General features: G+C 41.3%; 5 protein-coding genes across 9 annotated transcripts; 3 read left to right on the top strand and 2 right to left on the bottom strand.

Annotated features, from left to right (window-relative positions):
- Nucleotides 1-797: 797 nt before the first annotated feature.
- On the bottom strand, nt 798-6,960 carry LOC135512466 (lysophosphatidylserine lipase ABHD12-like). Its single transcript, XM_064934516.1, has 13 exons — nt 6,748-6,960; nt 4,487-4,614; nt 4,290-4,395; nt 3,977-4,096; nt 3,864-3,894; nt 3,740-3,785; nt 3,284-3,413; nt 2,509-2,546; nt 2,266-2,345; nt 2,085-2,167; nt 1,769-1,847; nt 1,457-1,581; nt 798-1,339 (listed from the first exon to the last, which is right to left on the bottom strand). Exons 1-13 carry the CDS (start codon nt 6,870-6,872, stop codon nt 1,312-1,314), a joined length of 1,119 nt encoding a protein of 372 aa, XP_064790588.1. The 5' UTR covers nt 6,873-6,960; the 3' UTR covers nt 798-1,311.
- An 8,286-nt stretch (nt 6,961-15,246) lies between these two features.
- LOC135512465 (serum amyloid P-component-like) lies at nt 15,247-19,721 on the top strand. 3 transcript variants are annotated; one of them, XM_064934515.1, is made up of 5 exons: nt 15,247-15,424; nt 16,929-17,183; nt 17,279-17,336; nt 17,954-18,056; nt 18,299-19,721. In XM_064934515.1, the coding sequence occupies exons 3-5, from the start codon at nt 17,279-17,281 to the stop codon at nt 18,816-18,818; spliced, it is 681 nt and encodes a 226-aa protein (XP_064790587.1). In that variant the 5' UTR covers nt 15,247-15,424; nt 16,929-17,183; the 3' UTR covers nt 18,819-19,721. The 3 variants fall into 3 exon arrangements, with proteins under 3 accessions (XP_064790587.1, XP_064790585.1, XP_064790586.1); XM_064934513.1 differs by lacking the exon at nt 16,929-17,183; XM_064934514.1 differs by lacking the exon at nt 16,929-17,183 and having other exon boundaries at nt 15,247-15,429.
- Nucleotides 19,557-34,671, bottom strand: LOC135512464 (molybdenum cofactor sulfurase-like). 2 transcript variants are annotated; one of them, XM_064934512.1, is made up of 16 exons: nt 34,397-34,669; nt 31,531-31,620; nt 27,207-27,273; nt 26,812-27,077; nt 26,433-26,562; nt 26,206-26,282; nt 25,719-25,918; nt 25,407-25,523; nt 24,913-25,308; nt 24,505-24,667; nt 22,765-22,852; nt 22,389-22,513; nt 20,829-20,925; nt 20,429-20,570; nt 20,238-20,342; nt 19,557-19,881 (listed from the first exon to the last, which is right to left on the bottom strand). In XM_064934512.1, exons 1-16 carry the CDS (start codon nt 34,539-34,541, stop codon nt 19,789-19,791), a joined length of 2,301 nt encoding a protein of 766 aa, XP_064790584.1. In that variant the 5' UTR covers nt 34,542-34,669; the 3' UTR covers nt 19,557-19,788. The 2 variants fall into 2 exon arrangements, with proteins under 2 accessions (XP_064790584.1, XP_064790583.1); XM_064934511.1 differs by having other exon boundaries at nt 26,433-27,077; nt 34,397-34,671.
- Nucleotides 34,672-35,395: 724 nt separating this feature from the next.
- LOC135511676 (poly(rC)-binding protein 3-like) lies at nt 35,396-50,914 on the top strand. Of its 2 annotated transcripts, none has more exons than XM_064933158.1 (13): nt 35,396-35,621; nt 41,250-41,315; nt 42,372-42,485; nt 42,626-42,682; nt 43,056-43,172; nt 43,307-43,438; nt 44,472-44,600; nt 44,999-45,094; nt 46,951-46,992; nt 47,454-47,529; nt 48,191-48,243; nt 48,603-48,772; nt 50,454-50,914. In XM_064933158.1, exons 3-13 carry the CDS (start codon nt 42,411-42,413, stop codon nt 50,488-50,490), a joined length of 984 nt encoding a protein of 327 aa, XP_064789230.1. In that variant the 5' UTR covers nt 35,396-35,621; nt 41,250-41,315; nt 42,372-42,410; the 3' UTR covers nt 50,491-50,914. The 2 variants fall into 2 exon arrangements, with proteins under 2 accessions (XP_064789230.1, XP_064789229.1); XM_064933157.1 differs by having other exon boundaries at nt 49,578-50,914.
- A 5,005-nt stretch (nt 50,915-55,919) lies between these two features.
- vwc2 (von Willebrand factor C domain containing 2) lies at nt 55,920-105,129 on the top strand. The gene is made up of 4 exons (XM_064933156.1): nt 55,920-56,123; nt 77,764-78,521; nt 81,097-81,226; nt 104,245-105,129. The coding sequence occupies exons 2-4, from the start codon at nt 77,844-77,846 to the stop codon at nt 104,385-104,387; spliced, it is 951 nt and encodes a 316-aa protein (XP_064789228.1). The 5' UTR covers nt 55,920-56,123; nt 77,764-77,843; the 3' UTR covers nt 104,388-105,129.
- The last annotated feature ends 6,798 nt before the right edge of the window (nt 105,130-111,927 follow it).

Genomic DNA, 111,927 nt, shown 5'->3' with positions numbered 1-111,927 from the left:
GCTGGAAACGGCAGAGTTTTTATGGAATATCTACATAGGCCCATTAGCAGCATCCATCACTCCTGTGTTCCAATGACATGTTGTGTTAGCTAATCCAAGTTTATAATTTGAAAAGGCTAATTGATCATTAGAAGACCTTTTTGCAATTATGTTAGCACAGCTGAAAACTGTCGTCCTGATTAAAGAAGCAATCAAACTGGCCTTCTTTAGACTAGTTGAGTATCTGGAGCATCAGCATTTGTGGGTTTGATTACAGGCTCAAAGTGGCCAGAAACAAAGGCCTTTCTTCTGAAACTCGTCAGTCTATACTTGTTCTGAGAAATTAAGGCTATTCCATGTGTGAAATTGCCAAGAAACTGAAGATCTTGTACAACGCTGTGTACTACTCCCTTCACAGAACAGCGCAAACTGGCCCTAACCAGAATAGAAAGAGGAGTGTGTGGCCCCGGTGCACAACTGAGCAAGAGGACAAGTACATTAGAATGTCTAGTTTGAGAAACATACGCCTCACGAGTCCTCAACTGGCAGCTTCATTAAATAGTACCCGCAAAACACCAGTCTCAATGTCAACAGTGAAGAGGTGACTTGGGGATGCTTTCAAAAACAAGGACATTTCTAAATGACCCCAAACTTTTGAACGGTAGTGTATCTACTAGGATTTCTAGGTACATCTCATTACATCATCATAAAATACAGTATGTATCACTTCCACTGTAGTGATTTGTCTCTTTTAGTCTTTATCTCAGACGTACTAGTAACCAGTCATGTAAACATCCAACAAGAACATGTACGATTCATGGACGTTGATCACGTTTTATTTGTAATGTAATACTTGCCAAGAAGAAAAGCTTTTACATCAGTAACTTTTCTGTAATCACTACTAAGAATTCACCTAAGATTGAACACTTTAACACTTTAAACATTGATTAATAATAATTTTTCACATTTAGAATTCATAGAAAGGAAACCAATGCATTGCCTCCATCTCAAAAGTTCTGTAATTTGCACATAGACTAAGACTATAGCTAGATAATAATGCATTGGACATCTCAGTAAGTGCTAAACCCAGAGCTGAACCTCATAGATTCTCTCTTTTTTTTCTCAGTCTTTTCAGCTAAGTAAGTGCTTTACATTACTGGCAATGTAACTTCTATCTGATATTAGATCAATGATTGGACCATGTGATTGAAGTCCAACCTACTTATTTGCCATAAGGTAAAGAGACATGCAAACTGTGCATCTAGGTTTTGCAGTTCTCTAGATATGTTGAAACAGTTGATGTCCAAAGGTTCTTCTGCATAGGTCACTGGATTAGGGGGGCAATGAATGTACAAATTCCCTGTAACGATATGGATGACAAAAGGTGTACATTTTATAGTTAGAATAAACATTGATATAGAATCGGAATTGCCTTTTTTTTCAAATTGCAATTGAAGAATTGACAGGATTTCCTCACCCAATAATGTTGGGCATGTGAGGGTCTTTGTACAATCCATTGTGAAGGTACCCAAGGGATCTGGCGAACGGTACCATTTTAACTCGATTCTCTGAGTTTTGGGCACTCTGTGCAATTTCATACAGCTTGATAGGAACACAACAAAGGACGAGAGGTGGAAACTTCCTTTTAACTGTATATCATGTTTCCAGGACCCCTTCTTGCTATTGTCATTCAAACCATACATATAATATCACAAATGTTGCCTGTGATAAAATAGACAGATGAAAACAGATAAATTATTGTTAGTTACAGTAAAAGTATAAGCCACACCTGCTGAGCCATGTGGATAGGCACTACGTGGTCATCCTCTGCATGAAGTATTAGAAGAGGACTCCTCATCCTCTTCAAGCTGTAGAGACATGGTGAAACATCACTTTCATGAACAATCAACCTCAAACTCTCAGAACAATTCCTGAAACACATTTTGGTTGCAGTGGGTGTAGCAGTTATTTTGATTCGATTTGTTACCGCATATTGCAAACCTGTATTATGATATCAAAATAAAGGATGACAAGTACAGTGAAAAGTTGCATGAACCAAAACAAATTTACAACAAAATGTTTTAGTCTAAATCAAAAATACTTACTTTTCGTCATTAGGGAAGATTATATTGTGTTCTGCCATTGTGTCTAGGAAAAAGTACTCAAAACCTGGGAACTTCCAATAAAACTGAAGACAAAATGCAGTTTAGTACATTAATGAATACAAAATCATGGCGTTTAAAGATGTACTGTATCGCTATGGACAGGAGGGTATGTGAATCTTACCCAGCCAAACGGATCATGAGCCCCCTTCTGTCGAATGTTGGTGTATGCTCCCTCAATGATCACACCATCAACAACAATCCCTGATAAAAGCAAAAATATTCTAAGCATGTAAATATATCAAGTCAGCTTCCATAATGAGTCACACAAGAAACTTTCATGAAATGAATGTCATTATGCCGATCATGTGTATTGTACTTTAACCAGAGGGTATAAAATACGAAATTTGAATGGATTCAGGCCTACCGTGTTCCATTAGTTTGACTGCAGTATTAGTGGCCACTCTGTACAAAGATGAGGGGGGAAACTACATTTTACTGCTCATGTCTTATACTCTATCAGAGTAACTGTCAAAATGTTCTGTCATTATTTCTAATCATTGATTTGAGTATTTCAATCATAACCATTAGTGAGGGTAGATTAAGTAGAAGTAGTGATAGTGACAGATCCTCTAACTTAAACTCACAACATAAATATCACAAATACTGTATTGTGTATGAGGGGAACAAGCAACAAATGAAACAAGTAAGTGTTGAATCAAACTTTAAACATAGTCCAGTCTCTTGAATGAACCATGCTTACTTTTAAACATAATCATAATTTAAATAATGAGATACCTACCAGTGGAATGACATACACATCTCTCTGGAATGTAAGACAAAGGCATTACAGGGAAAGTTTAAGTTAATCCAGGTAAATTTAATAAAGGTAATATAGTGTCTGCTTATGCAGACGCAGTATTAGTTTTGATTTCCTTTGCTTTTATGAAATTTGCCTTACACTTCAATTACATTACATCTGAGATGTGCATTTTATTTGACTGTTAGGCTCTTCATGATTTTAATCGTGGTCATATTATTAACTGTTATTTGTTTTGAATTGAAATCGGAGCATTGTTCATTTAAGAGACCGCTGTGTATAGTTTGAGTAAAAGCAGAATTGTGTGCAACTATGCATTGACATAAGTTATCATTTCCACTCGCTTTTCTCTACAGACTGAACCATCCACCTGGTCACTCACCCAGTGCCAAGGGAGTGTCCCCATAATACCACCAGACTGCTCCCACTGCGGGCTTTTACCCACTGGTACAGGTAGAGGGTGTCAGTGGTTATACCAACTTCAGTGGGCTCTCCGGTGGAGTCCCCAAAACCTGTCAGAGTTTCTTATATCAATGGCTGTACAGTATGCAAACATACTAGACTACGTATAGTCCTATCACATCATGTCTGTGCCTGAGGTAAACTTGATGCAGTTGTATACTGATTTGTAAATTACCACAAGGGGGCAGTCAGAAGCAAAACAACCCCAGAGGGTAAGGTGAACTTTACTACAGTATTTGGAATTGGGGGCTGGTTATCAGTCTCTTTACAGCAAGGTGAAATAACACACCACAAAATGAGGCTAATGTCAGGTGGTCAAGAATATGTGTAGTGACATGTTTCAACCGTCTAGTAGAATAATTAAATTTTAACCAACCTCTGTAGTCCAAAGCCAAAACATGGTAATCCATTGCACTCAGTAGCTGTAGACAAAGGCCAATTACCAGTTTATCATTTACACCATGATGAATCAACGTTTGTTGTGGTTGTCAGTCACTTACATGTATTACTCCCACACGGTGACTTGCTGCCCTGTTTGAAATAATGTGGACTTTTAGATTCAAAGTGAGAACATTTGAAATATTATTGTGTAGCAATCCATTGTTCTTGCTACCTTGTGCCTCCATTGCCATGGAGATAAATGATGATCGGATTTCCAGCTCCCAAAGAATCTTGGTACCATTCCAAGTCCTTTCCCTGTGCCTCTTTCCACTGACTTTCAGGGACTGTGTGCCTTGAAGATATTGTACAGTGACAACACTTGTAAGGGACTGTATACTGACTTTGATGTATAAAGTTCAATGCAGTCTTTTATAAATCTACACTGTCCAGTGGCAGTGAATGTACTTCAGATGTAAGGTAGGTAGGCTACATTAAACGTAACTCACAATGTAGCCTGGAGAAAGGGTTTATGTGAGCCTACTCACCATACGCCCAATGAGATCCCTTGTTCGGATGTAAGGTACATGTTCATTGTGTGGTTAAGAGACAGGTCGGCTGGCTGGCTATGGTCGACGAAGAATGGGACCCTGACTAAAAACAAGGTGAGAATATATACTAATTACTCTGAGTTATTATTCCTAATTTGTCCAGTATTTTGGATAATGCTCATGATTACACTCACCTCTGTGAGAATAAACCAGGTGTTTTATGATGTCAGGAAACAGTGGCATCATGAAAGGCACCGAAACATAAATGACACATACAGCCAGGAGACCTCTTTTGAACCACCACAACAAACGGGGGCTAGGTCTGAGACAGAGAGAAAGACAGAGGGAGAGAGATCTATTTCACTTGCTTTGGCAATGTTAACATATGTTTCTCATGCCAATAAAGCCCTTAAATAAACATTTTTAAATTGAATTGAGAGAGAAATTGGATCATTACTTCCCAAAACTCGAGAAAAAAGCATAAACATTACAATGACAACTGGTTCATGATGTCAGCTGACCTTACTGGATATTACCATTGAAGTGCATGTTACGCCAATAATACAGTTGAAGTCGGAAGTTTACATACACCTTAGCCAAATACATGTACACTCAGTTTTTCACAAATTCTGACATTTAATCCTAGTAAGAGTGCTCTGTCTTAGGTCAGTTCGGATCACCACTTTATTTTAAGAATGTGAAATGTCAGAATAATAGTAGAGAGTGATTTATTTCAGCTTTAATTTCTTTCATCACATTCCCAGAGGGTCAGAAGTTTACATACGCTCAAATAGTATTTGATAGCATTGCCTTTAAATTGTTTACATTTGGTCAAATGTTTCGGGTAGCCTTCCACAAGCTTCCCACAATAAGTTGGGTGAATTTGGGCCCATTCCTCCTGACTGAGCTGGTGTAACTGAGTCAGGATTGTAGGCTTCCTTGCTTGCACACACTTTTTCAGTTCTGCTCACACATTTTCTATAGGATTGAGGTCAGGGCTTTGTGATGGCCACTCCAATACCTTGACTTTGTTGTCCCACAACTTTGGAAGTATGCTTGGGGTCATTGTCCATTTGGAAGACCCATTTGCAACCAAGCTTTAACTTCCTGACTGATGTCTTGAGATGTTGCTTCAATATATCCACATCATTTTCCATCCTCATGATGCTATGTATTTTGTGAAGTGCACCAGTCCCTCCTGCAGCAAAGCACCCCCACAACATGATGCTGCCACCCGCGTGCTTCACGGTTGGGATGGTGTTCTTCTGCTTGCAAGCCGCCTCCTTTTCCTCCAAACATAACGATGGTCATTATGGCCAAACAGTTCCATTTTTGTTTTATCAGACCAGAGGACAGTTCTCCAAAAGTATGATCTTTGTCCCCATGTGCAGTTGCAAACTGTAGTCTGGCTTTTTTATGGCGGTTTTGGAGCAGTGGCGTCTTCCTTGCTGAGCAGCCTTTCAGGTTTTTTTTAACCTTTTATTTAACTAGGCAAGTCAGTTAAGAACAAATTCTTATTTTCAATGACGGCCTAGGAACAGTGGGTTAACTGTCTGTTCAGGGGCAGAAAGACAGATTTGTACCTTGTCAGCTCGGGGATTTGGACTTACAACCTTTCTGGTTATTAGTCCAACGCTCTAACCACTAGGCTACCCTGCCACCCCAAGATTATGTCGATATTGGGCTTGGTTTTACTGTGGATATAGACACTTTAGTACCTGTTTCCTCCAGCATCTTCACAAGGTCGTTTGCTGTTGTTCTGGGATTGATTTGCACTTTTTGCACCAAAGTACGTTCATCTCTTAGAGACAGAACGTGTCTCCTTCCTGAGCGGTGTGTGTTTATACTGGCATACTATTGTTTGTACAGATGAACGTGGTACCTTCACGCGTTTGGAAATTGCTCTCAAGGATGAACAAGACTTTTCTGAGCTCTTGGCTGATTTCTTTTGATTTTCTCATGATGTCAAGCAATGAGGCACTGAGGTTTTTAAGGTAGACCTTGAAATACATCCACAGGTACACCTCCAATTGACTCAAATGATGTCAATTAGCTTATCAGAAGCTTCTAAAGCCATGACATCATTTTCTGGAATTTTCCAAGCTGTTTAAAGGCATGGTCAACTTAGTGTATGTTAACTTCTGAACCACTGGAATTGTGATACAGTGAGTTATGAGTGAAATAATCTGTCTGTAAACATTTGTTGGAAAAATGACCTGTGTCATGCACAAAGTAGATGTCCTAACCGACTTGCCAAAACTATAGTTTGTTAACAAGACATTTGGCGATTGGTTGAGAAATGAGTTTAAATGACTCCAACCTAAGTGTATGTAAACTTCCAACGTCAACTGTAGGTCTATTTACTAGTCTAGACTCATTGATTCTAGTCTCGACTAGACGAGACGGGATGATCATTTTAAGCAGTGCTAGTGTGAGGCACAGCCTACCAACTCACCTCGGCTGCGCACTCAATGACACCTTAGTTTTATTTCCATCAGACTTCTGCTCCTCGGAATCATGGTCACCGGTCCTCTTCCTCATCCTGAGACGTTTACTAACCGAGCCACCAGTCCTCTGCATCTGTAATACAGTCGTTATGTTCTGATCTAGATTGACATTCAGGCTATGTTACTAACTACTTTATGGCCAACCCTTTGTACTTTTTTTTGTCTACCGCTGAGGCTCTATGGGTGAAAGTCCAGCAGTCCCACACTGTTGATAAGGAAATTAGGGAGGAGTTATGTGGGTTTAAGGTAACCTAGAGTTACCTGTGTATGTACAGTCAGATGAATTGCAAAGTCCCTCTTTGCCATGCAAATGAACTGAATCCCCCAAAAACATTTCCACTGCATTTCAGCCCTGCCACAAAAGGACCAGCTGACATCATATCAGTGATTCTCTCGTTAACACAGGTATGAGTGTTGACGAGGACAAGGCTGGAGATCATGCTGTCATGCTGATTGAGTTCGAATAACAGACTGGAAGCTTCAAAAGGAGGGTGGTGCTTGGAATCATTGTTCTTCCTCTGTCAACCATGGTTACCTAAAAGGAAACACGTGCCGTCATCATTGTTTTGCACAAAAAGGGCTTCACAAGCAAGGATATTGCTGCCAGTAAGATTGCACCTAAATCAACATTTATCGGATCATCAAGAACTTCAAGGAGAGCCGTTCAATTGTTGTGAAGAAGGCTTCAGGGTGCCCAAGAATGTCCAGCAAGCACCAGGACTGTCTCCTAAAGTTGATTCAGCTGCGGGATTGGGGCACCACCAGTACAGAGCTTGCTCAGGAATGGCAGCAGGCAGGTGTGAGTGCATCTGAGGCAAAGACTTTTGGAGGATGGCCTGGTGTCAAGAAGGGGAAGCCTTGTGTCCCTGAACACAAGCCTTCCCCAGTGCATGGGCCACAAAAGTCAGGAAGCAGTCTTTTCCATCGGGTAACAACACAGTGTATTGACAGTGAGTGACACACAATAACATACATGTTGGATGTAGACAGTTAAAGTTAAAACAACCATAAGTAGGCCCTTAATCAGAATTTACTATACTGCATTAAATAATTACTATCTTCTGCATACAAACAAACCTCTGAGCTTGACTGACAGGTTCTCTCCAGCGCAGTCTAAGGATGTTTATAAAAGCCAATTAAACTGCCAATAATCAGACAAGTATCATGGCAAAGTTTAGAGCTTGTCAGTGAAGTATAACCAATGTTTTCCCCCCCATATAAACATGTATCATTCTTGTATCATATCTACATACGTATCGGGTCCTCTTGAAAAGGAAAGATAACCCCCCAGTGGATATTTAGTGTTTAGAATGTATTTTATGTTTTAACATCAGTTGCGCAAAAAAAAAACTGTTACATGACATTCCTTGTGTAAGAGCCCACCAACACCATGCTAATCTGTGGAAAAAAACTACAAGCAAAAATTAGCCTTGCATGGCAACATGTTGTAAAAACTGTTCTGTTGATATTATCCTACCATGATGGTTAACAGTTATGCCACTGATATGACAGTAATATCACTAGCTAGCTATTACTTTTGGTTGGGCAAACTAAACAACAAAAAAATGGAGATGCATGCCAGCAAAGCCACTACACAACACTAAATAATAATTGCACTTAATTGCACTGTAACAGTGACAAAAGGTGCCTACAAACTGTTAGAGCCTACATAAAGCTGTCCCAACAGCAGAGCTTTCTTTTCAGCTCCATGGAGTGAATCCTTACCACCGCTACACCTGGCTATCAGCGGAGCCTTGTCTGGCAGCAAAACAGTTCAGCCTCCTTTACTGCTTAAACAAACACAGCTGATATATTTTTTTTATATTTTTTTATATGGCTGACTTGCTTAAACAAATGTGGTTTCTAATGACAATTGAGATGTACAAACTATGGTATAAGGGAACAATGAGCGGATCAGAGGCAATCCACAATGTTGATTAAGACATTAATGAGCGAGCTAGGATGGACGTAGTCAATATAACAATTTGTTCAGAACTTTTGAAATGTACAGTGACAGAATTCAGAACATGGGCCATTCTTATAGTATTCTCTCTGTACACCAAGTCAGAACCGTAGGATAAAAAAGAGGGCATATAAGCAGACAAGAAAAGCACATACATTCAACGATTCAATTTCTCTAAAACAGCATATAGGCTACATGTGCACCACTAAGTCAGAACAGTAGGCTAAGTTATGAGGGGGAAAGAGACAAAATTGTTATGGTGAGAGGAACACTAACAGTTTACTACACAACATACACTTAGTATTACTTTCTACGCTACTGTATACATATCTCCCTGGCATATTACATAATTTATGCAGCAGCAGCATACAATAAATTTTTCTAGTTTGTTGTGCTATGCACATTTGAATAGGAAGGTGGCGCGGCAGTCATCAAAGTCTGGAATTCTCTGGATTTATGGTGCTCTCAAGACAACTGGGAACTCGGAAAAAAACAAGTTTTAATCATGAGGTCATGGATCTTCAGGTCAGAGCTCTAGAAAGAGGCCCGAATTCCCGACTTGGAATTTTCTTGCCCATTGTGTCTTGCGATTAAATGTTTATCCTTTTAAGCTTGGGAAAATTTCTCTTCATATGACAAAGATTGAAAAGGATTTGCCAGTAGATTGTTGACTTGATTCATGATGATTTTTAAAGTTTGATGTTGACATGATCAGTCCAATCAAAGCTACTGTAGATATGGGGCCTCCCGAGTGGCGCAGCAGTCTAATACACTGCATTGCTAATTTGCGGCGTCACTACAGCCAGGGGTTTGATCCCAGGCTGTGTCACAACTGGCCGTGACAGAGTCCCATAGGATGCCGCACAAGTGGCCCAACGTCGTCCGGGTTTGGCCGGAGGTGCTTTACTTGGCTCATTGTGCTCTAGCAACTCCTTGTGGTGGACCGGGTGCATGCAGGGAAGGTGTTGCTAATGTTTTGTACACTCAGTGTATAATGTTGGGTTTAGGCCTATGTCTATGATTTACTACTACCGTAACCAGTTTTTTTTTACTACTACCGTAACTTTTTTATGCCAGTAAAAGTACATGTCGGATATAAAAATATCATGACATTTTCCAAATGTCCACAAAACAAAATATGCTAGACAAGGTACTGTAGGGTGTTTTTGTGTGGGTGGTAACGCTTTTATCCACAAATATTGATATAACATCATCATATCTAAGTAAACTTGAAGTGATGTGATGACATGTTGTCTGGTACCACTATGACTCGTTGGAAACCATGCAGTTTATTAGGCTACAGATGAAATAAGTTAGGAACTTCACAGGATGGTGAAAGTGCAAGGTGATGCTCCTTTCCAACAAATATTGAGGGTCTAATGTTGTATTCAAAACAACTGGGAACTCTGGAAAAAAACAAGGTCAAATCATGACATCAGTGATCTTCACGTAGGAAAGTCAGAGCTCTAGAAAGATGCCAGAGTTTCCGACTTGAATTTCGAGTTGGGTGACCATTCAGAACTATTTTTCCCAGTCGGAACTAGTTTTTTTGCAAGTTCCCAGTTGTCTTAAAAGCACTGAAGTCGGAAGTATCCCAGTTTTCTTGAACGCAACATTTTTCTGGTGACATGATCATCACTGCTTGGCTGGCAATTCTTTTTATTTCTTCAATCTCTCTCTTTAGTCCATATAGGCTATACGTGCACTCTATCCAACAGTGCGCAGATGTAGCCTATATGCGCTCTGTTGGCTAGAGTTTAAAATGCGATGGAAACTAATGTAAATTGCATTGTCTATTCAGGTACATGGGAACTTAACCTCAAAATGTATTTTATGTGCACTACGTCATCACTCCCTTACAAAAATGTACCACGGTACTACTATGGTATTTTCATTCATACAATGCTACTAATATGGTACTTTCACTTACAGTGCATTCGGAAAGTATTCAGACCACTTCCCCTTTTCCACGTTTTGTTACGTTACAGCCTTACTCTAAAATTGATTAAATAAATGTTTTCCCCAATCTATACACAATACCCTATAATGACAAAGTGAAAATATGTTTTTAGAATTTTTTGCAAATGTATGAAAAATAAAGAACATAAATATCTTATTTATGTAAGTATTCAGACCATTTGCTATAAGACTCGAAATTGAGCTCAGGTGCATCCTGTTTCCATTGATCATCTTTGAGATGTGTCTACAACTTGATTGGAATTGTCTGTAGAGCTCCGAGACAGGACTGTGTCGAGGCACAGATCTGGGGAAGGGTACTAAAACATGTCTGCAGCATTGAAGTTCCACAAGAACACAGTGGCCTCCATCATTCTTTAATGGAAGAAGTTTGGAACCACCAAGACTTTTCCTAGACCTGGCAGCCCAGGCCAAACTGAGCAATTGGGGAAGAAAGGCCTTGGTCAGGAAGGTGGCCAAGAACCCGATGGTCACTCTGACAGAGCTCCAGAGTTCCTCTGTGGAGATGGGAGAACCTTACAGAAGGACAACCATGTCTGCAGCACTCCACCAATGAGGCCTTCATGGTAGAGTGGCCAGATGGAAGCCACACTTCAGAAACAAGATTCGCTGGTCGGATGAAACCAAGATTGAACTCTCTGGCCTGAATGCCAAGCGTTACGTCTGAAGGAAACCCTACGGTGGAGTATGGGGGTGGCAGTATCATGCTGTGGGGATGTTTTTCAGCGACAGTGACTGGGAGACTAGTCAGGATCAAGGGAAAGATGAACATTGATGAATCCTTGATGAAAACCTGCTCCAGAGAACTCAGGACCTCAGACTGGGGCAAAGGTTCACCTTCCAACAAGACAACGACCCTAAGCACACAGCCAAGGCAATGTAGGAGTGGCTTCGGGACAAGTCTCTGAATGTCCTTGCGTGGCCCACCCAGAGCCCGGACTTGAACCCGATTGAACACCTTTGGAGAGAACCTGAAAATAACTGTGCAGCGACACTCCCCATCCAACCTGACAGAGCTTGAGAGGATCTGCAGAGAAGAATGGGAGAAACTCCCCAAATACAGGTCTACCAAGCTTGTACCATCATACCCAAGAAGACTCAAAGCTGTAATCGATGCCAAAGGTGCTTCAACAAAGTACTGAGTAAAGGTTCAGAATATTTTTAGTTTTTATTAATTTGCTAAAATGTCTAAACCTGTTTTTGCTTTGTCATTATGGGGTATTGTGTGTAGATTGATGAGGAAATAAACAATTTAATCCATTTTAGAATAAGGCTGTGGCGTAATAAAGTGTGGAAAAAGTGAAGAGGTCTGAATACTTTCCGAATGCACTGTACGTCCTGAATTACCATGGTATAGATAGATGTGGATCATGGAAATACCATGGTTTTTAACCTGCATTATACATTCTACCATAGTAATGCAGAATTATGATAAATGCTGCAAATAATTATCATATAGTTGTCACGCCCTGACCTTAGATATCTCTGTTTTTCTATATATTTTGGTTAGGTCAGGGTGTGACTTAGGGTGGGTACTCTAGTTTTATGTATGTCTAGGGGGTTTTGTATATCTATGTTGGCTTGATATGGTTCCCAATCAGAGACAGCTGTTTATCGTTGTCTCTGATTGGGGATCATATTTAGGTAGCCCTTTTTCCCCTTTCCCTCCTTTTCCCCACTTTCTGTTGTGGGATCTTGACTATGTGTAGTTGCCTGTCAGTGTTACGGCTTTCTAGGTGTGAAGGAGAGTTGGACCAAAATGCAGCGTGTAGATTGCGATCCATGTTTAATAAACAAACGTAAAACACGAATCAATTACAAACACTACAAAACAAAGAACGTAACGAAAACCGAAACAGCCTATACTGGTGTATGTAAACACAGAACAAGGACATCAGGACACTAAGGACAATCACCCACGAAACACTCAAAGAATATGGCTGCCTAAATATGGTTCCCAATCAGAGACAACGATAAACACCTGCCTCTGATTGAGAACCACTTCAGACAGCCATAGACTTAACTAGAACACCCCACTAAGCTACAATCCCAATACAAACACACCACATACAAAAACCCATGCCACACCCTGGCCTGACCAAATAAATGAAGACAAACACAAAATACTTCGACCAGGGCGTGACAGTCAGCACTATTATGTATAGCTTCACGTTTTGTTTGTTCTTTATTGTTTTGTTTAGTGAGTTTCAGGTTATTAAAATATGTGGAACTCTACACACGCTGCGTCTTGGTCTCATTCATACGACAAACGTGACAATAGTACCATCTTTATTAATTGTGCGTTACCATAGCACAATCGCAGAATCATGTATTCAATAAATGAACCCCACAAGGTCAAAAGAGGTTGGTTGGTTTTATATTGATGAATTTCTACACCAGTATGGGCAAATTTCTGATGAAGTCAGGCTACTATTGTTGATCTTAGATAGTCTGTAAAATCAAAGAAAAGGGAAATAGTTGATGTGAAAAATGGGTAATACTTTCTGTATTAATTGTACCATTTTTTTTCTCATGTTTGGGTTCCCGGTCTTGCCATCCTAAAATGTGGGAGATTGTAAGATTCACTACATCACCAAAAGTAGCTGGACACCCCTTCAAATTAGTGGATTCGGCTATTTCAGCCACACCCGTTGCTGACAGGTGTATAAAATCGAGCACACAGCCATGCAATCTCCATAGAAACATTGGCAGTAGTATGGCCTTACTGAAGAGTTCAGTGACCTTCAACGTGGCACCTTCATAGGATGCCGCCTTTCCAACAAGTCAGTTCGTCAAATTTCTGCCCTGCTAGGGCTGCCCAGGTCAACTGTAACTGTTGTTATTGTGAAGTTGAAACGTATAGGAGTAACAACGGCTCAGCCCTGAAGTGGTAAGCCACACAAGCTCACAGAACGGGACCGCCGAGTGCTGAAGCGTGTAAAAATGGTCTGTCCTCGGTTGCAACACTCACTGCAGAGTTTCAAACTGCCTCTGGAAACAAAGTCAGCCCAATATTTGGGTGTCCATGGCCGAGCAGCTGCACACAAGTCTGAGATCACCATGTGCAATGCCAAGCTTCGGCTGGAATGGTGTGAAGCTTGCCGCCATTGGACTCCGGAGCAGTAGAAACGTGTTCTCTGGATTGATGAATCGCTTCACCGTCTAGCAGTCCGACGGATGCACAAAGTGAGGTCCATATAGAAATGGTTTGTTGAGATCGGTGTGGAAGAACTTGACTGGTCTGCACACAGCCCTGACCTCAACCCCATCGAACACCTTTGGAATGAATTGAAACGCAGACTGCGAACCAGGCGTAATCGCCCAACATCAGTGCCGACCTCACGAATGTTCTTGAGGCTGAATGGAAGCAAGTCCCCTTCAGCCATGTTCCAACATCTAGCGGAAAGCCTTCCCAGAAGAGTGAAGGCTGTTATAGAAGCAAAAGGGGGACCAACTCCACAGTAATGCCCATGATTTTGGCATTGTGTAATCATTGACAGTATTTAAAGTCAAGGGTGTTGCCCTTGATTCAGGCCTGCAGAGGGAGCCGCTTGCTCTAGTGTTTGCTTCAAGCACTCTCACTCTTGAGCAAACCTGCCTAGTAAGGGTGCGTTCGTAAATTCCCTCAGGATAACTAATTAATTTATCAACACTCAACACTCCTTGAATATGGCCAGTGTCAGTAAACGTCAGCAAAAAAATTAGGTACAGGGGAAATTGATAACTCTCTGAATTTACTAAGGCATAGAGCGCACTCTGGCTCTCCAGATTGAATTTAGGAACACACCCAAAGAGAAACATTGTAACTTGGTGTTTTAGGGATATGTTGAGAATTACATGATGGAAATTTATACCATTTTACAAGTAGTTTTTTAGTATGTTGGTGTAACAGTATAACTTTTGACCGTCCCCTTGCCCATACCCGGGCGCGAACCAGGGACCCTCCTCACACATCAACAACAGTCACCCACGAAGCATTGTCATCCATCACTCCACAAAAGTCGCGGCCTTTACAGAGCAAGGGGAACTACTACTTCAAGGTCTCAGAGCAAGTGACGTCACCGATTGAAACGCTATTTAGATTTTTGTAAGGGCACACAGCATTTTATCAGCAACAAGCCATTGTTTTTATAGATTTTAGAATATTCACATGGAAATCTGTTGCCAATTGGATGGAAGCCTGGCTAATGTGCTGTTTTGTATGTGTTTATATAGAATATAATAGAATCCACTATGGTATAAATACCTTACTCTTCTCTATTTTATTATTTTGTCAAAAACCTGATCCATCAGGTTTTGACCCTAAAGTCAAGGGAAATTGACTCGTTGAAATTGATAGAAAAATAGTCAGCTGATTGAAAAGAGGAACAGAAAGTCATAAAAATACCACCATACAATTGCAGATACATTAGAATGCTGTGTTAACACTTTCACAACCCCTACTGTCGCATGACTAACAGTCATGCGGTCAGAAAACAATAAGTTGACCATGATTTTTTCTCAAATGACCCTTTTTTTTGTGTGAAAGTGCAGAACTTGCTAAATGTAATTCCTGGCAGCCAGGGGCCTTTTACATTATAACCGACTCGCTTGCATAACTAACCTATTTCACAAAGACTGAAGATGAGCATTTAAACAACAGGAGAACGAATCCTCCAAGATAAATCAGTTTTTTTACAAAACCGGTAAGGTAGGCAACATTATCATAACATTAAGATGACATTATTATAACATGAACATATTATTATTCTAACCACTAAAATGTGTAATGTACAGTACAAGTCAAAGGTTTGGACACACCTACTCACTACAGTTTTTCTTAATTTGTACTATTTTCTACATTGTAGAATAATAGTGAAGGTAATCAAAACTATGAAATACCACATATGGAATCTTGTAGTAACCAAAAAAGTGTTAAACAAATCAAAATATAAGGCGGGGGGGGGGGGTATACAGGGGTATACAGAAGATAGCCCTACTTGGTAAAAGACCAAGTCCGTATTATGGCAAGAACAGCTCAAATAAGCAAAGAGAAATGACAGTCCGTTACATTAAGACATGAAGGTCAGTCAATGCAGTCGTTTTTTCATGTGCAAATGCAAGTGCTGTGATGAAACTGGCTCTTATGAGGACCGCCACAGGAAAGGAAGACCCAGAGTTACTTCTGCTGCAGAGGATAAGTTCATTAGAGCTACCAGCCTCAGAAATTGCAGCACAAATAAATGCTTCACAGAGTTCAAGTAACAGACACATCTCAATATCAACTGTTCAGAGGAGACTGCATGAAATCATGCCTTCATGGTCGAATTGCTGCAAAGAACCACTGCAAAGAAATTATCCTTCGGTCTGATGAGTCCAAATTTGAGAGTTTTGGTTCCAACCACTGTGTCTTTGTGAGACGCAGAGTAGTGAACGGATGATCTCTGCACGTGTGGTTCCCACCATGAAGCAATGAGGAGGAGGTGTGATGGTGTGGGGGTACTTTGCTTTTGACACTGTTGGTGATTTATTTCGAATTCAAGGCACACTAAACCAGCATGGTTACCACAGCATTCTGCAGCAATATACCATCCCATCTGGTTTGCGCTTCGTGGGACTATCATTTGTTTTTCAACAGGACAATGACCCAACACACCTCCAGGTTATGTAAGGGCTATTTGACCAAGAAGGAGAATGATGGAGTGCTGCATCAGGTGACCTGACATACCAGGTGAAGCTGGTTGAGAGAATGCCAAGTGTGTGCAAGGCTATCATCAAAGGTGTCTACTTTGAAGAATCTAAAATGTATTTTAATTTGTTTAAACATTTTTTGGTTACTACATGATTCTATATGTTATTTCATAGTGTTGATGTCTACACTATTATTCTACAATGTAGAAAATACTACAAATAAAAAAACTATTGAATGAGTAGGTCTGTCCAAACTTTGACTGGTACTGTATATGTGTGCATACACTGAGTATACAGAACGTTAAGAACACCTGCTCTTTCCATGACAGACTGACCAGGTGAAAACTATGATCCCTTATTGATGTCACTGGTTAAATCCATTTCAATTAGTGTAGATAAAGGGGGGAGACAGGTTAAAGAAGGATTTTTCAGCTTTGAGACAATTGAGACATGGATTGTGCATGTGTACCATTCAGAGGGTGAATGAGCAAGACAAAATATTTAAGTGCCTTTGAACAGGGTATGGAAGTAGGTGCCGGAAACCGTTTTGTGTCAAGAACTGCTCAACAGTTTCCCATGTGTATCAAGAATGGTCCACCACACAAAAGACATCCAACCAACTTGACACAACTGTGGGAAGCATTGGAGTCAACAAGGGCCAGCATCCCTGTGGAATGCTTTCGACACCTTGTAGAGTCCACGCTCCGATGAATTTAGGCACATCTGAGAGCAAAAGGGGGGAGTGCCACTCAATATTCGAAAGGTGTTCCTAAGGTTTGGTATACTCAGTGTATTTGTGTTAATGTAATGCAATTTTTTATTTTTAAAAAAAGGATGTGTTTTGATTGGATTACATTTTCTTTCTATAGATGGAGAGACTCTTTCTTGTGCATGTTCTGTTTACAATGTGCTGGGCTGTGCCTCAAGGTGAGAAGTCTGACCATTTATTCCTAAATCCAAAGCCTAAAGTTTGTCACGCTACAATAGATATATTGTCTCTGTATTTTATTTATTCATGTATCCTTTTTCCAAGACAGAAAGTAGGTGCCAAGGTAGCCTAAAGATCTTGAGAAAAAAGCAATCAGTCTATTTTTAGGTTAGAACAGAATAAACAGTCATTCATGCAATTATTAATGATTGAATTAACTCTCTCAAAAAGTCTTGGTGCCTGACAATACTGTCTCCACATGTCGAATATGATAATTATTCAGATCTAAATGGCCTACAAGAGAAATTTACATCAGAGCATGTATTGTACTGTGGGCTCCTGAGTGGAGCAGCGGTCTAAGGAACCACAACTCAGTGCAAGCGGCATCACTACAGTCCCTGGTTTGAATCCAGGCTGTATCACATCCGGCTGTGATTGGGAGTCCCATAGGGCGGCACACAATTGGCCCAGGATTGTCCGGGTTTGGCGGTCATTGTAAATAAGAATTTGTTCTTAACTGACTTGCCTAGTTAAATAAAGGTTCAATAAATATATATCATTTGTTCATCATACAGAGGCTACCAGTATTTACAATGTACTCTCTCTGTCTCATCAGACCTCTCAGGTAAAATGTTCACATTTCCAAAGGAGTCTGTCTCTGATCATGTGGGGCTAATACCAAAGGGAGAAAACTATCCTTCTGTGACAGTATGTCTCAGGTAATCAATGTAGTATTCAATACTTCAATATGTCTGTATCTAGCATGAGAAAGCTGTGCAATGCATATTGGCAACAATACTATGGTGTGAGCTGCAGTCAAACGTCTTTGAAATATTTATTTTTCAGTGGTAATTCTTTGTAAATAAGTGGTTCATATTTTTTTTGGTTGCATTTAGTTCATTTCAGCCACAAAATGAATTTCCAAGGCTTAGCTAATGTGTGTATTATGAATTTCATAAAGGTATTTCACAGATGTCAAGAGGGCGTTTTCCATCTTTTCCATGGCAACTCCGACAAGCACCAATGACTTTCTGTTGTTCAAAGAGTCCAATGGTGACATGGAGCTACATGTTAGATATGTGGGAAGTACATTCGCAGGGCTACCAGATGAGCAGAACATGTGGATGGCTCTGTGTGGGAGCTGGGACTCAGTCACCGGACTCAGTCAGGTTTGGATCAATGGGAAGCCAAGTGCAAGGAAGATGGGACACACTGCTAGGAGTGTGCTGAATGGAAAACCCATCATAATCCTAGGTCAGGACCAGGATTCTTATGGTGGAAATTTTGATAAAGGACAATCGTTTATTGGTCAACTCACTGATGTACACATGTGGAATTATGTTCTGTCACCTTGTGAGATCCAGCGCTTCACAAGCGACTTAAATTTCACCCCTGGGAATGTACTTAACTGGAGGTCCCTTGAATACACGATTAATGGGCATGTTGTTCTAGAAAACAAGCAAACACCCTGCCAAGAATGAGCAGTGTCAACCAATCATTCAGCGTGTTGGGAAATGTTGACTATAATCAAACATCTGAATATGCTTGTGTGTCTATTCACAACTATCCTGCAAATCATCATAAAAAGTGTTTTTCTAATCAAATCAAGAAACACATTATATTCTTTCCTAAAGCAATATCTTCCAATGAATCTAATAAAATTACACTCTTTATAGTAAATTGTGTATTTCAGTGCAGGCTCATTGCAAGCCCAGTCTGGGGACAGAGGGGATGGCAACATGGTTGGGAACGGTGTGATACATTTTTAAAAGTTGGCACCCGGGTTAAAGGTCGAATTCAGACGTTTTTAAAGGGCAATTTCTCACGGCAAGAATTTTGCTTGGACTGTCTGGGTGTGGTCTGAGTGGGGAGGGGGAAACTGAAAAGTAGCTTTTATTGGCAGAGAGGTTTGGAACTTTCTTATTGGTCTATAGACTAATTTACTGCCAAATTAGTCGGGCATGGTGACATCACCATGCAAGGTCAAAACTCCACCCCACCAAAACAGCCTGAAATTTCAAGCAGTTAGTTCAAACAGCTCTTACACTAAAAGGGCATTATCATCATTCTCACTATTCCACAGTATTATTCCGACTTCATAGTGTGGAAATATATATAAAACACAGAAAAATCCTGTTTTTATTTGGGTAAGCAAACATACTTAATCCACATGTTTAAGGACAAAGTTAACCAAATCAGTTTTTCAAAGATAAACCCACCAAAATACAGTTTTGTTTATTTACAAAACATTAAAATCATGTAAACTTAAAAGGTTCAGTAATTGATTTACACTTCAGTCTGAATGAGCTCTGTTATTTCCTGGGTTGTCTAGCAACATGCAAACACTTACGCAAACACTTCAAATAAATTGAAATTGTATCCCATGCAATGTTTGCTGAACATTTTTCACGGTCCAGACAAACGAAAACACAACTGGAATTGGTAACCTTATCATGACATTTCAGACTTTACAGACGAGCCAACAGATAGGGTAGAATTAGAGTCTTCCAGTGATTGGTGAACCAGGTACACACCAAATGTCACCTAAAAAACAATCAGAACACATTTACAGCATACTTACTGAATGGGCAAAATGGACATTGTATCCAAAATGGATCATTTGGGGATAAAGGATACTGTGTACTTTGCTGTGTGCTTTCTTTGTGATTTTTCTTTGTTTTCTATGTACTCTGACTACCTCCTATTCTAAGGTCAATAACACAGACTGTTGCAAATGCAGTCCTCCCAATAGGAAGTCAGATGGTGTGTCATAGGAAAAAACGCTACACACCCTGGAACATATTGTCACACACTGAAATTAAACACAACTTCCCCGCTCTCTCTCTCAATCTCTCTCTCTGTCACACACATACACACTGCAGCAGTTGTTTTACACTGACCTTCCCCTTGCGATAGGCAGAGAGAGACAGAAGAGGCTCCTTGGTCTTGGCTCCTGTGCTCTGATCAACCCCGATCATCTGGCACCTGCCACACCGACCTGCCACCTTCACATCACAAAGAGATGATGCAGTTATAGCTTTTCATTACCATTTCAGTAATAAGTGTCCCCGTTTATGATCTGCATCCTCACCTGGAAATGAGTATTTCCAATAATCAAGTGTGACCAATCATCTTCCTCAAATGGCTCCTTTCCAGAGATGACTAAATTGGCCCGAAATCGACTAATAAGCGTCTGGGTGTCAAGAGGCTGATGGCCATCAGAGGATTCCTGTCTGTACCACAGATGGACCACAAGGAACAAGATAAAAAGGATGGCTCACATTAATAAAAAATAATTGATCATTCAAATGTAACTGTTAACAGACATTACCTGGGGATTGTTGTGAATAAACTCCCTGCTATCAACCAATCAGCATCCAGGATTCAAACAACCCATTTTATAATGCAGAATTTAGTATGTCACAAATTTCAAATGTCCTCCACCAAGAATGAGTGAGGCCTTCAGGCAATAATAACATGTTATACTATACCTGTTTGTGATATGTCTCTGAAGCAAATCGACACTGGCACGGTTGACTATTAGGTACTGGGCTTCATTCACCAATGAGAGGGCAGTGGACGAGACCTCTGGGGCAAGTCATTATGCATTTAAGAGGGCAAAGAAAATTCCAACATTCATGCATATACAATATACTGAACAAAAATATAGACGCAACAGTGTTGTTCCCATGTTTCATGAGCAGAAGGAAAAAAATCCCAGAAATGTTCATTACTCATAAAAAGTGTATTTCTCTCATTCTGTGCACAAATTTGTTTGCATCCCTGTTAGTTAGCATTTTCCAAGTTAATCCATCCACCTGACAGGTGTAGCATATCAATAAACTTATTTAACAGGATGATCATTACACAGGCACACCATGTGCTGGGGACAATAAAAGGCCACTCTCTATAATGTGCAGTTTTGTCACGTAACACAATGCCACAGATGTCTCAAGTTTTGAGGGAGTATGCAATTGGCATGCTGACAGGACAGCAGGAATTTCCACCAGAGCAGTTGCCAGAGAATTTAATGTTAATTTCTCTACCATAAGCCGCCTCCAACTTCGTTTTAGAGAATTTGGCAGAACTCCCAAAGTGTAACACCAGCCTGGACATCCACATCTGGTTTCTTCAGCTGTGGGATCGTCTGGGGGGGTACTTCTGTATGTAACAAAGTCCTTTTGTGGGGACAAAACTCATTCTAATTGGCTGGGCCTGGGTTCCCAGTGGGTGGGCCTGGCTCCCAAGTGCGTGGGCTTACCCAGCTGGTCATGCGCCATCACAATCTTCAGTCTCTTTCCCACTACTCTCTCCTCTATTATCCTATCATCTCTCCATTCTGCTAAATCCTTCTCCACACAGGAAGACGCGCAGGTCCTAATCTAGGCACTTGTCATCTGCCGTCTGGACTACTGGAACTCGCTGTTGGCTAGGCTCCATGCTTGTGCCATCAAACCTCTGCAACTTATCCAGAACACTGCAGCCTGCCTGGTTATCAACCTTCAAGTTCTCCCAAGTCACCCTGCTGCTGCGCACACTCCACTGGCTTCCAGTTGAAGCTTGCATCCACTACAAGAGGATGGTGCTTGTCTCCAGAGCATCAAGAGGAACAGCCCCTCGCTACCTTCAGGCTATGCTCAAATCCTACACCCCAAGCCAAGCACTCCGTTCTACCACCTCTGGTCTCTTGGCCCTCCCACCCCAACAGGATAGAAGCTCCCACTAAGCACAGTCCAAGCTCTTCTCTGTCCTGGCACTCCAATGTGGGAACCAGCTTCCCCCTGAAGCTAGGACAGCAGAGTCCCTGCCCATCTTTCTGAAAGCACCTGAAACCCTACCTTTTCAAAGAGTATCTTAAATAATCCCCTCCTCACCTCAAACTGACTTTGCTGATAGCTAGATGGGACAACCCCATATCACAGTAGTTATCTTAAGATGAATGCACTAACTAACTCGCTTTGGATGAGAGCGTCTGCTAACTGACTAAAATGTCAAATGATACTCTAGTATTGCATCTGAAATTAAGTTTACCAAGGACATTTCCCTTTCACCTTTTTCATGGCCCTTTTTCATGTTGCGACTGAAATCAGGACTTTGCCTTATCAAACGACAAGGCTGTCCAAGGAACTCTGAGAGCCATGATGCAGCTTCATCGCCACAGTCCACTGTCTCCACCCTTGGGATGGAGAGAATACAATAACAACCATTACAACATTTCTGAATCAAGGAGATGGTCAAATATCCTTATTTTAAATGATCTGTTATAACATCTGAAGGTGACTAAAAGGCATTGAAAAAAATACTCAGTGGCAGACCAATGTTTGTGGGAAAATGCGTCAAAATGAAACATGTCATTCTGATGATACATGTCTTTCAAGCCTACTCTACAAAGACATAGCTAGTAGTTTAATAAAAAAGCCAACTCACCTGTCACCACACACCATGTTTTGACACACCCTATGACTCTGGGGTGGCTCGCTGTGGTTTTTCAAAGGGACACAAATAGTGTTCATTCCTGAGAGAGAAGAGGAACTCTTTTAGAACAGTTCTGAAAATGTGTTACTGAAATGTATTTGACGGGTGCTGCTGAATAAAGATTCCTGACGTGTCACAATAAAACATTTTATAAATGTGTATATATATACTCAGTTTATTAGGTACACCACCCCTTTCACGAAAATGGTTCGCTCCTAGAGACAGTGAGTCACGTGGCCGTGGCTTGCTATATAAAACAGGCGGACAGGCATAGAGGCATTCAGTTACAGTTCGCTTGAACGTAAGAATAGGCTAAACGAATGACCTAAGTGACATGGTATGATTGTCGGTCTAGGCGTGCCGGTTCCAGTATTTCAGAAATGGCCGGCATCCTCTACTTCTCACGCATGACAGTGTCTATCTAGGGTTTACCGAGAATGGTGCGACAAACAAAAAACTTCCAGTCAGCTGCGGTCTTGTGAGCGAAAACAGCTCGTTGATGAAAGATCGAAGGAGAACGGCAAGAAGTGTGCAAGCTAAGAGGCAGGCCACAAACAGGCAAATAATGGTGCAGTACAACAGTGGTGTGCAGAGCGGAATCTTGTACTGCACAACTCGTTAGTCCTTGTCGTGGATGGGCTATTGCAGCAGACGACCACACCGGGTTCCACTCCTAAAGGCTAAAAACAAGAAAAAGCAGCTCCAGTGGGCACGCGATCCCCAACACTGGACAATTGAGGAGTGAAAAAACATTGCCGGGTCTGACAAATCTAGGTTCCTGTTGAGTCATGCTGATGGTCAGGATTTGGTGTAAGCAGCATGAGTCCACGGCCCCATCCTGCCTGGTGTCAACAGTACAGGCTGGTGGCAGTGTTGTAATGGTGTGGGGAATGTTTTTCTGGCACACGTTAGGTGCCTCAATACCAATTGAACAATGTTTCCATGCCATGAAAAATTCAGGCTTTTCTGGAGGCAAAGGGAGATCTTTGATGTTATGGTGCTATTTTGCTTCCACCGGTCCAGGGGCCGTTGTTAAGGTCAACGGCATCATGAACTTTATCTAGTACCAGGTCATTTTAGCCAAAAATCTGGTTGCCCTTGAGGTTGAAACTTGGTCACAAGTGGATCTTTCAGCAAGACAATAACCCCAAGCACACATCAAAACAAAATAATAAATGGTTAATTGAACACAAAATAAACATTTTGCAATGGCCATCTCAGTCTACGGACTTTAGACCCATTGAAAACCTGTGGTTTGATTTGAAGAGGGCAGTCCATAAGCACAGATGAAGGATATCAAGGAGCTGGAAAGATTCTGTATGGACAAATGGTCTAAGATTCCTCCCAATGTGATCTCCAATCACACAAAAAAAGGCTCAGCTCTGTTATCCTTGCAAGGTGAGGTATGGGAAGGTATTGAAAACAGGGGTGCCTAAAACATTATTACTTGTTAAACAAAATGTCTTTCTCTGGGCAATTGTATTAGTATAAAATCATAATAAAAAAACATTTGCATACAACATTTACATTTTAGCAGACACTCTTACCCAGAGCGACATACAGTAAGTAGTGAGTGTGCTTACATTATTTATATAATATAGCTCAGATTTGAATAATTTATTTTATAGTCTTTTTTGCACATCCTTATCAGGGGTGCCACAACCTTCGGAACTGACAATATAGATGTCTGACCTGAGGCCTGCAGGAGCAGTGTGTTTGAGGGCAGGTAGATCTGTGGATGAATGAGGCATAAGCGTGGTTCTCTCTTTTGGTTCAGACACACTCTATTACCATTCACCACCATCCAACCCCGGTCATGGAGCAGACCCAGAGCACCCACTGGCCAGTCAGTCACCTGCATAAACACATATCACAATCAAAACACCGAAGAAGTGAGAAATCAATTAATAGTACTGCTAGGCCAACACACATATTGTAATTGTGTTTAGTTGATGAAATAGTACTTCTTACAACTAATATCCAACAATAGGTTTTTGATACTTTTATCAAATCATAATATGGGTATTTGGTGAACCCTAATCATTTGCATTGTGGATTTAATGACAGCCAAACAATATTAAAAGTGAAATGTGCTCAAACCTCAAACGCTGCACAGGATTTGATTGGATATATGTAAATGTTAGTCAGAGTCTGGGCCTTCTCATGGCTCTTTGCATCTTTGGTGATGGCCTTCCCTCCACGTTGGTTCACAACTAGATCTGTAGATGCATGCTCTCTCTCATCTATGTGGTCAGGTTTACCATTGGTAAGCATGGTGAGCAGACATTGACTGGAACCTTTAGAAGAGGTGTTCGATTTCAGTCTGTCTAGTTTATCTTGGTCCACTTTTACTGGTTTCTCCACAAAGCAGTCCGCAACGAAGTTCAGGAAGTTTTTGCAGTCCTGGAAGGTTGACATGTAGCCGAAAGATACACGCACAGATCCCGTTGGACGGCCGTCTACCAGGTCTATGTTGTCTCCACAGACATGACCCGCCTTGAAGGACATGACAACAGTATATTAAGATGAAGAATGATCTTTATTGTCTTTTGCACAAGCACATGTGCAATGACACTTTACAATTCATTGCTCACCTGTAGGTTGCTCTTCACCACTTGATTGGTGATGCCAAGGAAGAGCTGACAGGCACCTGTGTTGCAGAAGCAACCTGTCCGCAAATGGATATTAAAAAGACTAGCCAGCTTGTCCACCTGAGGAGACGAGAAAATGGAAAATGGCTAGACATTTAAATCAATCAGAAGAAATGTAAGACAAAAAAATTAATTGCATTCATAACACACTTAGGCTTTGTTAATTATGAATCTACTTCTGTGTGGATGTGTGAAAGAAATAAATGCAACAAAAATCTCGGGCGCAGTAAATAAAATAAGCTAATTTGAGTGGACCTGAGAGTATCCAATCATTTGTCCATGACAGTCCATCAAGTTGAAGTTGAGGATGGCTCCCTGTGTGCTCGGGTTCTCAAACTCACTGTCGGAGTATATCTGAGCAACCGGTTGTCCGTTGCCATGGCAAAGACTAGACAGCAACATGTAGGTATAGCGTGTTAAACCAAATGTATGCAGCTGGATCTTGTCCATACCTCCTGAAGGAGAAAGAAAATGATACTGAGCTGCAATACAATAGCAGAAGGGTTTCATTGACTCATTTCAATCTCTGTTGAATATTGGTCCTCTCCTTACTGATGTTAAAGATTTCTGTCAAATTGATTTAATGAACAACCACTCAACCATTTGAAAATGATTTAACATTCGGAGTTCTTACTTTGATACTTCATGTAACGACAGATGACATTGATGCATTATAGTGATGCATATTGATGCATCACTTTTTGTTTCATCCATGTCTTTTAAATGATTCACATGTACATACCTGTGAGCGTGTGGAGAGAATCAAAACTATGATTTAGAGCAATGATGTCTAGGAAAGAGACGGTGCCATCTTCAAACCTTAATCGAGAACAAAACCACAAGATGTATCACAAAAAAAAGAATCCCACAAAATATTCTCTCTCTAAGCCTTGATCACTCAACTTCATAAATCATATTTGTTCATTTACACGTGCATTATTAAATTTCAAAGCTCATGCAATAGTTTACCGGCTAGACATATTTGACGCTGGCACATAATAGTTATCCCCTGCTAGGTAGGCCGCTGCTGTCCCCCCACCAAAATACGTCTTTCTTAGGAGGGCAGCTGTATCATTCCGGACCAGGAGAGCCCCTAAACCTGTGGGGAAGCCAAACATCTTATAGAAGGAGAAGGGAACAAAGTTAGCTGAGTGCTCCTGCAGATCCAGAGGAGAGCAGCTGGCAAAAGAGGCAGCATCCAGCAGGACGAACCACCGGCCCTTGCTATCACACGCTGGGTAGAGCTGCCGCGCCTGGATGCCCCTCACGTACCCCAGAGGGTATTTTCTGCCAGAGAAATTGCTCTGTGCTGGGTAACAGAAGAGGTGTGGTGTCTGGCAACTGCTACCTTCACTCTGGTCCACATCTTTGGCTCTGGCCTCTATCTCCTCAGGGGAGACAGGTAGAGAAACTACTCCCAGTGCTGAAATAACTCCTCTGATACCAACCACTGAGGTATGGTTATCGGTCAGATAGCAGAACTGACTGGCTGGCTCCGCAGCAGTGGGAGGCCTCCAGGGAAAGCTCTCAGCGACTAATTTGAGAGCTGCCGTACTGCCAGACGTGAAAATCACTGAGTATTCGTCAGGACTGGTGTTAAAATGCTGCAATATCCTGAAAGAAAATAAATTTCCGTTCAGTACATGTCCTCAATAGAGGAGGGCATAAATTAGTGGTTACACAGTCACATTCATTAGGATGGTATAATGGTGATGAATTATTTCTGTGAAAGGAGAGGCTTACCTGTATCTGACATGCTCCACTGTGTCATGTGTCAGTCTGCTGCTGGGGTTATGGCTGTGAGGGTTGCCTAAAAACAAAAATATTAGAAGAATATATTGAAACTATTTCTCAAGCTAGAATTTTGCTAGAACTGTCTGGGAGTGGAATGAGTGAGGGGGAAACTTAAAACTAGCTGTTATTGGCAAAGAGGTTTGGAACTCTTTGTTATTGGTCTATTCACCAATTTAAAGCCTGGTGATGTCACCAGGCAAACCACACACCAGCACATGCACATAGTCTGATTTAAAAGGTCCTGTGTAAAATGCATTTTCAACCAGCAACTATCAGGAGATAACATCGATGAAATGTTTTCACACTTGTACAGTGTTAGTTTCATCAGCTGTTGTACAATATGATACAAAACACAGGAAAACTTAATTTTAACTAAACAGCAGCCTATTTAGTTGGTGTGGAGCAGCAACAGTCTCTGAGTCGGAAGTTCAGGTGAAAATCAATCAGTCAAATGTAATTATAAAGACATCAGCAGATGTCACAAAGTGCTATACAGAAATGCAGCCGAAAACCCCAAACAGCAAGCAATGCAGATGTAGAAGCATGGTGGCTAGGAACCTAGGAAGAAACATAGAGAGGAACCAGGCTCAAAAATAGGAGGTATTTATTTACAGTGCAGGGCAGGCAGTGATGAAGAAGACTGGATACAAAAGGGTCAGGCAGTGATGAAGAAGACTGGATACAAAGTTGAGTATTTACAAAGTGAACAGTCTGTATTAGGAAAGAATTGTTGACAAAAATACTTGTACATTGCAATTGGCTACTTGGCCAACTGCAAAATTAGAGGACTAAGTCAAACAAACACAGGGCAAAACGCCTATAAACAAATCTGAGTTCGGCAGAGCTATAGCCTAGTAACAGGGAACAAAACCAGAAAAGGAAATTATTTGAGGAACAGAACCCAAACCGAAACACAAGTGATCTATACTGTTCTGGAACAGAACAGTTATTTTAAAAGAATGGGAACCAGTTATTTTTACATTCCAGGCATTTTTTCCCCAGTCTCCTTACTCTGTCACTCACAAACATATTACAGTGCCTACCTGCCTGCCAGCTGGAAATCTTTCCCAGAGGGTGTGCATGTGTATGTGTTGGGTACCTGCCCCTCCCCTCTGAAGCATAGGTTACTATAGCCTACTGCAAGGTTACACACATTATTCAGAAATTAGGGAGAGATGTTTAAAAGAATGGAGTAACTTTTTCAATGGTAGTTAAGGAACCTGTAGTTATCACGTTTCACATTGTATTTATTAACTACAAAAAGCTAAGACGTGTTTTTAATTATAGTTCTGCTCTGCACACACAACAAGCTTGTTAGTTAGCTAGTTAATGTTTGCTCTGGTCCAACGTTAAACCAACTCGGAAGTTCAAAAACGTTCAAAGTTCTCCATAGAAGTCGCCACTCTGTAGCCATAATTCTGTGGGCCTTATTCAGATAATGTATGTCATAACAAGATGCCCAGCACTTCAAGGCAAGCTTCCTCCATCCTCTCTTTATGTGGCATCTCACGCCCTACACTGTGACTGGCATCATAGTGTGTGTGTTTGTATTTCATTATGATTAAACCATGCTGTTAAGACAAAATAAAATTAGCTGTTAACGACTTCCTGTACAGATTAAATCCCTTACCTGCTCCATGGCAAGCTGCTCTATCAACACTGATAGGTGAATTAATTTAATGTAGAGCTAAATGTAAAAAATATATAGTTTTCAGAGGTTTAAAAAGGAAGGCAGATGACCTAGGTGTGACATTATGGCCCAATCCAGCCTTTTTGCCTAAGGTTTTGTCACCCGTTCACATCAATCAAGCCCTCGAGCTGGAGGCCTACTGCCCCCCTCCTTTCCAGAATGCGGAGAAGGAGGAAGCAAATCTCCTGTGTCCAGTCCGTTCCCTCAAATGCAATATGCATGCCATGGCGCACTACAGGAAGTCAGACCAGCTGTTTCTGTGCTTTGGCGGGAAGTAAGTCCGGTGCTGCTGGGTAAATTGTCCAACGCCCGACCCCCGCCATTCAGTTTATGCCCCCACATCTGTTTGTGGGGTATGAGGGGGGGCTGACAATGGCCACAGCCTCTTGGGGCTGCATCGCCGTCTTGGGCTGGCGAGCACCTGTTTTAGGCTAGTGGTAGGGCCAATGGCATGTGTAGGGCTGGGCTGAGTTAGAGCAGCAAGGTTGGCGTGCGTCAAGCCTCCCTCTGCCCCGACTCTGTGATGATGCCTGGTTTCTGGGCTGTGCGTTCCACAGCGGTGTTGCCTGACTCAGCTGTTTTGTACATTTGATGACGCACTCAGCCGTGGGGCTAAAGAGCATTACGGGGACCACTGGGAGCTTTCTCAGCATCCTCCTGGAGTCATTGGACATTGGGCGAAACAGACCTGGCGACGAGTCACAACCACGGTGGACATCAGTCTGCCTAGCTCTCTAGTCATGATTGCAAATGCCTGAGGAGATACATCATTCAGGCTGCAGAGATCCAGATCTGCTATGAATTCATCCACCTTAGGCATATGGTCCAGCCCATATTGTTTTGTGTCGCCCATGGCAGGTAGCATCCTACGATCCTTGCCGTAGTGGGCAAGAGTTTGATCAGAGCCTTGGAATGACTCCTCTAACCCATCTTTAGCATTGAGACTCAATGTGTCTACAACACTGGTTGGCCCCTTTCCTTCGTAATGTTGGGCATGTCATCATCCTGGTCACTAAAGTGCCGGTTGGATGCCTGAATGGAGAGAAGGTCATCATCACGGCTATCCTCTGTTGCGTCCCCCATTCTGGAGGGTGCTAGAGGGCCCCGACTCAGGGTGCTTGAGGGAATTCAAAATATATTTTTTCTGCTCTATCTCAGAGGATAAGAAATCGACCTTCCAAGTGAGGTTCTTATTTTTTTAACCTTTTTCACCTATTATATTACTTAAATCATTAACTAATATAATAGTAACCGGGGACTGTATTACAACAGCTAGCACAATATACAGTAAAAGGTAAAGAGCTACAATAATCTGGCGGGAGTTGTACAGCCCTGCAAAATCATTTTAGGTGAGCCTAGCTATGACCACTGTGCTGGAGCTGGAGAGATATGTTTAAAGGTAAGCTTATTTATGTGAAACACACACAAATGGCCATCGTTTGGTAAGCCAAGCTAACAACACACAGTGGAGTTGGTAGACTGTCAGTAATACATGTCAGTAATACCTGGGGAGAGGGATGCCTAGGGAAGGCAATGCGAATCTCACGTCTTATAGCTGGCTAGGCTAACAACCTTCCTAGACGCGGTTATCTAGGGAAGTGACCCATTCGAGTTTTAAATAGTTGAAGGACGACTAGTGCCAGGTGGCCTTGATAACGAGCATAGCAATGGAGGATATCTTGACAAGGTTAGCACCGAAGTACGGTGGACAACACACACATATAAACTAGCTGGTGGGCTAAGTCAGCACAACACAAGAAAGCCCGATATCCTTTGATAAAAGGGATAGGTAGGGGAGAGCTGTCACACAGGATCGGAGGGCAAATTTTGCGCTCTGACACACAGGTCACAGGCTGTTGGTGACAGACTGACAATACACACAACTCACACAGAGTTTACCTACCGGGACCTGGGAAGATGCAATCTGAACAACGGGAGCAGCGGAGCAGTCAACTTGTGCTATACAGCTCCGCTGAATTTGCGAGAATAAATAAGAGACAGTGCATGGTAGAGCATGGTCTGCCGTTTTATATGAACACTGGGGCATGTCCTCCCATGCTGTCTGGTCACTGGTGTGACTGTTGTTATAACTCGACCTGTGTGGAACGTGAGGGATATAACCCATACTATACTGTCAACCATACTGACAGTCTGAAAGGTATGACGTAGAACTGGTCGGAGCAGTGGAATGGAATGAAAAATAATTATGGTTCTGTTCGGAACTAAACTAGTGGAAAATCATTTGTTACCCCAACAAGTAGCTCTCCATGAATAAGGAGAATGGGGATCCTAAAATGACTTGCCCTGACCTGGCATACACCATTCACCCTCTTTAAAAAGGTAAATTCTTAATAAACAGTGATAATAATACGCTTGAATGGCAATAGTATTGTACAATTGACATGCAATGGCCAATACATTACTTGTTAATAAAAACAAGAGCATAATTTACATAAATAGTCCAAACGTGTATTTAGCAATCCCAGATTTCCCCTTTAATTAAATGACTTTTTACACTTGTAACAATTCAGCACATTATATCAGTTGCAGCTAATTATATTTGGTATGTGAGGAAATACTCACCATATACATTCGTGCAGATATCCTGATAGAATTCTCTCACCAATGACTCAGGATATAGTGTTGTTCCAGCATGATCCAGGTATGTAATGCCTGTCAAAAAGTTGGTTTTGAAATTAGAGAAATCTCGGCAAAGAGTCTTTATCTGGATATACCCTGCTGAAAAAAACTGTTCTAAAAAACAAGCTGGTCAGTGCTGGTATGATGCTAGTCAAGCTGGTCTGACCAGCATGGTCACTCTGGTTTAGCTGGTGACCAATCTTTGCTGTGTTTTGGACACTGGCGACCAGCCTTCACTGGGTTTTGGACAGTGAAACAGTTTATGCTGGTGATTTTTTTATTTATTTTTTACCTTTATTTAACCAGGCAAGTCAGTGAAGAACAAATTCTTATTTTCAATGACGGCCTAGGAACAGTGGGTTAACTGCCTGTTCAGGGGCAGAACGACAGATTTGTACCTTGTCAGCTCGGGGGTAACCTTCCGGTTACTAGTCCAACGCTCTAACCACTAGGCTACCCTGCCGCCCCGTGATGCTGGTATACCAATATGGTCTTGCTGGTTTTGCTGGTGAACAGCCTTTGCTGTATTTTGGACACATACCAGCTTATACTGGTGATGCTGGTAAACAAGCTGGTCTGTGATGGTCTTGCTGGTCAATCTGGTCTGATCACACCCATCATTATCATATTCCCCAGCATTCTCTACTGCGGATTCATTTTTATAATTGTTTGTTTCAATATATTTTTTGTTTGTTGTGTTTGTGTATGTACATTGAGTGATTAATTAATACTATATTACACAAAGTTACATCACAGAACTGTGGGAAAGGAGTGTTTGTCAGGTGAGGGTGAAGGACACTGTCTACAGGTGTCCTAGCTAGCTAATTACCGGTGGGTGTCGACCCGCTTCCCGCCTGTGTACTTGGGTCCTAGCTAGCTAGTACACAGTGTCTTTCGACCCCAGCTTTTCCGACAACCTGCCCTCGGTGAAACGTTAACAGAACTGCGGGAAAGCAGTGCTCGGCAGGTGGGGGCAGGTGGGGGGGGGGGCAAAGAACACTTTCTCCCGGTGTCCTGGATAAATAACTACCGGTGTAGTTATCCTGGATAGATAACTACCCCGCCTCCGGCCTGTGTATCGGAGTCGTAGCTTAAACATTGACCAAAAGAACACCCACATGCAGGAATGCCCTGAATTGCAGGCCCCAAGCACACCCTTCTTGTTTTTTCAGCAGGGTAATCACTTATGTGCATCTAATAACAACATTGTCATAAGAACACAACAACATATTATGGAGGACCAAACCTGCTGAAATTATAATTAAATAAAGTAATAAATACATGCACACATAGATTAATTAATGAATCCAAACATAATTTAAAAAATGAGCAAGCAAATACAAAAACACTGACTAAAATTAATATTCTCTACATATCTGTACGTATTCAATTATTTATCTAATTGTTCAAACTTTAATTAATTTGATTAATTTATATATTTTTTTGTATTTATTCCTCCAATATCATGAGGAGGTTTCAATCAAACTTCTGTGGGTGGTATCTAACACACCATTGCTTGATCAATGTCACAGCACGTGGGTGGGTATAATTTGTGGAACGTTCCAACAGGATCCTGTTCCAAAAACGTTGTAAATTACAAGGTTGACAACAAACAAGGCATACAAAGTAGCATGATCAATTCACCTAGCTAACTAGTTCACCACATAGCTTATTCTTAATGTTTGTCCAAGATTAAACATCAGTATCTTTAAACAACTAAAGAGGCTCAAGACAGAGACATTTTTCGGAATAAACGTGGTGAGTGAAAACTTAATGAAACAGCCCACCCCCTACCCGGTATTTTATTCGGCCGCTATACAACTCCGTATGCGTTGTTTGTTGGCAACCTTGTTATTTACGAAGTTTTTGGAATAGATTCCTGTTGGTACGTTCCACATTTTAAACCCATCCGCAGCACGTTGATTGACTGTTTTTGAACCACCTATGTGAAGCGAGCCACAATAACGATTAGCCAATATATTAGAATTTGAGGGTTGCCTTCAAAATAAAAGTCCAGAATGGAAACTGACGCAAACAGATACAAATAGGGGAATCATGCCATATTTTAACTGGATAATAATTAAACGTTTCGAATGTTGTTATATAAATTCAACAAAATACAATAATTGGTTAATTTGAAATTGCACTGTGGATGTATTAGACTTCAGAATTGTATTGGGGCATACTGTAAGTACACCAGTCAATCTACTGTGTATTGAATGTTCATATTGCAATGTACAGCTTTACTTATCGATTTTAGCTCCATGAAATGAGGTATCAGCCTACTCGGTGACAACCACGGAATACAACTGTTTAGAGTTTACACAGCAGCATATAACAGACTTTATCTCCAATGTCCCTCCAAAAAAGTGGCATATCATATCGATACATAGCTATATGCGCTACACATTATTTTTTTGGGGGTGCTAATGTGGAACAACACTTTGAATAAGTGCTGTCATACTTAAACGCAGCCCAGGCAAATGTAATCGCTCAATACGCCGTGGCATTGATCAACCAATGGTGTGTTATATACCACACACAAAGGAAGAAATACATAAATAAATGAGGAAATAATATAAATGAATAAAATGAAAGAAAGTGTGGTTAATTATTTAAATCATGAATACATTTTTTATATGTTTGTGTGCATTTATTTATGTATTTACATATGCATTTATCTATGGCAGATTTGTCCCTGCATAACATATACAGTAGGCAGACCTATGTTACAATGTTACATCACCGGTTTGCATTGAACCAGTTTAATTTAACATAAACCCCACGCAAAAAAAGTAGCCCAATGTACCTTTAATCCTTGAGAACTCCCGTTCTATCACGTCTTGGAAGACACTCTTATAACCGTAATGATTCCACACTTCCTCGAAGCTCTCAAACGTGCACAGTTGATTAAAATTCAACGATTCCTTCTCCATGGCCTCATGCAGTGGCATTTTCGCGTCTTGCACATGTCGAATGGCAGTATCGAGTTGACAAAGTTCTAAGTCCACACAGCATCTCTGACAGACAGTGACAGTCTGTTTTAGTAGTAGTCATTTGTATCGAAACGATTTACCTCGCATTCCCAAGACAATACGACTGAGATCATTATAGATCTGTTACTGAGAATGCAGGAAATGGAATACAACATCATATTTACATTTGAAAGTGGACCGAATCTGTCAATCGGGACAATAAGTGGGCAAAACATAATACTGGCTAATGGAAATGAAATACTGTTGCTATTACGGATTTATCTAGTGATAACCATAACAATTTAAATTCCTATTCAGTCAATTCAAGGAGTGAATTGAAATGTAATTCAAGAATGTGCATAAACACACACACACACATCAATGTAATGTACACACACATGCAGAAATGCAATAATAATCATTTGTGATATATGGAGGCCAAAGCACGTGGTCTGGAAGCAAGTGACATGAAGAATTCGCAGAGGCCATTATTGTCTTCTTTCCATGCAGTGAGCAGTAATTAAATATGCCACTTATGCTTCGCTGATTCATTTCCTGAATGCAGCTCTATGGGCAGAAGGGCTGCATTGTATCCATTATGGCCTCATTATGGGTTGTAAGGGCTTGATGTGGGGGAGGGGCAGAGTAAGGGTAAAACATCCCATGAAGACATTATGGATGTCTCTCTAAACATAACCCATGCATACACTATAACCATAGCTCTCTCTGGACAGTGTCCTGCAGAGGAGCCAATTTGCCCTGCCCTCAGGCCTCAGCAGCTGGTGGATCTTTCCACAGAGCAACACCTCTCATGTGCCACTGAAATGGAGAGATGCAGGTTATTTTGCCCTCTGTAGGGGATTATCTAGGGCTAAACTAGGGGACGGACAAATAGCAAAGCCAACCTCACTCCAGCCAGTCTAGGGGCACAGATAGCCATCTGTCGATTCTCTGTGCAATAACTGACAACAAAGGGGGTCAAACATTTAACGACGACTGTAAAACTACTCATTCTGGAGAGACGAGGAAGAGGAATTAATATTTATACTAAAACAGCAGGTTAGTGTTTAATACTAATAGTTCTTGTCACATTACAGGCCCCTCAACCAATGGGGCTAACAGAGGATTTAGGCTTTCAGATACGTTATGTTTCCCTTGGTAATAATATTGCAAAGAAGAAAACTACAGTAGTCTTACTCAACCGTAGACTTTAATCCCCTGTTCTTTTAACGATTTACAAATAAATTGCCCTCTTATCTTGAGTTCTGTGAAGTAGACTTACAATAGCCGGCTTCCCTGAGTTGACACATACTTAGCTACCCGTGTCATTGAGTTTCTATACACTCATTGTTAAATTCAAATCAAAATCAAACTTTATTTGCCACATGCGCCGAATACAACAAGTGTAGACTTGTTGCTTACTTACACGCCGTTAAACCAACAGTGCAGTTCAAGAAGAAGAAAATATTTACCAAGTAGGCTACAATAAAAAAGTAATAATAAAAAGTAACACAATAAGAATAACAATAACGAGGCTATATATAGGTGGCACCGGTACCGAGTCAGTGTGCAGGGGTTGAGGCTAGTTGAGGTAATCTGTACATGTAGGTGAGGGCGAAGTGACTATGTATAGGTAACAAACAAACGGCGAGTAGCAGCAGTGTACAAGAGGGGGCAATTTTGATGAATTGTTCAGCAGTCTAATTGCTTGGGGGTAGAAGCTGTTGAGGAGCCTTTTGGTCCTAGAAAACAGTCTATAACTTGGGTGACTGGAGTCTCTGCCAATTTTATGGGCTTTCCTCTGACACCGCCTATTTTAAAGGTCTTGGATGGCAGGAAGCTTGGCCCCAGTGATGTACTGGGCCGTTCGCACTACCCTCTGTAGCGCCTTACGGTCAGATGCTGAGCAGTTCAAATCAAATCAATGTTCATTTGTCACGTACGCCGAATACAACCTTACAGTGAAATGCTTACTTACAGGCTCTAACCAATAGTGCAAAAAAGGTATTAGGTGAACAGTAGGTAGGTAAAGAAATAAAACAACAGTAAAAAGACAGGCTATATACAGTAGCAAGGCTTTAAAAGTAGCGAGGCTACATATAGACACCGGTTAATTCAGACTGATTGAGGTAATATGTACATGTAGATATGGTTAAAGTGACTATGCTTATATGATGAACAAAGAGTAGCAGTGGTGTAAAAGAGGGGTTGGTGGGACGGACACAATGCAGATAGCCTGGTTAGCCAATGTACAGGAGCACTGGTTGGTCAGCCCAGTTGAGGTAGTATGTATATAGTTAAAGTGACTATGCATATTTTTATTTATTTATGTATTTATTTTACTAGGCAAGTCAGTTAAGAACAAATTCTTATTTTTAATGACGGCCTAGGAACAGTGGGTTAACTGCCTGTTCAGGGGCAGAACGACAGATTTGTACCTTGTCAGCTCAGGGATTTGAACTTGCAACTTACTGGTTACTAGTCCAACGCTCTAACCACTAGGCTACCCTGCCGCCCCATATATGATAAACAGAGAGTAGCAGCAGTGTAAAAGAGGGGATGGGGGGAGCACACAATGCAAATAATCCGGGTAGCCATTTGATTACCTGTTCAGGAGTCTTATGGCATGGGGGTATAAACTGGTATAAAGCCTTTTGTCCTAAACTTGTCACTCCGGTACCGCTTGCCATGCGGTAGAAGAGAGAACAGTCTGTGGCTGGGGACTTTGACAATTTTTAGGCCTCTGACACCGCCTGGTGTAGAGGTCCTGGATGGCAGGCAGCTTAGCCCCAGTGATGTACTGGGCCGTACGCACTACCCTCTGTAGTGCCTTGCAGAGGCCGAGCAATTGCCGTACCAGGCAGTGATGCAACCACTCAGGATGCTCTCGATGTTGCAGCTGTAGAACTTTTTGAGGATCTCAGGACCCATGCAGAATCTTTTTAGTTTCGAGGGGGAATAGGCTTCGTCATGCCCTCTTCACGACTGTCTTGGTGTGTTTGGACCATTCTAGTTTGTTGTTGATGTGGACACCAATGAACTTTAAGCTCTCAACCTGCTCCACTACAGGCCCGTCGATGAGAATTGGGGCGTGCTCGGTTCTCCATTTCCTGTAGTCCACAATCATCTCCTTAGTCTTGGTTACGTTGAGGGATAGGTTGTTATTCTGGCACCACTCGGCCAGGTCTCTGACTTCCTCCCTATAGGCTGTCTTGTCGTTGTTGGTGGTCAGGCCTACCACTGTTGTGTCGTCTGCAAACTTAATGATGGTGTTGGAGTTGTGCCTGGCCATACAGCCGTCGGTGAACAGGCAGTACAGGAGGGGACTGAGCACGTACCCCTGGGGAGCTCCAGTGTTGAGGATCAGAGTAGAAGATGTGTTGCTACCTACCCTCACCACCTGGGGTGGCCCATCAGGAAATCCAGGATCCAGTTACAGAGGGAGGGGTTTAGTCCCAGGATCCTTAGCTTAGTGACGAGCTTTGACGGTACTATGGTGTTGAACGCTATGAATAGCATTCTTACATAAGTGTTCCTTTTGTCCAGGTGGGAACGGGCAGTGTGAAGTGCAATAGAGATTGCGTCATCTGTGGATCTGTTTGGGCGATGCAGATTGGAGTGGGTCTAGGGTTACTGGGATAATGGTGTTGATGTGAACCATTACCAACCTTTCAAAGCACTTCATGGCTACGGACGTGAGTGCTACGGGTCTGTAGACATTTAGGCAGGTTGCCTTTGTGTTCTTGGGCACAGGGACTATTGGTGGTCTGCTTGAAACATGTTGGTATTACAGACTCGGTCAGGGAGAGGTTGAAAATGTCAGTGAAACCACTTGACAGTTGGTCCACGCATGCTTTGAGTACACGTCCGGGACACCCATGGGATGGCGCACACTTGGCCCAACATCGTCCGGGTTAGGGGAAGGTTTTAATATACTCCAATGTTACAGAACAGTATTTAGGTCCTATAACGCACAATTAGGGCGCGGGCCACAACACAGTCTCTGAACAAAGTCATTTTTCTTATGATAAATATCTTCCAGAAATGACTATTTCATGAGTATCAAAGATCAAATTCAATATCGATTTTGTTCTCAAGATAAGAGTTAGTCAAGAGTACATGTGAACACTGAAGCGTAATTGAATTTTGCTCACAAAGATGGAATAGTTATTAAAACCCGTTGTCACTGCACATGTTTGTTTGTTTTTGTTTGGGAAAAGCATGAATGATTGAAATATGAGATAATCTGTAAATCATGTTTATGGCTGCTGTTTTGTATCAGTGTTTTGTTCTAAAGTATTGAGTGGGTGCTGACATGCTAGAGGTGAAAGAAATGGGTCAGGAGGGTCTTAAGCATTAACCAAACAAATCCTGGCCTATAGGATTAGGCTGGGATGTTGCTGTTGCTGTTTGTTGGATGTGTTTACAGTACCTTAAAATGACACAGAGAAGGGAATCACTCTTGTTAGGCCATATATACAGTGCATTCGGAAGGTATTCAGACCCCTTGACTTTTTCCACATTTGACACGTTACAGCCTTATTCTAAAGGGATTAAATAAAACAATTTCCTCAGCAATCTACACACAATACCGCATAGTGACAAAGCGAAAACAGGTTTTTAGACATTTTTGCAAATGTATAAAAAATAAAAAACAGAAATACCTTATTTACATAAGTATTCAGACCCTTTGCTAAGAGACTCGAAATTGAACTCAGGTCCATCCTGTTTCCATTGATCATACTTGAGATGCTTCTACAACTTGATCGGAGTCCACCTGTGGTAAATTGATTGGACATGATTTGGAGGCACACACCTGTCTATATAAGGTCCCACAGTTGACAGCACATGTCAGAGCAAGCCATGAGGTCGAATGAATTGTCTGTAGAGCTTCGAGACAGGATTGTGTCGAGGCACAGATCTCGGGAAAGGTAGCAAAATATTTCTGCAGCATTGAAGGTCCCCAAGAACACAGTGGCCTCCATCATTCTTTAATGGAAGAAGTTTGGAACCACCAAGACTCTTCCTGGAGCTGGCTGCCCGGCCAAACTAAGCAATCGGGGGAGAAGGGCCTTGGTCAGGGAGGTGATGAAGAACCTGATGGTCACTCTGACAGAGCTCTAGAGTTCCTCTATGGAGATGGGAGAACCTTCCAGAAGGACAGCGATCTCTGCAGCACTCCACCAATTAGGCCTTTATGGTAGAGTGGCCAGACGAAAGCCACTCTTCAGTAAAAGGCACATGACAGCCCGCTTGGAGTTTGCCAAAAGTCACCTAAAGACTCTCAGACCATGAGAAGCAAGATTCTCTGGTCTGATAAAACCAAGATTGAACTATTTGGCGGAAACCTGGCACCCTCCCTACCGTAAAGGATGATGGTGGCAGCATCCTGCTGTGGGGATGTTTTTCTTTTTTCAGCGGCAGGGACTGGGAGACGAGTCAGGATCGAGGCAAAGATGAACGGAGCAAAGTACAGGAAGATCCTTGATGAAAACCTGCTCCAGAGTGCTCAGGACCTCAGACTGTGGTGAAGGTTCACCTTCCAATAGGATAACAACCCTAAGCACACAGTCAAGACAATGCAGGAGTGGCTTCGGGACAAGTCTCTGAATGTCCTTGAGTGGCCCAGCCAGAGCCCGGACTTGAACCCGATCAAACATCTCTGGAGAGACCCAAAAATAGCTGTGCAGCAACATTCCCTATCCAATCTGACAGAGCTTGAGAGGATCACAATAGAAAAATGGGAGAAACACCCAAATACAGGTGTGCCAAGCTTGTAGCGTCATACCCAAGAAGACTCAAGGCTTTAACTGCTGCCATAGTTGCTTCAACAAAGTACTGAGTAAAGGGTCTGAATACATACGTAAATGTGATATTTCAGTTTTTTTTTTTTTATAAATTAGCAAACATTTCTATAAACCAGTTTTTGCTTTGTTATTATTGGGTATTGTGTGCAGATTGATGAGGGGAAAGTACAAGTGAATACATTTTAGTATAAGGCTGTAATTTAACAAAATGTGGAACAAGTCAAGGACCTGAATACTTTCCGAAGGCACCGTACCCTGCTGGCTGCTCAAAAACTTTTTGGATTCCTAATATTGTTATTTGCAACGATAGTATATTATTTTTGAAATGGCCCTTGTCTGGTATTTGCAACAATGGAATGTGTGTAGATTTTTGCATTGCTTGCTGGGAATTGACCCAGGCTTGACCTCGCTCTCCAATTGTCCTTGTTCACAAGCAGGAAGTTGATGACCCTTAAGAAAACCCACATTTTATTGGATAATTATTATGAATATTGAAGCAATTGTAATGAAACAAATATATGCTGTGTGAATGTGATTTTATCCCACTGGGCAAAATTGGTTGAATCAACGTGGTTTCCATGTAATTTCAACTCCAAAAATGTATGTGATGTCGTTGAATCAATGTGGAAACTGATTGATTTGCAAAAAGTCATCAACGTAAGGGAATTTCATATTTTTTCACCCAACCTTTAACCTAATTCCAATGACAATTCCATTTTTTTGTTGATTCCACGTTGAATTCACATTAGTTGACAACTCAACCAAATATAAATCCAAACTAGATGTTAAACTGACCTCTGTGCCCAGTGGGATGTTATTGTCAAACTCAAACATTATTTTACTCATGATCATCCTTGTGTGTAATCCTTGTTGCTTTTAGGTGTGGCATGGCGGCAAAGCTGTGTCTTCATCAATTGGTGTATGCGTAGAGATCCTATTAAACTATGTAAGTATCTGAGTGGGGTCAAACATCATGCATGAGTCATGCCACACTTTGTAAGATACATAAGTGACAAATACAGTTATATTTAGAGCATTGTTGTAGCCTTGGGAAATATTTGAAATAATTTTGGTTGGTGGAAAAAATTATTCTGTTCAGTTAAGAACAAATTCTTATTTACATTGACTGCCTACACTGGCTAAACCGGGACGATGCTGGGCCAATTGTGCGCCGCCCTATGGGAATCCCAATCATGGGCCGGTTGTAATACAGCCTGGATTCGAACCAGGGTGTCTGTCGTGATGCCTCTAGTACTGAGATGCAGTGCCTTAGACCACTGCATTCACCTTCACCAAGTAGCATGTATGTCCATGTTGAGTGTCCTACTTATGTCTGTGTTATATTCAGAGACATTCCTCTGTGGTTTTGGGTATAGGATGAATGTTACATGCAAACAGTGGGACATTGTTCTCCCAGAGTGTGATATTGGCAGGGTCATGTTAGAGACAGTCACACAGACATCACTTGATCTTCTGCCCTGTAGGACTCAAGCAGTTCCTTTTTGTATAATGAAAGAAGAGTCACATATGTTCTGTTTAGCTGGAACTAATGAGGGAGTCCCATGTGAGCATCACACCAGGGGCAAAGCTCATTTTACCTAGTAGCAACTATCAACCTCTGAAACAGGATAATGATCAGCCTTGCATCATCGGGCTAATGATAAAGAAATATGTTACCGTGCATACTTACCGGTATGTGGGCACATTTCATTCTGGAGGCTTGGATTTCACTTTTGAGTTCATATGTGGTGAAAAACTTGACGTCAAAATCAAAGACAACGGCATTATAGGGACAACTCCTTCATTGTAAAATGACAAATGAATTGTCTGATTAATTCTGGGAAAGCCTTTCCATTAGAGTTTTATTGACTGCCTGTTATATTGGATACATTTCAAGGGTCGTGCAGGGCTTTTGAATTCTTATCTCATGTTATGACCGACTGAACAAAATCTATTGACTATGCCAGTTTCATGTGAATTGGGTCCCTGTTTTTGTCTACAGAGTGTTGTATGAGTGTCTTGTCCGTTGATAAGTGTGAATATGTCTGACAAGGAAGATGGGGCCTCAGGGGGGCTGAATGTTACCCTCACGTTTCGGCTTCTCATGCATGGGAAGGTAAACGCACGTTTCATCATTACAACATATCCCTCTTCTTTTACATTATTCTGATTGTCAGATCACATAATTTTTTATGATTGTTATTGATTTAAGGCTTAGAAAAGTTGATGCTACATTTTTGGGTGTCTCATTAACAGGAAGTGGGCAGCATAATTGGAAAGAAAGGGGAAACCGTCAAAAAGATGAGAGAGGAGGTAAGTCTTATCCTTTCAACTGTTATTAATAGAAAGGAAATAAAATGTCAATAGAATTGGAATACAGTGTATGCCTTGCTTTCTGGAATACAGTGTATGCCTTGCTTTCTGGAATACAGTGTATGCCTTGCTTTCTGGAATACAGTATATGCCTTGCTTTCTGGAATACAGTGTATGCCTTGCTTTCTGGAATACAGTGTATGGCCTTGCTTTCTGGAATACAGTGTATGCCTTGCTTTCTGGAATACAGTGTATGCCTTGCTTTCTGGAATACAGTGTATGCCTTGCTTTCTGGAATACAGTGTATGCCTTGCTTTCTGGAATACAGTGTATGTTTTACACGACTCACCTAAAACTCTGTGAGTGTTTCCAGAGTGGCGCTCGCATCAACATTTCAGAGGGATCTTCTCCAGAGAGGATTGTTACCATCACAGGACCAACAGAGGGCATCTTCAGAGCTTTCTCGATGATCGCTGAGAAGTTTGAGGAGGTAACAAAATACTCTGGTACCATGTTACTCAAGTCTTCCATTGAATGATACAGTACAAAAGCTCATGATATAATTTCTGAGATCAGACCCTTATTTTTTGATAACCTTAACTGTTCTCTAAACCTCTATTACAGGACATTACAGCTGCAATGACAAACAGCACTGTAACAAGCCATCCTCCAGTGACACTCCGCCTTGTGTTCCCAGGCAGTCAATGTGGCTCCTTGATAGGCAAAGGAGGCTCCAAGATCAAGGAGATCCGAGAGGTAAAAGAAGCTAGGCCTCAAGCATCTCTCATTTACATTTGTCCACCGGGGGCTCATTTGATTTAGACTGCTCCCAGATCTGTTTGAGCTGTATAGCCAACTCATGACTTTAGGAGTTGTTTATACAGCACATATCTGGTGATCCCATCCTAACCTTTCAATCACCCAATGAAACAGCCTCAGGTGTATTAATTACAATGACGCAACAGCACCACATAACACTATTCAGGGAGACTGATAAGTGTGGAGTACCAAACAATGTGCTCACTCAAAATAATGTATTCATCGACGGAATGGGGTGCTGAATCTTCATTGTAAACACAGTAAATGAACAATGAGCAGGATTGCACTTTCCGAATAATTAGATGTCTGTAACGCTCAATGAGTGAGTGTGTGTGGAGTCAGGTGCAGAGAGCACAGGATGCGGGAAAAAACACGCTTTAATGTCCAAAATCAAAAGATCTAAATAGTATTTACCCAACACAGGCAAAACTATAAAACAAATAGTACCCTTTTGGTAAAATACTAGGACAGCGAAAAAACCCAACACAAATACTAACACCTCTCACAATTACATTAGAACAAGCCTGCACAAACAGAAGCGGGCTAAACAAACTTAAATAACCCCACCCTAACAACCAAACAAGGAACAGGTGAAACCAATTAGACAAAAACAAACGAACACAGAACAAAGGATCGGTGGCAGCTAGTAGATCGGCGACGACGACCGCCGAGCGCCACCTGAACCAGAAGGGGAGTCAACATCGGTAATATTCGTGACAATGTCAAATATTTATGTTGACATAATCTTGGAACACAGAACCAAATCTTGTGTGCGCTGTCCAGCAGTCTGTCACAAGAGACTAATTTGTACAACATGAACATTGTGCATGTCAAATATAAATATCAGACATTGTACAATTATACAATATATATGTAATATGTTAATAATATATGATCTAATGGCCTATGTAATCTTTTGACAAGTAATTCCCTATCTCTGTAATTGACTCCTATTGTATGTTATGTCCAGACCACAGGTGCTCAGGTGCAGGTGGCAGGGGACATGCTGCCGGAATCCACTGAGAGAGCTGTCACTATCTCAGGCACTCCTCAGGCCATCACGCAGTGTGTCAGACACATCTGCTCTGTAATGCTGGAGGTAATCATGCCAATACAATTAACATACAGTATTATTATAGCATCCAATTAGCTGTTTGGTCAGACCTGAAATGGCTATAGGCTCCATAATTATGGTATTTAACTCAGGTTCACACCATAATAATGGAGGCTACAGACATATCAGACCAATTGATATCAAAGTAATCTAAGAAACAATGCAATCTCACTACCTGCCCCATAGGGTGGCGCACAATTGGCTCAGTGTCGTCCGGGTTAGGGGAGGGTTTGGCCCGGGTAGGCCGTCATTGTAAATAAGAATTTGCTCTTAACTGACTTGCCTAATTAAATAAAGGTTAAATAAAAAAATGAAACCTGTTGTTGATAGTGATGTGTTTGTCCAATCAGCCATTGCTGTTTGTTGTTTGTTCGTGTCTTCAGTCACCGCCCAAAGGAGCAACAATCCCATATCGCCCCAAGACCATGCCTGGAGCTGGCCATCCAGTATTTCAACAACAACAACAACATGCCTCACAAGTGAGTACCATTTTTGCATATACAAAAGTGACACTTTAATACAAAACAGTAAGGTAAAAAAAAAAACACACACATCAGCCCTTTGGCACTAATGATTTGCAAGTGATGGCAAGTGTCCTTCTCTGTCCTTGCACCCCAATGGTGGAACCAGCTTCCCCCTAAAGCTAGGACCTGCCCATCTTCCAAAAACATCTGAAACCCTACCTCTTCAAAGAGTATCTTAAATAATACCACAGCACCCCCCATCGCACCCCTCCTATTTTTTTGCCTTTCGTGAACTAACACTCGCACTTGACTTTGCTGATAGCTACTTTGTTGAGGAAAAATGTACTTACTACAGTATGAGTGATATATGTGGTTGTCTCACTTAGCTATCGTAAGATGATTGCACTAACTTGTAAGTCGCTCTGACTAAGAGTGTCTGCTAAATGACGAGGGTGATGACGTTATGTTCAGGACATTGTCGATCACCTTGCTAAAAAAGCCACCATGTTCAAGGCATTCTGTATAGTTATGAGGATAGGTCACTTCCATTAGACATGTTAATGTAAGTGTCCATGCTCATGAATTCCTTGAAAATTAACCTGTTATATGACGATAAATGAATTCACATTTGGTCATCTAACTCTGTGGAAGGCTGGAAGGACAGCTACTAGCCACATAATGCTGTTATTGTACATTAATTAACATTCCTGCTTGTAATTAAATATGTGAATGATCTCTGGTAAAAATGCAAACAATCATTCCACAAATTACAAAAAAAAATTTGCACATTTTTTTACCCCCTTTTTCATGGTATCCAATTGGTAGTTACAGTCTTGTCACATCGCTGCAACTCCCGTACAGACTCAGGAGAGGCGAAGGTCGAGAGCCATGCATCCTCCGAAACACAACCCAAGCACTGCTTCTTGGCATAATGCCCACTTAACCCAGAAGCACCAATGTGTCAGAGGAAACACCGTACACCTGGTCGATCATGTCAGCGTGCACTGCGCCAGGCCCACCACAGGAGTCGCTAATGCGCAATGGGACAAGGCCCTAACAACGCTGGGAGGTCGCCTGGACTCGAACCCAGAACCTCTAGAGGAACAGCTAGCACTGCGACTCAGTGTCTTAGACCACTGCGGCACTTGGGAGGCCCTCATTCTTGGAATTACATGGAAATTCATTGCATTTCCTGTTTTTCCAATTAAAATGCAGATTCTGCATTTTCCTGGCCTTTTTCAATTCAGAGTAATCAAGTTATGAAATGTAATTGAAACACAATGCAGAAGCCAAACATCAACCAGGGTATCTTTCACCACTAGAGGGAAGAATCTGCATATAAAGACATCTCACCACTATTTGTAGATTGTGAGTGGCCAGATGATGAGAAATTGCTGCTACAGCCAGTTGACTGAAACATCTATTGCCTCTGGTCAGATCTGTCATGGAAGTACACAGCTTTTAGTAAGCCCATCTTCCCTTTACAAATAACGGCAACGTACTGATGTGCATCAATGCTAGACAAATATGACGCTTAAACCTCTAACTTTGTCATGTAATATTGTGCATTATGCGCTCTCGTCTTACATGTAGCAAAATCCATTGTGACCTTTCACATTTAAAAAAAAAAAAAAACGAATTGATTTTCTTTTAGATTAAATTAGGTGGATCGAACCATGGAGGTAGTAGATAAAAGCATGGGACATTTTTTAAAGGTCTTACAGATTTCGGGGATGTGAATAAAGCAGCATAGAAGCTACATTCAATTCTCACGTGTTGCAACTCTTTTGAAAAGAATCAAAAAGGGACAAGAGTAAAAATGTTCAAACAGTTATAGTAACCCAATCAATATTGTATCCCATTTTTTTCAGGCCTTCACAATTCAAGGACAGTATGCTTTTCCACATCAAGATGTAAGTGTATTTGTCTTATCCAGTAACACCCACCCCAATGACCCACTCCTGCCCACCACCACCACCACCGCCTACCAAGCCAACACTATGCCCTCAGGGCACCCACTAGCAAGGATGAAACACTAGCACTTTCCTGTACTGTAGTCTTTACTAACACTAACATAGCAGCGTGCTTTGTTTCAAAAGAGTGTCAGCAAAGACAGGGACCATAAAGCAAAACTAATAATGGCTTGGCCCTTCTTACTCATAGAAATACCACATGTAATAATGACAAATCAAATCACTTCCATGACAAGCCAGCAGGATTCTGATGAACCTCGTCAAATTCTTCACCAAATTAGCACACACTTTGAACTCTGTGTTTGAACTTCAGATTGGTTCTGTATCGTAGCTATAGCTGTCATCTCCTCTGAAATAATCCAGTTTGATTGGTTAGTTCTAACTTCCTTCCTACCCTGCAGTTGACCAAGCTTCACCAGTTGGCTATGCAGCATATCCCCCTCCCTTCCCTTGGGCAGAGCAACCCTACCTTCCCTGGTACGTACCCAAGGCTCCCTGGGGAAGTCCATCTATCCCTCTCTCTTTGTCCTCTTTCTTCCACTCTCTGTCCTGCTGTGCTCATCACACCAATCAAAAAACCCTCTTCTGCTTCTGGAAGGAGCACATCTTCTTTCCATTATTTGACATGGTTAACATCTACTGTATGTCTGAAAAGATGGAGCCCTTTCTATATGGAGTGGTAGCCTACAAGTTACAGACCCCTCTCCTTGACCTTGGCAATGATTCTCCTCTGTTTCTTACACCCTCCATACCAATCCTGACCTATACCATCCCGCGTATTCTACCCCACAACAAACAAGCAAGCAAATTGAACTAACACAACATTCAAACAGGGAGAATTATTGCCTGACAGGGTATTGCAACAACAAAAAAACGATGCACTTCGAAATGAAAAATTCCCTGATTGTAATGCTAAGGTCTATTACTAATGTATTAAGGAACTTTGCTCTTTTTTTGTGGTATCATGTTATAGTTTCATGTTAGATGTGCATGCAATATGACCTGAATTGTTGACAGTTGTCAAATAGTTCATGAATGTGATGTCTCAGACATCAGACATAGCATACAATGCCATTATATTCAGTGCATATGGAAACGATGTAGCGCTGTCGTTACCATGCTATGTCCTACTCTGCAGGAATGGGTGCCTCTGTCCCCACCAGTTCTCAGGAGCTGGCAATACCCAATGAAGTAAGTTTTGCTCAGTCTCATCAGCATCATACAATGTACGTCATATAGATCACATTCTTTTAGGCACCAGTTTCGCTGCTCTAAAATGAGAATGACAGTTGAAATGGTTGTTTTCCCGAAATGTAGGCCAACTGAATGCTATCTCTCTACATTATGTTCTATTCTTATCTTTTAGGTAGACATGTTTCCAAACTGAGAGAAATAAAACAGTCAGTTGTCCAAATTGGCAAGGAAAATGTCAGATATTCCAATTGGGGAGATAACATTATGGAGGATGCAGATATTTTAATTGGACTGATAATGCACGAGCAACATGCATGACACATCTTTTCATTTTCACTTTCCAATCTTTCCCTCAGCTTATTGGCTCCATAATTGGCAGACACGGCAGCAAGGTCAATGAGATTCGCCAGGTGTCAGGAGCTCACATTAAGATAGCCAGTGCCACGGACGGATCGCCCATGCGCCAAGTCACGATCATAGGCTCTCCGACCAGCATCAATGTGGCACACTACCTCATCAATGCCAGGTAAGACTGCTTCACTACCTCTAACAGGTCAGTTGGGAGTTGTGACCAATAATGCACTACATGACAGACAACTGACAAGATACAGCTGACAATAGAGGAGAAAAACAGACAAGATAGTCAAACAACGACAAGATAGTCAAACGACAGACAAGATAGTCAAACGACAGACAAGATAGTCAAACGACAGACAAGATAGTCAAACAACAGACGAGATAGTCAAACAACAGAAGATATAATCAAACAACAGACAAGATAGTCTAACAGACAAGATAATAAAACAACAGACAAGATAGTCTAACAGACAAGATAATCAAACAACAGACAAGATAGTCTAACAGACAAGATAATCAAACAACAGACAAGATAGTCTAACAGACAAGATAATCAAACAACAGACAAGATAGTCTAACAGACAAGATAATCAAACAACAGACAAGATAGTCTAACAGACAAGATAATCAAATAACAGACAAGATAGTCTAACAAACAATGTTGACATGATGAAAGGAGGACATTGTTTTGTTTTACATCTAATCTTAGTGCCTTGGGGTCTACGTACAATCAACTGATCCATACTCACAAAAGCATGAAAACCCTTTTGTCTTATTAATTCTGCTTTTAACACATAACATTCTTCATTTAATAATTTGTTTCCCTATTTTTCACTCTCCTCCAATGCTTTGCCCATTCTCTTTCCTCCTTTCTTTGGATATGCCTCTCTTCAACACCTTTGCTGAATCCTACCCATTTTCTCCCCACCCGATCCTCTCCTAAAAATGACTACCTTCCCTGTATCTGTTTACAGCTTAGAGATGGCTAAATACACCATGCATGCTGCTTCCTCTGCATCACCTGTTGACCTCAACAACATGAGCTTCTCTCAGTCTGTTCCCACTGTCTCCACACCAACCTCTATGGCTGTCATGGCTGCCACTACCCAAGTCCCTGGCACCATGAACATGCACTCCCCCTCCACCTTACAGTCTATCCCCACCCAGCACTATGCTGTCCCCGTTTCCAGTCTACTTGGCATGAAAACGCTCCCTATGCTGGCTATGCACCCAGCAGCTGCCTCAGGCCTTCCACAAGGTCTATCCCCTTACAGCACTAAAGTACCTACTGCTGGCATGAAAAAATCTGACCGCCAGAAATTTGCCCCATATTGACTTAATAGGATAAGAATTGAATCCCCCATCCAAAAATGTGTTTAGGGTCAGTACTGCATTACACTTCCCTGTTGCAAAGCTTGATTAAGCTATATTGACTATGATTAAGGATATCTCTTCTGATAATGAAACCTGACATTCAGCTACTTTAGTGTATCAGTATAATTGTTTGCAACTGTAAGTGAAGCTAAATACCTCCTAGTGTATCTGAACATACATAAGAATACACAGACATTTATCAGGCTTACAGTATGTGATGCACAGAAACAGCTGATACTTCCAATATAACAATTTTCTCAGATAGAATGTACTGTACTTTGTTTGGTATCAATGTAAGTAGTTGACCAATGATGTTCTTAGGAAAAGTCCAGTTTCAAACAGGAATTGACGCTGTAGCAGCTGCATACCGTTGGTAGGGTTACTTGTTTTATAAAGTAGTTATTACTGTGATGTTTACTGTAACAAGGGTTGTTCCACTCTATTCCGCTGTCATATTTCCTCATCTCCTCCAATAGGCTCTCATCAGTGGCAACAGGCTTGGGTGTTCTGTAGTGTTGTTGTTGCATATGCAGTGCTGAAAGGATTACCGGGAAGCCATATTGGATTCTTGTGGCTTTGACAATACACAAGAATCCTGTAGAGTTGGACTGTCCTAACTAACTCCTATAGTGCTGTTTTTGTGACTTGGTTTTCTCAGAACTGAAGTCCAAGTGAACAGAACTCTACAGTCCAATTCATATTCTACTCTACTCTCAGTGTGTGTGATTGATGCAGCACAATATTGTAACAAAGTTATTTTTATGCTTGTGTTTTTAATTAGGGTCTACCCTTAGTTTTGTTGATGAGCTATTCCAATTTATTATATTTATGACAACGTACATAATATATTTTAAATAAATTGAGCCTTTTGTGAATACAAATGGGTATTTTCTATTTTTTTATTGTGCAGCAAAATTAAACAGTTCACACACTTGAGGTTAGGTTACCCTGAATTTGAATAATTCTTGTTTTGATACAGTGGGTATCAAATGTATTCACCCCCTTTGGATTTTTTTCACATTTTGTTGTGTTACAAAGTGGGATTTTGAATGGATTTTATTGTGACTTTTTTGTAATTGATCTAAACAACAAAATACTCCATAAAGGTGAAAAGACAATTATACGAACGTTTACAAGTTAATAAAAATGTAATAACAAATAGTTTAGTTGCATAAGTATTCACCCTTTTGTTTAGGCAAGCCTAAATTAGTTTAGGAGTAAACATGTGACTTAACAAATCACATAGTAAGTTACACATGGACTCTGTGTGAAATAATAGCTGTTGACTTGAATGACTAACCCTTCCTCTGTCCCCAATACATACAACATCTGTAAGATCCCTCAGTCAAGTTTTGAATTTCAAGCACAGATTCAACTACAAAGACCAGGGAGCTTTTCGAAAGCCTCTTAAAGGGTTAAAAGTCAACAACAACAAAAAAAGAAGGGAAGTGATTGGTAGATGGGTAACAATAACAAATCAGACATTGACTATCTCTTTAAAGAAAGGTCCTATTAATAATTATGCTGTGGATGATGTATTAAACCACCCAGACACAACACAGCTACAGTTGTCCTTCTGAACTGAAATGCAGGACAGGGAGGAAACTGCTGAGGGATGACACAATGAGGCCAATGGTGATTTTAAAACAGCTACAGAGTTCAATGGCTGTGATGGGAGAAAACTGAGGATGGATCAACAACATTGTAGTTATGCTACAATAATGACCTGAATGAGTGAAAAGAAGAATAGAAATATACAGAATAAAATATATTCCAAAACATGCATCCTGTATGCAACAAGGCACTAAAGTTATGCTGCAAGGAAACACACACTTTTTGGCCTAAATGCAAAGCCTTATGTATGGGGCAAATCCAACACAACACATCAATGAGTAACTGCCTCCTTATTTTCAAGCATGGTGGTGGCTGCATCATGTTATGGGCCTTAATGGCCATGTACTCTTACAATCTCCACCCGGCACATCCAGAAAAGGACTGGCAACCCCTCATAGCCTGGTTCCTCTTTTCTTTCTGGGTTCCTGCCTTTCTAGGGAGTTTTTCCTAGCCCCCGTGCCTCTACATCTGCATTGCTTGCTGTTTTTAGGCTGGGTTTCTGTTTTTAGGCTGGGTTTCTGGTTTTAGGCTGGGTTTCTGGTTTTAGGCTGGGTTTCTGTTTTTAGGCTGGGTTTCTGGTTTTAGGCTGGGTTTCTGGTTTTAGGCTGGGTTTCTGGTTTTAGGCTGGGTTTCTGTTTTTAGGCTGGGTTTCTGGTTTTAGGCTGGGTTTCTTAATAAGAACTCTGTGACATCTGCTGATGTAAAACAGGCTTTATAAATACATTTGATCGAAAATTGATTGATATGGGTGTGCTTGACATTGGCAAAGATTAACCCAAGAAGACTCACAGCTGAAATCACAGGGTGGGGGGTGAATACTTCATTAATTTTGTTAAAATTGTATATTTTTTTCCCACTTTGACATTACTGAGATCATTGACAAAAAAAGTATAATTAAGCCTATTTTAGTCCCACTTTGTAACACAATTAAATGTGAAGAAATCCAAGGGAGGGGAATATCTATGATACCCTCTGTACAGTGTATCTTTGTCATTCACATGAAGAGTGAGACAGAATTCAGATATGGTATGGTAATTGAGTCCACAAATACCTTTCCACTTTGCTAGATTCTTTTTCAACAATTTATTGTACACTAAAGTCTATGTTATTTTTTGTCAAAATAACCTTTTTCTAGGAACTAACCCTATTTATATCTATCATTCCTATGGGGGAAATTGTACAGAGTTGCATGACAGTATTCAGGATATGGAATTTACAAGACTGTTATACCCCGGCTAGAGTTTGTCACAATAGTTATCCTGATCATACCATACAAAGTCTAATGCAGTTATAGTTAAGTTTGGAGCATGTTTAGATATGCAAACCTTGATAGAGTACTCTGTAGTCTCGCTGGTGAAAACTCTGTTGATCGATATGTTTGTATGACTGTTGTGTGCTATTTATTGCATCAGTTGTATCTTGTTTTTGTGGTTGGTCACAAATCACATCACAAATCTTCTGTCTGTCAATACCCTAGTCTAAAACCATAGTTTCCTATGAAATAATATTGCTTTCTGTCAAATGATACACTGTACCTTTAAGCTACAAAAAGTAGGCAAACTGTTTTAAATAATAAAACATTTAGATGAACTTGGCTTAACCCAAAACATCAACTCAATATTCAACAATGTTTCTCATGTCCAAATAGTGTATTATTCCCATTCAGGTCTAAAATGCTGTTGGTGATAATCAATAGTTAATAGGGGATGGAAATTTAATGACAGCGAGTGAAGCCATTTCAACCTTTGGGTGAAGTGTAAATGCAGCAGCCAACTGCCAACAGTGTGCTGTGCTGTGTCCCTGGGCAGTTAGGAGTTCACAGATTCTTGCTTAATGCTATATTAATGATTTCCCCTATCACCCTGTCACAGGGAAAAGGGAAGAGACACTGAATTACTCTAAATAATCAATTATATTAATGCAGTACACACAGTATTGAGAATGAAAAGCATTTTAAGGGCAAAATCACTCTGCAGTGCTGCATTTCGCCATACTCATTCAGTTAGTTGCCTAGATTTTCAGACAATGACCATGGAGTAAGACATAGACCAAAGGGCTTAATTATGGTACTGGAAAGCTTTATAAATTATATTATTTTCTCTTGGAAAAGGGTAAGGAGTCCTGAAGTTTATGAGGGATGTTTGTGTGTGTATGTGTATGTAAACTAAAAAAAATAAACGTCCTCTCACTGTCAACTGTGTTTATTTTCAGCAAACTCAACATGTGTAAATATTTGTATGAACATAACAAGATTCAACAACTGAGACATAAACTGAACAAGTTCCACAGAAATGTGACTAACAGAAATGGAATAATGTGTCTCTGAACAAAGGGGGGGTCAAAATCAAAAGTAACAGTCAGTATCTGGTGTGGCCAGCAGCTGCATTAAGTACTGCAGTGCATCTCCTCCCCATGGACTTCACCAGATTTGCCAGTTCTTGCTGTGAGAAATTACCACACTCTTCCACCAAGGCACCTGCAAGTTCCCGGACATTTCTGGGGGGAATGGCCCTAGCCCTCACCCTCCGATCCAACAGGTCCAAGACGTGCTCAATGGGATTGAGATCCGGGCTCTTCGCTGGCCATGTCAGAACACTGACATTTCTGTCTTGCAGGAAATCACGCACAGAAGGAGCAGTATGGCTGGTGGCAATGTCATGCTGGAGGGTCATGTCAGGATGAGCCTGCAGGAAGGGTGCCACATGAGGGAGGAGGATGTCTTCCCTGTAATGCACAGCATTGAGATTGCCTGCAGTCTCAGTCCGATGATGCTGTGACACACCGACCCAGACCATGACAGACCCTCCACCTCCAAATCGCTCCCGCTCCAGAGTACAGGCCTAGGTGTAACGCTCATTCCTTCGGCAATATACACAAATCCGACCATCACCCCTGGTGAGACCAAACCGTGATTCGTCAGTGAAGAGCACTTTTTGCCAGCCCTGTCTGGACAGCGACGGTGGGTTTGTGCCCATAGGCAACGTTGTTGCGGGTGATGTCTGGTGAGGACCTGCCTTAGAACAGGCCTACAAGCCCTCAGTCCAGCCTCTCTCAGCCTATTGCGGACAGTCTGAGCACTGATGGAGGGATTGTGCGTTCCTGGTGTAACTCAGACAGTTGTTGTTGCCATCCTGTACCTGTCCCGCAGGTGTGATGTTCGGATGTACCGATCCTGTGCAGGTGTTGTTACACGTGGTCTGCCACTGCGAGGACGATCAGCTGTCCATCCTGTCTCCTGGTAGCGCTGTCTTAGGCGTCCTACAGTACAGACGTTACAATTTATTGCCCTGGCCGCATCTGCAGTCCTCATGCCTCCTTGCAGCACGCCTAAGGCACATTCACACAGATGAGCAGGGACCCTGGGCATCTTTCTTTTGGTGTTTTTCAGAGTCAGTAGAAAGGCCTCTTCAGTGTCCTAAGGTTTCATAACTGTGACCTTAATTGACTACTGTCTGTAAACTGTTAGTGTCTTAACGACCATTCCACAGGTGCATGATCATTAATTGTTTATGGTTCATTGAACAAGCATGGGAAACAGTGTTTAAACACTTTACAATGAAGATCTGTGAAGTTATTTTGATTTTTACGAATTATCTTTGAAAGACAGGGTCCTGAAAAAGGGACGTTTCTTTTTTGCTGAGTTTGTGTGTGTGTGTGTGTGTGTGTGTGTGTGTGTGTGTGTGTGTGTGTGTGTGTGTGTGTGTGTGTGTGTGTGTGTGTGTGTGTGTGTGTGTGTGTGTGTGTGTGTGTGCGCGTGCGTGCATGCGTGCTATTAGACTTCTCCTCCCTTCTGAATCCTCCCCCCTCCCCCTCCTCCTTCTCTGCAGATGACTTCGCTTAACTTCCGATCCCGTTTGCTAAGTCAAACGACACCGCTGGTTCTGGATTGATCCATCTGGGCACACTCTCAGTTCACCATGTATTTCTCATATCAGCTCAATTAAATTACAGTCGTAAAACATTACACAGAGACCATTAAAGATTAAACAGGATACTAAAATCAATCTTAATTGGTTAATCTGAGCGTCTTCTCAGAGTTCACTCATTAATTCTCTACAGAGAAGCTATACCCCTCCTAGTGGTCAAGTCGGCGCTCCCATTTCACTGAAAAAAATGAAAATGTGACGTAAGGACCCTAATATTTTTTTTGTCACTCATACCAAAAAAAGTGCCAACGTAGACGAGGAAGAAAGCATTGGCGCCACTCGCCTTGCAGTGTTTCGAACGAGCGACAGAAAGGGAAGGAGGACCTCTCTATAGCAAGGAGGACCTCCCTATATGAAAGAGGACCGCAAGTTGCGCAAGACGCATCTACGGACAATCAAGCATCCTTATTGGGAACTACTAGACCCGTGTTTGCAATAGTGTTTGTAGTTTTGTTTTGTTGTAGGCTATATGCGACAGTTGTTATGTCTCTATAGTGATATGTTGTTACCGTGAGCAGCTTATAGCCTGCAATAAAAAAAAAGCTTCGACTTCTACCTCAACCCAACGGTCACCCAACGGATAAGGACACATGCAGAAGCTTACAGGTATGCATTTATATTATCTGTCACTCTTTCAATTGTTTCGCAACTTAACAGGTGCATACTCAACCAATTAATCCAATATGAAGTAATGTACATTCATACCAACTTACTTTGTTGCAATAGGAGATAGTATCTATACATATAGATGCATAACGTAACGCCCCTGACGTCCATAGTAGCTTATCTGCAAAGGATTTAAAGGTAGTAAATGCAAATGCACAAGCAATTTTTTATGCATCTGAAAAGCATGGAATCCAGTGAGGTAGTAATAAGAGCACCATTCGAAGACAGTCCACCTGCTAAGACTGTGGTGCTCTATTGTGCCAACCAATTGAATGAACTCAAATTGTGTATGCGCTATATTCAGAATAATTAACGGTTTTATTGTCATTTTGAAGTGAACTACAGTACGATGTGGATTGGCTGCCCCCAATTGGGGGGGATTTATTGTTTGATCGTGCCTCCTGTTTTGCGACGTTTTGCAATGTCTGAAGTGCATGCAGTAGACTAGGCTAGGGCTGTAACAGGTGGGGATGTCAAGACTAAGCATCATGTATTTGATCATACAATGCATTATACAGCAAATGCACGCCTTGGAATGAGCAATTGCAATATGGAACATTGCATTCTCCTATCACAGGAATCATTTGTCATCAAGTTAAATTATATTGAAAGGTATGTATGCATACATTGTGTTGAATGACCAGCAAACCCCATTTTTCATGGGGACCCATACATTATCCATCTGCACGATTCCAGACATGCATGGACTTCAGGGGCCAATTTTTTATAATATAAATCAATATCAAAATGATCATGCTTTAAGATTCTGTTCACCCATAGGAGTGGCAATATTTCAGCCAAAGGCAATATTTGGTTGAAATGCAATATTTCAATTACATAGCATGGGATCATTAATAAAACAGGTTCTTTGCTGTTGCACAAGATGCAGTATCATCAGATATCATCAGATACATTCAAATTTGATTTCAAGTGGTGAGGGGATACATTTGATCTGGATTACTGGATCAAAGATTTTGCAACCTCACACAATTTCTGAATAATCCCACACATCTCAGATAGCCCACATGGTTAACACATTAACCCCCAGCAGACATGAACCGGGGACATTTTGCATAGCAGCCTTATTAACTGGCTATTAAGCTTGAGGATCAATATTGAGGATCCAATGTTGTTATTTCCAGTTACAACCTTCAACAGGCTTAAAGTATTTGGGCATACACAATTACATTGATAAATTACATTTTGGGATAATTTAATTATTTTTGATTAAGGATTGTTATTGCATGTTTAGGCTTCTTTTTTTGGAAGTTGGGATTTGGGTCAGTAATAAATCTAACAGTCAATGCATGCAATTTAATAAAACACTGGCAGGCAGCATTAGAAAAGTATTGGATTCTGTCTCAGCCACTCTCATTGCTTTAATTCTATTTTTCTAATTTCACACCATTTATTCACATCAACATATGGAAGCTTTTCAAGTGAAGGAAAATGTATTCAATGCCGTCCCAACACTGTCAACTCTCAGCCCACTTGCCACCACTGTTGGAACACTTTCCATTTCATGTCACTTGATCTACATTGTCACAAAATTAAACCGATGTCAAAGGAAATGCTTGAGCTGCATATGCCTTCTTTGCAGAACATGCAATGTCATCTATGCGTACAGTGCCTTCAGGAAATATTCACACCCCACATTTTGTTGTGTTACAGCCTGAATTTACAATGGATTAAATCGAGATTTTATTCAGCTGGCCTACACACAATAACCATTGGCCAGATGAATTTGAATTATGTTTTTAGAAATTGTAGCAATTCATTGAAAATTAAAAGCTGAAGTGTCTTGTTATGTCAAGCATAACATTCATGAGTAAAAATGTGCTTAACAAGTCACATAATACGTTGCATGGACTCACTCTGTGTGCAATAATAGTGTTTAACATTTATTTTGAATGACTGCTTAATCTCTGTACCCTACACATACAATTATCTATAAATTCCCTATATTCGAGCAGTTAATTTCACAGATTCACCCACAAAGACAAATGCCTCGCTTAGAAGGGCACCTATTTTTAGATGGGTAAAAATAAAAAAGCAGACATTGGGACTTAAAAACAGTTACAGAGTTTAATGTCTGTGATAGGGGAAAACTGAGAATGGATCAACAACATTGTAGTTACTCCACAATACTAAACTAAATGAAGGAGTGGAAAGAAGGAAGCCTGTACAGACTAAAACTATTCCAAAACATGCATCCTGTTTGCAATAAGGCACTAAATTAAAACTGAACTTTGAACTTTACTGTGCATTCGGAAAGTATCCAGACCCCTTGATTTTTTTCACATTTTGTTACGTTTACAGTCATATTTTAAAATGGCTGTAAAAAAATAGATGAGAACTCTATTGGTAGATAGTGTGGTCTACAGCTTATCATAAGGTACTATACCTTAGGCGAGCAATACCTCAAGACTTCTTTAATATTAGACATTGCACACCAGCTGTTATTGACAAAAAGACACACACCCCCACCCCTTGTCTTTGTTCTGCCGGTGCATTGAAAATCTCTCCAGCTTTATATTATCCGTGTTGTCGTTCAGCCACTACTCGGTGAAACATAAGATATTTCAGTTCTTAATGTCCCGTTGGTAGGATAATCATAATCGTAGGTCATCAATTGAATTTTCCAATGATTGTATGTTAGCAAGTAGGATTGATGGCAAGGGAAGTTTACTCACTCGCCTACGGATTATCAAAAGGCAGCCCGATCTGCGTCCTCTTTTCCTCCGTCTTTTCTTCACGCAAATGACGGGGATCTGGGCCTGTTCACGGGAGAGCAGTATATCTTTCTCATCGGACTCGTTAAAGGAAAAAGCTTCTTCCAGTTTGTGGTGAGTAATCCCCATTCTGATGTCCAGAAGTTATTTTCGGTCATAAGAGACGGTAGCAGCAACATTATGTACAAAATAAGTACACAAATAAGTGATAAACAATGCAAAAAAATGAACAAAATAGCACAATTGGTTACGGGCATGTTAAATGTCATCCTCGCCGATGCCATCTTAACATGATTTGAGTTCCTCTGTGGAGATGGGAGAACCTTCCAGAAGGACAACCATCTCTGTAGCACTCCACTAATTAGGCCATTATAGTAGAGTGGCCAGAATGAAGCCACTCCTCAGTGAAAGGCAGTGGTGGGTAAACTACTACATTTTCAAACTTAAAGTAAAGATACCTTAATAGAAAATGACTCATGGTCAAAGTGAAAGTCACCCAGTAAAATACTACTTGAGTAAAAGTCTAAAAGTATTTGGTTTTAAATATACTTAAGTATCAAAAGTACATGTAGTTGCTAAAATGTATTAAAAGTAAAAGTATGAATAATTTACAATTCCTTAAATTACCCAAACCAGAAGGCACAATTATTTTTTATTTATTTATTTATGGATCGCCAGGGTCACAATCCAACACTCAGACATAATTTACAAACAAAGCATTTGCATTTAGTGAGTCTGCCAGATAAGAGGATTGGACCATTTTCTGTCCTGCTAAGCATTCAAAATGTACTTTTGGGTGTCAGAGAAATTGTATGTAGTAAAAAGTGCATAATATTCTTTAGGAATGCAGTGAAGGAAAAATAAAAGTTGTCAAAAATGTTAATAGTAAAGGACAGATACAAAAACAAAATAAACATAAGTAAATAATACTTTAAAGTACTACTTAAGTACTTTACACCAATGATAAAAGGCACATGACAGCCTGCTTGGGGTTGGACAAAAGGCACCTAAAGGACTCTCAGACCATGAGAAACAAGATTCTCTGGTCTGATGAAACCAATATTGAATTCTTTGGCCTGAATGCCATGCATCAAGTCTGGAGGAAACATGGCACCATCCCTACAGGGAAGTAGGGTGGTGGTAGAATAATGCAGTGGGGTTATTTTTCAGCGGCATGGACTGGGAGACTAGTCCGGATCGAGGGAATGATGAACGGAGCAAAGTACAGAGAGATCCTTGATGAAAATCTGCTCCAGAGCGCTCAGGACCTCAGACTGGGGTGGTTCACCTAAGGTTCACCTTCTAACAGGAAAATTAGCACACAGCCAAGACAATACAGGAGTGGCTTAGGGACAAGTCTGAATGTCCTTGAGTGGCTCAACCAGAGCCTGGACTTGAACCCGATCGAACATCTCTGGAGAGGCCTGAAAATAGCTGTGCAGCGACGCTCCCCTTCCAACCTGACAGATTTTCAGAGGCTCTGCAAAGAAGAATGGGAGAAACTCCCCAAATACAGGTGTGCCAAGCTTGTAGTGTCATACCCAAGAATATCTGAGGCTATAATTGCTGCCAAAGGTGCTTCAACAAAGTCCTGAGTAAAGGGTCAATACTTACAGTACCAGTCAAAAGTTTGGACACACCTACTCATTCAAGGGGTTTTCTTTATTTGTACTATTTTCAACCTTGTAAAATAATAGTGAAGACATAAAAAAATATGAGTTAACACATTTGGAATCATGTTGTAACCAAAAAAGTGTTCAACAAATCAAAATATATTTTATATTTGACATTCTTCAAAGTAGCATTTGCACACTGTTGGAATTATCTCAACCAGCTTCATGAGGTAGTCACCCGGAATGCATTTAAATTAACAGGTGTGCCTTGTTAAAAGTTAATTTGTGGAATTTCTTTCCTTCTTAATGCATTTGAGCCAGTCAGTTATGTTGTGACAAGGTAGGGGTGGTATACAGAAGATTGCCCTATTTGGTAAAATACCAAATCCATACTATGGGAAGAACAGCTCAAATAAGCAAAGAGATACGACAGTCCATCTTTACTTTAAGACATGATGGTCAGTCAATCTGGAAAAGTGCAGTCGCAAAAACATTAAGTGCTATGATGAAACTGGCTCTCATGAGGACCGCCACAGGAAAGGAAGACCCAGAGTTACCTCTGCTGCGGAGGATAAGTTCATTAAAGTTACCAGTCTCAGAAATTGCAGCCCAAATAAATGCTTCACAGAGTTCAGGTAACACACACATCTGAACATCAACAGTTCAGAGGAGACTGCGTGAATCACACCAAATTTCAAATCAAATGTTATTTGTCACATGTGCTGAATACAACAGGTGTAGCCCTTACAGTGAAATGCTTACTTACAAGCCCTTAAACAACAATTCAGTTTTAAGAAAAATGCCACGAAAACTAAGAAGTAAAATGAACAAATAATTAAAGAGCAGCAGTAAAATAGCGTAAAATAGCGACGCTATATACAGGAGGTACCGGTACAGAGTCAATGTGCGGGTGTACCGGTTAGTCGAGGTAATTGATGTAATATGTGGGTAGAGTTATTAACCTCTCTGGGATAGGTGGGATATTAGCGTCCCACCTGGCCAACATCCGGTGTAATGGCAAAGCACCAAATTCAAATTGATTACTATAAATATTCAACTTTCATGAAATCACAAGTGCAATACATCAAAATAAAGCTTAACTTGCTGTTAATCCAACCAAGGTGTCAGATTTCAAAAAGGCTTTACGGCGAAAGCATACCATACGATTATGTTAGGACAGTGCTTAGCCACAAAAATCAATTTTACAGCTAAGGAGAGAAGTCACAAAAATCAGAAATATAAATTAAATTAATAACTAACCTTTGATGATCTTCATCTGGTTGCACTCCCAGGACTCCATGTTCCACAATACATGTTTGTTTTGTTCGATAAAGTTAATCTTTATATCCAAAAACCTCAGTTCAAATTGGCGCGTTATGTTCAGTAATGCATTGTCTCAAAAAAATCTGGTGAAATTGCAGAGAGCCAAATCAAATGACAGAAATACTCATCATAAACATTGATGAAAGATACAAGTGTTATACATAGGCTTAAATATAAACTTCTTCTTAATGCAGCCACTGTGTCAGATTTCAAAAAAGCTTTACGGCAAAAGCATACCATGTGATGATCTGACTACAGCGCTCAGCTAGCAAAACAAGACATACAGTTACCCACCACGTTGTGGAGTCAACAAAAGTCAGAAATAGCGTTAAAATTAATCACTTACCTTTGATATTCATCGGATGGCACTTCCAGGACTCACTCCCAGTTACACAATAAAGTTACACAATAAATGTTAGTTTGGTTCGATAAAGTTTCTCTTTATGTCCAATAACCTCCTTATTGTTTGCGCGTTTAGTTCAGTATTCCATATGCACAAAGCAAGGTCCCATCATCCAGACGAAAAGTTCAAAAAGTTCCACTAAAGTTCGTAGACACATGTCAAATGATGTTTCCAATCAATCCTAAGAGTGTTTCTGTCATAAATATTCAATAATATTTCAACCGGACAATACCGTTTTCATTACAATGGAAAGAAAACAAACGGTGCGCTTCACAGGAACGCGCGATAAACAACTCATGCCTTTGAGCTGAGCCATTTACAGTGACTGCTCTTATTCCCCCCCCTTTTCACAAGTGAAGCCTGAAACAACTTCTAAAGACGGTTGACATCTACTGGAAGCCTTAGGAAGTGCAATCAGACCCCACAGACACAGGATATTGGATAGACAATCCCTTGAAAACTACAAACTCGAGAATTCCTTCTTGGTTCGATTTTTCTCAGGTTTTTGCCTGCCCTACGAGTTCTGTTATACTCACATACATTATTTTAACAGTTATGGAAACTTCAGAGTGTTTTCTATCCAATACTACCATGCATATGCATATCCTAGCTTCTGGGCCTGAGTAACAGGCAGTTTACATAGGGCACCTTATTCATCCAAGCTACTCAATACTGCCCCCATTCCCAAAGAAGTTAAAGTGAATTGTGCAATGCATGTAGTTTGGGGAGCCATTTGATTAGATGTTCAGTAAGCTAAGGACCCTGGGACTAAACACCTCCCTTTGCAACTGGATCCTGGACTTCCCGACGGGCTGCCCCAGGTGGTGAGGGTAGGTAGCAACACATCTGCCACTCTGATCCTCAACACTGGAGCCCCTCAGGGGTGCGTGCTCAGTCCCCTCCTGTACTCCCTGTTCACCCACGACTGTATGGCCAAGCACGACTCCAACACCATCATTAAGTTTGCAGACGACACAACAGTGGTAGGCCTGATCACCGACAACAACAACACAGCCTATAGGGAGGTCAGAGACCTGGCCGGTTGGTGCCAGAATAACAACCTATCACTCAACGTAACCAAGACTAAGGAGATGATTGTGGAATACAGGAAAAGGAGGACAGAGCACGCCCCCATTCTCATCATCGACATGGCATCGACCGGGCGGCAGGGTAGCCTCGTGGTTAGAGCATTGGACTAGTAACCGGAAGTTTGCAAGTTCAAATCCCCGAGCTGACAAGGTACAAATCTGTCATTCTGCCCTTGAAAAGGCAGTTTACCCACTGTTCCTAGGCTGTCATTGAAAATAAGAATTTGTTCTTAACTGACTTGCCTAGTTAAATAAAAATAAATGGCTGTAGTGGAGCAGGTTGAGAGCTTCAAGTTCCTTGGTATCACCAACAAACTAGAATGGTCCAAACACACCAAGACAGTCGTGAAGAGGGCACGACAAAACCTATTCTCCCTCAGGAAACTAAAAATATTTGGCATAGGTCCTCAGATCCTCAAAAGGTTCTACAGCTGCAACATCGAGAACGGTAATTGCTCTGCCTCCGACCACAAGGCACCAAAGAGGGTAGTGCGTTCAGCCCAGTACCTCACTGGGGCTAAGCTGCCTGTCATCCAGGACCTCTATACCAGGCAGTGTCAGAGGAAAGCTCTAAAAATGGATTTGACTTATGACTTGGGGATAGAAGCTGTTTAGAAGCCTCTTGGACCTAGACTTGGCGCTCCGGTACCGCTTGCCGTGCGTTACCAGAGAGAAGAGTCAATGACTAGGTTGGCTGGAGTTTTTAACAATTTTTAGGGCCTTCCTCTGACACCGGCTTTCATGGTCGAATTGCTGCAAAGAAACCACTACTAAAGGACACCAATAATAATAAGAAACTTGCTTGGGCCAAGAAACACGAGCAATGGACATTAGACTGGTGGAAATCTGTCCTTTGGTCTGATGAGTCCAAATTTGAGATTTTTGGTTCTAGCCGTTGTGTCTTTGTGAGACGTAGAGTAGGTTGATCTCTGCATGTGTGGTTCCCACCGTGAAGCATGGAGGAGGAAGTGTGATGGTGTGGAGGTGCTTTGCTTGTGACACTGTCGGTGATTCATTTAGAATTCAGGGCACACTTAACAGCATTCTGCAGCAATACGGCATCCCATCTGCTTTGCACTTAATGGGATTATCACTTGTTTTTCAACAGGACAATGACCTAACACACATCCAGGCTGTGTAATGGTTATTTGACCAAGATGGAAAGTGATTGAGTGCTGCATCAGATGACCTGGAATCTACAATCACCCGACCTCAACCCAATTGAGATGGTTTGGGATGAGTTGGACCGCAGAGTGAAGGAAAAGCAGCCAACAAGTGCTCAGCATATGTGGGAACTCCTTTTAGACTGTTGGAAAATAATTCTAGGTGAAGCTGGTTGAGAGAATGCCAAGAGTGTGCAAAGCTGTCATCAAGGCAAATGGTGGCTACTTTGAAAAATCTGAAATATAAAATATTTTTTGAGCTGTTTAACAATTTTTTTGGTTACTACATGATTCCGTATGTGTTATTTCATAGTGTTGATGTCTTCACTATTATTCTACAATGTATAAAGTAGTCCAAATAAAGAAAAACCCTTGAATGAGTAGGTGTGTCCAAACTTTTGACTGGTACTTTATGGAAATGTGATAAATTCGAAACATTTTCTAAAAAACATTATTTTCTTTGTCATTATGGAGTAATGTGTGTATATTGATGAGAGGAAAAAACTATATCATCCATATTAAAATAAGGCTGCAATGTAACAAAATGTGGAAAAAGTCAAGCCGTCTGAATAATTTCCGAATGCACTGTATGTCCTGAATACAAAGCCTTATGTTTGGAGAAAATCCACCACAATTACTGAGTACCACTCTTCATATTTTCAAGCATGGTGGTGGCTGTATCATGTCATGAATATGTTTGTCATTGGCAAGGAACTAGGGAGTTTTTTGGGGGGTAAAAAAACAGAATAGGGCTAATCACAGGCAAAATCCTAAATGAAAGCCTGTTTCAGTCTGCTTTCCAACAGACACTGGGAGTTTAAATTCATCTTTCAGCAGGACAATAGCCTAAAGCACAAGGCCAAATATACACTGGAGTTACTTACCAAGATGACATTGAATGTTCCTGAGTGGACGAGTTCCAGTTTTGACTTAATCTGTTTGAAAATCTACGGGAAGACTTGAAAACGGTTGTTTAGCAATGATCAACAACCAACTTTACAGAGCTTGACATTTTTTTAAAGTATGATGTGAAAATATTGTACAATCCAGGTGTGCAAAGCTCTTACCGAGACTTACCCAGAATTCGCCTACAGCTGTAATCGCTGCCAAAGGTGATTCTAATATGTATTGACTCAGTATTTCATTTTCAATACATTTGCTAAAAAGTCTAAAAACATGTTTTCACTTTGTCATTGTGAGGTATTGTGTGTAGATGGGTGAGAAAACATATCTATCTAATCCACTTTGGAATTCAGGCAGTAACACAACAAAATGTGGAATAAGTCAAGGGGAATACTTTCTGAAGGCAGAACAGAAATATGAGCCCTCAGTGTGCTTAGTAAGCATCTCTCACACAATCTGTTTAGAAAATTGTGTGTCTATGTTATAGTTGTAATAATGCTTACTATAAGCCTAAGGAGAACACTGCCTTCAAATTTAATTGCAGCTTAGCTTTAATTGTGGAATTTTGGTTGTAGACTCCATTCATTTATGTATCTTTTTAAATATTTGATTTGACTAGACAAGTCAGTTAAGAACACGTTTTTACTTAAAATGACGGCCTACCCCGGCCAAACCCTAACCCGGCCAATTGTGCCCCGCCCTATGGGACCTCAACAGGATGGAGTTGAACTACTCTGGAGATTTGTGGGGCTTCATTGCTGATGTGATAGGTGATCTCCATCACACAGATGCTACCTGATTTAGGAGGCAATGCTTCTGTACACACTCAAGTTGTACAACTGATGAAAATGGTAGTGATACAACAGAGTTTTTCTGCACAAAAGAAATACACAAGCATTTTGGAGTCACCCCACAGTCGTTGTGTAAACATTATTTGTGCAGTCAAGCTCTCTGTTTGACTCACAAAAAATATCAGCTGTATCACAACCATTCTGAAACATTTTTTGTACACCAGTTGTACAACATGAGTGTTGTACACGGCCACAAAAGAGGAAATGCTTTCGCCAGTTATCCTCTTCCCAGCCGTAGTCTGTTACAATACACTGCTGATAATATCCTACCTCGGAGGTAAGAGCACACTCCACACTCATTCCTATTTGCATAAGAGTACATTTTTGGGTAGACACTCCCTGACACAGGAGGCTGAACAACATAGTGTAGAGATGATAATCATTAATAAACAATTATGGTAATTATTTGCTCATTGCCCTCAGAAGATTTTGGCGTGAAGTGAGAACTCCACTCAAGAATAAGAGATTGCCCATTCATAGATGTGTGTTGGACCAACAAGAGCATTAGAACAATCAGCCATGGAACAACCCTAGGCTCAAAACGAACCCACTGGGCACAGACGTCATTTCAACGTCTAGTTTTGATTTACATAGGTCCACAGACGATGCAATCTCAACCACACTGCACACTGCCCTAACCCATCTGGACAAGAGGAATACCTATGTGAGAATGCTGTTCATCGACTACAGCTCGGCATTTAACACCATAGTACACTCCAAGCTCGTCATCAAGCTTGAGACCCTGGATCTCGACCCCGCCCTGTGCAACTGGGTACTGGACTTCCTGACGGGCCGCCCCCAGGTGGTGAGGGTAGGCAACAACATCTCCACCCCGCTGATCCTCAACACTGGGGCCCCACAAGGGTGCGTTCTGAGCCCTCTCCTGTACTCCCTGTTCACCCACGACTGCGTGGCCACGCACGCCTCCAACTCAGTCATCAAGTTTGCGGACGACACACCAGTGGTAGGCTTGATTACCATCAACGACGAGACGGCCTACAGGAAGGAGGTGAGGGCCCTCGGAGTGTGGTGTCAGGAAAATAACCTCACACTCAACGTCAACAAAACTAAGGAGATGATTGTGGACTTCAGGAAACAGCAGAGGGAACACCCCCCTATCCACATCGATGGAACAGTTGTGGAGAGGGTAGTAAGTTTTAAGTTCCTCGGCATACACATCACAGACAAACTGAATTGGTCCACCCACACAGACAGCATCGTGAAGAAGGCGCAGCAGCGCCTCTTCAACCTCAGGAGGCTGAAGAAATTCGGCTTGTCACCAAAAGCACTTACAAACTTCTACAGATGCACAATCGAGAGCATCCTGGCGGGCTGTATCACCGCCTGGTACGGCAACTGCTCCGCCAACAACCGTAAGGCTCTCCAGAGGGTAGTGAGGTCTGCACAACGCATCACCGGGGGCAAACTACCTGCCCTCCAGGACACCTACACCACCCGATGTTACAGGAAGGCCATAAAGATCATCAAGGACAACAACCACCCGACCCACTGCCTGTTCACCCCGCTATCATCCAGAAGGCGAGGTCAGTACAGGTGCATCAAAGCTGGGACCGAGAGACTGAAAAACAGCTTCTATCTCAAGGCCATCAGACTGTTAAACAGCAACCACTAACATTGAGTGGCTGCTGCCAACACACTGACTCAACCCCAGCCACTTTAATAATGGGAATTGATGGGAAATGATGTAAAATATATCACTAGCCACTTTAAACAATGCTACCTAATATAATGTTTACATACCCTACATTATTCATCTCATATGTATACGTATATACTGTACTCTATATCATCTACTGCATCTTTATGTAATACATGTATCACTAGCCACTTTAACTATGCCACTTTGTTTACATACTCATCTCATATGTATATACTGACTCGATACCATCTACTGTATCTTGCCTATGCTGCTCTGTACCATCACTCATTCATATATCTTTATGTACATATTCTTTATCCCCTTACACTTGTGTATAAGACAGTAGTTTTGGAATTGTTAGTTAGATTACTTGTTGGTTATTACTGCATTGTCGGAACTAGAAGCACAAGCATTTCACTACACTTGCATTAACATCTGCTAACCATGTGTATTTGACAAATAAAATCTGATTTGATTTGATTCGATTTGATTTGTTTGAGATGTCAACTAACGTGAATTCAACGTGAAATTAACACAAAAAAAGGTCACCATGTCATTGGATTTAGGTTAAAAGTTTGGTGGAGAAAAAAAATACAAAATTCCATTACGTTGATGACTTTTTGCAAATCCCAATCCGTTGATTCAACATCATCAGATTGCGTTTTTTGTTGTTGAAATGACGTGGAAACAACATTGATGCAACCAGTTTTTGACCGGTGGGAAGGAAGGAGGAGGAAGATCAAGTCCCCTAAAGTGCTACTTTGCTGTGTGTGCCTCCAGTTGACGAACTACACTGCCTCCCCAGTTACGCTTACACACAGGTGTTCCTAGCACGCTAGATAGCTAATTAGTACAGGTGGCCGCCTATGTCTTCCGTCTGTCTTCTGTAAGCAAGCAATATAACATGGCGATATGGCCGTGTGGGAACACTAACCCTATAAAGGTGTGTAGTATTTTAGCCTTTTGTTTTTGGAAAATTATTTCTCGCTGATATGAAAGATAAGTTCCATATGTTTCCAAAACCGTACTGCAAACAATACGTTTTAACGATCAGAACGAGTGTCGGGGATCTTAACAAAACACCTGACCAGAAGATAATATCGTCCATAAGCAGTTTGCGTCTACGAATGTGTTAATATAGGACAGAGAAAATTGCCCAATGAAATTACGGTAAGCAGCCAGTTACATTATATCAAATTAATGATGTAAAAAAAATAAACAGACAAGCCCTTGTAGAATAGATCATTGTGTAATATGATGAGAAGTAGGGAGAGAGATCAATCTTCAGTCAGTCTTCAATCAGGTTAGATCTTGACCACTTAGCCGGCCACACAGGGACTGACTCTTCCCATCTATCGATGTGGAGCTCCTCTTGATGAGCAGCTTGCCATAAGCCCCTCCCACCTGGCCCATGGTCCAGGATTGACACACACACACAGCTAATCACATCCTTGATGAAGTAGCGCACACCAGGACTGAGGGGTATCTGGCCCTAGCTCTGGAATTTCTCATTTCACCAGCAGGTACAAGGGGTAGTAGCTTCTCTGGGTCAGCATGTGTTTCAAGATGCGTGAGAATCTTTCCAAACCGGCAGCACATCTGATCTCCTCTGCTCCCATGTCAAACACAATGTTTGTAGAGGTCAGGCCAAAGGTCACGCCCTCAATGAGCAGGGTGCAGGGGTCAGGCACCAGTGTCACGCGCTCAGCATCATGCTTGCTGAGGTACGACAGGGTGAAAGGGGGTTGTGGGTAAATTAAGCGATGGAGGACATATCTCTGGGAGGGAACAAATGCCAACCGACATCCAACTCCTTGTGTGTCCTCTACAATGCTTCCCATACATCTGGAGAAGATGGCATCAAATGTCTCAGTCACCTGAGATTTCTTTATCTGCTCATGCAAAGTTGCCAAGCAGTATGCAGACGTCGGGGCGGTCCCTGAAGATGACGTTAATGAAGTCCACCAGGAGGTGAAAGGTTAGGCTGTCAGAGGGGTTTAGGGACCACAGGCCATCAGCTGCTCTGGTACATCAGGAATTTCCATTTCCTGTTTGATGGGATTTGAGTAGAACAGAAGAGGGACTCCCTCATAGAGTTTAGATGCCACCAACTCCCTAATACAGTCTTACAGAATAAGACTGTAATATAACATGTGTCACAATTTCAATGTCTCAATGAGTGCTATTGAACCTGGCAGTCTCACACTCTTCAATACCTTAGCTCAATTAAATGCGGCTGAAATATTGCTCTGTTCAGTCAGATACGCACTGTATCATTTTTAGAATCCTTTGCACTCCAGTATCTCTACTTGCACCTTCATCTTTTGTTTAATTGTTAAACTGAATTGTTTCACCACTATGGCTTATTTATTGCCTTACCTCCCTTGTCCTACCTCATTTGTACACACTGTATATATACTTTTTTTCCTATTGTGTTATTGATTGCATGTCTGTTTATTCCATGTGTAACTCTGTGTTGTTGCTTGTGTCGCTTTGCTTCATCCTGGCCAGGTCGATGTTGTCAATGAGAACTTGTTCTCAACTAGCCTACCTGGCTAAATAAAGAAAAGAAAAGAAAAGAAAAATTAAAGAAATAAAAAATATATAAAATAATTTGAGATGTAAAGACAGCCTTGACCTTAAACAGAATGCATTAAAACTATGTCATCGGTAATGACTTAGCCTTCTCTCTTTAACAATGAAGACAAAACACGTTTATTCATTCTGACTGCAGTAGAGCAATAACGCTATACACCTTTAGAAGTCACCGGAAACATTGATAGTCTTCTGTCCGCCAGAGAGGAACCATTCATTCGGTGCTGATAAAAACCACTACGCTTGTTCTGTGCTATACAGAAATAGCTAATAACCACTGTTTGATAACCATTGGGATTTTTTTTCCACATACGCAATTTCCTTTCACATGCACTAACAGATAAAAGGCAATAAGAAAAAAAGAATATGAGCAAAACAAAGATGAACATGCAACTGACTAGGGCCACTAGAACCAAGAAGATGATGGTTAGCCTGAGGGCCATCCAGAGGGGAAGAGGACAGCTAGAAGCAGTAGCAGTGGGACTGTGACAGCCAGGCACTAGCAGCTGTTAAAGGTAGTGAGGTTATGGAGAACGGAGCCAAATTAAGTACTTTTACTAATGAACTATTGGCTCCGTCTGCTGCGGCACTATCTGTATGGCACTATCACTACCTCGTTCTGCTACCTCGTTCGGCCCATTCTTAGCCTTGCTCCTTGGATTTTGCCTCTTGGCTCATCCACAACAATATAACAGAACAGAATCACCTCACAACTACCAAACACCACTGGTGTAACAGCTGGGTAGAGTCCATTCATTTTCAAGTCATTTCTTTTCTGTTCTGTGAATGCAAAATGGGCATTATTTTTAAATGCATACAGTGCATTCAGAAAGTATTCAGACACCTTGACTTTTTCTTCATAATGACAAAGCGAAACAGGTTTTTAGACAATTTTGCACATTTATTACAAATAAAAAACAGAAATACCTTATTTATATAAATATTCAGCCCCTTTGCCATGAGACTCGAAATTGTTTCCATTGATCATCCTTGAGATGTTTCTACAACTTGATTGGAGTCCACCTGTGGTAAATTCAATTGATTGGACTTGATTTGAAAAGGCACACACCTGTCTATATTAGAGGTTGACCGATTATGATTTTTCAACGCCGATACCGATTGTTGGAGGACCAAAAAAGCCGATACCGATTAATCGGTCGATTTTTATTTATTTATTTGTAATAATGACAATTACAACAATACTGAATTAATTAACACTTATTTTAACTTAATATAAAACATCAATAAAATAAATTTAGCCTCAAATAAATAATGAAACATGTTCAATTTGGCTTAAATAATACAAAAACAAAGTATTGGAGAAGAAAGTAATATGTGCCATGTAAAAAAAGCTAACGTTTAAGTTCCTTGCTCAAAACATGAGAACATATGAAAGTTGGTGGTTCCTTTTATCATGAGACTTCAATATTCCAAGGTAAGAGGTTTTAGGTTGTAGTTAATATAGTATTTATAGGACTATTTCTCTCTATACCATTTGTATTTCATATACCTTTGACTATTGGATGTTCTCATAGGCACTATAGTATTGCCAGTGTAACAGTATAGCTTCCGTCCCTCTCCTCGCCCCTACCTGGGCTCGAACCAGGAACACTTCGACAACAGCCACACTCGAAGCATCATTACCCGCGGTCCTTGCAGCGCAAGGGAAATAACTACTCCAAATCTAAAAGCGAGTGACGTTTGAAACAGTATTAGTGCACACCCAGCTAACTAGCTAGCCATTTCACATTGGTTACACCAGCCATTAGGCTAATAGGCTTGAAGTCATAACCAGTGCTGTGCTTGCGAAGAGCTGCTGGCAAAATGCACGAAAGTGCTGTTTGAATGAATGATTACGGGCCTGCTGCTGCTCAGTCAGAGAAATACGAGCCTTTGGTCATTAATATGATCGAATCCGGAAACTATAATTTCGAAAACAAAACGTTTATTATTTCAGTGAAATACGTAACCGTTCGGTATTTTATCTAACGGGTGGCATCCCTAAGTCTAAATATTCTTGTTACATTCTTGTTACATTGCACAACCCTCAATCTGTTGTACTCAAATCCCATCAAACAGGAAATGGACATTCCTGATGTACCAGAGCAGCTGATGGCCTGTGGTCCCTAAACCCCTCTGACAGCCTATCCTTTCACCTCCTGGTGGACTTCATTAACGTCATCGTCAGGGACCGCCCCGACGTCTGCATACTTCTTGGCAACTTTGCATGAGCAGATAAAGAAATCTCAGGTGACTGAGATGTTTGATGCCATCTCCAGATGTGCGGGAAGCATTGTATGTCATAATTACGTAAAATTCTGGCAAATTAGTTCACAATGAGCCAGGCAGCCCAAACTGTTGCATATACTCTGAATCTGCGTGCAATGAAAGCAAGAGAAATTACAATTTCACCTGGTTAATATTGCCTGCTAAACTGGATTAGTCGTTATAACTAGTGATTATGATTGATTGATTGTTTTTTATAAGATAAGTTTAATGCTATCTAGCTTCTACTGCATTCGCGTAACAGGCAGGCTACTCGTGGAGTGCAATGTTTAGAGCTTTGGACAAGTTAACTGTGCGGTTGCAAGATTGGAACCCCTGAGCTGACAAGGTGAAAATCTGTCGTTCTGCCCCTGAACAAGGCAGTTAACCCACGGTTCCTATGCTGTCATTGTAGATAAGAATGTGTTCTTAACTGAATGTGTTCTTAACTGACTTGCCAAGTTAAATAAAGGTATAAAACAACAAAAAATAATATATATATATATATATATATATATATTATATTTTATAATCGCAAATCGGCGCCCAAAAAAATACCGATTTCCGATTGTTATGAAAACTTGAAATCAGTCCTAATTAATCGGCCATTCCGATTAATCAGTCGACCTCTAGTCTATATAAGGTACCACAGTTGACAGCATATGTCAGAGCAAAAACCAGGCAATGAGGATGAAGGAATTGTCTATATATCTCAGAGACAGGATTGTATCGCGGCACAGATCTGGGGAAGGGTACCAAAACATTTCTGCAAACCTGGCACCATCCCTACGGTGAAGCATGGTGGCGGCAGTATCATTTTTCAGGGACAGGGACTGGGAGACTAGTGAGGATCGAGGCAAAGATAAATGGAGCAAAGTACAGAGATCCTTGATGAAAACCTCAGACTGGGGCGAAGCTTCACATTCCAACAGGACGACGACCCTAAGCACACAGCAAAGACGATGCAGGAGTGGCTTCGGGACAAGTCTCTGAATGTTTTTTTATTTTTTATTTAACCAGGTAGGCTAGTTGAGAACATGTTCTCATTTGCAACTGCGACCTGGCCAAGATAAAGCATAGCAGTGTGAACAGACAACACAGAGTTACACATGGAGTAAACAATAAAAAAGTCAATAACACAGTAGAAAAAAAGAGTCTATATACATTGTGTGCAAAGGGCATGAGGAGGTAGGCAAATAATTACAATTTTGCAGATTAACACTAGAGTGATAAATGATCAGATGGTCATGTACAGGTAGAGATATTGGTGTGCAAAAGAGCAGAAAAGTAAATAAATAAAAACAGTATGGGGATGAGGTAGGTAAAATTGGGTGGGCTATTTACCGATAAGACTATGTACAGCTGCAGCGATCGGTTAGCTGCTCAGATAGCAGATGTTTGAAGTTGGTGAGGGAGATAAAAGTCTCCAACTTCAGCGATTTTTGCAATTCGTTCCAGTCACAGGCAGCAGAGAACTGGAACGAAAGGTGGCCAAATGAGGTGTTGGCTTTAGGGATGATCAGTGAGATACACCTGCTGGAGCGCGTGCTACGGGTGGGTGTTGCCATCGTGACCAGTGAACTGAGATAAGGCGGAGCTTTACCTAGCATGGACTTGTAGATGACCTGGAACCAGTGGGTCTGGCGACGAATATGTAGCGAGGGCCAGCCGACTAGAGCATACAAGTCGCAGTGGTGGGTGGTATAAGGTGCTTTAGTGACAAAACGGATGGCACTGTGATAAACTGCATCCAGTTTGCTGAGTAGAGTGTTGGAAGCTATTTTGTAGATGACGTCGCCAAAGTCGAGGATCGGTAGGATAGTCAGTTTTAAAAGGGTAAGTTTGGCGGCGTGAGTGAAGGAGGCTTTGTTGCGGAATAGAAAGCCGACTCTAGATTTGATTTTCGATTGGAGATGTTTGATATGAGTCTGGAAGGAGAGTTTACAGTCTAGCCAGACACCTAGGTACTTATAGATGTCCACATATTCAAAGTCGGAACCATCCAGGGTGGTGATATTAGTCAGTGTGCGGTTGCAGGCAGCGAATGGTTGAAAAGCATGCATTTGGTTTTACTAGCGTTTAAGAGCAGTTGGAGGCCACGGAAGGAGTGTTGTATGCTTTATGTCCTTGAGTGGCCCAGCCAGAGTTCTGACTAGAACAAGATCGAACATCTCTGGAGAGACCTGAAAATAGCTTGAGAGGATCTGCAGAGAAGAATGGGAGAAACTCCCCAAATACAGGTGTGCAAAGCTGGTAGCGTCATACCAATGAAGAATAGATGCTGTAATCGCTGCCAAAGGTGTTTCAACAAAGTACAGGGTAAAGGGTCTGAATAGTTACGTAAATGTGATACTTCAGTTTTTTTTATATGGGTTATTGGTATAGATTGAGGGGAAAAAAACAATTTGATCAATTTTAGAACAAGGCTCTAACGTAACAAAATGTGGAAAAAGTCAAGGGGTCTGAATACTTGCTGAAGGCACTGCATTGTGACGTAACTGCATCCCCAGGCTGGAAGTCTGGGGCTGTGGTGTTCGAGACTACACATGAAGTGACTTTCAACTTATGTTTAGAGTTGTCTAGAATTGAACTTGACCACAGCCCTTATCTCTATCTCTAACTCTTATCTCCTGCTGTTTTCAACTTTTTAGAGACAGCAGGTAAGAGATACTCTGAATTATCGGCTATGAAAATCCAACCGACATTTACTCCTGAGGTGCTGACCTGTAACACCCTCTACAACCACTGTGAATATTATTATTTGACCCTGCTGGTCATCTATGACCATTTGAACATCTTGGCCATGTTCTGCTATAATCTCCACCCGGCACAGCCAGAAGATGACTGGTTCCTCTCTAGGTTTCTTCCTAGGTTCTGGCCTTCCCAGGGAGTTTTTCTTAGCCACTGTGCTTCTACACCTGCATTGCATGCTGTTTGGGGTTTTAGGCTGGGTTTCTGTACAGCACTTTCTGACATCAGCTGATGTAAGAAGGGCTTTATAAATACATTTGATTGATTGATCTCAATATACACTTCCCTGAGGTGCCAGGACATGATTTTACTTGTCAGGCGCATCCATTTATTAAAATGTAGTATTCCCTCAGAAATACTATGCTTTTATTCTTACTGATAACATACGTTTTTCATTCCCTTTATATTAACCTACTGCATTTTTTAACAAGGCTGACTTGCTCAGGGAAAACTTAAAGTATTTATATACCTTCTGTTCTTTCTTGAGAATCCTAATTTGGAAACAGCAGTTGTACTCTCCTCTATTGAAAACGAATTCATTGCCAGCGGAGTTGACATATTAATAAATACTGAATGGTTTATTCTTAAATGAGTCCAGACACTCATCTACAGCTAATCGTCAGGTCAAATTCAATACAGCGAAATCTCACCTTTTTACACAAAGATACAAATATTGATCCCACTGCAAGTGTTTTACTAGAGAGAAAAAAATGTATTCAACATACTCCTCTTAAGAACATGATTGAAGGTCAAAACAAAACACAGTAAGGCATTCAAACTCAAATCATTAACATGTCTAGTTAGTTTGGTAATCAATTCATTTGATTAGTATTGAAACGAAAAAAGAAACTCATCAACTTAATGCATTCATTGTCGTATGTCCTGCTTACCTAAGACCAACTTAGTGGCATTGCGGTTAGTGTCCACCCTGAGATTGGAAGGTTGGGAGTTCGATCCCCGGCCGAGTCATACTATCAGAGAGCGACTCACTGCTTTTGCTGGTCTGTGACTCTGTACACACAGGGAAACTTTATTTACACACACACACACACACACACACACACACACACACACACACACACACACACACACACACACACACACACACACACACACACACACACACACACACACACACACACACACACACACACACACACACACACACACACACACAGAGTGAGATTAATTATCTATACATACCAAAGACTGTGAAAATGGGACCAGATGTTGACCCATAGGGTAAACCCTGTCTCACGCTACAGACACTGGAGATAGGCTCCTGCTCCTACAGCATGAGCCATTCTGGCAGAAGCCAAGCCTTGTATCACAGACAATGTCATAAATAGTCATGACAGTTTGTCTGTTTATGACAGCATGTTTTTCATAAAACAACCATTGTTTGATTACTGAATTCAATAGATTTCATTGTAACAAAAAAAAGGGGGGGTGGGCATTATTTGAGCAATATAAATTGTGAAACAAATATTGATTCCCTTAACATTAGTGGTCTTAAACTCCTGGCCTGCATGCCACATCAGATCCGTAAGCTGCAGTTTGGTGGCCCCGGGCCTGGTGTGTGAGACCACTGCACATGTACAAAACCAGAGCCATAAATTTAGAACATATAATGGAACACTTAATTTTATTGTTATTTTTTTTAAATCCATTTTTTGGGGTTGCATGCACATATTTAGCAGATGTTATCACAGGTGCAGCGAAATGCTTATGTTTCTAGCTCCCACAATGCAGTAATGCCTAACAAACACCAAACAATGCACAACAAGTCCCCCAAAAATATAAAGAAATAAATGAAGAAATATACACTTTTTACCTCCACAGTCTGTCCCTGCTGGGAGCATTTGATGCAAGGAAGTGTTAGTGTAAGAAAGCCTATTGATTTCCTGACACCGGCAACATGAATGCACTCCGTTCTGACAGCCCAAGTCGCTGAGGTTTTCTTTAGGTCATGTGAGTTGTTTCTTTGATAGGATCCGGTATTGCAATGAAAAAGCAGAACCCTTATTGGGGCTAACATGAAGACAATTAGTCAGATATTTTTATGCTTGTATAGCCAACTCCTATGGTCATTGTCTTCATCATTGTTTGGCCATGATAACGACAAGAGGAGTTTGCTATAAAGCACAGAATTTGGACCAGGCTAAGAGACAATATCAATGTCTAGACTACATCCGGTCAAATACTTAATTCCAGTTTCATTCTCTTTTTCCAGATGGACTGGCTCACACCTGAGATATGAAGTGTGTTATGTGAAGCCAAGGTGTCATCCCACCTTTCAGGTGGTGGGGAGATATGGTGCACTCTGTTGCCATGACAGTGGAAGTCCTCTTTGTTATGTTGTTTCTGACCAGTACTCAGTGTAATCCCCTGGCAGACTTGTCAGTGAGCCGGGAACGCTTGGAGCGTGTCCTGACCCAGGCCAGAGAGGACAAGCAGGACAAGCAGCAGGCCTCAGTGGGGGCGCTCAGCTACAGCACCCAGCAGCAGCTGGAGGACATCAGCTTCATGGGCCTGGAGACCCACAGAGGGGCCAGCAACAGAACCTCTGTCAACAGATCCAGGCCAAACTCCAGCATCCAGAAACTTGCTGGATCCAAGGGTGGGAAGGCATCACAGGAGTTGTGGGAAGAGCAAGAGGGGGGCCTGAGCCGAGTAGACGAGGGTCCCACTAGTGAAACAAATCTTTCTCTTGACGCTATCGACGAGTACGCATATCCAGATTACAGGGGGAAGGGCTGCATGGACGAAAGTGGCTTTGTGTTTGCCATCGGGGAGAAGTTTACCCCGGGGCCCTCCACATGCCCTTGCCTCTGCACGGACGAGGGACCCCTGTGTGCCAAACCTGAATGTCCCAAAGTTCACCCTCGCTGCATCCGGGTGGACACCAGCCAGTGCTGTCCAGAGTGCAAGGAGAAGAAGAACTACTGTGAGTTCAGGGGAAAGGTCTACACAACGCTACAAGAGTTTAAGGTGAGTCTGGAAATTATATCTTTAAAGGTTGACAGGGTGTTATTCTCTAGGAAGCAAACATAAGAAAACGAGTCAAAACGGGAATGGATTACCTGAACGTGTACAACAAGAAACGCTAGTGTTTGTTATCCGTTTCAAAACGTTTTTCTACATGAATACATCCCAGGTGATGATGACATCCTTAGGCAACCTCTTTCATAGTGCTATTTAATTGAAATGCTTTCTTGTGACAGTTTTCTTATGACAGTCTGTGTTTCAAGAGATCAACCTCTGAATTGAAAAGAAACTCTAGCACACTAGTGATCTAGTAGCTGATTAAACGCAACTCCACGATTTACGATGGAGTTGAGCGGCGACTTGTGTGGGAAGACTGGAGCTCTGATGTCACATAAAATGAATTACACACTACCAGTGGTTGAGAAAGTACCTAAATATCATACTTGAGTAAAAGTAAAGATACTTTAATAGAAAATGACTCAAGTAAAAGTGAAAGTCATCCAGTAAACTACTACTTTAGTAAAAGTCTTAACAGTATTTGGTTTTAAATATACTTAAGTATCAAAAGTAAATGTAATTGCTCAAATATACTTAAGTATTAAGTAAAAGTATAAATCATTTAAAATTCCTTATATTAAGTAAACCAGACGGCACTATTTTCTTGTTATTTTTTAATTTACGGATAGCCACGGGGGGCACACTCCAACACTCAGACAACATTTACAAATGTAGCACGTGTGTTCAGTGAGTCCGCCAGATCAGAGGCATGTTCCCTTGACGAGGGATGTTCCCTTGCTTAGTATATGAATTGGACCATATTTCTTTCCTGCTAAGCATTCAAAATGTAATAATTAATTTTGGGTGTCAGGGAAAATGTATGAAGTAAAAAGTACATTATTTTCTTCAGGAATGTTGTGAAGTCAAAGTTAAAGCTGTCAAAAATATAAATAGGAAAGTAGAGTACAGATAACCCAAAAACTACTATAAAGTATTTTTACTTAAGTACTTTACACCTCTGCACACAACATTGTTCTGGGTAGTTGTGAGCTATTCTTTGGATGCTAAAATGACGTCGGAGCTCCCCACTAGTCGCTGCTCAACTCCATTGTAAATCATGGAGTTGAACTTAGTCGGCTGGCAATCTAGATGTTCCACAGTTTTAGTGGAACTTGTTACCAACGTTTCGGTCTCCGTAGTCATTCCATGTGGGAAACTGTTGATAGATTGCCAGTGTATCGTGTATACTATGCCAAAATACTTTTCAGTGTAGCAAGCAAACAAGCAGCGAAGCACATTTTATGATGGCAAAAGTCAGCATTTTTTTTATTCACACAAAGTTTTAACATTCCTTGGGGCTGCTAAATTCAATAGTATGTTTTGCTTAAGAGTATCTTGATATATTCTAGTCTTGGTGGAGTTATCTATTTTAAGCCAAGCCCAGGAGACCTCAAAAGGGCTTATTCTTTTATTTATTTTAGAAGTTCCATCCACAACTATTCCATCAGCCTTCTATTCTATTTTTGATTAAAGAAAGGTATTATATGTGACTGTTTAAGGCATCCCTTTGTACTAGCACTGGAGGGTCACACCAGGAGGTTAGATCTAATATGGGACTTATTTCCGTTAATGCAGAGTGATACAAGCAGCTCTGTATTGAGAGGCACAGCTTGTAGCTCTCCTGGGAGAAGTCTGTGCAGAGAGAGAGAGAGAGAGATCAGAAAGAGAGAAAGGAAAGAGAGAGAGAGACCCACTTCCACTAAAGTAAATGTCTCCTATCCTCTGTGGATGCCTGCCTAGAGGTTTAGAAACAAAGCAACAGGCAGAGCCTTGTGGTCGATTGCTGTATTCTGCGGCGGTACTGTTTAGTGGGGTCTCTCTCTTGCCGTTTCTCACATTGGAGTGCTGGTCAGAAGCTCGAGCCGCTCTGCAATCGTCTTGATCCATGCTGTTAGGATTAACCTATGTTCTCTGATTTTAAAGGAAACGCTCTCATGGCCACGAGTGGCTTCAGACTAAAGCCTACGGTGGTAGCATCTCCAGTCAAGGGGGGTGACTTGGTTGAAGGCATATTGTCGACACAAGTTGCATCATACGGTCATGGGCACTGTTTTTCCCCAATACTTTCAGACTTGGAAAGCTCCATTAATCAAACTGTTCTCTCTAGTTCACAAAACAAGACATTTCCAGCTTATATCTTCTGTTTCCAACTGAGCACACAATCAGCACATTGATTTCCCTATTCTCGGTTGATTGTGCACTGAAGTTCATTTCTCAACTCATGTCTCCTTCAAATGAAGTATGTATTTCCAATAAAGTGCCGTAAGATGGGACCTCCCTGTGTTCTAAGCTCTGTGGCTGAATGTTTGATGTTCAATGACCCTGTATTGGCTAGTGGACCAGACAGGCGAGTGAGAGAGAGAGAGAGAGAGAGAGAGAGAGAGAGAGAGAGAGAGAGAGAGAGAGAGAGAGAGAGAGAGAGAGAGAGAGAGAGAGAGAGAGAGAGAGAGAGAGAGAGAGAGAGAGAGAGAGAGAGAGAGAGAGAGAGATTTTTAAACAGTCTTTTTCCCTCTGCCCCCAGGTGTCTCCGTGTGAGAAGTGTCGCTGTGAGGGGAGTGGAGAGGTGTTGTGCTCTGTGTCAGCTTGCCCCCAGACAGAGTGTGTGGACCCAGTGTATGAGCCTGATCAGTGCTGCCCCATCTGTAAGACCGGTGAGAGATCCTGCTTGTCTCAACATTTTTGGTACCTTTAATACGGAACACACGGCATTTCATTTACCATTTTGATTTGACTGTATGTCTTTGAGAAATCATACATGATTGGCCTGACAAATGATTGCCAATAGTTGGTTGCAGTGCTAGATTTATTCATATGATTGTGTGCATGTGATAATGTATGACTCCTTATTAGCCAGCCCTGCCCCTGTCCAACGCGAACATATATTCTAGGCTCGGTGCCACAATATGCTGGTGTGAATAAATGGCGAAATCAGGGTTTGAGCATCCTGGGTTAGTGTGTGAGAGCTCTCTGATTTGAAAGAATTACACTGTCTTATAAGAGCGCTTCTCTGGCTCACTGTGGACTATCTGAAGTTGTTTCAGATGATTTTAGACAGCATGTCCTAGATTGTGTCCCCTTATTTTTCTTGGCGTGACTCTAATGCAACATGGCAATGTCAGCAACGTAGCTTCCTTCAGCAGAAAGAATGATGGCGGGTGAGACTCATCTCAGGCGTGGCCTCTTAAAGCGATGCTGTTTTATCACAAACAAGGGAAATGCTATCAACATTACATTAAATACAGTGCATTTGGAAAGTATTCCGACCCCTTGACTTCTTCCCTGTATTGGTACGTTACAGCCATATTCTAAAATGTATTAAATATTTTTTTCTCCTCATCAGTCTACACACAATACCCCATAATGACAAAGAGAACTGGTTTTCAGACATTTTTACAAATGTATGAAATAATTCAGTACAATGACTATGAGACTTGAAATTGAGCTCAAGTACTTCCGGTTTCCATTGATCATCCTTGAGATGTTTCTACAACTTGATTGGAGTCCACCTTTGGTCAATTCAATTGATTGGACATGATTTGCAGCGGCACACACCTGTCTATATAAGGTCCCACAGTTGACAATGCATGTCAGAGCAAATACCAAGCCATGAGGTTGAAGGAATTGTCCGTAGAGCTCCGAAACAGGATTGTGTCGAGACAGAAATCTGCGGAAGGGTACCAAAAAATGTCTGCAGCATTGAAGGTCCCCAAGAACACATTGGCCTCCATCATTCTTAAATGGAAGACGTTTGGATCCACCAAGACTCTTCCCAGAGCTGGCCGCCAAGCCAAACAGCAATCGGGAGAGAAGGGCATTGGTCAGGGAGGTGGCAAACAACCCAATGGTCACTCTGACAGAGCTCCAGAGTTCCTCTGTGGAGGTGGGAGAACCTTCCAGAAGGACAACCATCTCTGCAGCACTCCACCAATCAGGCTTTTAGTGTAGAGTGGCCAGGCAGAAGCCACTCCTCAGTAAAAGCACATGACAGCTGGCTTGGAGTTTGCCAGAAGGCACCTAAAGCACTCTCAGACCATGAGAAACAAGATTCTCTGGTCTGATGAAACCAAGATTAGACTCTTTGGTCTGAATGCCAAGTGTCACATTTGGAGGATGTCTGGCATCATCCCTACGGTGAAGCATGGTGGTGGCAGCATCATGATGTGGGGATGTATTTCAGCGGCAGGGACTGGGAGACTAGTCAGGATCGAGGCAAAGATGAATGGAGCAAAATACAGAGATCCTTGATGAAAATCTGCTCCAGAACGGTCAGGACCTCAGACTGGGGTGAAGGTTCACCTTCCAACAGGACAATGACCCTAAGCACACAGCCAAGACACAGAAAGGTCGCAAGGAAAGTCTCTGAATGTCCTTGAGTGGCCCAGCCAGAGCCTGGACTTGAACACAAACAAACATTTCTGGAGAGATCTGAAAATAGCTGTGCAGCAACACTCCACATCCAACCTGATAGAGCTTGAGAGGATCTGCTTTGGAGGATCAGCAGAGAAGAATGGGAGAAACTCCCCAAATACAGATGTGCCAAGCTTGTAGCATCATACCCAAGAAGATTCGAGGCTGTACTCATTGCCAAAGGTGCTTCAACAAAGTACTGAGTAAAGGGTCTGACTACTTATGTCAATATTATATTTCTGTTTATTTCATATGATATATTTGGAATAAAATAAAATGTTTTTTCTTTGTTATTATAGAGTTTTGTGTGTAGAATTTTAGAATAAGGCTGCAATGTAACAATGTGGGAAAAGTCAAGGGTCTGAATATTTTCTGAATGCGCTGTAGCTTGATATCATTTACCCTATAGCAGCAAACATTCAATGAAAAGTGGTACCAACAAATATTTTTGGGGGGTGTATTTATTGATACACATCAAATAACCAGTGTTGGTGTGGCATTTCAAGTTTAGTTAAAAGGTCACTATGAACCTTATCAACTTCACCTGACCTTTGTCAACTATAGATATTTTTGCATACATGTGCATTTGTTCTCTTCAGCAGTAATACTGTCTCTCTATGGATGTTATGGGGGTACTATAGTTACTGCAAGTTCCCTGGTGCCGAGATTTAGACAGTAATCAATGTTTGCCCCAAAGTCAGGATTTAAATGTTTGCCCCAAAGTCAGGAGTTATTTAAGAGGCACAAAAGGACTAGCAGAACTATGACATACTGAATGTAGTGTCCATGTATATTCAAAGATTGTAACAAATTCATGTGCTCATTCAGGCAATAAGAGCTTTGTGGTTTCATGCTTTTAAGACAAATCAAGGCCAGCGTCAGGCCCTCTATTACCATAAGATTACTACATTACCATTTTCCCCGTTTCAGAGTGCCACTTTAAAATTGTCAAGTGGTACTTGACTCTACATTTAACGCAAATGTTGTCATGGCTTCATTGAGAAGTACTTGGATCAGTAGATTATTACATGGGTAGCCACATAGGTCTGTCTGGTAACAATGAAACATTTTCCTCATCCTGAGTCCGTAAGAGGACCACTGTCAGCTACAGTAAAGGCCACTTGTATCTGAGTCAAGCTGAGAAGTTAACCTTTTTCTCATTTGTCTCTGTTAATGTCACACCTCCAGCTGCTTTAACAGGACTATGCGTGAACATTTTGGCGCTCCCAGTCACACCCATTCGCCACGTTACGCAAATCTAAAGTAATTCAAATCAGTGAGGCTAAGTGAACAAGTGCACACCTTGCTAGGAAGCACAGATAATTGTGACGTGGCCAGTGTTGATGCAGGAAGTTGTGTTACTGGGCCAGAAGGCAGCATCGTCATTCTGATCAAAGAGATTGAAATACATGAACACATGTTTGGTTGAGCTCATTTGCTTCCCTCGATGGTTCCCTTGCCACCTCATTCACATTTCTTACATGAGGTTTCCTCGTATGCGAACGTGTAGTTAGACAACACACCTTTTCATATTTTCCTACAGTAGGCTACTTTGTTGCTTACAGTATGGGCTCTATTTTAACAAACCTAACACAATGGTACATCTTGGCGCCGGCAGTAGCGCTATAGGTACGATGTCGTAGTTGTTGAACATAGCATTCACACTGATATAGGGGCTAGGCCCTACCGTAAATCCATTATGGCTGAGCTATGGACATGCAAGAATGTTGTCAATAAGCAAGATAGAATGCATTATTTATAAGGCCTAAATAGAGAGTGAATAACTCTAATGAAATTCTAATCAAAACAGCTAGTTTTAAATAGGCTATGTCTAAATACAGTTTGGGGCGGGGGGGGGGGCAGGACGGCTGGTGTGTGTAGACAACACTACAAGAAACATGCACGGTCCAATTCCTCATTAAGCCCTTGTGTGTGTAGAGTTTTTAAGGAGAAGATCCATAGGGCTTCGCACTGGAGAAGGCGCTCATCCGTATTGCGGCATCTGCAGCTTGAGAATCCAGTCAATGGCACAGAATTTAAGATCAACCACAACATGATTAGCCTCATGAAAACGTCTGGCCACTGGTAACCTATGGATCTTCTCCTTAAAAACTCAAGGGCTTAATGACCTTTTATGTTTCTTCTAGTGTCGTCTACACAAACTGGTAGTCCGTCCATATCTATTGCTTCTGGTATTGCTATGTAGCCCAGACTGTTGTCTCTTCCCAATTACATCTGACAATGAATTGTCCATTTTTTTAAAATTCCTTTTTATATATTCTTTTATATATTAATAAGCATTGACTCCCTATTTGCCAGTCTCTAATTAACTATCTGCTTGCACCTGTTGCACTTGTTACACACAGCAGGTGTTTTAAGTACGTGTCGTCTTAATTTGTTTGTACAGCACTGATGAAGGCATATGGTCGAAACGTATGCTCTGTTTATTTAAAATAAATATATATTTTTTATAAAAGCACCACAGCACTTTCACTTTGTGTATTCTTTTGAGCATGGAATAAATGAATTGTATCATTTTTGCACATCGGCCTGCTTGGGTTATTCCTCTTCATGGTTTTGAGTGCAAGTACTTTTTCAACTCTATAAACATAATGGAACGAATCTCATTCACACTTCTCCAGAAATAGCAGACAGCTCCTTAATTCTTATCTTAAAGCCATTACGGTGAATAATTCTAATATGTTTGGTTTTTAATGAAATGGTATATTTAAAAATATATATATTTCTTTTGCCATAATATCTCTAAATAAATTGGTCAGGAGCATGATATCATAAAATTGCCAAGATAATAAAGACATGACACATTGCTTTTGATCCAGCCTTTATTATAGTAGCCTAGGCCAAGGGTAAATGTAGCCTATGGACGGCTTGGTTTTTAATCATATGAAATGGAAAAGATGCAATTGTTACAGAAAAATAACTTCTAAATACGAGGGTCACCGGCATCATCTCATCTCTCGTTTCATGATGATCATATGGACAAATACAGGACATTTTCCACATTTTGTTACGTTACAGCCGTATTCTAAAATGGATTAAATTCATTTTTCCCTCATCAATCTACACACACTACACCATTGTGTCGAGGCACAGATCTAGGGAAGGGTACAAAAAAAATGTCTTCAGCATTGAAGGTCCCCAAGAACACAGTGGCCATCATTCTTAAATGGAAGAAGTTTGGATCCACCAAGACTCTTCCTACAGCTGGCCGCCTGGCCAAACAGCAATCGGGAGAGAAGGGCCTTGGTCAGGGAGGTGGCCAACAACCCAATGGTCACTGACAGAGCTCCAGAGTTCCTCTGTGGAGATGGGAGAACCTTCCAGAAGGACAACCATCTCTGCGGTACTCCACCAATCAGACCTTTATGGTAGTGGCCAGAAGTAAGCCACTCCTTAGTAAAGGGCACATGACAGCACACTTGGAGTTTGCCAAAAGGCACCTAAAGCACTCTCAGACCATGAGAAAAAATATTATCTGGTCTGATGAAACCAAGATTGAACACTTTGGCCTAAATGCTAAGCGTCAAGTCTGGAACAAACCTGGCGCCATCCCTACGGTGAAGCATGGTGGTGGCAGCATCATGTTTTGGGGATGTTTTTCAGCTGCAGTGACTAGGAGACTAGTCAGGATGGAAGAAAAGATGAACAGAGTAAAGTACAAAGATCCTTAATTAAAAACCTGCTCCAGAGCGCTCAGGACCTCAGACTGAGGAGAAGGTTTACTTTTCAACAGGACAATGACCCTAAGCACACAGCCAAGACAACGCAGGAGTGGCTTCGTGACAAGTCTCTAAATGTCCTTGAGTGGTCCAGCCAGAACCCGGTCTTCAACCCGATCAAACATCTCTGGGAGACCTGAAAATAGCTGTGCAGCGATGCTCCCCATCCAACCTGACAGAGCTTGAGAGGGTCTGCAGAGAAGAATGGGAGAAACTTCCCAAATACAGGTGTGCCAAGCTTGTAGCATATTACCCAAGAAGACTCAAGGCTGTAATCGCTACCAAAGGTGCTTCAACAAAGTACTGATTAATGGGTCTGAATACTTAAAGTACCAGTCAAAAGTTTGGGGACACCTACTCATTCCAGGGTCTTTATTTTTTTTACAATTTTCTACATTGTAGAGTAATAGTGAAGACATCACAACTATGAAATAACACAAATGGAATCATGTAGTAACCAAAAAATGTTTAACAAATCAAAATATTTGAGATTCTTCAAAGTAGCCACACTTTGCCTTGATAACAGCTTTGCACATTCTTGGCATTCTCTCAACCAGCTTCATGAGCAATGCTTTTCCATCCGTCTTGAAGGAGTTCCCACATATGCTGAGCACTTGTTGGCTGCTTTTCCTTCACTCTGCAGTCCAACTCATCCCAAACCAACTCAATTGGGTTGAGGTCAGGTGATTGTGGAGGCCAGGTCATCTGATGCAGCAATCCATCACTCTCCTTCAAAACACAATCCATCACTCTCTTCAAAACACACCTCCAGACAAAGTCTGGAGGTGTGTTTTGGGTCAGTGTCCTGTTGAAAAACCAATGATAGTCCCACTAAGCGCAAACCAGATGCGATTGTGTATCGCTGCAGAATGCTGTAGTAGCCATGCTGGTTAAGTGTGCCTTGAATTCTAAATGAATCACTGACCATGTCACCAGAAAAGCATCCCCGCACCATCCCTTATCGCATTGTTATTATTATGTGTTTAGATTGATGAGGGGAAAAAACTAATGTATCCATGATATACTTTTTTTAACTAGGCAAGTTAGTTAAGAACAAATTCGTATTTTCAATGACAGCCTAGTAACAGTGCTGCTTTGTTCAGGGGCAGAACGACAGATTTTTCCCTTGTCAGCTCGGGGATTTAATCTTGCACCCTTTCGGTTACTAGTCCAACGCTCTAACCACTAGGCTACCTGCCGCCCCATAAGGTTGTAATGAGGCTGTATAAGGCTGTAATGTCATAAAATGTGGAAAAAGTCAAGGGATCTGAATACTTTTCGAATGCACTGTATAGCTTACATGAAGGGGGTTTTACGCATGTTCAAAATGGGAGCTGGCCAAAATGTCAGCCTCTAATACATATATAAAAAGGGGATGTCTGCTCACTGTTTTGCTGGTTGTTAAGATTGATTTCAAACCAGTCACACGAGCCAAACCCTTTAATGATAGACTTGCCTAATTGGCGAACACATTAGGCAGAACAAAAAAATGTGGCTCCATTGAGGGGAGGTTATGCTTGTTTTAAATCTAATGAAACTAAATCGTGAAAAACATTAGTTTTTTATCTTTATTAATGCAAGGGTTACTGGCACGAAAACAGATCTCCTCTCTTGTTCCAAGAGCATAAAAGGCAGTGTGCATCGCGGCCGGACAGGTTGCGCTTCCACTCACAAAATCCATGGCATTACCAACTGCCTTACTGCTATGACCTGCTTTTCGTTGGTCTTTAAAATTCCGATATGCGCTTAATTTTAAGCACACACCTCAAATATTGCCACCTCTCCCACCCAACAAGCGAGCTGTTATTAAACAAGTGAATTGCTGAACCTGGCTCAAGAGTTGGAAAATGCCAGAACGCCAGTTATTACATGCTGAAATGGCCAACTAATGTGTATTTGGCACTTGCACCGCCTTATGTGAGCCCTATGTGATCTTTATGTCCTTATCCACTTCAGTGTTGATTATACATCTACCAATATTCAACAACTCACCCATTCTCCAATAAGTTTGACTCAGGTAGTCTCAAGTTTTGATTGTATTGTAGGTGTCAGGCTCACACGCAGATGTTGTTTAAGGCGGAAGCAGCTGTTGCAACCTCCTGAGAGCTCCGTGCATCTGAAGTATGACATCAAAGCATCTCTCATTGCTAATGGCCATCATGCTGCAGACAGGGTGGGAGCCTCACAAAAAAAAGATTGTGCAGTCATGGAAATACCTTTTCCTTACCCTTTCCTTACTGACATGTACAACAGGAATTGTGTTTAGAAGAAAGTCTGAGAAATAGAAGTTGGTCATAGAATATTTGTCATCAGTCATGCTGTCATTCTTTTGATCTAATTTTCACACACATTACATTACTATCATTAATTTGATAGTATGCATTGTATTACCATTGTAAAAAACCTAAGGTTTGGGAAGATTGACACAGTCATTTGGGCTTTTTCAGGCATGCAAAATCCGTTATAATCAGCAGCGAGAGAGCACCATGTCTCAGATGTGTTGTTCACACTGTATGCAAAGAGACACTTGAGGAAGAGCCAGGGAGAGAGATGAAAGTGAGCGGTATTGCTAACATCCACTCCAGGCAGTTGTTCATGAATATCAAAGAACATCTGTGGCATGGCACCTTTGTGAAATTAAAACAGGTTCCATCAGGTTTTTTACCTGTTCATTTAACTAGGGTAATCTGTCGTGACGATACAATCATCACGTTATATTTTGTTTCATATAACAGCTCAAATACAATTAGTCGATTGTTTGGTCGTTGGGCTGTTGGTCGACCGAGATTGTTTTAGTCGAGCAGTAACAAATATACAGTGCCTTGTGAAAGTATTCGGCCCCCTTGAACTTTGCGACCTTTTGCCACATTTCAGGCTTCAAACATAAAGATATAAAACTGTATTTTTTGTGAAGAATCAACAACAAGTGGGACACAATCATGAAGTGGAACGACATTGGATATTTATTGGATATTTCAAACTTTTTTAACAAATCAAAAACTGAAAAATTGGGCGTGCAAAATTATTCAGCCCCCTTAAGTTAATACTTTGTAGTGCCACCTTTTGCTGCGATGACAGCTGTAAGTCGCTTGGGGTATGTCTCTATCAGTTTTGCACATCGAGAGACTGAAATTTTTTCCCATTCCTCCTTGCAAAACAGCTCGAGCTCAGTGAGGTTGGATGGAGAGCATTTGTGAACAGCAGTTTTCAGTTCTTTCCACAGATTCTCGATTGGATTCAGGTCTGGACTTTGACTTGGCCATTCTAACACCTGGATATGTTTATTTTTGAACCATTCCATTGTAGATTTTGCTTTATGTTTTGGATCATTGTCTTGTTGGAAGACAAATCTCCGTCCCAGTCTCAGGTCTTTTGCAGACTCCATCAGGTTTTCTTCCAGAATGGTCCTGTATTTGGCTCCATCCATCTTCCCATCAATTTTAACCATCTTCCCTGTCCCTGCTGAAGAAAAGCAGGCCCAAACCATGATGCTGCCACCACCATGTTTAACAGTGGGGATGGTATGGTCAGGGTGATGAGCTGTGTTGCTTTTACGCCAAACATAACGTTTTGCATTGTTGCCAAAAAGTTCAATTTTGGTTTCATCTGACCAGAGCACCTTCTTCCACATGTTTGGTGTGTCTCCCAGGTGGCTTGTGGCAAACTTTAAACAACACTTTTTATGGATATCTTTAAGAAATGGCTTTCTTCTTGCCACTCTTCCATAAAGGCCAGATTTGTGCAATATACGACTGATTGTTGTCCTATGGACAGAGTCTCCCACCTCAGCTGTAGATCTCTGCAGTTCATCCAGAGTGATCATGGGCCTCTTGGCTGCATCTCTGATCAGTCTTCTCCTTGTATGAGCTGAAAGTTTAGAGGGACGGCCAGGTCTTGGTAGATTTGCAGTGGTCTGATACTCCTTCCATTTCAATATTATCGCTTGCACAGTGCTCCTTGGGATGTTTAAAGCTTGGGAAATCTTTTTGTATCCAAATCCGGCTTTAAACTTCTTCACAACAGTATCTCGGACCTGCCTGGTGTGTTCCTTGTTCTTCATGATGCTCTCTGCGCTTTTAACGGACCTCTGAGACTATCACAGTGCAGGTGCATTTATACGGAGACTTGATTACACACAGGTGGATTGTATTTATCATCATTAGTCATTTAGGTCAACATTGGATCATTCAGAGATCCTCACTGAACTTCTGGAGAGAGTTTGCTGCACTGAAAGTAAAGGGGCTGAATAATTTTGCTCACCCAATTTTTCAGTTTTTGATTTGTCTTTATGTTTGAAGCCTGAAATGTGGCAAAAGGTCGCAAAGTTCAAGGGGGCCGAATACTTTCGCAAGGCACTGTATATTTTTGCGCCCATCTCAGTGAACTAATCCATTGTGGAGCCTCGAGGCATGCAGAGGCCAAATCGAGCTCTGTACCACATTGCCAGTTCTGTCGATTTAGTCATTGTCTTTTGTTTGGAGCACAACAGTCAATGTTGAGTAAGGACACACATGCATAAAAATAGGCCTATGGGCTACCTGGCCTGTGCGCAAATGTAGGCATATAAATGTGCCCATTTGGGGATCTGATGGTATTTCTGATTGGCAGAACAGCGATTACTCACCTCAAACTGGAAGAAGATTTTTATTTTAACGAGTCCGACGTGAAGGATATACTGCTTTCCCGGGAACAGGCCCAAATCCCTGTCATTTGCATGAAGAAAAGAAAAGGAGGTGGAGGTCGGGCTGCCGTCTGAGAATTCGTAGGCAAGCGAGTAAACCCCCACTGCCATCCATTCTATTGACCAACGTGCAATCACTGGAAAATAAAATGACCTACAAGATTAAACTACCAACGGGACATTAAAAGCTGTAATATCTTATGAGTTGTGGCTGAACGACGACATGAATAACATACAGCTGTCGGGTTGTACACTGTATCGGCAGGATAGAACAGCAGCCTCTGGTAAGACAAGGGGTGGCTGTCTATGTATCAAGATTTTGCTTGCCTGAGGTAGAATATCAAGAGTTTTCATCTATACTCTTCGTAGCTGTCTGTTTACAACCACAAACCGATGCTGGTACTAAGACTGCACTCAACGAGCTGTATACGGCCTCTTAGTGGCCGGGGACTTTAATGCAGGGAAACTTAAATCTGTTTTACCTAATATCTTACAGCATGTTGAAAGGGAAAAGGGAAAAATAACTCTAGACCACTTTTACTCAACACACATAGACGCATACAAAGCTCTCCCTCACACTCCATTTGGCAAATCTGACAATAATTTTATCCTCCTGATTCCTGCTTACAAGCAAAAATGAAAGCAGGACGCCCCAGTGACTCGGTCAATAAAAAAGTGGTCAGATGAAGCAGATGCTAAGCTACAGGACTGTTTTGCTAGCACAGACTGGAATATTGTCTGGGATTCTTCCTATGGCATTGAGGAGTACATCACATCAGTCACTGGCTTCATCAATAAGTGCATTGATGACGTCGTCCCGACAGTGACTGGACGTACATACCCCAACCAGAAGCCATGGATTATGTTACGGATACCAGTATCCTGTGTGTGTATCCTGTGTGTGTGTGTGTGTATCCTGTGTTCTTTTCTCTCCTTCTCCCCTCACAGGTGAATATCATCACTCCCCAATCAGTCACCAATCCAATCATCAATCAGAAGTTCCTTTCCCTTGGTTTAAAAACCCTGTCAGTTGTTTGCTCTGGAGCTCAATCTCTCTGTAAATCAAATCAAATCAAATCCAATTTTATTTGTCACATACACATGGTTAGCAGATGTTAATGCAAGTGTAGCGAAATGCTTGTGCTTCTAGTTCCGACAATGCAGTAATAACCAACAAGTAATCTAACTAACAATTCCAAAACTAATTTCTTATACACAGTGTAAGGGGATAAAGAATATTTACATAAAGATATATGAATGAGTGATGGTACAGAGCAGCATAGGCAAGATACAGTAGATGGTATCGAGTACAGTATATACATATGAGATGAGTATGTAAACAAAGTGGCATAGTTAAAGTGGCTAGTGATACATGTATTACATAAGGATGCAGTAGATGATATAGAGTACAGTATATACGTATACATATGAGATTAATAATGTAGGGTATGTAAACATTTTATTAGGTAGCATTGTTTAAAGTGGCTAGTGATATATTTTACATCATTTCCCATCAATTCCCAGTGAGTCAGTGTGTTGGCAGCAGCCACTCAATGTTAGTGGTTGTTTAACAGTCTGATGGCCTTGAGATAGAAACTGTTTTTCAGTCTCTCGGTCCCAGCTTTGATGCACCTGTACTGACATCGCCTTCTGGATGATAGCGGGGTGAACAGGCAGTGGCTCGGGTGGTTGTTGTCCTTGATGATCTTTATGGCCTTCCTGTAACATCGGGTGGTGTAGGTGTCCTGGAGGGCAGGTAGTTTGCCCCCGGTGATGCGTTGTGCAGACCTCACTACCCTCTGGAGAGCCTTACGGTTGTGGGTGGAGCAGTTGCCGTACCAGGTGGTGATACAGCCCACCAGGATGCTCTCGATTGTGCATCTGTAGAAGTTTGTGAGTGCTTTTTAAATGCCATGTCTGTAGGTCTCGCTGTTTCACTCTCTCTTTGTGTATTAACCTCTCTTTTGTTTGAGCACCTCCATAGCACTTTGTCCTCACCTGTGAGTATTGTTTTGGTTCTGGTGTTTGTTTGTTTGCTGGTGGGAAAAGGGGGAACCAAGACAAGTCGCCCATGGGCATACACTACCCGTAGGTAAACTTTGTTAAACACACTAGTTAGAACTGGGCGGACCACCCACTGTATTTTGGTTAGTTAGTTAGCTGTTTGCTAAAGTAGGCTAGTCTAGCTTAGGGGTGTTTTGGATGCTTATTGTTTCTTTCCTTGGGTCCAGCTCAGCCCCTTTCCCTGCCCCCCCCCCCCCCCCCATTACCGTGTGTTTTACAATAAACCCTGAGTCTGACGGTAGATTTCAGTTGTCGTGGATATTTCATTCACACTTTTACTTTGTCACTATTATAGATTGCATGAGTTATGTTACGGGTCTCATTACCATCCCCCCTAGACTGTCGGGCCAAAAGGGATTCGTAACAGATTACAAGCAACATCCGCACTGAGCTAAAAGGTAGAGCTGCCATTTTCAAGGTGCCGGACTCTAACCCAGAAGCTTATAAGAAATCCCGTTATGCCCTCCGACAAACCATCATACAGGCAAAGCATCATTACAGGACTAAGATTGAATCGTACTACACCAGCTACCACGCTCTTCGGATGTGGCAGGGCTTGCAAACTATTACAGACTACAAAGGGAAGCACACCCGAAAGATGCCCAGTGACACGAGCCTACAGACGCGTAAATTACTTCTATGCTCGCTTCAAGGCAAGTAACACTGAAACATGCATGAGAGCACCAGTTGTTTCGGACGACTGTGTGATCACACTCTCCGCTGCCGCTGTAAGACCTTTAAGCAGGTCAACATTCACAACGCCGCATGGCCAGACGAATTACCAGGACGTGTACTCCGAGCGTGCGCTGACAAACTGGCAAGGGTCTTCACTGACATTTTCAACCTCTCCCTGTCTGAGTCTGTAATACCAACATATTTCAAGCAGACCACCATAGTCCCTGTGCCCAAGAACACTACGGTAACATGCCTAAATGACTACTGACCCGTAGGACTCAGGTCTGTAGCCATGAAGTGCTTTGAAAGGCTGGTCATTGGCTCACATCAATACCATTATCCCAGAAACCCTAGACCCACTCCAATTTGCATACTGTCACAAACAGATCCACAGATGATTTTATCTCTATTGCACTCCACACTGCCCTTTCACACCTGGACAAAAGGAACACCTATGTGAGAATGTCATTAATTGACTACAGCTCAGCGTTCAACACCATAGTGCCCTCAAAGCTCATCACAAAGCTAAGGACTCTGGGACGAAACACCTCCCTCTGCAACTGGATCCTGGACTTCCTGACGGGCCGCCCCCAGGTGGTAAACAACACATCTCCCACGCTGATCCTCAACACGAGGGCCCCTCTGGGGTGCATGCTCAGTTCCCTCCTGTTCTCCCTGTTCACTCATGACTGCATGACCAGGCACGACTCCAACACCATCAAGTTTGCCGATGACACAACAGTGGTAGGCCTGATCACCGACAACGACAAGACAGCCTATTGGGAGGATGTCAGACCTGGCCGTGTGGTGCCAGGATAACAACCTCATCATCATTGTGATCAGGACAAAGGAGCTGATTGTGGTCTACAGGAAAAGGAGGACCAAGCATGCCCCCACTCGGCAGGTAGCCTAGTGGTTAAGGCGTTGGACTAGTAACCGAAAGGTTGCAAGATCAAATCCCAGAGCTGACAAGGTAAAAATCTGTCGTTCTACCCCTGAACACTGCAGTTAACCCACTGTTCCTAGGCTGTCATTGAAAATAAGAATTTATTCTTAACTGACTTGCCTAGTTAAATAAAGGTACAAATAAATTAAAAACGAGGTTGAGAGCAGGTTGAGAGCTTCAAGTTCCTTGGTGTCTATTTCACCAACAAATTATCATGGTCCAAGACATGTGAAGAGGGCATGACAAAACCTATTCCCCCTCAGGAGACTGAAAAGATTTGGCATGCGTCCTCAGATCCTCAAGAGGTTCTACAGCTGCACCATCGAGAACATCCTGACTGGTTGCATCACTGCTTGGTATGGCAACTGCTCAGCTTCCAACTGCAAGGCACGACAGAGGGAAGTACGTACGGCCCAGTACACCACTGGGGCCAAGCTTCCTGCCATCCAGGACCTTGTACCAGAGGAATGTCAGAGGAAGGCCCTAAAAATGGTCAAAGACTCCAGCCACCCTAGTCATAGACTGTTCTCTCTGCTACCACACTGCAAGCGGTACCGGTGCGCCAAGTCTAGGTCCAAGAGGCTTCTGAACAGCTTCTACCCCCCAAGCCATAAGACTCCTGACCACCTAATCAAATGGCTACCCAGATTATTTGCATTGCCCCCTGCCCCTTTCTTTTACGCTGCTGCTATTGTCTATGCATAGTCACTTTAATAACTCTACCTACATGTACATATTACCTCAATTTCCTTGACTAACCTGTGCCCCCGCACATTGACTCTGTACCTGTACCCCCTCTTTATAGCCTCGCTATTGTTATTTTACTTCTGCTCTTTATTTATTTGTTACTGTTAATGCTTTTTTAAAGATATTTTTCTTAAAACTGCATTGTTGGATAAGGGCTTGTAAGTACGCATTTCGCTGTAATACCTGTTGTAGTCGGCGCATGTGACAAATACAATCTTATTTTATTTGTATGTTAGGAGCCCGTAAAACGGCAGCCTTCCCCTCCCGCGCCATCTCTCTCAGCACTAAATAAATCAAATGTTGAAACAAAATGGCATTGCACATCTCACTGTTAATATTCCCACTGTGATGAGGTTTTAATATAAGGTCCTTTTTTAAAAATGTTTTTTGTCCAAATCATCCTAAAGTATCAAAAAAAGAAGCCTCTTTATCTGTGTAAACTGACTTTATTAGGGCAAGTCTACAGTGTGCACAAATCAGTTCACTTGCAAGACCTATTACGCTGGAAATATTTTAATGTTCATTTCAAGCACTTTTGATTTAGCTAGAGTGCGCTTGCCAAAGATCAGAATGAGCACAATCACTTTATAACGCAAAACCATACAAACAGACAAAACCATTAGTAGAGTCATTTTTATTTGCACAGCCTTTTATCCCCAACAAGTCAGTTTGATGGAAACACCCCTCTGGTGGGAAAATGTGCATAGTGTTTTTATGCTGATTTTTTGAATATTCGCATGTACATCTGTCGCCACATGGATGGCAACCTAGCTAGTAACCAGATTTCCATCCAACCTTTCTATGTGAGGAAAGTACATGTACATAATCATTCCGTGCCTACTTGTTTGGTCTGTGGTTGTTTATTTTATGCCTGCTGGTTAGTCGGGCAGACACAGAGAGAAGTGACAGAGGAATGCATTATCAAAAAGGATAGAGAACAGTTGCTTCACGAGGTTTCTCTACCTGAAAATGCATGATCTAAGTGATTGATAGTTGGTATTCAGCATTCATAAAAGTATGCCTTATTTACTTTGAAGAACTACTAAAATAGTGATTTTTGTCAGACAGCATATGCAACAATTGAAATATTTTATTAAAGGAAAGTAATGTGAACAAATTATGGTTAAGTGAAAAGCTTTGTGTTTCATGACACAACCACTAGTAAAGTTCAAAACCCATTTAACTTTTTTGTTTGTTTTGGTACATAAGAATTTAATACATTTTTGTTGGTATGTGCACTATTTCATTACACACAGTCAATTTGATGGAAACACATCTCGGGTGGGAAAATAGGCATATTGTTTTTATGCACTGGTGTAAAGTACCTCAGTAAAAACACTTTAAAGTACTACTTAAAAGTTTTTTGGGGGCATCCACTTTACTTTACTATGTATGTTTTTGACTAATTTTACTTTGGGGTTTTTCGAGACAATGGCTAATGTTTCACATTGGGAACCAGAGCTAAGTAGGTTATAATGTAGGTTATGTGTAACTGAAGATCGATGAACAGAGATTGTACTTTTCATTGCAACTGCATCATTTATCAAATCAATGTTTTACTTGTCACATGGGCCGAAAACAACCTTACCATGAAATGCTTACTTACAAGCCCTTAACCAACAATGCTGTTCAAGAAATAGAGTTAAGAAAATATTTACTAAATCAACTAAAGTAAAAAATAAAATGAAAAGTAACACAATAAAATAGGGGGGGGGGGGGTTCAATGTAAATACAGTGGTTTGCGAAAGTATTCACCCCCCTTGGCATTTTTCCTATTTTGTTGCCTTACAACTGGGAATTAAAATGGATTTTTGGCGGGTTTGTATCATTTGATTTACCCAACATGCCTACTGCTTTGAAGATGCAACATATTTTTATTGTGAAACAAACAAGAGATAAGACAAAAAAACAGAACTTGAGTGTGCATAACAATTCACCCCCCCAAAGTCAACACTTTGTATAGCCACCTTTTTCAGCAATTACAGCTGCAAGTCTCTTGGAGTATGTCTCTATGAGCTTGGCACATCTAGCCACTGGGATTTTTTGCCCAATCTTCAAGGCAAAACTGCTCCAGCTTCTTCAAGTTGGATGGGCTCCGCTGGTATACAGCAATCTTTAAAGTTCAAAACCCATTTAACTTCTTTTTTTTTTGGTACATAAGAATTTAATCATTTTTTTGGGGTATGTGCACTATTTCATTACACACAGTCAATTTGATGGAAACACATCTCTGGTGTAAAGTACCTCAGTAAAAACACTTTAAAGTACTACTTAAAAGTTTTTTGGGGGCATCTACTTTACTTTACTATTTATGTTTTTGACTAATTTTACTTTTACTTCACTACATTCCTTAAGAAAATATTGTAACTTTTTTACTCCATATGTTTTCCTTGACGCCCAAAAGTACTTGTTACATTTTTAATGCTTAGTAGGGACAAGAAAATTGTCCAATTCACGTACTTATCAACAGAACATCCCTGGTCATCCATACTGCATCCAATCTGGCGGACTCACTAAACACACATGCTTTTTTTGTAAATTATGTTTGAATGTTGGAGTGTCCCCGTAAATTCCCCCGTAAATATTTTTTTTAAAAACGAAAAGGTGGTGCCGTCTGGTTTGCTTAATGTAAGGAATTTGAAATGATTTATAATTTTACTTTTGATTACTTAAGTATATTTTAAACCAAATACTTAGACTTTTACTCAAGTAGAATTTTACTGGGTGACTTACTTGAGTCATTTTCTATTAAGGTATCATTACTTTTACTCATGTATGACAATTGAGTACTTTTTGCACCACTGTTTCCATACAGATTTTAGAATATTCACATTAAAATCTGTATCCAATTGGATGAAAACCTAGCTAGTGACAGCTTATGAGATAAACAAGAATGGAAAACGCTCTACTTCTAGATCATCACTAAAACCTAATATACCCTGTCGCTTCACAAGATAAAACCTTCTGCTGTCTTACAGCATCGTTCCGGAATAATAAGATAAAAAGAAAGAAACAAAGTCACACACTCTAATTATTCTCATAGTTTACTCTCCGTTAGTCAGCACCTCTACAAAACAAACATTTTTGGGTGTGCGTCAGCTTATGCCTTTTACTTGACTAGAATAAAAAGAGGACTTTTAACATGTGACAGCACATATTCAAGACTACACACTCATTCTATTGCAACATGTTGGGAAGTAAATGATTCATACCATAGAAAAATCACTGCTCCAAAGGCTTCTCCCCTTCAAACACTTTCACTTACCATTTTCACAAAGCCAAGACATTTTGCTGCATTCATAATGCATATGTACTAAGGAACTGCATTACGGGGAAGTGATTTTTGTCTATTCTGCTATTTCCCTTACCTCAGCTCGCAGAGCCAGAAAAGTGGAGCATTAAGGTGTCCCTGATTTCTCTCATCTGGTAATGGCTGTTCCTTTCACACTCAGTCCACCTGCTTAGTGACATATTGGGACAAGTTTTCAGTACCTGCATATTACACAAGCACATATTACACCAATCCATTTGGGTTTTCTGATACATTCTGATGCTGGAGGTTATTAATGGTGGATAATGTTCTTTTGAGTCCCTTTTTAATGTGTTCGGATAAAAACACGATCTACTGTCAGAGAAGAGAGATGTGTTAATGAAGCCACTGTGACTAAAAGGTGGGTGTTCAAGTGCTAAGCAAAAAGAAAGGGTGACAGCAATGAGTAAGCACTGCGAAGCACAGAATGGGTGCATAAATTAATAGGAATGAGTGTCATGCTAATCATTCTGTGCACAAATTGATGACCGGCTGCCGCTTAGGTCTTGGCTGCATAATAACATTTTGTCTGATTTGTATTGGGGTGCAGTCTACCTCTTTATAGTGTCAAACATATGATTATATGCCAGTTTGTTCATTCAGAAGTGTGTCTCAATAATTTTGACGGACTACCCTTGAGGCAATATTTTGCTTATTATTATTAATGAATCAATTGCGACAGCAGACAGGGACATGTGGTGAGTTGTTATTCAGGGAGTGTGTCTTCAGTTTCCATTTGAAGAGTTATAAATGTGTGAGTGCTCACATTTTTACAGCCTCAACAAACTGTTCATTATTGATTGATGCACCAGCATGCTTTTCCTTAGTATTTCTGTCCAGTGAAGATACCTTTGCTTCAGCTGAAAGACTTGCCATTTATCAGTGGCAGCGGCATCTTAATACTAGAATAGTGTTGCTCAAGCCCATGTTGAAGGAGAAACCATTCCCTGCAGCTGTATGCCATGTTGTGGCTGCAGCTCCAGGAGTGGGTATTTGGGTCCATGCTGCTTGAAGGGGTGATTTATGTGAATATCTTTTTTGCCAGTTGGGGAAGACAGATGGGGTTTTTCGAGACAATGGCTAATGTTTCACATTGGGAACCAGAGCTAAGTAGGTTATAATGTAGGTTATGTGTAACTGAAGATTGATGAACAGAGATTGTACTTTTCATTGCAACTACATTATTTATCAAATCAATGTTTTATTTGTCACATGGGCCAAAAACAACCTTATACCATGAAATGCTAACTTTACAAGCCCTTAACCAACAATGCAGTTCAAGAAATAGAGTTAAGAAAATATTTACTAAATCAACTAAAGTAAAAAATAAAATGAAAAGTAACACAATAAAATAGCAATAACGAGGCTATACACGGGGGGGGGGGTCAATGTAAATACAGTGGTTTGCGAAAGTATTCACCTCCCTTGGCATTTTTCCTATTTTGTTGCCTTACAACTGGGAATTAAAATAGATTTTTGGCGGGTTTGTATCATTTGATTTACCCAACATGCCTACCGCTTTGAAGATGCAACATATTTTTATTGTTAAACAAACAAGAAATAAGACAAGAAAACAGAACTTGAGTGTGCATAACTATTCACCCCCCCAAAGTCAACACTTTGTAGAGCCACCTTTTGCAGCAATTACAGCTGCAAGTCTCTTGGAGTATGTCTCTATGAGCTTGGCACATCTAGCCACTGGGATTTTTGCCCAATCTTCAAGGCAAAACTGCTCCAGCTCCTTCAAGTTGGATGGGCTCCGCTGGTGTTCAGCAATCTTTAAGTCATTCCACATATTCTCAATTGGATTGAGGTCTGGGCTTTGACTAGGCCATTCTACGACATTTTAATGTTTCCCCTTAATCCACTCAAGTGTTGCTTAAGGTCATTGTCCTGCTGGAAGGTGAACCTCCGTCCCAGTCTCAAATCTCTGGAAGACTGAAACATGTTTCCCTCAAGAATTTCCCTGTATTTAGCGTCATCCATCATTCCTTCAATTCTGACCAGTTTCCCAGTCCCTGCCGATGAAAAATGGATGCTGTTCTCGGGGTGATGAGAGGTGTTGGGTTTGCGCTAGACATAGCGTTTTCGTTGATGGCCAATAAGCTTAATTTTAGTCTCATCTGACCAGAGTCTCCCACATGCCTTTTGGCAAACACCAAACATGTTTGCTTATTTTTTTCTGGCCACTCTTACGTAAAGCCCTGCTCTGTGGAGTGTACGGCTTAAAGTGGTTGTCACACCCTGACCTTAGATATCTCTGTTTTCTATATATTTTGGTTATGTCAGGGTGTGACTAGGGTGGGTACTCTAGTGTTGTATGTCTAGGGTTTTGTATGTCAAGGGTTTTGCATGTCTAGGGTTGTTGTAGGTCTAGAGGTTTTTGTATTTCTATGTTGGCCTGATATGGTTCCCAATCAGAGACAGCTGTTTATCGTTGTCTCTGATTGGGGATCATATTTAGGCAGCCCTGTTTTCCACTTTCTGGTGTGGGATCATGTCTACGGTTAGGTGCCTGTGTGCACACTAGTAGCTTCACGTTTAGTTTGGTTGTTTGTTTTTGATGAGTTTCAGTTGATTAAAAATATGTGGAACTCTATTCACGCTGTGCCTTGGTCCCATCATTTCGACGAATGTGACAGTGGTCCTATGGACAGATACTCTCATCTCCGTTGTGGAGCTTTGCAGCTCCTTCAGGGTTATCTTTGATTTCTTTGTTGCCTCTCTGATTAATGCCCTCCTTGCCTGGTCCTTGAGTTTTGTTGGACAGGTTTGTTCTTGGCAGGTTTGTTGTGGTGCCATATTCTTTCCATTTTTTGATAATGGATATAATGGTGCTCCGTGGGATGTTCAAAGTTTTGGATATGTTTTTATAACCCAACCATGATCTGTACTTCTCCACAACTTTGTCCCTGACCTGTTTGGAGAGCTCCTTGGTCTACATAGTGCCGCTTGCTCGGTGGTGTTGCAGACTCTGGAGCCTTTCAGAACAGGTGTATATATACTGAGATCATGTAACAGATCATGTGACACTTAGAGTGCACACAGGTGGACTTTATTTAGCTAATTATGTGACTTCTGAAGGTAATTGGTTGCACCAGATCTTTTTTAAGGGCTTCATAGCAAAGGGGGTGAATAGATATGCACGTGCCACTTTTCCATCTTTTAACATTGTAATTTTTTTTGAAACAGGTTATTTTTATCATTTCACCTCACTAATTTTGACTCTTGTGTTTGTAATGCAACAATATAGGAAAAACGCCAAAGGGGGTGAATACTTTTGCAAGGCACTGTAGTCCTGGGTGCCATGTGATTTAATTGTTAAGCATTCTATTGCTTGGGGGAAGAAGCTGTTAAGGAGCTTTTTGGACCTAGACTTGGCTCTCCGGTACCTCTTGCCATGTGGTAGCAGAGAGAACAGTCTATGACTTAGGTGACTGGAGTCTTTGAAAAAATGTTGGGCCTTCCTCTGACACCGCCTAGTATATACACTTCTGTTCAAAAGTTTGGGGTCACTTAGAAACGTCCTTGTTTTTGATAGATAAATGATTCATACCATAGAAACATCACTGCTCCAAAGGCTTCTCCTCTTCAAACACTTTCACTTACAATTTTCACAAAGCCAAGGCATTGCACAGTGAAGAGGCAACTCCGGGATGCTGGCCTTTTCGGAAGAGTTCCTCTGTCCAGTGTCTGTTCTTTTGCCCATCTTAATCTTTTCTTTTCATTGGTACTATTTGATGAAGCTGCCAGTTGACACTTGTGAGGCATCTGTTTCTCAAACTAGCCACTCTAATGTACTTGTCCTCTTGCTCAGTTGTGCACCGAGGCCTGCCACTCTTCTTTCTATTCTGGTTAGAGACAGTTTGTTCTGTTCTGTGAAGGGAGTAGTACACAGCGTTGTACAAGAACTTCAGCTTATTGGCAATTTCTCGCATAGAATAGCCTTCATTTCTCAGAACAAGAATGGACTGACGAGTTTCAGAAGAAAGTACTTTGTTTCTGGCTATTTTGAGCCTGTAATAGAACCCACAAATGCTGATGCTCCAGATACTCAACTAGTCTAAAGACGGACAGTTTTATTGCTTCTTTGATCAGAAAAACAGTTTTCAGCTGTGCTAACATAATTGCAAAAGGATTTTCTAATGATCAATTAGCCTTTTAAATGGATTAACTTGATTTAGCAAACACAACGTGCCATTGGAACACGGGAGTGATGGTTGCTGATAATGGACCTCTACGCCTTTTCCAACTACGATAGTCATTTACAACATTAACAATGTCTACACTGTATTTTGGATCAATTTGATGTTATTTTAACGGACAAAAATGTGCTTTTCTTTCAAAAACAATAATTTCCAAGTGACTCCAAACTTTTGAATGGTAGTGTAGGTCCTGGATGATAAGGAAGCTTGGCCCCAGTGATATACTGGGCTGTACGCTTTACCCTCCTTAGCGCCTTACGGTTGGATGCAGAGCAGTTGCCATTCCAGGCGGTGATGATACCGGTCAGGATGCTCTCGATGGTGCAGCTGTAGAACTTTTTGTGTATTTGGGGATCATGCCAAATCTTTTCAGTCTCCTGAGGGGGAAAAGGTGTTGTCGCGCCCTCTTCACGACTGTCTTGGTGTGTTTGGATCATGAACCTGCTCCACTGCAGCTCCTTCAATGTTAATTCGGGCCTGTTCGGCTCTCCTTTTCCTGTAGTATCCATTGGATATCTGTGTTTTACAAAGTTATACAGTGTGTTGTATGGTATGTTGGTTGATATACTCATGATGTTGAAATGGTTTTGTTTGGATAATCCCTCAACTATTAGTAAATATTTTTGGTTAATGGTCATTTGTGCATCAGTGACATTATCTTTCATCAGAGAGACAATCCAATGAAGGGCAACGAATTAAGGCATGTCTTCCGTTTAACCAAACGAAAAACAGCTCTGTGGGATCGTGGGTGGAATGGCCCTACTGTGTTTGCCATTCCATCCACTCCAACCACAATCCCACTAAACATTTTTTCAGGTCTTGGATTGACTGTATACAAGATCATGAGATTGACTGAGACCAATTTAACAGTTTATTCAATTCCTCTTTTGCCAGGGCCAAACTGTTATGCAGACACACAAGTGATCCCAGCTGGACGTGAGGTGAAGATTGATGAGTGTTCAATCTGTTACTGCACGTATGAGGAGGGCACTTGGCAGATTGAGCGTCAGGCCACCTGCAGCAAGAATGAATGCTAGCAGAACTAGAGACTGGCACTGGAAGTGGGCATGGGGGCAGGGGTTATGGGGCCATGGGTGCTCCCACCGTGATAATTGCCAGTAAGTACGCAACTCAATGCTAGCCTGACTAAACCAAAGTGAACTCTGTTGAGCACAAACAATGGTGAGCGCAGTGTTCATTCTGGTTTGACCAGGCTAACTCAACGCAGCCTTCACTCAGTCTAAACCTGAGGTCAGGGTCACCCTCCAGACCGTATGATTTCTGCATTTATAACCACATGGATTATTAAATCAAGCTTTGTATGAAGATTTGTAATCCACATACAGAATATCTATTTATCTATGTACTGAATTATTTATGGAGATATACAGTAGAAAAACTATAAACTAGCCAAAATATATTTTTTATAGGCACTGTATTTTATTAAGCTGCTATGTATTGGGTTAGAGGTCAAATAAACATCATGGAATGTATAGAATCCTTACTGTACAGCTGTCTGTGTTTTATAGAGGTAGAAACCATAGCCTACAGACAGGCAAGTGTCATTACCTGAAGTTAACCAATTGGTAAGGTTTCAATATGACAACTTTATGAAATTTTGAAAATTATTTGTTGAAGAAATGTAAGAAGTTACTTGACTGTTTAAAGATTTAGCTCTCCTTTCTTGCCATTTTGATGTGTTTTGATTTCATGTGCATTTTGTAAGCAGTTCTCTATTATGTATTCATGTTTAAAATAAACAGCAACCTGTGCACTGTAGGCGCTTGTATGGTAATATCAATTCCTTGAACCAAATACAGTTTTTAGATGTCGCAGCACACATCCTATTGATTCATGTTGATTTAGATATTTAATTTTTGCAACTGTTAGCTCACAAGACCATTTTTATATGCTTGATGCAAGAGCTGATGGCTAATATTTCATAGACTGTCAAGAGAACATAGAAGAAATTATTAAACAATTGTGCCAATTAATATGTAACCGCTATCTGCATTACAATAGAGGTCCAATGGTAACTGAAAATCTTGAATTTCCATAAAATCTGCCTAAGGACATAAGCTGGAATCGTGTTATTTTTAACTGAATTAATAAGGAGGAGACTGGGCTCTAATTACGTTGATCCCCACTTCCTGCTCTCTTTCCCAGCTGTAAAAGGTTTGCTTACTGGGAATGTGTAAGTCGGAATTAATATTTAGGGAAGAGAAAAGGTTGTCTTTAATCATTACAGGTTGGCTAAGGATGAAAATACAGTACAATGTCATGATACAGTGCATTTGGAAAGTATTCAGACCCCTTCCACTTTCCCACATTTTGTAACATACAGCCTTATTCTAAAAACCTGTTTTCGCTTCATCAGTATGGGGTATTGTGTGTGGATTGAGGGATTTTTAAAAATAAGGCTGTAATGTAACAAAATGTGGAAAAGGGGTCTGATTACTTTCCGAATGCACTATTTGATGGAGTACTAAAACCAGCTCCAGGGTTGGAGACACAATCTATAATGGTGGATTTAGTGTTCAGCTGTGTTTTTGAATTGAACCATTTTCACTCAAAGTGTGATCTGTTGCAGTAGTACCAGATGTTTATACATCTAAACTCAGCAAAAAATAAACGTCCTCTCACTGTCATCTGCGTTTATTTTCAGCCAACTTAACATGTGTAAATAGCTGTATGAACATAACAAAATTCAACAACTGAGACATAAACTGAACAAGTTCCACAGACGTGTGACTAACAGAAATGGAAAAATGTGTCCCTGAACAAAGAGGGGGTCAAAGTCAAGAGTAGCAGTCAGTATCTGGTGTGGCCACCAGCTGCATTAAGTACTGCAGTGCATCTCCTCATGGACTGTACCAAATTTGCCAGTTCTTGCTGTGAGATGTACGCCACTCTTCCACCAAGGCACCTGCAAGTTCCCGGACATTTCTGGGGGGAATGGCCCTAGCCCTCACCCAAGATCCAACAGGTCCCAGACGTGCTCAATGGGATTGAAATCCGGGCTCTTCGCTGGCCATGGCAGAACACTGACATTTCTGTCTTGCAGGAAATCATGCACAGAACGAGAAGTATGGCTGGTGGCATTGTCATGCTGGAGTGTCATGTCAGGATGAGCCTGCAGGAAGGGAACCACATGAGGGAGGAAGATGTCTTCCCTGTAACGCACAGCATCGAGATTGATTGCATAGACAACAAGCTCAGTCTGATGATGCTGTGACACACCGCCTCGGTGTAATGCTCATTCCTTCGACAACAAATGGCAATCCGCCCATCTCCCCTGGTGAGACCAAACCATGACTCGTCAGAGAAGACCACTTTTTACCAGTCCTGTCTGGTCCAGCGACGGTGGTTTTGTGCCCAAAGGTGACGTTGTTGCCTGTGATGTCTGGTGTGGATCTACCTTACAACAGGCCTACAAGCCCTCAGTCCAGCCTCTCTCAGCCTATTGCGGACAGTCTGAGCACTGATGGAGGGATTGTGCATTCCTGGTGTAACTCAGGCAGTTGTTGTTGCCATTCTGCACCTGTCCTGCAGGTGTGATGTTCGGTTGTACCGATACTGTGCAGGTGTTGTTACACATGGTCTTCCACTGCGAGGACGATCAGCTGTCCATTTTGTCTCCCTGTAGCGCAATCTTAGGCGTCTCACAGTACGGTCATTGCAGTTTACTGCCCTGGCCACATCTGCAGTCCTCATGCCTCCTTGCAACATGCCTAAGGCACGTTCACGCAGACGAGCAAGGACCCTGGGCATAATTCACCAATTTGTAAGTCGCTCTGGATAAGAGCGTCTGCCAAATGACTTAAATGTAAATGTAAATGTGTTTTTCATAGTCAGTAGAAAGTCCTCTTTAGTGTCCTACGTTTTCATAACTGTGACCTTAATTGCCTACCGTCTGTGAGCTGTTAGTGTCTTAACGACTCTTCCACAGGTGCATGTTCATTAATTGTTTATGGGTCATTGAACAAGCATTGGAAACAGTGTTTAAACCCTTTACAATGAAGATCTGTGAAGTTATTTGGATTTTTAAGATTTATCTTTGAAAGTCAGGGTCCTGAAAAAGGGACGTTTCTTTTTTTGCTGAGTTTATGTCTGACTCTACTACAGACTACTTTTGGACAATTCTTAATACTGGTGGAAGAATTTAGACTAATCCCATTATGGTTTTACAAAGTAACAGCACAGAACAGTGCATGATGAAAAGGAGGCAAATGGACAGATGTGGTGATGTTTTGTTGGAGAGGGTCTGCTCTTCAGCTTGGCTCTCGATGCCCCGGTCCCTAATGAGCAAGCCACACAGCAGCGCTCTTTGATCCAGGGTTGCCAGACAACGGTAGTGTGCCTCCAGCAGTGAGACGTGCCTGTGAGCCAGCCCTGCAGGATCGAGGTAAATAAGCCCAAATGTGTGCATTTACATGACAAGCTCCGCTCAAGCAGCAGGGGAGCAGTGCCACACATCCGTTTCTGTCTCTCCTCATCTACCTCTGTTCCCATACGCTTCCGCTCCCTTTCCAATCACATCTCAATTCACTCTCAAGATTTATGGATTGGGAATGTACTTGTGTGAAATGAATGCTCTTCATTCCCTCTTTTCCTGTATACAATAGGTTACACTTGCTGGTGTGCACTGTGCATACTCCAGTCTCCATTTAGATGTTGATATCTTTACTTTGTTTGGATAGTCCATCTGTAGATGCTTTACAGACTATCTGCAGCTTCTCTCTCCCCTCCCTTCCGTCTGTCTCCGTCTGTCTCTCTCCCCCTCCCTTCATCTGTCTTTGTCACTCTCTCTCCTCTCTCTAAGTTAGCAATGAAAGAAAATGTAAGATTCACTTCCAAATGACTAATTGTCATAACAGAAGAGAGGCCAGCTGTGTATCCACTCCAAAAGTAATGAATGTGTGCATGGACTTTATTTTATATCTCTGGTGATTGTGGATCCAATATGAATGAAATATTGGTTTTGGGATTCAGCCATTTATTCAACAGTTATCTATTCAAAGTTGTCTGACGTGAAGTTTAAGCTTGAAAAGCATGATTAAAACCATCTCGAATGTCTACATACTCCAAGAGAGACTAAATGAGTTATCTACTTTGAAATGAAATTCCCAAAGTATCGTGCTTCAAGACTGCCGAGTCTTCCTTCAAAGAGTGTACATTAATTGGAGACATATGTCTGGGAAAAACACAAGAGATTATCCTGGTTCTCTCGACACAGTCACCTCACAATGAATCCCTATCGTTCTGGACAATGCTCATATCAGTGAGCCTGCATGCCTTTGCTCCTATTAAATGACGAAATTCATTATTCATTAATGGCACCCAGCCATGGATCTCTGTAAAATTAAAAAAGTGCCTGCAAGGGTTGAAGGACCATTTGTATAGTCAAGTGTTCAAATAATGAAGGCACCATCAGTTAACCAGTATCTGTGACAGTATACCAGTATTTGAGACTAGAATCTGTCATTAATTACATTTGGTTAGGATTACATTGCTGAGCTATCTCTTATATTAATGTGTTAGTAACATCAACATAAATTACTTACAATATCCATACGGCTGTGGAATAAACAAGTTGTGATAAATACCATTTACATGTGGATGCCAATGTAGCTAATCTATTATGCATACTGTACACACACACACACATATATATATATATGACAGCATTCAAAGAGCTACAGATCACTGCATTTGAGCTCCTCAAAGGTTCCAGGGATATTACAAGGACACCTCAAACAGAACATGTAAAGAGTCTGTGTGCCTCATAAATACGGCAGATTCAAATGATGTATGATATCAAACACAGGCATAGCCAGAGATCATTTGTTTACAGACACATTCTCTTAATATTTTTCATCATTGCCCCCAGTGGAAAAGTCTGGCAAAAAAAAGTCAAGAGTTCACGGTACTGTACTGGAGGTTTGGAAACAGCCCAGACCTAGGCTACTGCCTGTGTATGCCAAGAAGAGTTGAGGCATTTTGTTGGCTAATCTGATAGGAGTGCATCTCATGCAGCTTGTCAGTTCTCAGAGTATAGGATGCAACATTGCTGCATTCTGAATGTGCCCGTAGGAAATATCTGTAACAAATGCTTGTGCTGAAATACGTTTTTTTTTTTTTTTACTCTTTACGTTTAGGAGATGTGAGTAATTCTGAGTCTCCTTTCTATCTGTTTATGACATTGAAAGTAATATTGTTTACCATTTTACATCTTTCTTGCTTCATGACCTGTACCTTTAATGGGAGCTAAAGGCCATGCTTCCATGTTGTCATGTAAGAGGCCAGCCATTTAAAATGATTTCTGCTTCTGGCAGAGTTCACATTGATAAGAGGAATTTTGTTCTCCAGGTTCATAACCCAATTTAATTATATTACTCCGTCTGCAAAGCAGAATTTGTAAGATCCTGGTCGAATGAAACAGACGGAGGCCCAGCTAAATAGTCAAAAAGGTTTATTCACGGAACGTTCTAAAGTCAAGAATACAAGACAATTCATTTTATACTGACTTCTCATGCACACACATACACACAAACATACGCACACACATGTCCTGCTACGCATACACTGTCTCTCTAACTTCCCAGCCGACAGAGATAGTGACATTGTCCTTGAGACGTACTCCCCGTTCTCTCCCAAATCTCTAGTCAGGTCGGCACCAAGCTCAGACAGACTGTGTTTAAAATACCATAAAGATGTTGTTTTACCCTAATTCTGACTAGGACTACATTTATTGATTTATTGACTACATTTATTGATTATGATTTTATACATTTGAATCAATTCCATACAATTATATGTTTCAGAGCGGAATATTCAAATCATTCAATTAACAGACAATTCTCACCTATCACACATCCACAAACAAATCTACCTTTATACCATTTCAGTCCAAATATTAGGAATGTGTGTTGCTTGTGAGTGCATTGAGGTGTGCTGTTTTCTGTAATGTGTGGCTGTTACTATCAACACTCTGACTCGTTAAGATATTTCATATACACAGACTTCGAGACTAAAGTTGCAGTAATTCAGTCAGTCCTTCTTTATGTATAGATAGAATCATTTTTTTCTGCCTTTGTATATTTCAGTCATGCTCTTCACTTTATTTCTTAAGAATTCTGCAGTGCAGCTGTACACACTGTACATGAATTACACCAGACAGCAGCCTAATGCCAGTAAACAGCTTTGATAATTCCATTTGCTTCTACGTCCTTCTGACTCAGATCTGTTCAAATCCATTAAATCCATCTCTAGAAATTCCACAGAACACGTACAGTAACATTCCCATGTGACCTGGCACTCCTTGATCAATTTAAGTTCATCTGTTCATGATTGAATGCTGAGCTCTAGAGAGTCTGACTGGCCTGAAATTGTGCTTTCGATTCAGTGTTATATCTCGTCTGTTGCTATCAGCCACACATTAACATTTTGAATTTCACATTTCTGGATGGGGTTAAATTCAGCTGGGGTTCAGACAGTCACAGGGGGTGAAACGCCAACATCTCTGTAACATACCCTACCACAGCATTATATTCCAGAATCCCAGTCACCATGTTTGGTTGAAAAGGGTCCAGTTGTGGTATCAGAAACCAGCATCAGCAACAGACAATGCTTTACCTCCATATCAACATCAATCACTAATGAAGAGAGGAAAGCATGTCTCCGTCTCCCCTTCTCCCAAAAGTAACTGTCTAATGGATATTGGGGATTTAATCTAGCTCTATCCATCATGGCTTGTTTTCCATCCAGATGGGTGAATGATAAGATAAGGACTGCACGTCTTCTAGGACAACACTGCAACACCATCTCCTCCAGAGAGAGGCAGCCAAACTCCGGTGTGACCTGATTACTGGATGCATGCCAGGTGGTTCAATAACGAAGAGCATTGTTTTGATAGGCACATCTGCGTAACTAGCTGTCAGTCAGATTGCAGGGAGGATTGTGTTATCGTAAAGAAAGCAGCCTTTCTCTTCGCTCGACTAAGTACCACAAGTTTGTATTTATAACCCACCATTTTATATGGCCCTCGTATTGTAATTCATCATCTAACACTTGATACGGGCTGTCAGAGCACACAGTGCATATATTAACTTGGCTTACAGTAATATCGATGGCCCATCTTCTCCCCTGCGGGTACCTAGTTTGTGAACAACACAGGTGTGTCAGAATTAAATGCAAACAACTCTTGACATTTTTAACTGAGTCTTTCCTTAATGATATCTATCCTCCAGATACCTGACAGCAGTTATTGGTTAGAGAGTGACTGACTGAGGCAATGCATTTGCTGCATTTAAGTTTCAAAAGCAGGTAATTCCACTTTGGTCGGTGGGAAAGAAAACAGCTTGTCTAGGCAATAGTGGGGTTGTTTAATAATGGAAACAAAGGTCTCTGAAGACAAGTCCATTTCTCTGAGCAACAGAGGAAGTCCATTACCCTCGGGGTTTCTTTGCCTAATGCAAACGCGTACTATCTTAATTCAGAATCAGAGATGTATTATTGCACACAGATAAAGAGCTTTTAGCCACATCCAGAGCTGTCTCTTTATTCTGCCTCAACTAT

Source organism: Oncorhynchus masou, chromosome 24 (assembly GCF_036934945.1).
Source record: "Oncorhynchus masou masou isolate Uvic2021 chromosome 24, UVic_Omas_1.1, whole genome shotgun sequence".
Taxonomy (NCBI): domain Eukaryota; kingdom Metazoa; phylum Chordata; class Actinopteri; order Salmoniformes; family Salmonidae; genus Oncorhynchus; species Oncorhynchus masou.
The sequence above is the reverse complement of the archived record's forward strand: the minus strand, read 5'-3'. Positions and strand labels throughout refer to the sequence as shown.

Excerpts from the sequence above, each read along its gene's own strand:
- LOC135511676 (XM_064933157.1), top strand. The coding sequence starts at position 42,411 with ATGTCTGACAAGGAAGATGGGGCCTCAGGGGGGCTGAATGTTACCCTC. Across the intron at positions 45,095-46,950 it reads AACAACAACATGCCTCACAA|GCCTTCACAATTCAAGGACA; the intron begins GTGAGTACCATT and ends CATTTTTTTCAG. Across the intron at positions 46,993-47,453 it reads ATGCTTTTCCACATCAAGAT|TTGACCAAGCTTCACCAGTT; the intron begins GTAAGTGTATTT and ends CCTACCCTGCAG.
- LOC135512464 (XM_064934511.1), bottom strand. The coding sequence starts at position 34,541 with ATGCCACTGCATGAGGCCATGGAGAAGGAATCGTTGAATTTTAATCAA. Across the intron at positions 26,283-26,432 it reads GCGTCAAATATGTCTAGCCG|GTTTGAAGATGGCACCGTCT; the intron begins GTAAACTATTGC and ends TTCTCGATTAAG. Across the intron at positions 24,668-24,912 it reads AATCCTGTGCAGCGTTTGAG|GTGACTGACTGGCCAGTGGG; the intron begins GTTTGAGCACAT and ends GTGTTTATGCAG.
- vwc2 (XM_064933156.1), top strand. The coding sequence starts at position 77,844 with ATGGTGCACTCTGTTGCCATGACAGTGGAAGTCCTCTTTGTTATGTTG. Across the intron at positions 78,522-81,096 it reads CAACGCTACAAGAGTTTAAG|GTGTCTCCGTGTGAGAAGTG; the intron begins GTGAGTCTGGAA and ends CTCTGCCCCCAG. Across the intron at positions 81,227-104,244 it reads CTGCCCCATCTGTAAGACCG|GGCCAAACTGTTATGCAGAC; the intron begins GTGAGAGATCCT and ends CTCTTTTGCCAG.
- LOC135512465 (XM_064934513.1), top strand. The coding sequence starts at position 17,279 with ATGGAGAGACTCTTTCTTGTGCATGTTCTGTTTACAATGTGCTGGGCT. Across the intron at positions 17,337-17,953 it reads GTGCTGGGCTGTGCCTCAAG|ACCTCTCAGGTAAAATGTTC; the intron begins GTGAGAAGTCTG and ends CTGTCTCATCAG. Across the intron at positions 18,057-18,298 it reads TCTGTGACAGTATGTCTCAG|GTATTTCACAGATGTCAAGA; the intron begins GTAATCAATGTA and ends AATTTCATAAAG.
- LOC135512466 (XM_064934516.1), bottom strand. The coding sequence starts at position 6,872 with ATGCAGAGGACTGGTGGCTCGGTTAGTAAACGTCTCAGGATGAGGAAG. Across the intron at positions 4,615-6,747 it reads TCATTGAGTGCGCAGCCGAG|ACCTAGCCCCCGTTTGTTGT; the intron begins GTGAGTTGGTAG and ends TCTCTGTCTCAG. Across the intron at positions 3,786-3,863 it reads ACCGTGTGGGAGTAATACAT|CTACTGAGTGCAATGGATTA; the intron begins GTAAGTGACTGA and ends CTTTGTCTACAG.